Source organism: Protomyctophum parallelum (assembly GCF_964188405.1).
Source record: "Protomyctophum parallelum genome assembly, chromosome: 17".
Taxonomy (NCBI): Eukaryota; Metazoa; Chordata; class Actinopteri; order Myctophiformes; family Myctophidae; genus Protomyctophum; species Protomyctophum parallelum.
In genome coordinates, this window is record NC_139719.1 from 7,150,892 (window position 1) to 7,295,070 (window position 144,179).

A 144,179-nucleotide genomic window follows, 5' to 3' on the forward strand; every position below is an offset into this window, starting at 1 on the left:
TGCTTGGTACTCGGCATCAAAGGTCGAATTGGGTAAGTCCCTATGACAGTGTCATTTCCAGGGAGTGTACTGACCGGGCACCCATTTTGGTGTTGGCATCATGTTATGCTTTAGCTATTGAAAAATAGCAGATCTACAAGCTCATAGTGCGCCACCGAGTGGCGCGCTACGAGCTTGTAGGTCTGCTATTTTTGAAAAATCTAAGAACGACTGACATTTTTTAGAATCTGATCTCAGGTCAGAATGGGTTAATCAGACCAGTGTGTGTCCAGTGGAAACCTCGTATGAATCTGATCTCAGGTCAGAATGGGTTAATGCACATCAAGCCGCGACGGCCACACGCTATACAGAAACAGCTACGTAGCTCCTGACCTATAGACCGATTCCGTACCGGTTTCATGGTCGCAGCCTACGTATTTCCTGTAGGCGGACTCGACGTAGCTGCGGGGGTAAAACCCTCACCAGGCGCATCTCTTCCACTACAGTGAACGGCAGAGTGACTGATGTTAGTTTGCCTCAAACTTTACTCCTTTACCTGCTTTTTTACTAACACTAACATTACAAAGATGCCCAGAACATCGAGATGAACCTGTGTAGTTTATGGCTGCTCCAACAGTAGTGGCAACATAACAAATAAAATAAAACGGAATGTCTAATATCCACCGCGATGGCTGAGACCAGAGCCATTGAGTAATGGTTGAGACAAAGCAGTGAAGAATCCTGCAAGATACATAATTTCAGTCTTACCCAATACCCAATCTTTCTGTTTTATGAACACAAGGCTGCTGTATTTTATACCTCATACTAAGCATTTAAAGTATGAGGTATAAAGTACAGCAGCCTTGTGTTAATAAAACATAAATATTTGGTATTGGGTAAGACTGGCGTTATGTATCTTTCACTGCTTTGTCTCAACCATTACTCAATGGCTCTGGTCTCCGCCATCGCGGTGGATATTAGACATTCCGTTTTTATTTTATTTTTATGTTGCCACTACTGTTGGAGCAGCCATAAACTACAAAGGTTCATCTCGATGTTCTGGGCATCTTTGTAATGTTAGTGTTAGTAAAAAATCAGGTAAAGGAGTAAAGTTTGAGGCAAACTAACATCAGTCACTCTGCCGTTCACTGTAGTGGAAGAGGTGCGCCTGGTGAGGGTTTTGCTCCCGCAGCTATGTCGAGTCCGCCTACAGGAAATACGTAGGCTGCGACCATGAAACCGGTACGGAATCGGTCTATAGGTCACATGGCCATTGAGGAGACAAACACATGAGGACAAACTGACAGAGCTTTGCTCATTTAAAAGCAGACTAGGATTCATTTAATATTAGGATAACAAAGAAAGGTTTAAGAAAATAAGACACTGTATTGATCCAAGCACCGTGTTTACACTAGAGATCTGGTTTAAAATGGTTAAGAAATATAGGTTAGAAGAGGATATAAATATTTTCAAATGGATGGCGTTTGATAGTTCATTTAAACCTGCAGGGCATGATAAGGGATTTAACCCATTCTGACCTGAGATCAGATTCATACCAGGTTTCCGCCGGACACACACTGGTCCTGATGAACCCATTGAGACCTGAGATCAGATTCTAAAAATGTCAGTCGCTCTTCGATTTTTCAAAAATAGCAGACCTACAAGCTCGTATCGCGCCACTCGGTGGCGCGATATGAGCTTGTAGATCTGCTATTTTTAAATAGCTAAAGCATAACATGATGCTGACACCAAAATGGGTGCCCGTTCAGAATGGGTTAAAATATGGAGAGGAATGACAGCCTGGTGTGTTTTGGAGAAAAATGGGGCATTGGAAAGTTTCACAGATCTGAGTGTTAAATACATAACATAAACATGATTTCTTCAGGTATCTTCAACTAAGGGATTATTATACTAAGGAAATCAAAGGGAGGCCCTCCATAGAAGTGAATGGTATTGTCCAAATTATTAAAAATATATACAATATATATATATAGGGGGAAAAGATTCAAATTATATCAGCAATATATACAACTTTGATGAGTGGCAGTCATTCAACGGAATATATTAAAAGGAAATGGGAAGCAGAACTAAACATAGAAATCACAGAAAAAGATTGGATACATATGTGGAAAATGCACCAATCATCTACCAATTCACGGATATGGAGGGAATTCTCTTGGGAAAATCTAAGCAAAAATCAAGAGCAAACTGGATACAATGTTGGAGGGGTTGTGGAGATGTAAATGTGGATCACTCACATGTGCTTTGGAAATGTCCCAAAAATTGAGGATGTTTGGAAAATGATACATACAAAAGATGTTGGGATATGAGGTGCCTATGAAGTGTGAAGTTTTGTATCTAGGAAACTTGATGGGGGGAAAGATACGAGGAGAGGATAGATATCTGGTAAACATTGTATTGGCGGCAGGAAAGAAATCTATAACAAGAAAATGGGGACAGATAGAACCTCCAACACAGGGACAATGGGAGGAGTTGATTCAGGAGATACATCTCATGGAGAAACTGAGACTGCAGGAAGAACAGATGGAGGACAAATGGTCCAAATGGACAGTATTTGGGACGGAACAGATAGAATAAGGGAATGGGATGTAACATGCAAAGTTTTTAAACGCAATGTCAACTTCATTTTAATTTTAATTTAATTATTTCATGTTTGTTTGTACTATATGTGTTTTTCTTCCTTTTGTTATTGTTTATTAAGTGACTTCAAAAGGATCAAAGGCAGGGATTTGACACTGATATTTGAGCCCTAATTGGCACATCTCTGTTGTGTATATTGTGTGCATGATACTGGAATGTGGTCTGTACAGCAAGAGATTATTTTGAGAACATTCTGGTAAACATTACTTTGGGTGTGGCTCTATTAAGGGTATTAAGGTAATGTGCTACCACGCTCTGTGACTGGTTCTATACAATGAACAAGTTGTTTTGGCACACATTGGACATGGCAGTTGCCACCACCTGCCTTTGGTGTTGAGTGACTTGTGAATGTTAACATTAAATCATTTTAAAAAGCCATTAAAGATTCTTACAGGACACCGCAACATCCTAAGTTAATCTACAGTCGTTTTTTTTTTTAAGATTGTACAAATAGAAGAATTCTTTGCACAGTTCAATTAAAACGGCAAAGGATTTTGCAGTGTAAGGGACTGTTGGGAATTCATGCCCCTTCGTTTTATGAGATACACACGTTACACCTGGTTGTACCCAATGCCAAGAGTATCCATTGTACCCATCTGTCAGAGTATTAAGTACAGCTTGGAGTTCAGTCTATGATGTCAGCTTATTCAATTATCTGTTGGCTCTATTTTTGTGTGACACTGATATACGACAAAGTATAAAACAGGGCTTGGATAGTGGATAGATTGAGCCTGCGCTGGCCATGCATAGTGGATGGTGTGAATGTGCTGTGAATGTTGTTTCCTCTGTACAGAGAGGACAGAGCAGTGTGTTATCTCTGCTATAATGGAAACTGTTAGTGAACTATCAGTGAGCTCCACGTGCTTCTCCCTTCACACAACACTATCTGGACTGAAACAGAGACAGAAGACCGAGAGCAGGTCTAATCCCTCTGTGTGTGTGTGTGTGTGTGTGTGTGTGTGTGTGTGTGTGTGTGTGTGCGTGTGTGTGTGTGCGTGCGTGTGCGTGTGTGCGTATTTATGTGTTTATAATATCAAAGTAGCAAAGTGGTTCTTAGCCACATGAAGCCCAGATTATTTTCGCAGATAAGTAAGGGCCACCCTGTGACAAATACACCTGATAATGATTGTGGTTCTAAAAATTCCAAAATTGTAAAAATAGACTATCAACAAGCGACAATAATGAAAGTGAATAACATGTATAATTTCAGTTCAAACAGATTCCCTTAGATGGAACCCGCAAGGCACACGAAAGAGGGGAAGGCCGAAGAACACCTGGCGCAGGGACCTTGAGACTGACATCAAGCAGTGTGGACTGACATGGAAACAGCTGGAAAAGAAGGCCCAGGATAGAGGACTCTGGCGGACTGTAGTCAACGGCCTATGCTCCATGAAAAGGAGCGATAGGCATAAAAGTAAGTAAGCCACACAGTCACACGGATTCGCAAAAAAAGGTCGAGCAGGGAGTAAAAGCTATGAGAATTCAGAGAAAACTATATTTTCATCATGGTGTTCTTAGTGTCTGTCAGCTACTACAAAATTGAGACAATTCCATCCTGACTCATGTTACGATTAATCCTTGGGGGCAAATTCACCTCAAACATGAGTCTTTGAAGCCAAATCCCACACTTCTTGCTGGGTCCATGAATGGAATGTGATAACCTGTAAGAGAAGATGAAAGTATCTTTACAAAGTAGCAGGGCAGAATCGGTGGCAGTTAAACGGAAAATGAGGAGGCCCAATGTACAGAACAATCACTATCTTGAAACACAAGGGGTAAAGATTACAACGCTAATCAGCCATGAGAGAACAAGACAGCAGGGGGCAGCATTGTACTTTTCTTATTAGTAGCATTGTGGGATATCCACCAGCTGGCTTCATGTCATGTGTTTTTCTCGCCCCCCCCTATAGTACCGAAAAAGAAAACTTCTGAGAAATCGGATTACATGTAAAAAAGAAATGGTATTTACCGTATTTCTGATTATCATTGATTCTGATTCTCTGTCCCTCATTATTCCAATTAGTTCAGGACTGTTGATGATTTTCTGGCACATTGTGTTTTCCTTCATAAAACATGAAAACCATATAAAATACATTCATATGTTTTTACTAAAGCTAAATGAACTGCAGACTTCGTTCTAATGTAGGCCTACTAACATTTTTTTTTTTTTTAAATGAAATGAAATTTGCTCATGCTTGGTCTTGCTCAATGAACCATCCTGCATCCTGGTAATATCCAAGAGAAGTGTGTGTGTGTGTGTGTGTGTGTGTGTGTGTGTGTGTGTGTGTGTGTGTGTGTGTGTGTGTGTGTGTGTGTGTGTGTGTATCAATTTCTGTACAATACGTGTACACAAGTATACACATATTTGTTTGAATCTCTGAGCATGCACAACAGCCTGTATACGTGTCTGACTCTGTGTAGTATGGGGTTTCACTTGAACAATGTGAATTGAACAATGTGGACCCTGTTGTAAACAAGTGTAATGCTTAATTGGGTCGTCCACTCACAGTTGACAGTCTTTGTATTGAGTTTGTGCTTAAAATGTACTGTAAATTCTACAAACTGTTAATAAATATTTCAATCAATCAATCAATCAATCAATTCAATCAATCAAAAGTGTGTTCATGTGTTTGCCCCATGTCGTCCACACGCCAGCATCAGGGTTGCCATGCCCGCTTATTATATAAGCAACTTTGGGCTTGTTCTTCTGTAAAGTTACTTTAATATTGGTAGTTGCGGGTTGCATTTTTTGGGGGGCTTGTTTCTAAAGTGTAGTTGCTTATTTGGGCTTGCTTAAGTTGCTAATGTTATCTAAATCAGCAGACCGCCATGTGAAAATATGTCGTGCCAGGGACCCCCGTACCATATTTGTGTTGTTAAAATGTTTTAAAATATCTTCTACATGTCACTTTTTTCAAGATTTCTTTTGAAAATAGCAGATCTACAATAGCAGATCGGCTGATAACCGATAAGCCCATATATATGTGTGACCAGATTTGACTGAGAGCGTGCCATCGTGCAACCTCCAGCTTTTCACCAGAGGAGAAAAACTGAATTTATTTATTCAACTCGCTGTTTTCTGCAAGACATTACTCTATAACTAAGGCATACATTACTCTATAACAGGGGTTTTCAACTGAGTATGAACCAGGGACCACCACCCTGACTGAGAATCAACCTGGGGACCACCACCCTGACTGAAAATCAACCTGGGGACCATTGTTGTGTTGGGAGGGGGGATATGGTCGTGGTGTGGGGGAAAGAAATTAACCTTCCATATTAAACTCATGTTGCTGTTCATTGTAACTTATTCTATGACTCAGTAAGCAGAGACTTGCGATTCATTATGGGCACATTTCCTTATAATGGTGACTCAACCAGGCAATCCCGTACGGTTTCGCTTGAGATTCTAACTCACTTTTCTGTGGAAGTTCTTGACATCCGTCTTCCCAGTAACTGACAACATCGATGCGTCATCATTGTCACCAGATTATTTACTGCATTGTTTCTCAACTTGTGGTCAATACAATAAATTCAAATACGAATCTTCACTTTCCTACATTACTAAATGCATGGTCAGGGACCACATGCAACACCTTCACGGACCACCAGTGGTCCACGGACCACCTGTTGAAAACCCATGCTCTATAAGCCATATCTCCAAAACTGGTGTGTTTTTGTAGAATGGTTGCTTATTTCTCTCCCAAGATCTGGCAACACTGCCCAGCATCCGTCTGTGCATAATGGCTTGCATTGAGCCTAGGGCTCACCAATGCCAACATGTCAAACTGAACTACGTCTGGGCACATCTGATCAATGCAAATGACTGTTCACCCCAAATAAGCCCCTTCATTGTCTGTCCTCATTAGGGCAACACTACAAGTACAAAACAACACGTTTCTTCTCATTGATTCATCATTCAGGGAAGAGAATCTTTTAAAACACACGCAAATGTGCATGTAAACTGATGTTCACACACACCCAGATGCAGACAGACAAGACAGACACACACAAAGTCACAAACACGCAGCCACACATCCTTTGGCTGCTGATATTCACATAAGAGATATGTATTGTTGTATAGCTCACACAAGAAATGAAAAGGAGGACTATGGGTGAGCTGTTATTGGTGGGTAAATAATGTAAATATTGGTTCCAGAGAATGAATGACAGGCGGACCGACGGACAGAGAGAGATCCATTGCGCAGTAGGCCTAGCCTATATCCCTTATAGGTGTGAGAGGTGGTGACTGTGAAACTAAGCCAACTATAAGTGTGGCCCATTTAATGCCTAACTTAATTGATCTTTAAGCTAACAGGTTGCATCAGCTTAACCTACTTAACTTATTCGCTTTCTGTGGGCAGATTTGGAAATCAGACACTGCTTAGTAAGACAAAGTGGCAGTTAGCCGACCCGTGCACTCAGATCCACACACATACATGACAGAAATATAGACAAAGTGACTGGCAGATGTGGACTGGACGCGCGCGCGCGCGCACACGCACGCACACACACACACACACACACACACACACACACACACACACACACACACACACACACACACACACACACACACACACACACACACACACACACACACACACACACACACACACACACACACACACACACACACACACACACACACACACACACACACACACACACACACACACACACACACACACACACACACACACACACACACACACACACACACACACACACACACACACACACACACACACACACACACCATCTGTCATCAGTAAATGAACAGGGAAACGGAGGTCCAGGAAACATCCACTGTCCCATCTCAGGTTCCAAACGATACAAAACTCTGTTGCAGGTGGCCAGCCCTAAGGACAAAGTGTGTGTGTGTGTGTGTGTGTGTGTGTGTGTGTGTGTGTGTGCGCGTGCGTGCGTGTGCGCCGCGCAGTAAAGCAGGTCTACCTGCCTCTGTGCTGTATGTGTCTTGTATTATAAATGTTCTTGTTGGAGTGTAATTCCATGCAAGCATATTTTTACGACAGGCACACGTCTCTCAGTGCCAGTATTGTTTCTGCTATAACAGAAATCGAGCTAGGTTTCCATTCTTCTCCCTCAGTCTGAAGTGGAGACCACCTGTCAATCATGTGACATGGGCAGCAATAGACTATAGTACCGCTGCAGGCAATGTGATCCAACATCTCCTAGCTAGCTTCCCGTCTAATGTACTGTAATAGATGGAAGGGGCATCGTGTGAGTGGGAGAAGAAAGCCCTTAGATTACTCTGAGAGCACTCACAGCAATAACTGACCTGAGAGTGATATCGTGCTGTCTACAAGGAAAACTTTCAAACTACACAACTTAGTGCTGGGCGAAATGGACGAAATCTAACATTACCATATTATTATTTTTTTTACCAAATACCTCGATAATACGGTTGTAACAATAATATCCATGTTCTTTTAAATTTCTCAAAAATAAAGAAAAAAATAGCGAAATTATAACACGTTTGCACTGTTTTTGAGCATAATTGACAAATTGTTTAAGTACAATGCACAATATACATACAGTATAGCACTACTATAAGTCTATAAACCCAATTAAAGTGGTGATAAGTAGTAAGAGAGTTATTAACATTGATGATTTTACAGTGAATGTGAGGACTATAATAGCCTACTGTATAGCCAATAGCCATATTACAGATCAACAAATATGCTTCATGTAGATAATTGATTGATTGGTTTAATTGTACTGCGGTCCATTTTGTGCAGTATCTTGGCGTATCTTGGAGAGGTCAGCCAGATGGTCACAGTCCCTCTATCTTCCTATGGGACCCACACATCTGTGATCCATGTCCATCAACCCCTCTCTCTCTCCTTCTGTCCATCCCTCGCTTCATCGACCAGCTATATGTGTGCCCCATTTTCTGCCCAATGTTAAGTGAGGGGCAAAGGGTGTGATTATGATATACAAATAAATTAGGGGAGGTTTGAGATTAGGTAGGCATCATATCACTGCAATTCTTACATTTTTACACTGGCTCTGTTCGACTCTTCTGATCTTCTGTGCTACATCATGAACCATCCAGACTTCTTGGGTAATCTTGGACAGGTGTGCTTTCTGAACGCCAAAGGAGAAGCAGCAATCAGTTTTTAAGCATCACATTAAAACTGTTAAAACTTCTTTTAAAGCAAAGCTAATAAGATTTATATTTTAATTATATCTTATTTTCCTATTTTCCCATTTCAGAAAGAAATGATGTTCCTTGTACTTTTGTACCTTTTGTATTCCTCTCAGAACATAGGTCATTGATGAATTGTCTCCACCCTCGACCGTCTTGGAGCAATCCTTTCCAGCTGTTTCCATATCAATCCCTTCTGAAATATACAACCGTGAGCCTAAAACAAGATCATATTGGACTTTGAGAAAATACGATGAATTCATAGTGCTCCAATGAGTGGTCAGTGAAGTCAGGAGACCTGGGAAAAGGTGAGGTTTCAGAGATTTTAAAATGCATTTTAAACCCTTTTGGTGTTTTCAGAATTATTTTAAACTTTAGCTATAGGCCTATTGAAAAATAGCAGATCTACAAGCACTGCGTGCCGCACTACGAGCTTGTAGATCTGCTATTTTTGAAAAATCGTGAAAATGTGGCGCACATCTTTGACTATATATTCTTTCAGAGCAAACGTTTTAACTCAAATTTGCTTCTGGGGGGTCCGTCCCTGCATGAACAACATATTTTCAGATGGGGGTCCGCGGCCAAATACAGATAATTCTGGGGGTCCTTGATCCATCCATTCATCCATCTTCAACCGATTATCCGTAGTCTGTCTACGGGGTCTCCTCCCACTGACATAGAAACATAGGTTTTTCAGAAAACTGTCAGGATTCATGGTGCGTTCAGACGGGCAGATGAAACGATGCAAAAATGTGTTGCGAGTTGATTTGGAGCAGCTACATGCATCATTTCGTCTTTGCAACGTCACGTCTCTGGCCTCCATTGACAATGAATGGTAGACTGCATTGTTTCATCATGCCCGTGTGAACACAACATTAGAAGCAATTTTTGTAGAATCGGCCTCAGGTCTAAATGGGTTACATTTGGGAACTAGAAAAAGTGCCCTTCTGGGCACAGGTCTCCACCAGGATTCTTCCTCAGCCTAGTGGGAATATGCGTGCACAGTTTCATCGCAATCGGACGCTGCGTTGAGGAGTTGTGGCAATTTGTACAAAGTGGGCTACTCCTGAAAACTGTAGGAGCCAATCGTGGCCAATCAGGATGGAATATAAGAAATCAAACAAACCTGTCTTGATACATGACTATGGAGATCATGTGTACCGATTTGCGTGAAATTTGGATAAAATCTGAAGGAGTAATAATAGAAAATGTGTTTTACATATGTCGGCCTCCTGGTGGCGCTATAAAGAGCAGATTCCAGACAAAGGTTTTTCCTTGGCCTCTAGGGAGTTGGCATACAAAGTTATCCACAGATCCGTGCAGTTAGAGGTAAAAACACTTTTCGGCCAGTTATAGCGCCACCTTGAGGCTGAGTTGAAATTGTTCATGTGGCATTTCGTCCTCGGCCTAGTGGGAATGTGGGTGCACAATTTCACGGAAATCACGCGATGTGTTCATGATTTGCAGCATTTTGTTTGAAACTGAGCACTCCTGTGAACTTTGGAAGCCAATCTTAACCAATCAGGATGGAGTGTGAGAAATCTGAAAGACCCGTTTCGTTGAATGGCTCTAGAGAGACTGTGTACCAACTTGCGTGATGTTTGGACAAAATCTGTAGGTGTATTGTGCAAAAACTTGTTTTGCACAAAGCGGCCTCCTGGTGGCGCTATAACAGGCCGTTCTGGAAAGTTTGGGTTGATCGTTGGCATCCAGGGAGTGTGTGTGCAAAATTTGGCATCGACCGGGTTAACGGTGGCCGAGATTAGCTGCTCACGGACACACGGACGGACGGACACACACACACACGGACGGACGGAGTGCAAAACATACTCTCCCCCCATGCCTTCGGCCTGGTGGAGACAACAACAGTACACAACATCCTATATAAAAAATGTTTAGGTACATGATACATCCATAATCCAATCCAATACAATCCATACAATCCAATCACAGTATAAGCTACTTTTAAAACAAAAGTCCAGCAGACCTCACTCATCCCCAAGCAGAGACGGATTCAAATTCTGAATGAATTGAAAGAATGGACCCCATATCCGACTTAATATTTCTAGGAAATTGTGGAAAATATGCCCCCACAAAATCGGCAACTACCCACACATACCTGAGGAAAATAGGGACGCAAATAACTGAGACGCAAATAACTGGGCTATAGCCTACCCAAAAAAAATCACCGTCACCTTGTCATATCTTATAGCTTTGGCTGAACTGATGCCGCACTGAGAGAGAGAGAGAGTGAGAGAGAGAGAGAGAGAGAGAGAGAGAGAGAGAGAGAGAGAGAGAGAGAGACAGAGAGACAGAGAGAGAGAGACAGAGAGAGTCATTACATCCAGTCTGTGTACTTCTCCAGCTGTGACCTGTTTGACCTCAGCAAAGAGAATCATCTATAATGGTCTCTGTAGTCTCTCATAGGATTCACCATCTTTTGTATACCTCTGTGTGGAGCAACTCTGTCTCTCCTCCTCTCCTCTCCCACTAAAGCATACAGCATACATACACACTCTCACGCACATGCAGCACACTGCTGCTGGAGACCTCCGACTGTTTCTTAAATGCTTACCGTGATAAACATACACATGCACACACACGCCTTGCTCAGCCCCTCCCAGACCTGAGTGTGTGTGTGTGTGTGTGTGTGTGTGTGTGTGTGTGTGTGTGTGCGTACGTACGTACATATTATGTGTGCTGTGCTACTGTATTTCATTAAATTCCTCCTACCAGCATCATGCCATTACTCTGACACACGCACACACACACACACACACACACACACACACACACACACACACACACACACACACACACACACACACACACACACACACACACACACACACACACACACACACACACACACACACACACACACACACACACACACACACAAAGTTTTCGTTTATACAGTAAAGAAAAGATACCATCCCAAATGTATATCCCCTGGTGTATATGTGTCTAATGCATACAGTATAGTCAGTCTGAATGGGTGTATCTAAACTGATTCATGATTTCTGCCCAATTCTGCCTAAAATGTTAAACATGATGGAGACATAAACAGTGGTGTATAAAGTACCTGAGAGTCATACTTGAGTTAAAGTACAGATGTCTTACTTGAACGATATGTTTTACTCCAGTAAACGTTTAAATCCTAAGAAAGAAAATCACATGGGTGTGTTGAAACTAAAGTATAGCTCACGTTATACAGTATGCACTTTGTGAGGGTATACCTACCCTATAGGGACACGGGGAGAACATGCAAACTCCACACAGAAAGGCCCTTTCGCCAACCCCGTCTCGGGTATATGGGCACTGATGACGCGGAGGAGGAAACACGCCAGCACCCACAGCGTCCCGAGCAGGAATCGAACCCAGGACCTTCTAGCTGTGAGGCACTACCGACAGCACTACCAAATGTGCCACCGTGGCCCCGAACTACTGCTTTAGAAGGCACTTGTACAATCAGCCTCAGGTCTTCATGGGAAGACGGATTTTAAGGACATACCACAGAGAGAGAGAGAGAGAGAGAGAGAGACAGAGAGAGAGAGAGTGAACGCAGGGGTATGGCAGGGATACGGCAGCTGCCATACCTTGGCTCCAGCGGAACAATACAATTTACTTATTTACTTACTTATTAAAATAAATCTGTATGTATAATGAATGTCTCTTTGACTATCTGTGTTGATTATTCTGTTATTAAATTACAGTAAAATAGCTGCAAATGCAAATTTGAACAAAACGATCGTTTTCACAAGGTATTATTATATTGCCCACAACATGCATTTCCCGTATCTCAACATAATATGTTGAGATACGGGAAATGCATGATACGGGAAATTGCGCACCTGCTGCTCGCCCCTGGAATATACCATATTATGGTATATTCCAGGGGCGAGCAGCAGGTGCGCAATTTCAACATTCTGTGAGGCAGAGAGAGTGAGATTGTTTTTACATTGTGCTGCTGTCAGTAGGCTAAAACCTAAAATGAAAACGAAACGACTACTACATCCCTTTCTTGGGAAAAAGAAACTGCTACTGCCCCAGCAGCAGAAGAACACTGTGACAGTGAGTCAGTGACGAGTTTGCCTTGGAAACCCAGACGTTATTATTTATTGACGACTTACAATTTACAATTTACAATTTAGGCATTTAGCAGACGCTCTTAATCCAGAGCGACTTACATTTAGGCAAGAACAAAAGCATGGGAATACATCACATAAAAGCATTTATCATGAAACATGCGTAAGCTAAGAAGGTAACAGTGGAATATCTATATGATGAAACTATACATACACTATACATAATAAACTATACATATTCACTACTATGCTATACATATGTACTATGGCGTGCTATGACTATATACAATACAATTATAGTGCTGTCTACATAACATGCTATAAGTCTGTGTCAAATGCTATCTAAGCCAACAGAAATGCTATCTAAGGGGTTAGGGTAAGTGCTATGGGCCATGATGGAGTCTGAAAAGGTGGGTTTTCAGGCTACGGCGGAAGATTGGGAGTGATGCTGCAGTTCTGACTGCAATGGGAAGTGCATTCCACAGTTTTGGAGCCAGAAGGGAGAAGAGTTTGGGACGTGTGGAGCGTTGTCCCGGCGTTTACCGACTTGGTTTATTGACCCCCCAGATAGCCTCTAGCCCCCAGATAACACCACCACCAGCAGCGTACAGGTAAAAAAAAAGTGCCCTTCTGGGCACAGGTCTCCACCAGGATGAGCAGATGTGAAGAATTCCAGGCAAAGGTTTTTCCTTGGCCTCTAGGGAGTTGGCATACAAAGTTATCCACAGATCCGTGCAGTTAGAGGTGAAAACAGTTTTCGGCCAGTTATAGCGCCACCTTGAGGCTGAGTTGAAATTGTTCATGTGGCATTTCGTCCTCGGCCTAGTGGGAATGTGGGTGCACAATTTCACGGAAATCACGCGATGTGTTCATGATTTGCAGCATTTTGTTTGAAACTGAGCACTCCTGTGAACTTTGGAAGCCAATCTTAACCAATCAGGATGGAGTCTGAGAAATCTGAAAGACTGGTTTCATTGAATGGCTCTAGAGAGACTGTGTACCTATTGGCGTGATGTTTGGACGAAATCTGTAGGTGTACTGTGCAAAAACTTGTTTTGCACCAAGCGGCCTCCTGGTGGCGCTATAACAGGCCGTTCTGGAAAGTTTGGGGCAGAGGTTCATCGTTGGCATCCAGGGAGTGTGTGTGCAAAATTTGGCATCGACCGGGTTAACGGTGGCCGAGATTAGCTGCTCACGGACACACGGACGGACACACGGACGGACGGACACACACACACACGGACGGACGGACGGACGGAGTGCAAAACATACTCTCCCCCCATGCCTTCGGCCTGGTGGAGACAATTATTCAGTTATTTTCTGTTGGGTATAGGAAACTGTTGGTATTGTGTGCTGGCATCCTCAGGGTGTAAAACAAGTTCAGTTCAACACCATGGGAGAGAGGATACCGGTACCTATTCAACCTTTCAACGAACATAAAGTAGACCGCAGACGCAGACTGGCTGATATCAGCCCCACGTACTTGAAGTAAAGGGGCCAGACGGAGCTAAAGGGCGAAGATTTATATTACACACTTAATGTATCTTGGCTGCAGTGGCTGAGACAGTGATGACACTACATTGTAGGCTATTCCGCATGGAGAAGTTGTGGATACTTTTAGAAATCCGACTTTGGTCCTGCAGTTAGGATGTTTTTTGTCTGACACATTGGCAAAACAGAAGCCCCATTTCCCTATAATCTCCCTCAGTCTATATCCAATATAGTGTCTCTAATGATAGAATAATTAAATAAACAAGCTATTGAACAGACCAGCAATGATGCTCATCTGAATCGGAAAGGGGAGCATGTGTCTTGTGTGTCACTCGATTTGTGTGTGTGTGTGTGTGTGTGTGTGTGTGTGTGTGTGTGTGTGTGTGTGAGTGAGAGAGTTACCGTGTGTGCGTGTGTCAGTGTGTGTGTGTGTGTGTGTGTGTGTGTGTGTGTGTGTGTGTGTGTGCGTGTGTGTGTGTGCGTGCGTGTGTGTGCGCGTGTGTGTGTTATTATTAATCACGTTTGTGCGTGTTCTTCATGGGAGTGGGCGTGGAGGAGAGGAACTCGAGCGTTTCCTTAGCCCTGAGAGACGGTGAGAGGCAGCGCGGTGTCATATATGAGACGGGAGTCCAGAGGAGAGCATCAACTCAGAGCTCCGTGCGTCCTTTTTTCGCTCATCTGCGCTCCGAGCAGAGCTGCTGTTGCGCGCACAAGTCAAGTCAGTCAGTAGTCCAAAAATGCGCGAATCTCAGCGAGTCAGCTATCTGTTTTGAGACGATATTATTCTCCGGTGACTCGGAAAACGGACAGAGCTATTTCAATCTCGGAGACACGCAGTTTTTAAAGAAGAGTTTTTAGTTGAAGGCTTTTACTTTGCCGGCGAAAAAGAGGGATACAAATAATGCAGCGATGACAACTGAGTCTATTTGCCCTCGAAATAAATAAGTCCCGCAAATTCTCGTTATTTCGTCGGTTCGTTGACCTCCTGGGAATAATTGGGAGATGCAAAGGAGAAACGGGATGAAGTCCCTTTTCATAACAGTGTTACTTGGAGCGGTGAGTAGGCTATCCTTCCGTGCAATTTTCTAAACACTTGACCTCTTTGAATATTTCTGATAGTTGTTTATGAAACTCGGGACGACCTATAACGATTCCAGAGGTTCCGACTATAGTACTTCCGAGCTACACCTGCGCCTTTGCGCGTTCAGCCAGCCAGAGCGGAGCAATATCCTGACCTGACAAACTGACTGTGATTTTGCGAGAAAGTTTGAGGTGTTCAGTTCCATGGATTGGATTCCTTCGTGAATCGACGTTGGGGTGAAACTTTAAAAGAACCACACGCGCAACGAAAGTAGCCTAGCCTACATAATTATATAATAAGCCAATAAAGCAGAAATTAGTACTGTTGTAAAACAAAATGTTTGACTGAGGAACTGTAACCCCTGCTTGCACTTGTCTTAGCCTACAGCACGGGTTTCATAATGCATATCCTGCCTATATTTCCCTATGCAGCAGACAGAACGTTTCCATAGCTGCATATTGCTCAGTAGTTCCACCCTTCATGTGAACCCACTGACAACGATGAACGGGCAATAACAATGCCACGGTGGCCTACATGCAAGAGGTCAGCCATATAGGCCTTGGTATATATATAGGCTATGATTCTAAGTAATTAAACTAATAGCAAATGACTATACCATCACATTTGGTATACTTGAATGCAAATGTTGTATATCTGATACCCTTTTTATTTCTTATATTTTACCCAAATGTTGCAGGAACGTGCAACATGCTTCACATGCACACACATTCTCATTTCTCACCCAGGTTACGGTTGTGAACGTCCACTCCAACCTCAGTCTGATACTGTTGGCCACTGTGCAAGTGCCTTGCTCAAGAGCACGTAAACAATGGGTTTTGAGGAGGTATAGGGTTGATGCTCATGCACTTTGCCTGGACCCTGCAGGCCACAAGCTTGCTCGTTTAATCTTTAAGCCACCATATTTGCCTCTATGTGCCCTATATGTAATTATATTTTAATTTATTTCACTACAGCCACAGCTGGAGCCAAATGGAGCCTTACATTATGTTGCAGGATCCCAGGGAATCATATATAAATGGTGGTCATAGACCACACAATACACAAATAAGTAAATGCATACACCAATAAATAAATAAAAGGTTTATACTGTACTATACTGTACATCAAGCAATGCATCACACAAGGCATGCATCCGATCTTAGGAGGACATGGGGTCGCACAAGAGAGCACTAGGGCAGCCGAGATTTACTGTAATCATTTATCATTGCAACTTCTCTTCCACAATTCCATGCGGGCTGTATCTGGTCTGTCTTACGTTTGACAGGCTATAGTCTGGGTCTCGGTTTTGGAACAGGCTGCATCACTGATACAGTTATAATGTGACAGCTGCACCCACTGATGGCTATATGCAACCTCTGCTGCCTCAGCACTGAGTACATGCAATATTTATACAGCCTTCTATCTCCTCCATGCACCTCTCACTCGCTCGCACGCACGCACGCACGCACGCACGCACACACACACACACACACACACACACACACACACACACACACCCACGCCTTTCACACCCTCGTTTGGTCTCTTTCTCACTTTCTACAGTATCTCTTCTATCTATGCAAACACCCCCCCTTCTACTTTATAGGGGATGATGAGTCAGCTTTAGGTTGGGATGTCCATTATTCTACTGTCATTGCCACAAGCGTTCCCGCAGCAGTTCAGGAGCCATCCCTGAACAGTAGTCTTTAAATGAAGCCCAGCTTTGGTGGTTTGGCTGCGGCAGTAGAACTGGAATGAAGCCTTAATGGCTTTAACAAGCGCTGACAGCCGAGGTCCAGAGGTTAAGTGCATCTAACTGAAAACTGACTGAGCACTAGTAAGATCATTTGAAACCTCACATCATGTGCCCACATGTAATTCAGAATGGTTTGTGTGTGCGTGTGCGTGTGTGTGTGAGTGCGTGCGTGCGTGCGTGGGGGGGGTGCTCGCACACAGTGTGCTAATGTGGTGTGTTGAGGCATGTGTGGGCTGTTGTGTGGACTGGTTTGTAGATGACATGATAGGCAATTAAGGCAAGATTTATTTGTACTAGTGCATTGCCCGTTCAGGGCATGGCCGCTGTTCGGAATCGGTGGCCCTTCGGGACGGGACGTTTGTGGAGAACTGCTCATCCAATTGACTTAACAGATTCCAGGAATGTATAGATGGTGTAGGAGCCATATGAGGCATGTTGTTATTTTGTGATTTGATGACGTCGCTGCAGGGCTTGGTCAAGGCCAAGGTTGCCGAGGTATTTAACCAGGTCCCTAATCAGGCGCAAGTGTTGCTGATGGGAGAGGCAGACTGTGTTCAGGAGGTCTGGTTGTACGTCGTGACTATTTATTTTGCCTTATTTATTTATGTATGCTAAAGTTTTGGACAATAGCTACAGAGAATAAAGCATTTTTTATTATGTTTGATTTTTATTTGAGCACATGTCTAAACCTTTCCGTCTGTGGGCAACCAGTAGTGTGAAGTATAGGACGTGACACTACAGAACAGATTGATATGCATTTGAAGGTGCTTTACATACAATATTACATTTGAAGCCAAAAACGGCTTTAAAGTCATAAAACCAATATAGTCACCAACATTATCCCCCTCATGATCATCTTGTTCTTCACTTTTGGGCTTCGGCGAGCCGAACTGACGGCACGCAAATATTGTACAAATAATCTTGGCACTCGCATCTAAAAAGACAATTACAAGAATGACAAGTCGAGCCGCAACTTGCGTGTCAAGCATCGTTGTCCCACCACGCTGTGCGTAATTGCTTGAATCCAATTACCTGCCTATTCATCGACATGCACAACAACTTTAACCCATTCTGAACGGGCACCCATTTTGGTGTTGGCATCATGTTATGCTTTAGCTATTGAAAAAATAGCAGATCTACAAGCTCATATCGCGCCACCGAGTGGCGCGATATGAGCTTGTAGGTCTGCTATTTTTGAAAAATCGAAGAGCGACTGACATTTTTAGAATCTGATCTCAGGTCAGAATGGGTTCATCAGACCAGTGTGTGTCCGGCGGAAACCTCGTATGAATCTGATCTTTATTTTTTTTATTTTTTTTATAGATATTTTTTTTGCGGCTTACGCCTTTTATTGATTTTTGAAGGGACAGACAGTAGGCTGACAGGAAACGGGAGAGAGATGGGGGGATGACATGCAGTAAAGGCCGTGTCGGGTCCGGGAGTCGAACCCGCGGCACACTGCGACTGGATTACCAGTCCGGTGCCCAGACCGTTACGCTACGGCCTGGGCCTGAATCTGATCTCAGGTCAGAATGGGTTAATATGGAGGCACCTTGTTTTGGGCTTCTTCAGCCTCCAACACGTCTCAATGCTGCTCCCACACCCCAAGCAAAGGAATCAATAAGCTGCAGACTAGATGCAAACGAAGAAAGTGAACTATGATGCCAACCACCGGTATTGGAGAGTTATTTCAAAAGTATTTTAACTGTGAGAGTTCCAATACAGGTCCACATGGACCTGCAAAGGGTCCATTTGGTTACATTTGTACACTTGTAGAGTTAAATAACCCTTTTACACACTTTTGTACAGCCGGATCCTGAGTTAATGGACTCCTGGGCTTCTGGGCGCGAGACGGCCCCAATGTGAAGTAGCACAGTGAATGAATACAGGAATGACCTGTATATGCTGGCAGCATATCCAGTCATTGGAGTATGTTGTCTGTTTAGTAGGCTACTACTACTTTTCAACCACAACTAATGTGGTTAATGTGGTCTACTGATGTGACATCAGTATAATGGGTTTTGGAACAGACGACATGAGTAAAAAACCACATACAATTACTTATTATTTCATCATGTGGCATGGGAAATGTACTTGTGTCATCAGCATCAATGATTAAAGGGATCTAGGAAAGACATGTTATGACAAACCACAAATAATAAAGACTTCTCCAGCCAAGAAAAATAAAGAATTTAAGTCTCAGGCATACTCCTGTATGTGAGTAGGCCTACTGTAGGCCTACAGTAGGCCGACATGACACATGAAAGTGCTGCCATCAGTATTTTAAAAGTCAGATAAATATTTTTTGCATTACTGTTTGCAGGTTGCTTTGCGCTTGATCAGGGCTCTGACAGAACCAGGGTAAAAAGCGTCGCTGGATCTCAAGCCCAGAGCTTTGAGACACCTCAGGTGCTTGCCTGTCGACACAAAAGCACAAACAGTCTGTTGCTGGGGTGGTGTGTGTCCTTCATAATCATTTTAGCTCTCTTCAAACAGCTGCTGTCATGCAGGAACTGGTGTGCTCCCTGTGCTGCCCCCCACCCCATTTCCCCTCACTGTATATGTATCTTTTCCCTTTTTGCTTCCTATATGATGAATTCCTGTTCTGTTCTTTAGCTACATAGAAGTGTCTATTTGTATGTCTCTAAATGTTTTGATGAATTGAACAATGTGGACCCTGTTGTAAACAAGTGTAATGCTTAATTGGGTCGTCCACTCACAGTTAACAGTCTTTGACTCTTTGTATTGAGTTTGTGCTTAAAATGTACTGTAAACTCTACAAACTGTTAATAAATATTTCAATCAATCAATCAATGAATGTGCCACTTTCCGCAGGGCTGCAGCCTGCAGTCCTGGGAGGAAAAGGCCCCGGTCAGGATGCTCTGGGACGTAGCACAGTATAAGTTATTCAGGACCTTCTCTGAGACTTTGAATTGTCTTGGCTGCCTTTCTTTGCCACAGTCTCTTTCTTTGCGCTTTCCAAGTTAGAACCTCAGAGCAATGTGATGCAAGACTTGTGCGGTCTAGCCAACGCCAACTCGGGACTTCTGAATCGCTGCCCAAGTTCACACTCTCCTATCTAGCATAACGTCAGTGATGTGCCCACACTGAGGTACTTAAAACCCATTCTGAACGGGCACCCATTTTGGTGTCAGCATCATGTCATGCTTTAGCTATTGAAAAATAGCAGATCTACAAGCTCATATCGCGCCACCGAGTGGCGCGATACGAGCTTGTAGGTCTGCTATTTTTGAAAAATCGAAGAACGACTGACATTTTTAGAATCTGATCTCAGGTCAGAATGGGTTAATCAGACCAGTGTGTGTCTGGCGGAAACCTCGTATGAATCTGATCTCAGGTCAGAATGGGTTAAAACGTCTCAGTGCTCACCCTCACCACTGGGTGAGGGGGATGTAGGACTTCTACACAGGACTTCTCCTGTAGGACATCTCCTCAGTTTTTCTGATGTTCAAGAAGAGGTGGTTGTCCTGGCTCCACCTCACTCAGGTAGGCTCTCTTGTCGCTGTTTGAGTCAAGTTGCTTCTGACCACACAGTAGTGGTTTTACATGCAGTACAGCACACAACCCTGTGTGGCTGTGAGGGTTTTACACATGTGAGTGCCCAGTCTGCCCACCCAGACCACCTCAGTCCACTAGTTTGATATCTAGCCTGGTGGGGAGTATGGTGTTAAAGGCAGGACTGAAGACTAAATGACAGGCTAACATAACACCCTTCCCTGTTGTCGAGGTGGGAGAGGGTCAATTTTAAGCTTTTGAGCTTATTCCAGTGTGCAGACCTTATTTTCTTTTCTATCATTTACCTTGGGCCGGCAACTGCCGTTTAGTTAGTGGATGTGTGTGCTCTATTGTATTTTTCTGTTTTTTCTTTAGGTGGGAGAGGGTTCATCTGTTCTGTTGGGATGTAGGCAACCTGCGATGGTGCAAGGTGCTGGGGAGAGAGGAGCAGATATAGGGCCCTGTTTTCGTCAATGCCTTACTAATTATCCCTAAATGTCTTTGCCTTTTTTGTATTTTAAAAACAAATTTGAATAGTTCAAAGAGCCGATCTACACGCTCAATGTGTCGATCGGCTAGTTGAAGAATTTTTAAATGTTTTTCAAAATATAAAAAAATAAGTTTAGGGATAAAAGGGGTATGAAAGGCACTGACGAAAATAGGGCCCATAATCTTTAACTAGCGTCTCAAAGCACTTCATGACCACTGAGGCCAGCACTACAGGGCGGTAGTCCTCCAGGCCAACTGGGGATGCAGTCTTGGGCAGAGATCAATATGGTGGTGAACACTGGCAGCAGGAGATCCGGACTTGCCGGACGATTCCCTGATGCTCACCCCTTTCAACACAACTATTCAAAAACTAAAAGTAATGCATATCACTTTGAGTTGAGGTGCTGGGTTGGAAAGTGACATAAGAAAAATAATAAGCCAACCTGCACACTCATCTGATCCAATGTAATGTATTGACAACATTTCGAGCCAAGGCTATTCATCGGGTCAAACCCGAAGAGCTGTAGATCAGCTATTAAAATCATTTCTGTGAACTCGCTGACGTCATTACCGGTGCTACGTTGGAACAATTCAAGGCACTCAAGGCACCCTGCCGAGAAAGTTCTGCATCCGCGCTCCAATACCCATTACTCACTTGGTAAGGTGTGTCTGCCAGAAAGAGAATGACAAGGAAAATAAACGCTACATATGAAGTGTATCATTGTCTGTTCATAGTCTCTTCATGCTGCAGTATTACCTACTGTACTGGACATTGATCAGCTAAAACAGCCAATGAATGGTATCACAACATATTATGTTAGATATTAGTTACTAGCATGGGGCATACTGATGTGAATAGTAATATTTTTATAACCCATTCTGACCTGAGATCAGATTCATACGAGGTTTCCACTGGACACACACTGGTCTGATTAACCCATTCTGACCTGAGATCAGATTCAAAAAATGTCAGTCGTTCTTCGATTTAAAATAAAATAGCAGACCTACAAGCTCGTAGCGCGCCACTCGGTGGCGCGCTATGAGCTTGTAGATCTGCTATTTTTCAATAGCTAAAGCATAACATGATGCCGACACCACACACACACACACACACACACACACACACACACACACACACACACACACACACCCATGCATACATCCATCCAAACCATGCACAGCACATACATGCACATACACAAAGGCACACGCCAGTTGACAGCTGACTCAGAGTAGCCTGAGGGGAAACTTGCTGTGTTGTGGAAAGCCTCCTGTCAGCTGCATTCCAAACACACCTGAGTCCTGACGATTTATGTCGGACACGCCTCCGTTTCAGAAGCCCCTTTCCCCCCATGGAACTGTGCCAAAGTTAAGATAGTTTATGAACATTTTCTGACACTCTCAGTACTGTTAAACAGCACTTAAAGTATTGAAAAACTGAAAACAAATGGATGGCCAGTTTGGCCACCCATGGGTACCATATTCCAAATATGTTACACTATTTCTACACAAGAATTAACACCAAAATAGGGTCCCCATCAAATGAAATCTAAGCAAATAATTTAAATAAAGGGGTCTGTATCGGGAAAGAACAAACCAAACAAAAAAACATGAAACTATTTTGTGTACAGTACCTGATCTCACTGAGGAATGCACTGACCAACAGAACTCATAAATCGTGGCCTAAAAGGACCACTCTACACGTTTCTGATTCTGAAGTGAACAGAACACTGTTCAGGTTGCCAGTGATGGTTTTAAGGGTTTGCTTAGGAATTTTAACAGTCACATAATGCATATTTAATATCAAAAGACCATGAAAGGACTAGGATGTAGGAGAGTATATCTTTGGTGAGGCATAATGTTAATGTTTGTACAAGGTCTCTGATCACACAAACCTGGTCTAGCTTAGGTACATGCATGTTTACACAATGCCAAGTTGCGAACATACTATACATACCAAAACATTCTCCTGTCAGCTGCTAAGATATACTGTAGTACTCAGTATGTCAACTTTTTTAACACAAGACATAATTACAGTGCTTTGAACAGTGTGCTTGATGTTAGGTGTGAGTGAGTCTGTAGTTGTTTTGCCCTGGGTCTACAGATGGAACTTTGCTAGCTAATATAATCTCTTATCATCGTATTTTAATGCATTTGTGCATGGTCCCTGAATAAATAAACATTACACTATAGGAGAGAAAGGGAACATAATCTTAGTAGAGATTAATTATCAGGGATGTTGTGATATTTCACTATGTAGGAATACTCATCTATTTTCCCCATCGAGGCAATGCACATGACATCATCATACCTAGAGTTACAGTATGTGGTACACCTACTGAGTGGCAAAAAACTACTTTCTGGTCTTGACAGCCCATACATCCAAACAGAAACGTTTGGATGTATGGGCTGATTGTGAAACTCACCAACATTACAGCTGTACAGAAATGTAATTGAATTATCCTCTTTCTATCTGCCCATTTCTTTGTTTAATAAAAATCCAACAACTTTCTATCAAGAAATTCCGTGCAGGTGATTATTCTTCTAAGAGTCAGAGTTTGGAAACGCTCATTTTCAATAACGCAGAATCCTGCTGCCTCCTGCATTTAGAAACAGGTGGTATGCAGGACTGTTGAGTGATTTCCAGCAAGCCGGTGGAAAAGTGATGCATGTGCATATACTCTCTATTGACATATCTCTCTCTGTTGATCGGCAGGTTGGGGCGCTGGCTAATCAGGAGCAATGTGACTCAGGCCAGTACACCACTAATGGGGAATGCTGCCAGCAGTGTGCTCCTGGAGAGGGTGTCATCAAGCCATGCGGAGCCACACAGGCTGTCTGTGCCCCCTGCCTTGATAGTGAGTCTCTCACTCTCACTCTCACACACACACACACACACACACACACACACACACACACACACACACACTTGTACTGTCTGTCTCTGAGAGTATGCATGGTTCATCAGCAGGATCACGTACTGAGCTAGACTCAGTGTACAGCACAAGTACTGGGAACAGTGTTTTTCCGAACTTGGTTCGCAGGAAGATTACAATCTTACGACAAATTGTACGAGTGTGGAGTTACTGGTTTTGTTAGAGTTACAGCCTTGCCAAGTGTCGTCTGCATTATCATTTACAAAGGAATACATGTTCTCAGATTAGCCTACACAATAGAACGTGAACGTAGACTGGGTCAGAGGAAATACAATCTTCTGTAGAAAATGACAGGCACCAAAGCCAAAGAAATAGAATAGTATAGAACAGACACTTCCATTCACAGCATCACTGTGCTTCCATAGCGAAAACAGAAGAGAAGGTAATCAATCCAGGGGCTTCCGTGATGCGTTTGTGTGTTAGCAGTGTGGTAGCTACTAGCCAGGTACCTACCATAGAGTTATATATCTATAGAGAAGACACCCGAGTTCTCCTCCCATCCACTTGCATTAAGTTGCTCAAAAGCGCATGAGGCGGATTCACTCCTCCTTCCTGGTAGGAACAGAGTGCATTCTGGGATTGATTGGTTACAAACACATGAACGCGCTGCCGTTGACTATCATTGTGCCGTTTGTGCGCGTTCACGTATGAAACATTCGTTCACGTGTCATGGCCCCAATCACATGAACGTGCGCAATGATAGTCAACGGAGCAGCGCTGGCTCGAGCTGCACTACCAAATCCGGCCACTATGTCCATTTCGCCTCTGGGTTTCCTCTGGGTGCCTTCTCTAGAAATATATACTCTAAGGTACCTACAGTATGTCTATAGCAAGTTGCAAGTAGTGTGGTTACCTGAACTCACTAGGCCCTGGCCTAGTGATTTGCATACTTTAGGCCTAACTGCGTTCCATAACTAGTGGTCTCCACACAACCCTGTCCATGTAGGGAGAGAGAGGCGTGCTCGGTCTGAAAGACTGTCCGAGGACAGCAATGATAAGAGGATATGAGAATGGGACCAATTCCAAATGTTCGTGCTTAAGAGGCCCTAAAAAGCACAGAGGAAGCGATTTAGTATTAATGGGACATGGCCGTATGGATATGTTACAATGATTAAGATCCTATAAGCAGCGTGGATTTGGGATTTTGATTTCAGAACAGGAAAACACAAGAGTCTGATTTGCCGAGGAGCACTAAAAGCTTTTCGACATCTCCCCGTGGGATGCACATCTCTGGCCAAAGTCGGGAATTTAAGAAAACACACCGCAAAAAAAGTTTGTAACTTTATCTGACTTGCAGCATGTTAGACTTGAAAGGTCATAGGTCACGGCGAGAGAGCTAAGGCCAGGATTGTTTCAGGGTCTGCTCCTACTCTATTCCAAGAGCTGTCTCCTCTGACGGCAATGAATCTCTTGGTTATGCATCATCTACTGTAACCAGTAAGTGCACTGCAAAACCCTGAGGTTCATCGTGTAAAAATTGACCCCAACGAGCCACTCTCAAGAGTTAAATGAAAACTCAGCATTTTACAGCTGGAAGTCTTCCCCGGGTCAGTGCATTCAGTGAAGGATAACAGATGATGATTCCAACTTGGCCGTGAGAATAGCCCAGAAATTGCAGCAACGTGATTTATCTGCCTTTTTATGGGGCCTCTAAAGACTAAAGTATATTCATGTTAGTGTAACCGAATAGTAAGTTATTGAGGTCATGTGTTCCGTTACTATAATAAAAGCAAGGCTAAAAATATCTGATGTTTTACACTTTTAACGTTTTTCCCATGTTCTACATTCAGCAACTCACAACTATTTTCATTGACAGTCTCCTTTGATTCTTGTGTTCTGGTGTAGCATAGAGGCATGGGCTGTTTACATCCGAGTAAATTATTGAGACTTTTCTGCTCTGACATGAACAAACAGCGACTGTGTCATCAAAAGAAAGGAAAAATGTTACGAGAGCAGACCACACAAGTACTGCTGCAGTGACTCATGGAAAAAGGAATGATAGAAAGTTAAGAGCAGAAAGAATGCAATGCAAATCACGTAAACGGTTCATCGGATAATGGCATAAGGCACTGATATTTAAAGCTCACACTAGAGATATCGATCATATCTACAATGCAGAACCGTAGTGCTGAGTTGTACAGAAAGAGTTGTGAGATAATGACACGTTTCCAACTGGAGAACTTTTATTTCAGACTTCATCACGTCACCAAGTGTTTTTTTTTTCTTCTTTTTCTTTCAGTGATTTGTTCCTCCGTCTGCATTGGAGACTTTCCCATTTTGTTATCCATCCATCATGGAGGAAACAGCCCAAAGGGCATATTAACGTGTCTTTTTGTAGACAACAGCACTCCTGTCCTCAACACCTTAGATAAACAGCGTTTCTCTTTTTGGGGCTGCAGATGCATTCGTTAGTCTGTTAGGCCTACCGTTCCTCGATAAGCCCCTCTCTCTTTCATCCCTCCCATCCTCAGCCGCTCCCTACCATTTCATGCGTTTGTGTTATGTTATTTTAGGCACGTTGCCCACGTCTGATAGTATCTCTGCTCTATCTATTGGCCGCCAAAAGTGCTCAAGCATCCATGTATGAGAGAGACAGACTGCGGTTTCCAGAGAACATTCAGGGTTCATTTAATGAGAATAGTTAACAGAGGCCTGGCTGATCTGCTCTGAAAGAAGGCCAATGGAAACACGCAGAGGCGTTCTTTTGCGACGCAAAGAATGGACGGTCATGAAACGGAGCAAATGCAGCTGTGCGGTTGCAGGCCTGTTGCGGTGGAGGAGAGCACATGCATGACAGCAACAAATGGCCCAGTCTCACATGCACACATTTGTCTGACACACATACAGTACAAGTATCTCCGTTATAGCATGCAAACATCATATACATGTAGTAGCAGGTACACTAGCGTTTACACGGTACACTACCAGATAGATATCACACAATAGCCACTCGTGTAGTCCAAATCCCACCCCCTCTCTTTGTCTCCTTCTCACGTGCACGCGCCCACACATGGCGTGCACGCACAACAACACACCTTAGAGCTCTGAGGTTTCCAGAGCAGGCCAAGTCAGGAGGAGGCCTTTTATGGGAGTTTGAAAACAAAGGGAAGGATTGAATGATAGACCGGGGGCTAAAGTACTGTATACAGTATGATGATATGCTGAGCCAGGAGAAGACAGTCTATACAGCCCCCCCCCCCGCCTCCTCTCTAGCCCTCAGCTGCAGGCCAGAGTTATTAATGTATTGACTTGCATTATTGATGCATGGCATTATGATAATGGCTCTGAGAGCACTCGTGGGGAGGAGGTGGGGGGGCTGTGTGTGTGTGTGTGTGTGTGTGTGTGTGTGTGTGTGTGTGTGTGTGTGTGTGTGTGTGGTGGAAGGAGTGGGTTGCAGGAGGAGATAATGGGTGAGGGGTTTAACATTGTAGCACTGGACGCATGTCTAGAAGATATTCCACATCACGCACAACCACACACACACGTGCACCAAAATGCATGTACGGCTGCATGCCCGTGCACCAAGACAAACTAAATTCCACTGTCCTGATTCATTTGAAACGGAGACTTATACACAAGTCTGTCATTATCTATATACCTCAAATGACTCTCTCTCTGCTTCCTCTTTTCAACCCGGTTCCTTTCCATCCATTCCTGTTTCCGTCTCTGTCTCTCTGGTTAATCAGAAGAATTATTGGTTGTGTTTGATGGATAAAAGGCACTGCATGGACACTTGAGAAGTTATTGGACACTGGCTGAGCTCTGCAGCACACGCGTTACACACGCTGTAAACTTTGACAGGTGAATTGATCAAATATGATTCAAACAATTTATAAAAAGAAAGATTGATCTTTTCTTTTCAATCACTTCTGGAGGCAGAACTATTTATATAAAACCTCGTAACAAAAGTGCATGCAATGTGCTTTTTAGTAAAGATTATGTACATACTGTAGTAGTAAAGCTCCGTTTTGCTCCCTTTCTCTCTCCCGCACAGCATGCACGCACGCGCACACGCACGCACGCACACGCACACGCACACGCACACGCACGCACGCACACACACACACACACACACACACACACACACACACACACACACACACACACACACACACACACACACACACACACACACACACACACACACACACACACACACACACACACACACACACACACACACACACAAGCTGCTCTTACAAATGGGTCTGTTGCATAATTTAGTGTTTCCCAGTTCTCTATCCAGCCGAAATACAATTCCATAAAACATGCCATATTGATTCATGGGTCCTCTGCATGTATCCTTCTTAAGGCATCTTCCAGGTATGCAAACCATTTAGAGGAGACCCCAATATGAAACTACTATTATCAGCCTGCTTGTCGGGAACAGTTAGGGATTCAGTGTCTTGCTCAAGTACACTTCAACACAATGCTAGTAGGAGCCAGCTATCGAAGGAGGAACCTTCAGGTTCCCAGTCGGACAAATCACCTCCTGAACCACTGAGCCATTAGGTTCTGTTGTTGTTGTTTTTTTAAATGAAATGCACTCTAATATTGTATATTGTATTGTATATTTGATAATACTTTGGTGAACATACAGATCTTCTACCGATTAATAAAAACAAATTTAGTTCACAGCTTCAAATAATGTTGAGTCTCTTATATAACAAATGCAGGTTTGTGCCTCTTGGTGACATGACACATGGGCTTGGATCTTTGGTTTCTAGTTCCTGCGCACACAATGATTTAACGTTCCTAACATCACAGGAACAATTTACGGCTTGCAGCTCAACTCGAGCACACAGAAGAAAACAGTTTTACGGCTGTAACATTATAGCCCTACAACAAATATATACAGATAATAATGTTTAAAAATAATGTCCCTTCAATAAACCCTGACTTTCATAAGATGGAAGCTGAACAGCAATTATCTTTGCTTCTTTCAGGCGAAACCTTCTCAGAAAACTTCAGCCACATCGAGAGATGCCAGCCCTGCACCCGCTGCATGGGTCTCCTCCGCATGCAGACGCCGTGCACCGACTCCAACGATGCCATCTGCGTGTGCGACTATGGCTATTACCTGAACGAAATCTCAAGCCAGTGCGAGCGATGTACCAAGTGTCCAGAGGGCAAGGGCATGCTCTATGGCTGTGAACACGACCGCGACACAGTGTGCGAGGAGTGCCCCCGGGATACATACTCGGACCAGGAGAGCTCTCAAGAGCCCTGTCTTCCGTGCACTATGTGTGACACTGATGAAGGGGAAGAAGTGCAGATAAATGCCTGCTCCTTGGTCAGTGATACAGTGTGTCAAGGTAAGAGAACCGCAGTGTTGCGCGCCCAAGAGCCTCAGGGGCAGTTAATTTGTTATGGAAGCTTTGATCTCAGACATTGTGATTTACAGTACTGTCAGCAAACCATGGAAAGACGGGCTTACATGGTGATTGTATGTGTATTTACGGTCTTCAAGACAATATAGAGTGGTGTTGCACTTCTCTGTTGTCTTGAAATATCTGAATATTGTCTGAAATATCAACTTACCGTAAATATATATACAATCTCCAGTTAAACCCCCTGTATTTGTTGTTCTTTATGTGATTTTTGCATGTGGTCCTTTTAGAAAGTGGAGTAATATGTCTTATAAGCTCTGGTGAAATTATCACGAGCATACAGTAACTGTAAACTGACTGAATGATGGGGTGGTTTGCCCGAGGCAAGTTGAACTGAAGAGAAACGGTCAGTGTCCAACACTTCTACTGACACCACTGTACGTGCGGTACACTAGCCATTTACAGTATCGACAGTCGGATCATCTCACTTTGACACTATAGACATTGTTGGGCCAGAGACGTGTAAATGCCACTCCGATGCTAATCTCATTGTCTACATGGACTCATCCCTACATAACCCATTCTGACCTGAGATCAGATTCATACGAGTTTTCCACTGGACACACACTGGTTTGATTAACCCATTCTGACCTGAGATCAGATTCTAAAAATGTCAGTCGTTCTTCGATTAAAAAAAAAATAGCAGACCTACAAGCTCGTATCGCGCCACTCGGTGGCGCGATACGAGCTTGTAGATCTGCTATTTTTCAATAGCTAAAGCATAACATGATGCGAACACCAAAATGGGTGCCCGTTCAGAATGGGATAAGTACAAAGACCGCTCTCTGAATGTGTCTCATGGGTTTCGTAGAAGGTCATTTCCGTCAGCCGAGCTCTGAATACTTTTATATCATTTTCTACCCTGCGGGCATCGTCAGTCGTCACACTCACAAAATGTGAATTCCTTATGATCGGCGTCAGCGCTTCATGCCAGTGACCTGATGCCTCGTAGATTAAATCAACGCTTTTGTGAGGTGACCGTGAAAGGGGTCTGTTGAGAAGCTGTGGAGTGGCTCTTTTTGCCGAAGCAGTTTGAAGGATGTCGTTATCACAGTGTGTTGCAGACAGAGGGAGTGTTGGGTTAAAGGAAGTCTTTTGTGCTCGTCCATGATCCCATTTTGTATGTCAAGGTCTTTGGTTTGGCCCATGGGGCTGCTGGGCTATGTGAGGGAACATACTGTATGAGTAAAACAGACAATAACAATAAAGGAGACGTGTCACTGGTGTATGTTTGTCACCAATAGAGGCCTTTGACAGACATAGGATTATTCGTCATGTTTTACCAAATATGTGCAATGATTGTGTAGTATAGAGAGTCAGTCAAGTCAGAACACAATACCTAAAACGACACTGGAGCAATTGAATAACTTAACTATTATATAATATCTACAGGTCTTATTGATATCAAAGAAGGGCTGGCAGTGCTTTGTATCATTTGATAAAGGTTCATGATACTTACTCCAACCTTACACACATGTTGCTCTGGATAAGAGCATCTACTAAAATGCCTAAATTGTAAACTGTTCTGGGCTGAATTAGAAACCCTGACAGTATGCTCCTAATGCTAAAGTACGTTATGAGGTCAGCCCCCTAACTATAGCTAAGCTGAGCCCCCACAACAAAATGCTCGGGGAAGACAAAGGAAGGTTCTCTCAAAGGAGATAAGATCTGCAAAAGAGCCATGAGTCATCCCCTGAAAGTTCAGAATGACCTGCCCACTTCAGGACAATTTTGAATGCAACCAAGCGCCCCCCAGGCATGATGGCTCACAGACCACAGTATTCTGGCCCCGTTGTCATATGTTATTCCACTCTCTAACTCGATCACAAGCTCTTTATATCTAATGTAATCTTTTTGAAAATGCACACGGTCTATCAGTACTTACAAATCTGTGGCATAGCCAGACGTCCACATCCATTAGCGCTATGGAGTGAGCAATGCAGCCCCAGAGGCTAAATGCGGCCAGAACACAGTCAGCAGGGTGGAGAGAGCGAGAGAACCCAGAAACTGAGACGAGTATTGCCTGAATATGGACAAGTTCTAACTCGATTGACTTTCGTTCAACATAATGAGGAGGAAGACTCGAAAGTCTTCTCAACAGTACAGTGCAAATGGGATGTTGACCTCATGGACGTATTTGCCGTTTTGTAGGAGGCGAGGGCTTGTAAACAAACACTGTGCACCAGTTCACCAATTCACAATTAGGATTTTGCCATGTTGAGAAACCCCTTGTGATAACGACCACTTTGCAACCTGCGGTGATGACGTTGGCTCCGGCGATATATCTTCGCTCGAAAATCCAATTTCCTGACGCGCTATACCAGAGGGATTAGCGTTTTGTTATCTGTTATGCGAGAAGAAGAAGAACACACTATGCTCGTCCCCCCCACAGTGCTACTCAAGCGGCCTAATGCAGAACAGACTGTGTGAGGCCGCTATACGTAGACCCTCAGAGCCGACGAGCCGACGTTCTAAAGCCGATGCTTATCTGCAGAATAAGTGCGATATGACTTCCACTCTGCTGCAGTGCAGGGCCGCCGAGCAAGGTCAGAGGCCGGGAGGTTATGAGAAGCTTGTACGACGTGGCGGGGTCTTTGTCAGACGGCAGGTCAACGTGGGATTCCCACGGGGGGACGTGCACATAATAACATGGCATAATCCTCCTAATCCCTTAAGGGGTCAGAACAACACTGGAGCAAGTGACGTTGATTAATAGCAGTGGGTCTTATTAAGCACGGCTCAAAGGAACCTCTACTGTGCCGTTATAAATCAACACAGACACGCTGTTGGTACTGTAGGGGGTGGATATGATTAACCCCCGATCGTCAGCGGAAAGGGCACTGCTACGAAAACAGGGAGGATGGGGGCGTGAAATTGGCGTGTAATATGGCTGATAACAGGATCGGTTGAAATGCGTGTCGTGACCGTTCACACCTGCGGAGCACATGGTGGCACGCGTGTTGTGCTTGTGACGTGCATGTTTAATCCTGTGAAGTACATGGTGAATGTGTGTGACGTTTACTGCTGTACATGCATAGCAGGTGTCTAGCCAATGCAAACACACGCTGACAGGCCTCTCTCATGCGTGGCAAACCTTGAGTGAGCACTGCTGATGTTAGACAAGAGTGCAGCTGACTGTGTGCTTTTATCACTCGGAGCCATTGGCAAAGTGCCTTCAAGGTTAGATGGAAACATACCTTCTCTATACCGTGACCCTGTTCCTTGTCGAGATTGTACCCAGGACAGGGCTACGTGTTCTTGACCCCGACCCCTCCTTGCTGCAAGCTGGGATCTACTAAGAATTCAGGGGCTGCCGCTGCAGGTTGACTTATGCACTTGCGAGTCAACAATCCAAAACACACTCCAAACAGACCAAATGCATTATGCAAGCCCAGGCACACAAGTAAGAGGAAGTACTCAGGCGCACGTGCACGCGCGCGCACACGCACACGCACACACACGGCCAGGGTGCAGGTTAAAGTCACTTTCTGATTGAACATGGCAGAATGGAGGGAACATGGAAGGATGAAGGTCAGGTGGGTGGGGTTCGTGGGTGGATGGAGGCAGGGCAGTTGGGCCAAGTGCATTTGGTTATTGAGCGGGGAGTTGAGGAGGAGGAGGGAGGAAGGGCAGGAGCTGTTTCCTTCCTGTGTTTGGCTGACCTTAACGATTGACAGGCTGCCCTCCAGAAATCAGGAAGCAAGTCTGATCAGCTAACAAGCAACATACACATCACTCAAAGAGAGGGGACTTCAAGCTAGGAGAAAACATAGGTAGAGGGGTGCCTCCGTGCCTGGTGGCTTACTAGTGCACAACCATATGCTCCTCGCAAGCGGACCCATGCAGGTTAGAATCAGACTCCTGTCTTGTCTGGCTTCTCTCTCTCTCTCTCTCTGCCCATGGGTTCCTGTTTCTTTTCACTGACCTATATCTGAAATAAAGTATTAAATATGGCAACAAAAATAAGACTATAAAAATAAGGTAGAACTTTGGAAAGAGGGTTATGGTTAGGGTTGGGTTTAGAGGGAGAGAGGGGGCAGAAGAAAGAGAGGGAATGAGAGGGGAAAGCTTGACAGGTCTGGCGCCAACATGCCAGTACAAAACGCGACAACACTACCACAACATGTGCACAGTCAGAGAGTCCAGAAAAATGCAGGGAGAAATAGTGGGGGAAATGCCATCGACATTCCTGCACTCCCAGCGTCCAAAACACGAGCACATCAACGGCTGTGACGACCCTCTGACCCGAGTGGCACAAACCTATTCTCTGTCTCTGTATATGCACAGTCACTCATTGTATAGCCATAGCCATAGCCCGGTCTGCCCTCTTTGACACCAACCATCTACAGTCTCATATCAGTTCCACTGATTTTTGGGCTCTTATCCCATTCTGACCGGGCGGGCACCCATTTTGGTGTTGGCATCATGTTATGCTTTAGCTATTTAAAAATAGCAGATCTACAAGCTCATATCGCGCCACCGAGTGGCGCGATACGAGCTTGTAGGTCTGCTATTTTTGAAAAATCGAAGAGCGACTGACATTTTTTTTAATCTGATCTCAGGTCAGAATGGGTTCATCAGGACCAGTGTGTGTCCGGCGGAAACCTCGTATGAATCTGATCTCGGGTCAGAATGGGTTATAAGGCCATGGATGACCTCCTCTCTATAACCCCTCGCTCCCCGGTCAACACAATGCCAGGCCTTGTGGTGGCGAAGACAAGTTCTGAAGTCTCTCGCCTCTTCAACCCACGCGCACCCCCCTCCAAACAACCCCCCCCCCCCCCGTTCGCAAACAAGAATCGTCCCCTTATTATGGCAAACGTCCCGATCTCCTGAAGAACTAACCATTCCAGTGGAATTTGCCCTCTTGACATTGCAACGGGAATTTCGAGAGACGGGAGGTGCTCGGGGTGCCAAGGGGTGACCACAACACTTGCTCCAGCGCTCGTGCAGCCCATTCCCTGCCAGGCAGTCACCCCCGGGAAATTGAGAGCCAAAGGTTTTTTGTCCTTGAGGGGGATTAACCCATTCTGACCTGAGATCAGATTCATACGAGGTTTCCACTGGACACACACTGGTCTGATTAAACCCATTCTGACCTGAGATCAGATTTAAAAAAATGTCAGTCGTTCTTCGATTTTTCAAAAATAGCAGACCTACAAGCTCGTATCGCGCCACTCGGTGGCGCGATATGAGCTTGTAGATCTGCTATTTTTCAATAGCTAAAGCATAACATGATGCTGACACCAAAATGGGTGCCCGTTCAGAATAGGTTAATGAGTTGAAGATGTGTTACTCTGAACCCCCCCCCCCCACCCCACCCCCCCATATGACCTCATTGTGGCGCCGTGAGACAGAACGCCAGTATTGTGACGTCTGCACAACTTGGTATCCTGCGCTGTGCTAGAGTACCATCGCTATAAGCGAAGAACTGTTTAGTGAACATTTTACTACAGTCAGTTAATTAACCATTTCAACCGTATAGCGTCTGTATTCCGGGGGCGAACGACCCATTGCAATGTGAGCTTCTAGATCAGCTTATGTTCGACGGAGAGATTTGGTGTAGAGAGGGAAAATGAGTCGCTGACCAAGTATCAATCCCTGGGGGATGTGGATCAACTAATACGGGGTTTAAGTGGTTAACCACCTCATCCACCGCAATCCTTATTTCGGGCATGTCGTTATAGAGTAGTCGCTCACAGTGTTTCGTGATGCGATTTGTTCTTGATCTTCAGAGAAACAGCGGGGAGAAAGATGGAGCATATGTGTGTATGGATGGAGAGCTGTTGCGGCAGCAGAGCACGAGAGAGATGGACAGAGAGAACAGATGCTGAGAGAGAGAGAGCGTGTCCTGGTCGATAAAAGCGATGGAGTTACTTCTCTCCACTCTCGGGTTTCTCTGGGTGACCTCTACGAGTGCCGATCACTTTCTGCCGCAGAGCAGGAACACATGCAGCCCCCACACACAGACACACACACACACACACACACACACACACACAAAACCCAAGCACACACAGACACGCCCACGAAGGAACACACCCATGCAGCTACACAAACGAGTGCATATACGCACATATAGGGGTGTGTTCAGACGCTAGCACGTGTGCAGAAAAATGAGCCAGATCTCGGGCAGAAGGTATGGGGAAAAAAGGGACAGGCTAGTGGAAGAGGGGATAAATGATGAGAAACACGGATGGGATGGGATGGGGGGTGTGAACCAAAAGTCGAACAGTAATAGTGAAGGTCTAAAGGGGATCAAGAAAAACTAAGGTACGGTAACAAGTCAGTGATAACCGTAACCGTAATCATCCTTCCATGCTTCATCTGTATGTGCTCAACCATATAAATCCTCTCTAATGCCTGATAATTCGTCGTACGGTGGTATCCCGCGGGCAAACAGACCAGATCTACAAGCTCACAGCGTGACGCGTCGCCCTCACTGGTGAGGATACTTCACGCTTCCAGGGCAGCTCATGGCCCACCAGGCCCCGGGCAGCGGTTTTGGCAGTGCTCACGCATATAATGGCATGTAATAATAAACGACGAAACGCCTCTCGTGCTGGAAACCCCTCCTTATGGCACACGTGTGAGGCCGTCACCACAGGAGTAACACCTGTTGTCTGGAGTCTGCAAGAGGTTGGAATGCACGATTTGGCTCAGGTGTGGCGTTTGCAAATCTCACATACCCAACCCAACCAAAACACACATGCACGCAGGCGCACATGCACACACGCACACACGCACACACGCACACACACACACACACACACACACACACACACACACACACACACACACACACACACACACACACGCAGTAAATTCATCAGTGTTAATTTAATTTCAGAAAGACTGTTTGGGTCACATACATAGGCCTACATACTTGAATGCATCTAAGTGCACCAGCCATACTACTGCACAAAGACATGATTACGTTAAGCTACTGAGAAGGGACTCAGTTATTACTATAGCAACATTACATTAGTCATTACTTTAAAGCATATTAAGTGTGCCCGGATATTATCCAGTAATACATTAGTCATTAACTGATATAACCAAAAGGACGATTCCAGTAATGTACTGAATAGAATAGAATACTTAAAGGACAACTTTAGTTTTTTTCAACCAAGGTTCATGTTTTAGGTTGTTATTAGAGAAACTAAAAGATGAGCGTTAATCTTTTTTCATTTGCTGCTTTCTTTCGTTTTAGGGATTTTAGCTCTTTTTGACAGGGGGGCGGGGCTAAATATGTATTTTTTAACACAATTTTATGGTGATTTATTTTTTTATGGTTTACTATAGTCCTAATAAACCCCAGGAAATGACATCTGGCCACAGAAGATCACAGGATCTACTGAATGTGAAGGTAGCCTACTGGGGGAAGGCTTATACTGTGTGTATAGGCTCAATATGTCAGTTTAACACATTCAGTAGATCCTGTGATCTTTTGTGGCCAGATGTAATTTCCTGGCGTTTATTAGGACTATAGTAAACCATAAAAAAATAAATCACCATAAAATTGTGTTAAAAAATACATATTTAGCCCCATGCTCGAATGCCCCCGCCCCCCTGTCAAAAACTGCTAAAATCCCTAAAACGAAAGAAAGCAGCAAATGAAAGAAAATTAACACTCACCTTTTAGTTTCTCTAATGACAACCTAAAACATGAACCTTGGTTGAAAAAAACTAAAGTTGTCCTTTAAACAAAACCTACTGGATGGCAAGCGGACAAGAGCTATATTTGAGTCCAAAGCTGTCATTTTGACATGCCTTATATACAGAAAGGATACACTATGTTCTAATGATAATGGTACACTAACTTGCACCGTTTGACATGGGGAACGCTCTTTAGGCAGTGGTTCCCAAACGGCGGGCCGTGAGACATGGCATTTTGTGACAACCTCACGTTATTAAAGCAATAAACAATATATAAAAATGTCAAAAACCGATCAAATAGCAACTCTACAAGCTCCCATGTAGCAACGCAACATGTTGTGAGCTTGTAGATCAGCTCTATTCACTATCTAAAAAATAAATGTGCGAAATCTCTGTGCGTCATAGTTTATGTTATGTATCTCGAGAACCTTTCCGACCGACTTCAAACTTGGCCTGCGTGTCACAGACAACCAGAGTCGATCATTTTCTTAGTGATTATTAACCCAATCTGACCTGAGATCAGATTCATACGAGGTTTCCGCTGGACACACACTGGTCTGATTAACCCATTCTGACCTGAGATCAGATTCTAAAAATGTAAGTCGTTCATCGATTTTTTCAAAAATAGCAGACCTACAAGCTCGTAGCGCGCCACTCGGTGGCGCGCTATGAGCTTGTAGATCTGCTATTTTTCAATAGCTAAAGCATAACATGGTGCTGACACCAAAATGGGTTCCCGTTCAGAATGGGTTAAGCAATTATTCTATCAAATTAGCAATTATCGGTTTATTTTTTATAATCTATTAAATCAATTAGTTGGATTAACTGTTGCACCCTTAATCCAGAGTCTAGAAACCTCAAGCAACCTCCTCTTGGCTCATTGGAAATGAGCTGAGCTCAGCAGTGTCCTAGATTAGAAGGTCACTCCCTCTGAGACCAGCATGGACTGCCAGAGCACTTTGAAACTGCTCTAAATGTTCATCACAGACAGACCTGACAGACCTGACAGACAGACAGGCAGGCAGAGAGATAGACCTACAAAAGGCGGATAGACGTTGATGTGAGATCTGAGACTGAATGGACAAAAAACCCAGAAAAAGCAGAGATACACCAAAAAAAGGTAGTCTTCTGCAAACAAAGGAAGAAGACAATGAAGGACAAATAGTGGAAATGGGAGGGGGTACATTCTCAGAGTTAAATTAACGCCCAGGATTTTACTGTGTAGGAGTGAGAAAATTAGATCGGCAAATGTAAAAAAAAGAAAAAGGAGATGTTATATCCTGATAGAGAATGGGGGGGGGGGTGGGGGGGCTCGCATTTGTGCTGGACAAAGAAGATCTCTGTCACTGAATGGTATCTGGTATCCTTTCTGGTGGGGATGGAGGGATGGAAATAGGGGGTAAAAAGAGACACAGGAGCCAGGATGAGGGAGGGGAGGGGTCTGGTCGGGTGGGTGGGCCGATCGTAACGAGGTTGGTTGGTGGTGGTGGGGGGTTGGATATCATTACATTAGCAGGAGAGAGCAAGCTGCAAATGGGCCCATTTTCTGTCATCCATACACAAACTACGGTTACAGTAAGTCATCAGATCCATCATCCATACAGTAGTTGTGTTCATCTCAGACTCAGATGTCTTAGACGTCATTCATTTAACTATTTTAGTTGGCGGCTAGCAGATAAAAAAAAAAAAAACTACAACAACTGAATAGCATCAAACAATCCAGGTATATTAGTGATGAAGACAATGGAGAAAAGTAAGCACATAAAAGTAAACACACACACACACACACACACACACACACACGTGTGCGTGCATGCGTACAGTACGTACGTGCGTGCTTTGCCAGAGCCAACCATTGTGAATAAGCGTTTTGCTGAATGAGCTGGAAGCACCACTTGACCGCGGCCCATCACAGTTCATTGAACTCAGCAGGGGGGGCAGAACAGACACAGCAGAGCGCACTCACATGGAAATTTGCAGACAAACAGGCAAGGTCGCTCAAAGTGTCAGCTGGGGACACCCTTTCATCCAACAAACAGTTCAAAACAAGTTGTTAAAAAGACATAGAGAGGCTCAAAACATCAATCACTGCTGACTATAGAGGTTTATGTGCAGGCGTGCCTAACTTCACATTCTCAATAAGCTTATAAGTTAACTACAGTGCAACATCTTTCCCCTTCGTGCAAAGGGTAATACAACACCGGCCTCAAGTAGTATGGTTGGTAAAACATCTAGAAAGATCAATGCCTGTGCAGTATATGGATTACAAATGATGTCCACCCAGTATAATAACTTAATAAAGAAAGGGCTGGTAATTGACATGGGCACAGTGAGTCCGTTTTAAAGCACATCTCATCAAAACTCCTTTAGATAAAAGCCCCTGACAACAGCAACTTGTCTAAGCAAGGTCCTGCTATAAATGTTTCACCACACGAGTGAAAAATGGATGCCTCATGCGCAGCAGCTCTCTTGAGGTATTTAGAGCCCTCTGAGCCTAACAGGAAGATTTCCTGTTGATGATGTGAGTAACTGTAAGTAAATGACAGGCAGGGATAGGTTTCCACATCCAAGCCGAACGGGGAACATGTCTGCTTGGCGGTAATGGTTGGGTAGAGTGGGCAAAGAGTGGATGGACAACCGGGCTCTTACCCCTGTTAATGACTCCACAGGGAGTATGGAAAATGACCTGATGTAAGATGGAGTGTGTGTGTGTTTGTGTATGTGTGTGTGTGTATACAGCATACATTATGCAGTGTATAATGTGTGTTTGTGGTTAAGGTGGCCCATGCTCTAGTGGGTTTTGAAAATGGACTCGTTGAGGTACAAGCAGTAGAAGTGTGGGGAAAGACAAGATGGGGGTGGGGTGTCTTATTAGCTGCAGGGTGGTCAGTCGGTCAGGCCTAATGAAATTATGTATGACTCTCATGCCCACCTTTTCTACCCTCGGGGTCCAACCACCGCTTGAGGTCCCAAGATCTCCCCATAGGCAGGGTATCAGAGAATACACAGTATGGTTCTCCATCTGCTACTGAAAGAGGGGCCAAATTGTGGGCGAGGGGGGTAGTAGTGTTTGACTAACAGTTCACCCGCTGGTGAAAGAAGTACATGACATCCTTTCTGCCTTTGCTGAGCTACTTGGGGGATAGCATTTACTGTACAGTACCTCTCTGCTGCTTAATTAAAAAAGAAGACTGTGTTTGTAGTAAAGAGCATCCAGGTACAGACGGGTACAGTGTAAGTGTAGAAAAAGAGCATTAATGGAATAGCTAAATTGTTATTGGTAAAAGTCTCAAAACATTGCTAGTTTAGTGTTTTAGATTCTTCCCACTGATATTCTTCTTCCCACTTCCCACTGATACTGTGCCAGAACAGGTACAGTATTTACCCGTTCTTTCTGGCACAGTATGCTTCAGGTGTTATACTTAGGCAAGCAAGGTTTGTAGTTAAGAGATCTGGGTATCATCAAAGATCGTAAGTGTCCTTTGACAAGACATTAACCCATTCTGAACGGGCACCCATTTTGGTGTCGGCATCATGTTATGCTTTAGCTATTTTTAGCTATTTTCAAAATAGCAGATCTACAAGCTCATATCGCGCCACCGAGTGGCGCGATACGAGCTTGTAGGTCTGCTATTTTTGAAAAAAATCGAAGAACGACTGACATTTTTAGAATCTGATCTCGGGTCAGAATGGGTTCATCAGACCAGTGTGTCCCCGGCGGAAACCTCGTATGAATCTGATCTCAGGTCAGAATGGGTTTAACACAATACCGATATGTTCACTGATACACCTGGATTTGTTGATAAAAACCTCTTCTCCTCCTTCACTCTGTCTCAGGCCTGAACACTCCTCCTGCCCCCACGCCCTCTGGGGAGCCTTGCTTGTCCTGCTATGATGACGACCTTCCGCCAGACGCCCCTCCACCAGATGGCCCCACAGACAGCACTCCCACCACCACCGACGGCGACTCCCCCAAATTGATCTACCAGGGCCTGAATGACAAACTCATCCCCATCTACTGCTCCATTCTCGCGGCTGTGGTAGTTGGCCTGGTGGCCTTCATCATCTTCAAAAGGTGAGGAAGATGATGGATGTAGAGTCTAGAGACTCTAGAAGATGACTAGACTAGAAGATGAGTTATTACCAGATTCAAGGGATGGTTTTTTTTTTTAAAAAGGCTTTAGAAAATGTGTAAATGTAATTGGTTTGGATGCATTAGTTTGTTGTCCTTTAGTTCTGCAGCTGTAATAATTGGGTCTAACTACGTTTTGTTTCTTGAAAATAGGTACAGTGGGTCAAACATGTATGACAGAAAAACGGAATCAACAGTGAGAAACTGGCATGGGATTTTCAAGACATGACAAATTCATATGAGCAAGCAAAGCCAATCTTATTTAGAAATTCAGCCGTTTCATATTGAATGAAATCATCTGTGCTTTTTTCTGAGTGAGAGCACAAGTCTTTCCCTCTGGTCCTGGGGATCGAACTATAGCCTGTATTATCCACTATTGGTGCATCCAGTTCCATGTTCCTTCAAACGTTTTACATGCAGCTTCTACTCAACGTTTTAATATTTAACATCTAACAATGTTGTACTGCTAGACTATACTGTTGGTCCACAAACATACAGGGGCATCAAAACAAACAAACAAACAATATTAAAATGTCACAGCAGTCTTTAAATATTCAGGTTGATGTTGATTGTTCATTGAGCATAACTTGGACACCCATTATTGTATGAGGAGAATAGCAAGAATGCCTGACTTGGCTGTCATTACTCAAAACGAATTTTTTTTGCTTTTATTTACATAGTGTAATAGAGATACAGGATGTTGCAATTGTGTGGTTGTCACACTATCTGGTCACCTACGTACCACGCCCCATGTTTTCTTTTCTATTAATGGTAACATTAGGGAAACATATTCAACAAGAACCTTCATTGATAGTTTGTACTCTTGTCAAAGCCTCCTATGCTCTTTTAAGTACTTTTAAGTTTTGAGACGCTTAAAAGTACTTGAGACATTTGAGACACGTACTTCATAGTACAGAGTATGAATTTGCTTTAGCAGTAAAGTCGTGAATGCAGCACAGTGTTTTTTATAGTATATGACATGGGTTTTCAACAGGTGGTCCACGTGGACCACTGGTGGTCCGTGGAGGTATTGCATGTGGTCCCTGACCATGGATTTAGTGATGTAGGATTTGTTGATTTGTTTTAAATGTTCTTTCCACTAGTTGAGAAACCGTGAACTGAATGACCTGTGATGAGTGTATTCATGTAGTCATTTACTGACAAGTTGGAGTTTCCCCAGAAATTCAACAGAAACAGGGAGTTAGAATCTCAAGAAGGGGGAAGTGCACCGGATTGTCTGGTTGAGTCATTAGGACATTTTACCAGTAGTAGTCAACGGTTGAGAAACAGTGGGATGTATACACATGGGATGCATAGCAAGTGTTAATTTACAAAAGCACTAATCTTAGCCCATATCCCCACCCAACACAATAGTGGTCCCCAGGTTGATTCTAAGTCAGGGTGGTGGTCCCTGGTTCACAATCAGCTGAAAACCCCTGGTATATGACAATGAATAAATACTGCTACTGTTGGATATTTCTGATCTGGTGGAGCAGAATGGAGGCCCACAGCTCAAAACATGTGTGTTTATGCGCTGGAGAAGCTGTGACTGTTTCATTTCAAACAGACACAGACTACCGCTTGTGTCACCAAATAAGACTACAACATTGAACGTTAAACACATGATGTGACCACGTCTAAAAAATATCTGATCTACAAGCTCACAATTCATCGTATCATGATGCGTTGAACTTGATCTTGATCTTCTATTTTCAATGTGTGACACTGTCATACAATGGAGTATTTGTATCGTGAACTCAATCGGAATCAGTCATACTGAATTATGGATTATCTACTGTACATTCTTCACCAATCCAAATAATGTATTTACTAGAAATTCAATCTTTTGTAATAAGATCTGGGAGGTGATAGCTAAATGGTCACAAGTTTATGTCTGAATGCTGATTTGGCTGCTACTCGTTTAGAGTTCAACTTGTTGTTTGCTAGAACATGCTGTGTGTGGCCAACAATCCATCAACCACTGGCATTCAAATTGGCAGATTGACAGGTTGAGTTAGCATGAAGACAGCCGGTGCAGGTGTGGACTATTAAATTGACTGAATATCAAATAGATCAGACACATTTGTTTTCAATGTTTCAGTTGTTTCTACTTCAGCTAGACCATTTTGAGTGCATTATAAATGAGGGAGATTAAAGATACCATCTGTGAGTTGTATATCCATTGTCTCAACAGAGAGAGAAAATAGCAACAATGTCCAATAATTGTCATTATTTATATTTACAATTCTATAACCTTTTTCATGTAGTTCACACTAGTGGCAAACAAAACGACCAAGCCAATGCTGTCCAGACGTATCTCAAGCCTGCACCGCGTACTGTATATGAAAAGGGTTAAGGGTTAAATAGCGAGAGAGAGCGAGTGCATCTTCTGGCACCGGCGGCAGCAGCAGTCCAACACCCTACCCCAGACCCTAACCCTAACCTCACAGGGAAGCCACAGCTTATTTTTAACCGGCAGCGCATGTCAGGAGCCGCGGGCTGTTAACGGCAGTTGCGGTATCGGCTGCCGAACGGACCCCCACTTTCCCTGGCAGGTGCCGCTCCTCCCCCCGGCAGCTGTGTGGCTGTTATCGGCAGCATCTGGACGGGCGGCTGCCGAACGGACCGACACTGCTGCGGTACGGAGCGCCAGTGGAGTGTCATAATCCCCGGCACCGTCTGATCGCCGGTGCTGCAGGAGAGTGCACTCACTCCTTCTGTAAATAGCACTGAGAACTGGTTACAGCAAGAATGTTTTCTTCTTCCTTTTACGGGAACAGAGCAGGAATTGTGGGGAGCGGGGGAAGGGGGGAGTGGAAATTGCGAAACAAAAACATGACGGCTTGATGCTTCACCGCGTCACGTGATCGCTGAAAGAAAGTTGAATCCAGCTCAACTTTTTTGTGTGGCACGTGTCATGGTAGAGACAAGTGTCGGCTGTCAGTTTGTAGCTTCACGTCGCTGGCTTCCGTTGAATTGTAGCCCAGTTGCTTTATCACCGCGAGTGTGATCGCCACGTCTCAAGAATATCTCTCAGAATATATCTCGGTATCAGGATATCGCTTTTCTTTTCTTTTTTGTCCAGATGGAACAGCTGTAAGCAAAACAAACAGGGCGCCAACAACTGTACAGCCAATCAGAACCAGACGCCATCACCTGAGGCCGAGAAGCTGCACAGTGACAGTGGCATATCTGTGGACGGCCAAAGCCTACAGGAGCAACAGGGACAGACCCAGGCACAGACAGGTATAGCACTAGCAGTGTGTCATAATGTCACTGAAGTTATTTCCTCAACGCATAGGAATAAATTGTTTCCATGGGCACTGCATAGTAGACAGCTTACCATTAATTCAACAATTATGACAACTGCATTGCAGGTATTCTATTGTCTTTGCCAAAGCACAAAATAACCACTTTGAATTGCACAGTGGCATAGGGGATAAATTCCCCAAAATTCCACGGTAAAGGTATTATAGTACAGCATGTCATAATAATAATAAGGCTGGCATTTTGGTATAACCTGAGCTCCAGCGCTCCTCTACATTTGATGAATATTGTTTATTTTTTCCTTTTTTGGATACTACATGTACACATTATCAGCACCCTAAGCGGCCCCACCGCGTCAGTTGACAGGAAACTATTTCCCTGCCGGAATGAGGTGTCTTGTCAACACTTTGAATACAACCTATCAAACAGGCAACGGTAACAACTCCTGACAGTGCAACAATGTGTTTGTTGGCTGCATGCACTCGTTTGGAGTCCTGCCCTGTCAAACCAGTTTGTGAGAATTCTGAGGCCTTTAAAGCCTCATGTTATGAGGCTTCCCTGAGACACATGATTCCATAGTTATTGTCTCCACCAGGCCGAAGGCATGGGGGGAGAGTATGTTTTGCACTCCGTGTGTCCGTCCGTGTGTCCGTCCATGAGCAGCTAATCTCCGGCACCGTTAACCCGGTCGATGCCAAATTTTGCACACACACTCCCTGGATGCCAACGATGAACCTCTGCCCCAAAATTTCCAGAACGGCCTGTTATAGCGCCACCAGGAGGCCGCTTTGTGCAAAACAAGTTTTTGCACAGTAAACCTACAGATTTTGTCCAAACATCGCGCAAATTGGTACACAGTCTCTCTAGAGCCATTCAACGAAACGGGTCTTTCAGATTTCTCAGACTCCATCCTGATTGGTTAAGATTGGCTTCCAAAGTTCACAGGAGTGCTCAGTTTCAAACAAAATGCTGCAAATCATGAACACATCGCGTGATTTCCGTGAAATTGTGCACTCACATTCCTAGGCCGAGGAAGAAATGCCACATGAACAATTTCAACTCAGCCTCAAGGTGGCGCTATAACTGGCCGAAAAGTGTTTTTACCTCTAATTTTCATTGTTTTGTTCCACTTTTGCTGTGGCAATGTAAACGTCACACACACACACACACACCCAAACAAACATGTTTAAATTACTCCTAAACATTTTGCCAAACATCACACACTCTCCTATCCTCCTGGTGGAGGACCTGTGCCCAGAAGGGCACTTTTTCTAGTTGCATCCTCCTTTCTAAAGATGTACACTACGTGCACAGGGAATTGGAATGAAAAGGACACAACAACAACAACAGAAGGCATGAGGAGAACTTGTGAAGGCATGAGGAAATATGAGATGCCATGAAGTACTCTTGTCTTCCTCATCATTCTAATTTGAATGTGGTCAGTCAGTGGTGGGTTTGGGCCACACCCAATCCTCGCATTTTCTTTAAATTGTTCATACCGAAGCTTCTCCAACAGAGAAACTGCACTGTTTCAACACAGTATGTTCAAAATGTAAAACAAATTAATACAGTGGGGCCTTCGGCTTGGCCGGGCGCTCAAAACGAACATATTTATTGTTCCGTTTGTGGGTGGGATAACTGATGAGTGCTTATATTCCTGATGGCTGGAGGGGCCTGTTCAGTGGGGATGGCATCCAGGGGGATGGCAGCGGGATACCTCGACTTGACTTACGTTCTCCTCTGTTCAGCAGAGGAGGCATGTGGTCAGCGGTGGTCTACACCAGTGGTTCTCACACTTGTTGTGCCCAAGGCACACGTGACATGCTGTGAGCTGAATACATGTGAAAAGTATATGTTTTGGATAAGTACCGGTAATTGAATAAATAAATAATTAAAATAATTCTATCTTCGAGTTCCGCCTATAATGCCATGCCCACATTCCTGACACTAGGTTAAAAGAGGTTAATAGGCCCAGGCCGTAGCGTAACGGTCTGGGCACCGGACTGGTGATCCAGTCGCGGTGTGCCGCGGGTTCGACTCCCGGACCCGACACGGCCTTTACCGCATGTCATCCCCCCATCTCTCTCCCGTTTCCTGTCAGCCTACTTTCTATCCCTTAAAAAATCAATAAAGGCGTAAGCCGCAAAAAAATATCTTAAAAAAAAAAAAAAAAAAGAGGTTAATAGACGTAATATATATTTGTATTAGGGTGTGGACTGAAGTTTGTCTCTGTATTGGGACATCAAGTGTGCACAAACTGCTGGTATAGTAAATAAAATAAAATATTCATACCTTTTTTTATAGTATGCGTGTGACATCATCGTCATAACCGGAAGTTATGCGGGAATGCCTATTGAGTGGCAAAAAATACTTTCTGGCCTTGACAAGCCCATACATCCAAACAGAAAAGTCCTATTTGATTGCATGAAATTACTTTAATAAACCTTAAATTCACTTTGTCACTCACTTTTCCACTCAATCCGCCATTGGCTTTATGCATGCGCATACCCTCTATTATTTAAATAATGTGTGGTTTATGAACCACTGGTCTGCACCATCCCCATACCATCAGTGAGGCGATTGGCAGTGACCGGGACTCAGGGTCCAAAGTACACATGGAGAACTGGCAGCAAATAAATAAAAGAGAACTGAAAGATTACAGTCGTTTTGTCCCCTTTCATTTCCCTGCAGTGGTGACTGTAGATGAGGAGCCATGCCTCCTCCTTCCCCTCCACACCAGAGAGGCGGTAGAGAAGCTCCTATACAGGGGCTGTGATGGAGACACGCCCGACCACATGGAAGACAGCGACTGGTGCAACCTGGCAGGCCTCCTGGGCTACGAGGACGAGCGGATCGCCGCCTTCCGGCAGGAGGAGCATCCGGTGCGTGCGCTGCTCTCCGACTGGGCGAGCAAGGACTGCGCCAGCATGGACACGCTGTGCACGGCACTGCGCAAGATCAACCGTGATGACATTGCCCAGAGTCTGGTGCTCAGTCCCAGCACAGCAAAGCCCACTGCCACATCTGTGGTGTGATTCGTTGCAAGCGAGTGAGACTTATGTCTAACTTCACTCGCCTCACTGCAGATCATTTTGACAAGTTACTAACTATTCGATGACTAAGCTCTTCCGTCATTTAGTCGTCAGCTACGATAATGACAAACAACATCGTTCCATGTGAACATTAAGCAAGGGATAAAACTAGGGCATGATGTGAGAAATTAGACCAATGCTACGAATTCCCACCTAGTCACACCAGTGCTAAACTGAACTCATTCCCAATGCCTTTACTCCAGGCTTATCATTAGGATGTGATAACAGCCACTGGTTTCCAGTGTAAATTCAAACCATGGCAAAACACAAAGACAAATGTCTCTGTCAACACCAACCAACTGAGAGGTCTGAGATGGTCCTGTAATCATTCCAGTGTGAGCTTGGATGTTCAACTGGGCTTCACACCCAATTTATCATTCTCTGACTTACAAAATACTCCCCCCTGAGGTAACAATGAGCAGTCAAACAAAGAATGATTTGCTCTCTATTAACTGAAACCATTGAACATTGCTCCGTCCTTTTTTTGTTTATAATTTGATCGTGGCTTTTCTTCAGTTCACCATTCTTGCTTCCCCAAAAGACACACGCAAACACGTGCCCATATTTAATTGCATTCATTCTGTGTACATGACCAAAGAGTATACTTCTCAAGACTTCTTAAGTTGTGGCTTGTGTGTGCCTGTACTAACTGTTTACCACTAGAAGACAACTTCTATCACTGTTAACAATTTACACAAGGATGCTTCATTCATTACCAAAATGCTATCCAAGGATCCGGATCTTCATCGTTATTTTTTTTAAATGTTTCTTGAGTTATTTAACTGACACTTCAGTCCGGATTCCAGAGTGACTTAGGATGACGGAACAACAAAGTGTGTTTGTTCAAGAACACATGTTCAAAGTCGATGGACTTATACTGACTGTTGGGATATAAGCCTGTGACCGTCCAGACACACCCCCCCCCCCCACATGCTCTGTTTCGGGTGAATCCCGTTAATCCACAAATCCAGCTATTCAACACTGTTTTAAAACAATTACTGTCACCAATGCCTTTCTTCCCCGACAAGTGCTATATGAACTGCTAACTGGATTTTGCCAACTAGGTGGTCTGTGTGGCAGGTCATTAAGACTAAGGCAACTCGACTCCATTCTATGTGCTCAGGCTTATCTACATAACACAGGAGCCCCTGCACAGGGGCCCTTACTCTGACCCACATAGACAAGGACATGGAATCCAAAACTCACTCGGTAACAACCGCGTATCTGTACATAGACAGACATATATGCACACATGAGTGCACATACACACACACACACACACACACACACACACACACACACACACACACACACACACACACAAAGAGGTATGTAACCATGCATGGATGTACTGTACACAGGCATACACTCGAAATGCATTTTATGAATGCATAAACACGCTCATGCGCATATTAAGACACACAGAACTTCACTCAAGGAAGACAACCATATTAAAGAGTATTCTAACAAGGGACCATAATGCTGTTTAATCATATGCTTAAAAGCCAGTGTAAAGATAACAGGGGGCTTGTTGAAAACATATTATTTGCAAGGCGTGTTCTGGGTGGTGAAGTGCTACCTAAGTAGTCAAGTCAACAATATATTATACAGTAGCTACTGTAACATCTCAAACTCAACCAGTGCTCTAAAAGGTTTTCAAAACACACACACACACAGTAAAAGCATACATGTCATGTATTGTATACTGTGTCATGGATGTGGAACAAAATGCCAGGGTTTGTTTTGTTGTTGTTTTGTTTTATTTGCTTACCGGTAATTTCTCAGGGTATCTTGAGTGGCTCTGTGACTGATTATATGTTGCTTTTATACGTCAAGTCTCTTTATTTTTAGTTGAGGCGTGGACAATCTAGACGTTATGTTTTTTACACGGCAAAAGAAGAGTGCTAATTTATCTCTGAGAGTGTGCACTATACACTTCCACAGTTAAACACTCATAGTTTTTCTGTGCAGTTGTTCAGGTAGACACACTGCCTTATGGAGAGGGCAATTAATCCAGGCAGTGATTTTGCGACTGACAATCCTTCAGACAGATGAATGAGAGAGGGAAGCGGAGCAACGGGTGTCTAGTTTCCACATTGTTCCCAACAATGACCTCTGAATGAAAGGCAAGTCACAAGAGAGGAGTCAAGGGATGTAGGATGTATTCAAACCAAGGGAAAGATGAAAAGAGTGAATTAGAAATTCAAAGTTTTTTTTTGTGTTGTTTTTTTTACGGCTAACTTAAATGTTTAAGTGATACTTCAAACCAGATGGTCGAACAATCTGTATTGTTAAAACCACTTGAGTGTAAGCATGCATTCTCTTATTTATTGCTGGTTGTTACATTGTGTTGTGTTGCACATATTTGCGTTAAAATGCCAATGCATGCTCAATCAACATTGCAACTATTATAACATTATAACTTATGCCATGCCAGGCATCGAGGACCAACCTTTCTTCCCCCTTAGTATGTATTAACAGATGTATATTCCTATTTTCTATTTCTTTCCATGTTGTCTGCTTTCTGTGCAAACATTTGAAGTTAGAAATATTTTATTACATTGAACTAATTTACTGTATGGCACCAAGGCTATATCATTTTATCTGGTAGTCCCGAGTACAATGTGTACTATTAGTCTACTTAGCTTGGGGCAGTAGCATAACAATGAATGAAGGTGTTTGTTTTCAACTCTATCCTTTTAAGTTTTTTTCTTTTCTTCGTTTTTTTCTTTATTTGATTTAATGGTTGTATCATTATAACAATTGTAAATGGTATTATTCGTTTATTTTTTATTTGTTTCTACAGAGCTAGATTGTAGCACTTAAAAGTTTTTTTTAAGTAATGTGTCTATTCTTCATCACAAGTGCCTGGGACTTTTTCAGGCGTTCAATGATGTTTTTATTTTTACTGTGTTCAGTTGCTTTTGTATTATCTGTGAATATTTCTTTTCTTCAGTTTATATTTTTTCGAGCCTTGAATGTGTGTTATACAATTATACCTGTGACTTGGGACTTTACTACAATGTGCAAATGTCCTGGTTTGCGAAAGGTTAGAAGGGTATAAAAAACGGAGGGAAGTTTCATTACTGAGGATGAGCTTGGTGCAATTAAAATAACTCGGCCATTCACCATAGTGTCAAGTGCATCAGCGGCTGTGGGTGATTGAGGTGTGGGAGGAGGCACACATACAGGAAGAGCTGTATTCAAGACTATTCAGAACTGAGAGAGTCCAGTCTTTTAACTGAAAAAAAAAAAAACAGTCAAATAGCCACTCAATAGACTGTATGAAAGCTCCAATTCCCCTTAGTGACTTTGTGTTCGTCAAAACACACATTTAATAACACTGGGGTTTGAGTGTGCTATGCAGCATGTTTGTAACACTAAGACAAGAGACACAAACAAACAAACTAAATGTATTAGCTGCTGGTTTTAATGTACCAACAGTCATATACTGTACATAATATGAATATGTTTATATAAATAGACAGTTAGTACACAGTCTAGATGCTATTTTTATGACGGCAAGGAGCTCAGTCTTCCAAAGTCATTAGTTGGAATTAAGATTCTCAATCGTCTTGAATGCACTGAAATATCTTGCACCAGCAAGATGTCCTGCTGTCACTAATATGGGAGAGAAGGCTCTGGAGCGAGGGCCTTACAAACATGACTCATGAGGCCACTACAAACTGTCCTTGTGTCACAATGTGATATAATCATGACCTATTAACTCAACCACTTGGGAGGACAGAGGGCACGTGACAGCAAGGTCATCAAATCCTATTTCTTTCTATTCTTTTCGACAGCAAAGAGCAGTTTGACTCAACGGATGTGGACTGTTAAGTCATGAGTCGACTGGCCTTAAAACTGATTTGTTGCAAGGAGTTGGGACTAGTTGTATTGGTGCGGTCTGGTCTTTAGGACAGTTTTTTGTTGTTTTACAGAAGAAAAGAAATACAGCAGGTATAGCACTTGAAATTAAGGTCCTATAACAAACATTAATTAACAATTAATAAACAAGATGCCTTGTAATAATTAATTAACTACTCAAGAAAGTTATTAAACCTTAATTAATACTTTAATTCAGTTTACAATAATTCATGTTTGTTAATAGGACGTTAATTTAAATGCTACCAAAAAGTACATCCTCAATTGGTTATCTCCCCGGCAGAAAACTGTGACTGAATATTTTAGTTGTTGTTTTTTCACCCCAGACAGTATTTACTTAGTTTGATAGAAATGAGAAATGATGTTATGTACATTTGTTGACAAGATAACGATGTTCAGTTGATTCAACTGAAGGTGGAGAGTGAAGACATTGCACTTGAAAAAAATCATGTAATCAAATAAGCAGGGGTGGGTTACGGGGGTGCTATGAGGACAGGAGTGATAATGTATGATATAGCCCTGGTAGCTCAAACCGACTGATATGATCCACCAGGACTAACTTGTACAGAACCTGGAAATACTAAATGTTCCTTGTATTTACTAATACATGTATACTGTATTATACTTATTGTGAATTTGCTAAATTCCTACAGCAGATGAGCAGTAAAAACCAGTAAGATAATAAAGGTCTTGAATCCACTTGTTTTCTGTATGGTAATGCACACACAAACAGGCACACATACAGAATTATACTGGTTTGCCTGGTGGCAGTGGTGGCTCAGCCAGTTAACACTTAGCTTGCTAAGGATTCCCTCAGCCATGGAACCTGTGATGCTAATGCTGATAGCATTGGACTACCAACTTTTTCCAAGGCCGACAGCAAATGTTCTCTTATAGCGAGAAGCACACCGCATACCTCAAAAGAAAGCTTAATTTGTCCACTCCAATTTAAAATTGGAGATATTTACCTTCATGTAACACCTGCTTTTGTAGTAACGTGCTCTTTAAAAATTAACACAAAACATATCCTATACAATACTATACACCGAATGAAATCCCTGAATGTCTACTTTTACAAGGAAAAGAGTACACATTGATCCCATCTACCCTTTGTCTGTAATTGGCTTTTGTATGAGCTACAGAATGAGCTTAGGGACTGAGGGAACATGTTGGGGCTACGTTACTACTGTTTTGTTTATTTTTTTATGATGATGATGATGATGATGGATCGGGCAGACACCAGGCGGGCAGATGAAACGATGCAAAGACGCGTTGTCACTTGTCATTATTTATCCATCTATGTACGTGGCTGTCACTGTGTATCGTTCCAACTCGCAGAGGGACGGTACGGTATGTTGCTGTGCCCCTCCAGTAACACAACAGCGCATATTTGCATTGTTCCATCTGACCGTTGAATGTTGATCATCATCATGAAAAAATAACCGTCCATCGTCCCTCGCCGAGTTCGCAGAGGGACGATACAATCCGTGATAGTTTTCTTGTTTGTTCGAGTATGCAGAAGGAAAGGAGACATGAATCTGTCCATGGGAGCCGCCATGTTCCAACAGACTACACACAAGACGCCCTCCCCTCCCCTGAAACAAACAGGAGGGGAGGAGAGGTGGAGACAAGCCGATCGAATGTTATGCAGTGTGATTCTGTTGACTGGAGTTGTATGTACGCTCGCATGGGCGCCGCCATTACGTTTACAGAGACTATTCTACACAATGCGCCCCTCCCGTGCTGTTTTCAGGACGGGAGGGGGAAAGGCATTTGTTTTTGTTTTTTTTATCATGTGACCGGAGTGTTGTGGGATGAATCGGGGCTGCTTGATCTATTGTCCGGGTGTGTAGAAAGACGATTGAAAGTAATCAATAAAAACATGCGCTAAACGGAGATCGGACCGTTGGGATTCGAACCACGTAGAAAACCAGTTCTTGCATTCGGGGTGTTAACACACTGATCATAATAATGACCAGAGCTCCAGTCTAACTCCCATCTCATCTTGCATGTCTTCCCTCTCACTGCTCTGGGTTTCCTTGTCTCTCTACACTTTATCTAAATAAACCTCAAAATGAACCCCCAAGAAAGAAAAAAATATAATATGCTCCTCACACTTACGCATACATGCATGCGCGCGCACACACGCACACACACACACACACACACACACACACACACAGTGTGTAAGACGATGGCTTGGCTTTCAAACAGACATGGATTCTTTTGCATTTCAGCTTCAGGGCAAAGACAGTCTCTGGGCATTTTCTTCTAAAGTTCTTCTGACATGTAACTCGAGCCAAATGAAACAGATTGATGGCTTCAATCTGGGCTTCAAAAGTAAGAGCATACGAGGAAGGGGACAAATTAGGATGGACTAGTTCCTCTGACTGTTCAACAATGACTCCATGAATTATGGAAAAGTGATAATGGCAACACAATGCTATCATAACAGAGACATACGGTCTGTCAAAACAGCCAGTCCTTTGCTGCCGAGTGACATAGCCAGCTAATGACGCGTGAAACACCACATGCTAGCACGTTGGTATAGAAGTTTCACAGTTTCGTGTCACACTACACTTTAGAATGAGATGCAATATTATGGCTGTACACACATTCTGTCATGGTCTATTGTCCCTGGTGTGATGGTGAAAGTTATAGTGGAAGAACTGCAGTAAATTAATAGGGTTGTGTCAGAATGTGTGCGTTTAAGAGAATGTGATACATGGATAGCCGATAGAGATCTAAAAGACTACCAGGACCATGATGTGCTACTCTATAGTATTTACAAGAATGATTGAACCAATGTTGGTTACATGTTTTATTAGTCACAGACTATTTTGCTCACAAATCAATCTTTTCTCCAGGGACTATTTTTGGCATACTTTAAAATGCTGAAATCCATAAGTTCCATAAACCTGGGTCTTCCATGCAGGAGAACAAACTTCTACCACTCTTCCAAGACAAAATAAATACCCCAAATACCCAACACCAGGGTCTACATTTCTTAGTGGCAGAGTAAGGAGACCACTCCCACCACTGTTGATAATGCTAGTTATATTGTTTTTTTTTATTTATTGCAACATTGTTTAGCAACAATAGCATAACTGATTAAAACAAGGGTCCAATAAAGTTCACTGTGTTGGAATACCTATCTCAAGCAAGTGTAAAGCCTCTGCAAGTTGAGTTTCATACTGTACTGATATTAACGGATATGAATCGAAAATCTAATAAGGCTTTTGGAAAATGGTCTCTGCACTAATGTCATGTTATATTATACCGTATAGTGTCAAGGGGCTAAACATGCCAGACTAGTATCCTTTAAAATCAGGGACAGGGTATAAGTCAGAAAAAGGGAAATGAGCCTTTTGGTATTTGTGGTTCTGATGAAAATCTATAGCCACCCTGTCCAAAATTAACCCCACTACAAGGAGGTCAAGCTTTTGGATAAAACCCACACTCTGCCATCACCATGATCCAATGTGGCCAGTAGTCTCATGTCCTTTTTACACATCAAACGTGACGTGGAGCAGCAAAGAGCCTGACCTACGTGCCACACACGCACTCCCAAACCGCCCTACTCTCAGCGTCCCACGCTCAGTAGTGGCAACAGCCAGGCCCCTCAGTTCTTCTGACCCAAGCAACTAGATCAGGTTCTATGTACCCCAGGTTTCAAATGTAAAACACATTCCCCAAGATAACTACTTCTAACCTCCAGTGAGTCGTAAGGGAGGAATGTTTGATGCGTGAAGGGAACCATGCACATGTGAGTGACATGCAGAGGGGAAAGAGGATAGGCCATGGCAGCAGGAGGAGACGGCATTAACTTGTGTGACAATTTCAAAATGTTTGGCATCTAACACAGTTGCTGAAATTGAATTGACGTTTTGGACTTCATTGACACATCGAATCAGATAGTGTAGGTGTGTAGTGTAAATAAGGTTAAATGGGTGATTCATTAACATTATCTGGAGGAACAGCATTTCCAAAGAATACTTTAAAAACAAATCTCGGCTAAATACATTTATATGGGCAGACCAAATTTAAATACAATATTATAAATGTGAAAAATATGTTACAGTTTCATATAAAATGTGTCTAAAAGTCACTGTGCACAGATATGGTGTGGCATCCTGCCATTACATAATTGAAACAGGGGCATAGCTGAGGGATGATCGGATATGTGAATATTGTGATTTGAATGAGGTGGAGGATTGTATTGTCCTTTGTGTCAGAATTAGATCAGAAAAGTGTGTTAATTGAATTTTTTTTTTTATCATAGTTTTGCATTTTCAGAATATCTTTCTAAAGTGTGGGACTTTAGAAAGATATCTGATAGGATTAGAAGGGTAATTTACAATTGATTAACTTTCACTTCATTTTTACTTTTTATATTCTATGTGTAGGATTGTATGAATGTATGTACGGTGTATACTTGGTAACAAGACTACTCGCCCTGTTTCTGTTTTCCTCCCAGAATTCTCCCCAGTGAGGGGTGGGAGAGGCTGGACAGCAGACGGCTGGACTTTGAATTTCTCTAACTATAAACTTTCATGACAGCAGAACAGCCTAAGTACAAATATAATTTATGAAAAGCTACTACAGTGAAGTTGTTGTAGGATATGTGGGGATTATCTGACGAGGTACCATTTGAGGGGGCAAAACCTTACATATACTAAATAATACTAAATTGTTTATAGGTTCAATATAAGTCAAATAATATAGCCTTTCCACAGGAGTATCTTTTTATATTTTTCCAAAAAGAATACAAACAGCCAATAGCATATTACAAGTTATCCCCCTCACTGAGGAAAATTCCGGGAGGAAAAACGGGCAAGCACCGGGGCGAGTAGTCCAGTATTCGTATACTTCATGTTGCATCAGTTGCTGTTTGGGTAATCTCTGAAAATAGATTCTGCTGTTCGCTGTTGGCAGAATCTGTCTACTCTGCACCACTGCCTTCCACATGTAGTGTTGTTGTTAGTAAGAAATAAACACCGAAACACCCAAGAGGAAGTGGACTAAGAAAGGGGAGGAGCCAAACCGAGTTCCTGTTTCTACACAAAAAAGGTGGTGCCCCCAGAGACAAAAACAAATGGGGAAAAATGGGTTCCCAGTTTGCTGGTTGGGTAATATACTGGAATGTTTTGTGTGTTTATTTAACTGATGTATCTGATAATCCCATGAAAATTGAATATTCATTCATTCAACATTACACGAACAGGAAAGGTGCATGTCTATAATGAGAGTGCAAAAAGTGCTGAAAAGATATTCATAACTTTTTGTATACCAGTAGTTGTACTATTGCAATAATAATGGGTGCTTGTCACAAAATCCCAAGTTACACCTGGATTCGTGGACTTACCTCAGACACAAGTGTGCCGCACACCATTTGGCATTTGGTATCCACTGGTCAGTACCGCTGCCAGGCACGCACGCCGAGGGGGGGCAACAAAATGCGCCAAACTGATCCTCATAATAATAATTTTCTTCGATGTGGATCTGCCCAGAGCTGAAGCACTGAAGCAGCCCCTCTTCCCCGCCTGTGAGTTTAAGTGTAATTTACCACCAACATTATGACAAATCAAAGTTATCAAACGGCGAAAGTAGACGATCTGCATTAGGAAACGCGACGCTCTCGTTGGGGGAGAGGGGGAGCAACCAAATGGTCAGAGGTGTCCCTGCCACTGGTTTAGAGATACTTTCTCCGGAATGTGGTATTTTGCAAGTCTCTCAAATGGAACACTGCAACTCAACAGCACCGTGACTGCTCATAGAGTTGTGGGTATAAGTTCCATGGACACTCCCTTGTGCCAGGTTAACCTTCTCCCTCTAATTGCTGTGAAGTGAACAAGTTTATGGCAGGTTACACTCAATTTACACTGTCCTCATCATCGCTGTATGTGGTCTCAGTGTAACATCGCCACCAGTTTATTTACACTGCAAATTATCACTGAGGGAAAAGTGAGAAAGTGGAAACGGGGGATTCCCCCAGGAGTGTCCAGGAATGCGAGGTTAGGGCATGAAAAGACCTTTTTTCACAAGGTCCTGTATGTAAAACAAAACAAGCCAGGTCAGATCCAGAGGTCTGCCTGTGAGGTCCCGGATGAGTTAACACCATGACACCACAACTCCTTCACCTACAAAATCTGATTTCCACAGGTCATCGATTCTGGAAAACATGGCGTCTAAACAGCACATCCTAGAACAGTCAAAACAACCTGCGATGTGATACGATTGGGAGATCTCATAAATGTTCTTCAATTTGTACTTTTATATATTTATCTACCACTGTACGAGAATGAAAAACAATTAGAAAGGGGGCACTCAATGAAGCGCAAATCTCAGGAGGCACACCCCTCCCTTCCTCCCTCCATCATTGTCTCCACCAGGCCGAAGGCATGGGGAGAGAGTATGTTTTGCACTCCGTCCGTCCGTGTCTGTGTGTCCGTCCGTCCGTTTGTGGACAGCTAATCTCCAGCACCATTTGCTTGATGGCAGCCATACTCTGCACACACACTCCCTGAATGCCACAGCTGAACCTCTGCCCCAAGGTTTTCACATTGGCCTCTTATAGCGCCACCAGGAGGCCGCTTTGTGCAAAACAATTGTTTGGACAGTACACCTACAGATTTTGTCCAAACATCACGCAAATTGGTACACAAGTCTCTCTAGAGCCATTCAACGCTTCCAAAGTTCGCAGGAGTGCTCAGTTTCAAACAATTTTCAAACTTTTTTTATTTACATTTCTGATAAAGCGGCAAGATAAACAGTGTATGCTTCGATGATTTCGATTTATGTTAGGATATGTGCGACTGAAAAGACGAAACATGAGTGGGTAGGAGGCTTCACATCCGCTTTATCGCTTGATCATTTTCAGAGTTTCCGTGCTCCAGATGTATGACGGAAGCATTTGAAAATTGTGGGAGGCATTCCGAGGCAAGACCAATAGACACAATCTGTAGTGAGTTCCACTTCCCAGAACATGACATTAATACTGCGGATGAATGACTGTTATAATGCTGAAAAGCTGGCCAAACCATCTTGCTATACATTTTAAAGGCTTCATAAATCCATCATACAATGCGGCTCATAAAAGTTCTTAATGATCCATTTTACAGATCTTATAGGAATACCACAGAGTTCACACTGTGTCTGAAATACTTTGACCCAATCTACTAACTTCCTTGCCTTTCATGCCTCATGGCATACAAGTTAGCACAGAGTTCCCGTAGAGAGATAAGTGTCTACATGGATTGAAAGGTCAAAATGTCCCCAATATTTATGACTGCAGAGAGAACATCTTGTCCAAATTTTGTCTGAAGTGCTTTGAGCCAATCAACTTACACCACTTCCTTGCCTTTCATACCTCATACCATACAAGTTAGCACAGTGTTCCTGTAGAGATAATCGTCTACATGGATTGAAGGGTCAAATGCGCCCCCAATATTTACGACTGTGGAGAGATCGTCTCTCCTGAGGACCTGCTTAGACCATCACCATGATGTATGGTGCTGTGTAGAAAGTCCATACATTACTGCGGATGACACACGTGCACATGCGAATATACCTGCACATGCAGGCACGCACGCACGCACGCACGTGTTCTCTTTGGTCACGGTTTGACTGTAGCAGTAGATCAAACAGCAGCGAGTGCCTTTGAAAGTAACATGATGTTGGGAGGCGGGGCAGTAGGCTACGAGGTGAACGATCTCTCCTCGGGCCAAAGGTCAGTTGCAGATACGGTAAGAGCGTGATGGAGCACAATTCACGTCCTTTTCAAAACAAATGTGGACGTTTTTGTAAACGTTGTAAGGCAGCAAGAGACAGCTCTATCACCGGCTGCATAGTGCTCAGGGCTACGAATTAAGTCAGACACAATTCAACGAGAAGTGCACATCCACCCACGTTCATATACCTACTGTACAATGAGGGTAAACCTAAACTGTATTATTTCCCCCCGAGGGTTGTGATAACCAGTGTGTGCGGAATTAAAAGCAGCTGAAACAGTCGACCACATGTCATCTGAGAAAGCGTTCACTCGTTCATTCAACCGTGTGGGGAAATCATCTCCTCTTCTGCACAGGTTCAGTTACCTTGGGAAATTATAATAAAGTACGTTTTTATGACACTTTTATTTATTGCTCCAGCTTGTACGTGACTTTACTGTAGTAAAGTACTTCACTTTACAATATTGTCTCTATTCACTTTAACCAAGTCATCTACAAACATGGGCTTGTAGATCTGCTATTTTGATAAGTCTAGAAATGTTTTGAAAGGTTTTGACAAATCTTAGAAGATTTTGAAAATAAGTTATGAAAGTTAGATCACATGCCCAGCCTTTATTTTCCCTGGGTGTGGGAGTAACAAAAGGCAGAGAATGTAATGATAAATAATATTTGCGAACCACATTAAACTTGTTCAGACATGTTTTTGTCATCTCAGAAATATATCCAGAATCGAATACATATTGAGTTTTAAAGATCATGCTGTATGTCATACATGTTTTCATTTCTTTGTGCCTTGCAAAGGTGTTTAACATCAGCAATGCCAATATTCTAACTATAAATATATTGTTTTAAAGATTATTCCAACTTAAAGGACCACTTCACCACTTTTCAACCCATCTTCATATAATTGGTCCTCACTAATGTTCATGATAAAATACCAAAATCCTTTTCTACTCGATCTGTCTCATAGGAGGGCTGTGGGCAGAAACCCGTCCACCAGTGACATCATCGTTAGGCAGACTTTTCTTTAAAGTTAAAAAATATATATATATATATATATTTAGATTTGTATTATCATGTGAACGATGGCTTCCATTATCACATTCAGGACTAGAAAGCCTGCAGTTTCTATTAGCTTGGAATCCCCATCGATGATGTCAGTGGTGGACGGGTTTACTGAACTGCCCACAGCCCTCCTATGAGACCCCGACTGAGTAGAAAACCAGTAAGACGCCTGAGGGCGAGAAGCAACCTCGCGTGCACACATCGGCCTGGGTGACAGAAGACTGCTGGGCGAGAGCTGGCGCTTTGGAATGGGGGGTCAGATCAACATATCCGCCTGGGTGACAGTAGACTGCTGGGCGAGTGCTGGTGCTTTGGCATGGGGGTAAGATCTTAATTTTCGGGCCTGTTGAGAACTTTGGGGCAGGCCCGTCTAGAGTTTGAATGGACAGGTATCAGTCAAAAGGGAGACATCAAAGAGAAAGGATGGATGGGGAAGGATCAACATATGGAATGTCAGGTCTGCTCCATATTTGGAGATCTAAGGGTTTGAGGTCAGAGAGTTGCTGGCCAATATTGATGACATCAGGGATCTCCACATATGGGCTTAATATTGATGACATCAGGCATCCCTGATGATGTCACGTGATCTCACGAGGCATGACCATATATAGAGGCGTGGGGTGACTGAGGGACTGACGGGAAATGCACGTTTTCATAGTAAATGTGACCTGCAGTCGCAATCACCGTCTTCTTTTAAGTCACTTCTTATAACAAAATGTTAACGTACTTATACTCATACTTGTCTTTCCACAATCTGGGAAGTGAGAACCCATTGCCTCTGAATCTGTCTTGAGAGTAAGGCTGCACAATATATAGTAATTGTATCGTTATCGAGGTACGAACATGCACATTATTTTTTGAATATCATAATTTTTTGAATATCACGGTAATATCGTATTGATATCGCAATATTTGGCATAAATACAGATATATGAAATTTCGTCCATATCGGGCAGCCCTACTTTTTTTTTTTTTAAGATATTTTTTTTGCGGCTTACGCCTTTTATTGATTTTTTAAGGGACAGATAGTAGGCTGACAGGAAACGGGAGAGAGATGGGGGGATGACATGCGGTAAAGGCCGTGTCGGGTTCGGGAGTCGAACCCGCGGCACACCGCGACTGGATCACCAGTCCGGTGCCCAGACCGTTACGCTACGGCCTGGGCCTCGGGCAGCCCTACTTGAGAGGTTATTAGTCTTTCCATAATTTGAAATTTAGAAATGTTATCGTTTGATTTATTGTTTGATTTCTGTGCCAATCTGCACAAGCAAAAAGTGCCACCACGTGCCAATCTGTCACCATGAGCGACCTCAGCGGAAGGACCACAAGATGTCTACCGAACACTTTTGCTGTGAATGGTGTGGTACGTAGTATTTACAACCAAAGAGACACTGGAGACAAACAAAATGCAGACCTAAAAACTGTTTCAGCTCGGGCTAATATGCCAGCCAGTATGCTGGATAACCTTGGGCAATGACGAACGGGTGATAACCGTCCTATACTGTATATTTTAATTTGAAATCAAAAGCTTAATTGCCATAGATGAGCACTGCTACAAACCTTATGAGATGTTGGAGGTTTACAGAGATTAGTTCATCAGTTTTCTAGGTACAGTAATTAACTGTGTCAAACTGCATCTTTCATGGCAAACTGTTTTCTCGGGTATGCCTAAAGTCGATATCTCAACATAGTTCTGTTGTGTTTACACTTGGCTACTCAGAGGGGACCGGCTAACCCATCGCTTTTACAAGCTGTCCATCCAGAAAAATGAAGTGATGCGGTTTCCCACTCTGTTCTAATATTCTGCTCTTCTTCCCTCTCTCCCATGCACCTGCATTTGTTTGCTGGAGGAGCAAAATGGAGAGGGAGAGGGAGAGAGAGAGAGAGAGAGAGACTCTGCCAGCAATGCACACAATTAAGTGGAGAGTGATGAAATTATATCTGGCCCAGGCAAATGGAGAGATAGAGGGGTGGAGGAGGAGGAGAAGTGGGAAGGAGGGAGAGTCCGTTCTGTTTCCCTGTGGGGCCGAGGGTAATTCTATTAGGCCTCGTAATAGCACAATTTTTCACCTCCCTCCACATCAGTCTATCGTCTCCACCCCTTTATCCATCCCTCACTCCACTATAAAGAGGGTAGAGTATCATCTGATGCCTGCTTCTCTAACTTACTTCCTCTAGAAACCTTCCGCTTGGTTTTTCTCTCCCGTCTCCCTTTACCTCTCTTTAACTGAGACAAATGATGGCCTAAAAACAGAACAGTATCATGAATAGGTTTGGGTTTAAGTGGAACAAGGCTTAACCAATTAAGCCCATTCCTTTGTCAGATGATAAATAGCAAAAATAGCCGGTCTACACGCTCACAAAATTGTGACGCATTGTGAGCTTGTACATCTATTTTTGCATTTATTTATTCACCTATAGTAACATGGCCTCAATTTGGATGCCAGGTTGAAAGTGATTAAAATGTCAGGTCATAAATGTCTATGAAACCAGTAGTGAGCCCACATCTTTTGTTGACTGAAGAGCAATAAAATGTCTGCGGCTGAAAGCAGGTGATTAAAGCTTAATGATGGCGAATGTGCTCTGGAGAGACTGCTTTTATTGCCCACTCATTCCATTTTCAATCAGAACACAGCTTTAATGTTCAGGAGAAGGAAATGGCAGTTCAGAAGATTAACTTTACTTTTAGAAAGTAAAATTAACAACGTGAGGCATTTTGTTGCAGCCAGTTCATGGTGAAGAGGCAATGTTTTTGAGGAAATCCCGTTAAAACATTACAGATTTTATTGCATTCTGTGTCAGGCCCATGCAAGTGCATGTTTCCTGTTTCTATTTGTGTCTATTTCTGCTTGCCAGGTGGTGTGTACAGGGGCTGACTATATGTGATTTAACAGGCAGAACCTGTTAATTGTGCTATAATTCATCAGTGATTGATAACTTTGGGAATGCAAGGCAACTACAGTACTTCCGACCAAATATCCAGCACAGGCCAACATCAATATAATATCAATTTACACATTAGCGTGTTTACATAACATAAAAACTTTTGGCAAGGAAATTGTTACGTGGGAGAACATCTGAGTGTTTATTATAAGAAGTTATATTAGAAACGTCAGCAAGGGTAGAATACTTATTCATGAAATCAGCTCTACTCAACATTCAGCCATGTGGAAATCCTCCCTTCACTTGTTTTGTCAGAGCAAATGAGAGTAACTGAATAAACAGAAAGTTCAAGTTAGAACAGAACTGTGTTTATTTAACTGTGAGTGTAGAAATGGACCGTCCCCCCTCACAATACGATTGTGAAGTGTATACTGTAGTTTCCATTGTACGCTTAGTAAAAACAACTTAAATGTACCATTGAAGCCGGAACTCTACGCTTCACTGACACTGATACGCTAAGGCAAACGTCCTTTACAAAAGCGTTTAACTTCAAATTCTTCTGCTTTGAACATTGTTTAAATTCCAAGCAGTGTAATGTACAGCAACTTGAAAATTACATGAAGTGCAAAATGTAACCCACCATGTTTTGTGGAAGCTAGTAAAACAGAAGGGGGAATACTTAAGAATCCTTTAAATGTCATCGTTACTGAACAACTGCAAAAACAAAATGGATTACAAATTCAAGAATTCTCATCAAAATGCTGAAAGCAAAACACAGAGTGTTCCAAGTTTAAAATCCAAGTTTATGTCCATTTCAACTGCAGTGAAAGAGCCATGAAAACATTTATTGACAAAGAAAACAACATAACTCAGTAGAGTCAAGGCTGGGTAGCCTAGTGTTGCGTATTAATGATCTCCTCAAGACATATATGTCATCTGTGTGATATCTAATATATCTGGACCCTGTTCCTCGGCACAGAGCTGACGGGAAACTGGAGCTCTGTCCCCCTATTCCACCTCAAGAGATCCAATTGGCCTTAGAAATAGCCAAGGACGAGTGCTGATATTCTGTACAGTATCTCATATAATATGGCGGCTTGAATTTCAATCTTAGCCACCCGTCTCTGTGGTGAATGCAGGTACAGAGTGATGGTGGTGATGTGACGCTGATATGGTCGCTAAATAAAGGCGTGATGTAATGTTGCACTGTGGGGTCCGGACAGGACAGAGGAGCGGATTATTGTGCTACGAAAGACAATGGCGCTCTCTAGGATGACAAGAAGCTTTCCCACATCTATCTGGCAGCGTACGGAGAAAGAAACAGCCTGTGGGTTTTCGCATTTCATGTCTTGATGATACCATCATAAGGGAGTCCTGAGTGCCTCTGGAAGAAGATTCAGATGACTAGAGAAAACGTGTCACTTACTGTACCTCCCAAGGGAAGTGCAGATATAGCACATAACTAGTACTGCATGGAAATTTCATATTCTAGTCCACTGTCACACATCTTTCTTCTGTATCTTTTATCTACAGTAATAGTGGAAAGAACTGGTGCCAGAAAATGACCCAAACTGCAGATGAATCGAGCCATTGTTATGGTACGTTATGTTCCACAGATTTGTGATGACAGGCGGCACAATCGGTCAACCTAAGTTGTAGTGAAGTCCTGCGGCGATGTATGTGTTGTGGCTCGTCTGTTTATGATGTTCGACAGGGAGCTTGTCAATCAAGAGTTAGAGGCCTTTTCTAAGTATTTCTCAGAATACTTAAGCCAAGAGGTTGGGCAACCTATAACTACTAAGTTAAGCTGAGGAGCTTGTTAAACACACCTACTCAAATACACATATGCACACAGACACAGCCACACACAAACTCTCACACGCATACCGTGCACATGCCTTTTTCTCTCAATTGGCTAAAGACATAACCGGTTCATCATACATGACTGTGCCGAACAAACATCTTTGTACGCCCCCGTGTATCCCAAGGGATGTTTAAAAGGATTCTCTTTCAATGTAATCAGCTCACCTTGCCCACAGCAATGCCACTCAGCCAGTACCAGAACTTTACATCTTATGGCAGCGAGGCTCATCTCCAGCACCTGTGTAACATGGGCCATCACGTCCCATCTACGTAGAATGTGTCCCTAGAGGAAGAAACTGCAGTCAGACTTGTAGAAATAATACCAGTTTTAACAAAAGGGTTTCAGGTGTGAATAGGGAAGAAAATGCACTCCTATAAAGACATAAACAGCAAGTGTAGTGGAGTTAAACTGTTTAACTCTGCTCTAAACCATGTTGCAAACATGGCAACAGAGCACATTGAAACAAGCATAATATAGTTATGATTTTATTCAGAATAATAAGCAGCGTAGGCAAACATTTTGTAACAATACCAAGTGAAACACCAAGAGACACTTGTTTACCCATGTTTACCCTCAGGGCGTTTGTGCTGATCAGAGCAGGGCATGACCTCCTGGACTAAGCTTAACCAAGAGGGCCATCACGTCTGTCTGGAGCACAAAAAAACACAGATACTTTGGCATTCTTCCTCCCAAACCTATTCTCTTCCTCCCGACACGGAATTCTACAGAGGCAGTGCCGAGTGTCAGGTTGAGCTACAGTATCAGCTCTCACGGATTGGAGTGAGATCAAAGAGGGACAGTGAAAAGAGAGATATCCACACCCCGGACTCCTCGCCGTACAAAGAGGCTAGGAGCGAACCCCACTCCCCTGGGAGTTGTAATGGGAGTGGCCGATTACCCCCATGGACCAGAGCCATATGGGCTGACCCAAGGGAGCTGCTATGGAGTTTAGCATGCAGCCTTGACTGGTGATGAGGCAGTGAAGACGGGAGTGAAAGTGTGGGTGCCAGAGAGAGAAGACGTTTGTGTCTGGGCCTGTGTCAGTGACTGACCCAGAGATAGAGAACATGAGGCCTGTCGCAATAATTACATCATTAATTGTCATAATTGTTTCCATCTTGAAAAATGTTGATACATTAAAACATATATGGACAACTGGACATCCGAAATATTCAACGGCGAGCACTGCACTCCATCGAGTCCTTCTGACTGCGAGTGCCAGGTCAGTCCTAAACAGTATATGCACATGACATATACTGTATGGGCATAGCAAGCAGTCGGATCGGTAGCTCTGGACAACCGAATCTCTGTATGTCTGTCCTTGTCCCTTTTGTTCCCAGATTGATTTGTTCGTGGCTGATGCCTTGACAACACATTGAGTTTAGACAACACACTCCATATTTGGGAACTGCATTGGGAACTTCCTTGGTTATGGCTATTGGCTATAGTCAGAATGACGTCAGAGGTCCCCCACCCCCCCTCCGGCCAGCAGCCCGTAGTTCCATTAGCCAATTTTGAGGGGCTACGTGAGAACAATATGTATGTATCAATAGTTGTATATCTGCAAAGTTGAAAATATCAGTCGGAGTGCCACAGGGCTCCATACTTGGTCCTTTATTATTTTTTATTTATATTAATGATTTAACCATGAACTGCAATAAGTTTCTTCCTATTTTATTTGCAGATGATACTAATCTCATTGCCTCACGCAGGGATTTACACTCTCGTTAAACATGTTAATGATGAATTGTTGGATGTCTTCAAATGGTTTCAATTGAATAAACTTACCCTCAATATAAAAAAATGCAACTTCATGATTTTTTGTAATAATATAAACAAAACATTTCCCAAAGAAAAACCTAGAATTTTAATCAATGGCTCTGAAATTTGCCAGGTTCCCCATACTAAATTCTTGGGTGTCATTATAGACGAACATTTAAATTGGAAACAACATATTGATGCTGTATGTATGAAGTCTATGAAGATGCTTGGTATATTGAGAAAAATCTGCCCTTTTGTTCTTCCTTCATGTAATTTAACACTATTATAGCTTAATTTTCCCTCATATTAATTACTGTAATATTGTCTGGGCTGCTACATATTCAACACATCTCACTAAATTACTGATCATTCAAAAAAGGTTTCTGAGAATTATTTCACTTTCAAATCGGTATGAGCCGTCTGCCCCGCTCTTTATTAAATACTCACTATTACCCATTGACAAAGTAAACGTTTTTCAGACCTGTTTATTTATGTTTAAATTAAAAAAATGCATACAAGACATTCCGTCTTCTTTTCACAATTTCTTCCGTGTTACTTCTGACATTCACTCCTACCCCACAAGGCAAAGAGATCATTTTGAATTACCCTATTGTCGCACGTCCAAACATCAATCTTTCATCAAATTTAGAGGCCCTCATCTATGGAACTCCCTAGATGATTCACTTAAATCCTCATTATCCTTGCCAATATTCAAAAAACATCTAAAGAAATATCTTATTTTTTCCTCTCTGTAGATTACATTTTACTTTGATGCGTTATATTTTCTTTTGTGTGTTTGTTGTTGTATTGTTTATTTCTGTTTTTTGTGCAGTCTGTGTTTTTATTTCTTTACTGCACAGTTGCCCCCCTTTGCCAACTTGTAGATTTATGTACTGTTCTTTATGAACTTTTAATCTTTTAAACCAATGACCTCTTCCTTCAGGAAAGGATTCCATATAAGCCTTCTGGCTTCTTCCCTTCCTTGCATTGTATTTTTGTTTCTTTGATATGTTATTGTCTATTTTTTGTACCACATGCTAAATAAATAAACCTAAACCTCCTAGCTATGTCCAGCTTTGAGAGATTGTAAACACAAACATTGTCCTAACACAAACATTGAATGGCCAGCTTTGAGTGTTTGTGTGAACACACAAACAAGCACAAGCAACGAAGACGAAGTAAAGGACGCAAATTCGAATTGGCCGGAATGAAATGATGGGAGATGTGTCATTGTTTGAGCATCCCATAACGATTGTGCCATGGGGGTTGCCGTTGTATTTGCTGGTAGTGGTAGAGAGATGTCAGACATTACACAGTACTTATGGCACTTCACGGGTGTGAGTTTTAATATAGGATATGTTCCAATTTTCAATGTCAAAACCACAAATAAATCACAATTAATCAACAATCGATCTACAGTTCGTGATCATTCATTATCGTGACAACCCTAGAGATCATATACAAGCATTTGTTTTCATGGCAGTTTGTAGTTTTTGCATGAATGAACTAGGTTTTTGCAGGAAGTATTCATTCATTGCCATCTAAGCTAAATAATATATGCTGTATGACATCTGGTGGACACTCTAATTCACATTGCTTTACACTCAGGAAGCGACTGCATTATGAATGTGCATGTGCTCATTATCAAACTATGTTAGTACTATTCTCCATCAAATGAGCAACATGAGATTGCAGAATCTAAGTAAAACAGATCATTTACAGACAATGATCTGACAATCATTATTGAACATCACTGTACTGTATATAATTTGTGCAACTTCATACCTAAGAGTCTACCTTGCAATTAACGGACACACATTCACCACACCCTTATCTACATCAATCTTTTGTCTGCATCATCAATCTGGTCCTTATTTTGTCTGCATGCTCCTCCTTCCCATCCCCCCGACAAACCGAGAGAATATTGAATTAGAACCGATCTGCTGCACAATTTATCTGAAATCCTCGCTGATCCAGATCTAATTTCAGCCTCTTAGTACCGCAAACAGGAAGAAGGAGCCAGTCGATAAACAGCCCATGGTCACTGGTGGAGGGGGAGTGGGGGAGAGGGGGTATGGAGGTAGAGGGAAGATCAACATGGTCACTCACTGGTGGAGGGGGATACGGAGTATGGAGGTACGAGAGGGGAGATAACATGGTCACTGTTGGAGGGGGTGATGGGTTAGGAGGAATGCGTGCTATGGATCAGAGCTAGGTTAGGAGATACAGGGGACATGAAGGACATCTCTGAGGTGTTCCTCATCCCACTACATGTGTGCAGTGCATCAATCAGCCCATCAAGTACTTACAGTGATAAATTTGAAAGCAGTGTTTAGCCTACAATAAATCTTTTTTATTTGTACTAGATTAGACAAGTAAGACGCGCAAACGCGGGAAGCGAACGCAGCTCGTAAATGGCAATAACAATTAGAATAAATTACATACTTTTTTAAGGTTTTCTTTTTAAACTTCACTTTTGTGTTTTTTTAAGATTTTATTTTTAAGTTAAGTTTTTTGAAGTTTAAGTGTTTTTAAAGTTTTTTTTTAAGTTAAGTTTTTTTGTGTTTTTTTAAGTTTTTAAGATTTTATTTTGAAGTTAAGTTTTTTGAAGTTAAGTGTTTTAAAAGTTTTTTTGAAGTTAAGTTTTTTCATTTTAAGTTAAGTTTTTTTTAAGTTAAGTTGTGTGTGTGTGTGTGTGTGTGTGTGTGTGTGTGTGTGTGTGTGTGTGTGTGTGTGTGTGTGAGTGCGTGCGTGTGTGTGTTTTGTGTGATACAGCTGCGCCCTCTGGTGGCGGGCGGGTGGTGTAACAGCGGGACACACACACAGACATTCAGCCCTTGCTGTCATAGTTAGTGCTCACTGCGTTCGCAATCACTGCGTTCGCAATAATATAACCTAAACCTTCTCAAAGACACATCTATACTATAATAGAGCGAATGTCTGAGTGTGTGAGTGAGTGTGTGTCCGACCGCATTATCTCCTCATTATCTCCTCATTGCCTGCACCAATCGCTCCCACTTTTCACACAGGCATTGACCATATGAATATGGAGGGCGTAACGGAGCCCTTTTTTCGATTTGACACATTAATGATTATTAATTAATTTATTAGTGAATTAAAAAGGCATGCAGTACCCCCCGCAGCCACAGGGCGGCAAAACTCCTCTCCCCAGAAATCACGTGTCACCAGTGAATTGCATTTTGGGACGGTCACTGATTAATACTGGGACACAGTTTTCCGCGTAACTTGAGTTGTTTCGCCTGCTGTCAATTTTGCTCGAGAGTTTTCCGCCTAACTTCAGTTGTTTCGCCCGCTGTCAATTTTGCTCGCAATAGACAGCGGGCGAGCGATCGGGATATTTCCAACCCCCTTACGCATCGACACAATTACTACATACAACAAACAACATGCCACGAAGAACAGCCTCAAGGACCCTAGCGCATTCTTCCACGCACCTATACCCTTTTTCACACCGCCCCCAGCCAACACGGAGGTTGTGTGTGTGTGTGTGTGTGTGTGTGTGTGTGTGTGTGTGTGTGTGTGTGTGTGTGTGCAGACTACTTTCGCTGTGAGCATGTGTGTGTGTGTAAACTACTTAAGCTGTGAGTGCGCACGTTCGTATGTGTGCGCGTGCGTCATCGCGTGGCCGTTTTCACTTTTCAGTTAGCTATAAACACAACACGAGATACAACTGTCTTAATAAGCATAAGCCACACACACACACAGCGTGAAGTGGCTACAGCGCACGCTCTGGTGAAAACAGCTAATCTACAAGCTCACAACATCACAGGTTGCAAAAGCCATGAGTTCTCTCAAGCCAAAGCTCACAATTGAGACCGTTTTGGACGCAAATCCACCTGCAAATTGGATCTGTGCGACTGTCCATATATAGCTGCATGTCAAACTGGGGGTCCTTGATACTTTTCAAATGGGGCTCTGTGGGCTAATAAGTGTAAATGCTGCGGTCCTTGCTCTTGCCATGAAAACGTTTCCCTACCATGCATTTGGAAGAATACTTTAATGTTATACTGCTGTTTTTATTCATAAAAAACCACACACACACACACACACACAAATATATTATACAAGTTGAAATATATCAGAACGGGTAAGGACTAGTATATATAATTTGCATTCTTACATTACAAATACTATTCCCTGAAAATATAACTCTTAAGTTTAACCCAATTATTTCTATATTATTTTTCAAATAATTATTTCTTATCTATCCATGCCTTTTTGTTTAATATTGTATTTGATATAGGCCTACGATACTTCTTCGTACATAAGTTATTGAAAGACAAATAACAAGTTATTGAAAGACACAAGCATGCAGAAGCTATTTGAACTCAAGGCTCACTGTTGACATATACTTACACAAACATTCAAACATGCACATTTTATACCAGTTGGTGTTGGAACTGTGACATTGCACTTCTGATATAAAAAAACATTCCAGACACTATAGGCTAAATAATAGGCTACTTCACAATATCACTTTGAAAACAACTTCAAATTGACGTCTGAACTCTGAATAGACCGCTGGCTCTCACAGCAGCCATTTGACAGGTAAACAGTACACAACAGTAAACACAGCTGAAGGCAATAGCATCAATTGTGGGTGTGTGTTGTGTTTGAAAAAAAAACAAAACAGGAAATGTAATATAGGAAGAAGACCACAGGGCGACATAAAACATAGGCTGTGTATGCAATATTACTAAAGAAAGAATCTAACTATGTTTGAACAACTGATAGGCTATTCCATAACTGTACCTACCTTACCTTATCTGGGCCTCTATCTGGCAACTTGCATTAGCCAGGAAGGTATAGCCAGGTAGGCTAGTGAGCTTTTCTTTACTTTTTGTTATTTTAATTTGTTGTGCCCATACGGTAGACATGCAGTTATACTGTATACTGTATACTGTGCAATAGCGCCACAAACCAACGTCTGAACGAAATGCGCGTTACCTCTAAGGTTCAATCATACACGCCATTCTACCTGCCGGCTGGTGGAAAACAAACATACAGTACATAGCTTGCAGGTCATTGGTTGTCCACTAGAGGACTCCACCCCAGGTTTTTGGTACTGTGGTCAGTGTACGGTGCCATTAATATTAATCAATGTAGCCTAATAGAATACACACCTTTTCAGCTCACGTGTGTGTGTGTGTGTGTGTGTGTGTGTGTGTGTGTGTGTGTGTGTGTGTGTGTGTGTGTGTGTGTGTGTGTGTGTGTGTGTGTGTGTGTGTGTGTGTGTGTGTGTGTGTGTGTGTGTGTGTGTGTGTGTGTGTGTACAGTATTAAAGGACCACCACACCCATTTTATTTACCTTATTAGTCCTTTTAATATATATATTTAATAACACAATAATAATGGCTTCTACTTCAGCATAACTGCCATGAATAGAAAGGCTGTAATTTATATTTGCTGATGATGTTATATGTAGGCAGGTTTCTGACCATAGCCCACCAAAGATACGTAGATGGACATGATGCCATAGGCCTATAGCCTATAGGCTAAAGACCAATTATATTTGAAAATATAAGTGTTTCTTTAACTTTAGAATAGGCCTACAAAGTGTAATAGGCCTATAGCAAAGCTAGACTGTGTTGTATCAAATTATACACTATATCAATTATGATGACAAAATCTCACCTGCTTTTGTTGAATTATAAATTGCACAATATTTGGGTTAAAAACAAAGATTGTTTTGTTAAAGCTCTTTCTAATAGTAAGCATTTATGTTTATTCAGTAACCCAGCTCATAAACCCAAAATTAAATTTTCAGGTGGGTTGTCAATTTCAGGCAATCAGGAAAGAGTATACCGATTTATCAGCTTGAATTCTATAGTGTTCCATGTTTTGTCTGTTCATTTCTTTGTGTCATCACTTCCATGTCATCACATGAAAATGTATTTTCTAAACACTAAAATGTTAGTAGCCTAGTGAGCAAACACTCAATTCAAATTATTCCTATCAGAAAATAGAGCTATTTTTTTTTGTCATCAAAGTTTTTTAATGATTTTCAATAAAGCATACAAAATTCACATGACTTACACAAAAGAAAAAGACAAGAAAAAACAAAACAGGCCCAGGCCGTAGCGTAACGGTCTGGGCACCGGACTGGTGATCCAGTCGCGGTGTGCCGCGGGTTCGACTCCCGGACCCGACACGGCCTTTACCGCATGTCATCCCCCCATCTCTCTCCCGTTTCCTGTCAGCCTACTATCTGTCCCTTAAAAAATCAATAAAAGGCGTAAGCCGCAAAAAAATAATAATAATAATAAAAAAAAAAAAAAAAAAAACACAACTAGCAGTCAAAAAAAAGAAAACCCCTGGACAACACCCCTCCACACTTGTTGACACTCGTGGTTATATCATGTAATGTCAAAATGTTACTACAACAATCCTTTGATATAAATAAAAGTAGTCCCATATGGAACTTCCCTTTGACATTATTCCTCCTGGCAATTGAGTATTCAAAGGATGCAGTTTCAGTCATAAGTTGGGTCCAGTCTGTGATCTCTGGCATAGCAGAGCTCTTCCAGTTTCTCAGTATCAACCTAGCTGCAGTAATAAGGCCTGCAGTCACCAATGCATGTTGTGCCTTGGTGACCCCCTGTGGCAGCACCGTGCCATCTCCCAAGAGACATAACCTTGGGCATTCTGGTAGTATTAGCGGCTAATACTACCGGCTAATAGCCCCATCCAGTCTCCAAGATAAAATAGAGCTATTTAACACCTGTGTGAAATGATGAGCACCATTAACAATTAACCTCATACATCATCTCATTCCGGCCAATCACAATTTGCGTCCTCACTTTTGTCTTCAATGTTTGTGTTTACACAATAATGTTTGTGTTTACACAAACACTCAAAACTGGCCATTCATTGTCAATGTTTTTGTCAATGACATTCAATGTTTGTGTTAGGACAATGTTTGTGTTCACACAAACGCTCAAAGCTGGACATATGAGGGGCTGGCGCCCCTCAAAAAAAGAATACATCAGTTACTGTAACTTTAATAATGCTGATCTAAAGCCAGTAAACTCAAGACATGTACGGACCCAGTAGGTATAGGAATAGGACCAGTGGAAGTGATCATGTGTTGTTAACCAACAGAACCAGATGGCAAGAGGAAGCCCCCTGGTAAAACTCTGATCTAATATTTCAGTGGCCTGATGGAAAAAGCATGGCCACAGACATTATAAATCAAATACCCATCATGTCTAGGAAAGATGGGCTGATAAGCAGCAGCCAGAGTATTGGTTTTACATCTCCTTGAATGGGACATAACATGGTTTTCGGAATTTGAAGCTGCAATTCACAAGATTTATGTCCTACCCAGGATTCGAACCAGCGCTATAGGGTCTCCTGCGCGAGGGCTGACATTTCTATGCTGAGCTAAAACAGAACTCCCACTTGGACAGGGGAGATATTGCACTTTGAGCTTCAGGCAATACCTCTTGTCAACCAGTAGTGTTCCTACTCTCGAGCTAAATTTAGTAGTAGAGCGGGAAGTCCACCTCCAACCACAACAGTTGTTAGATTAGACTAATGTATCAAGTCTGGATTGTAGCTTTAAATTAAGCATATTTTGGCGTATCAGGCTTATGAAATATCAAGTTTGGCCCCATGGGTTTCGGGAACAGGATATGGATATGCTGCATGCCATGCTATATCCATGAAGCACACTGTATGGCACATCTAGTTAACCTAACATAATCCTGATTTTCCACACATGGTTTGTTGCGTCCATTTCATGAGTTCTAGGATGCAGCGCATTGAATGTCCAACCTTCTCAGGAGTATTAAATTCACCAGGGAATACCAATTACTCAAGACAGTAACAATAGATGACTAAGGCCTGATTAAGACACTGTAGGCCTTGTGTAAGAAAACAGGAAAACAATGTGATAGAAAACATAGATATTTAGTTCGCAGCATTTTCTATAAGGAGACAGGAAACGGCCCAGGCGGTGGCGTAACCGTCTGGGCACCCGACTAGTAATCCAGTCGCAGTGTGCCGCGGGTTCGACTCCCGAGCCCGACACGGCCTTTACTGCATGTCTTCCCCCATCTCTCTCCGGTTTCCTGTCAGCCTACTGTCTGTCCCTTCAAAAAAAAAAGAGGAAAAAAAGGCGTAAACCGCAAAAACATATCTAAAAAAAAAAAGAAGGGAGACAGGAAACAGTAAGCATGTTAATCCATGTTGTGTCATCCGCATGACTGGGCATCAATGACCTGCAAACATACTTTTCTAAATTGAGTTTTCTCTCAAAACACAAGATAATTTGAATCTCGGCTCTTCCACAAAGGCATTAGCAGGGCTACATAAGGAATTTGACGTAGGCCTGAAGCTGGTACATTTGTGGAGCATCTGGATTCAAACCTTGAGTTTAATACTGGGCCTGCATGGCCACATTAGCCTCAGACTGACAATTATAATTTATGATTGTTTGTTGTGGCAGGATGTTAGATGTTACAAATGCTTGGATGAACTTTTCTACACTGATTTACCTCTGTAATTAACTATTGTGCGTGAGAGAGAGAACAAACAGACAGACAGACAGACAGACAGACAGACAGACAGACAGACAGACAGACAGACAGACAGACAGACTAGGTCAATACTTCGAGTAAATGATTAACCGGTCCACACAGTAGTGGAACAAATTGTGCCAGACGTGGCAGAGCGTGTCCACCTCATCCTTGTAATACGCAACATCTGTCCCTTGCTCATCCACTAACTATTTGCTGTGTTTAAACACCTCCTGATTGTTTTACCTTTAACCTTAAGCAGAATAAGTGTTTCAACCGGTGACTGTGAATTCGTCAGGGGTCAGCGCAAAAGAGTAGCGATATTAGTACTGTAGGTGACTGATATATTAGTAGGCTGTCTGGACTGGACTGGCCATTGCACAGTTAAATATATGCATGTGACAATGCAATGGATAGTCCTTTCTGTCTGACAAAAAAGATGTTTTGATTTCTATTCAATATTTTCATACGTGATTGGTATAATATTGTCAATATAGGCTGAGTTTAGTAGAAACAGTCTCAAGTTCAAATGTAATTATTTGCAAGTTGCATAGTGATCAGTGTTGACATACACAGAGGGGTAAAGTGGAAAAAAGTGGATGTCAAAGGTCAGATGAGACTATTGCTGACCCCTCCAACACACCACAACAGGGACCCAATGAGGGAATCCAATTTAGCTGGCAAAGCCTTCAACATCTTGTAAAAGTAAACAAGCTGCCACTCTTCTCCCCCCCCCCCCCCCCCCCCACACACACACACACACACATTCTATCCCCCTCTTCACCTTCCTCTTGAGGCTACAAATCAATGACACACCCCTGTCGTGACACAGTGGTGGCTCAGAAAACAACTTGAAGGTGAAATAAAAGGGATCAGTGATTTAAGGGTCTTGACGACACAGTCGGAGAGTGAAAGGTACATTTGGATGAACCTCAGCAGGAAATCCCACCCTGAGGACACATCGGAGGAGTTTTTGAAAAGAAAGCGGGGACATCTGAATGGAGCGTTTTGAAAAACAACCAGCTGTCTCACGCGGTATGACTTGAAGTCGTGAATGGTACTATGTCAGCTTATGGAGCCCATCCAGCATGCTTTAAAATGAGTGGTATTCCTTTGATGGTGTTTATTGAGACAAAGTGACTGACTGAATGAATGGTACAGTACTTCTATGTGAAATACCAAAGACATCCATTGAGGTGCATGGTATGCTCACTTGAACCTGTCAAGGCTTCATGTAGCAAAATCCATGTTAATTATTTCTCAAAGTAAAATCATCACTCCAGGGTTTACTGTAATATGTACGGTACGACTGAAGGGAAGTGACTCTTTGTAGTTGTTGCACATAATAATGTTCATATTTTGTACCAATTTTGACGTATTGTTTGTGTAGTATTTGACACAGATGCTAAGTCCGCACAGTTTTACATAGTTTAGCATGCAGCTTTCTCTCCGAAACCACAGTTTGTTGCCTACAGTATGCAGCTTTAGCACAGGAGATACTGGCATCAGAGAGAATGTCATTAAGTATTTGTGACAGCTGTTTACAAACTAACGGTAAGTAACATTTAGCCACATGTGGATGTCATTATGGTCAAAAGATGTGGGTGGTGTTTGAGGGGACTGTGGGGACAAGATTTGTGTGCCTTCAGGAATAGAAGTGCACTTAGTCAATTGGATTAGAGACAGAATACAAGAGACCGAACGAGGGACAGAGCAGGAAAGAAAGTGAAAGGGATTAAAAGGATGTGTGACTGGGCAGAGTGGAATGAAATGGGTATGTGAGGTTCAGCTGGATATAGACCTATACTGTACAGTGCCTTTGAGTTTTGGAAAGCCTTTTCATCATACATGTACCATGTGGGTGGATTTGCATCATGACCAGTTATAGACATTTTCCATCCTGTACTCGTGTTAAAAGCTGTTTAAAATGTGTAGGCATACAGTACGTGTCTGTCAGACAATCCTGTACCGTAGATACTCTGTTTCCTCTCTGAAACGACAGAAGTGTAGTTTATTTGATTCAACCCTCCCTGTCCCTCATTTATTGAAATGTTGCATGTATTTCTTCAAAAATAATCGTTAAAGAATAAAGATACCTGATATGGATGCCGTCAGTTATTATGGTTTACTTGCCTTCCCTTCTTCTCTATACTTCTCTCCTGTCGTTTTTGTTATTCTCTGTCTGTTCTCTTTGATTTGTACTCACTCATGCCCTTATGAAGGCCAGTCTGTGGCCTCGCTTTCTCTCACACTTGTCACATGTTGACATTGTAAGGCAGGAAAAGCTACATAAGCCACAGGATTAACCATGCTGAACCATACGAAAGCCCAACTTGTCAAACAATCAGAGTTCAGTCCCATACAAGTATTTAGCTATTCAGCTGCCATCACAGACAAATGGAAACCTTGAAGACTATTGTTGACATTTGTTGAAAATAACGGTTTTCTTGGAGGGGGTGACCCCAGTGGCCCCACCTTGTCAGGGTTGAGTATGACAAAATGACCATGTAAATATGGTCAATACTGTGATTGCACATGCACTTACAGGTGGTCTTTACCCTTTATAAGATTGCCTGTTAATTGAATTACGATAATTTGATGTAATGTAAATTAATGTGTCCAAAGGATACAGTGTTGAAAGTATTGGAAACCAATCACTCTTTTGGCACATTTGTAACATACCAATGACAATTGCTGTGCGTGTGATAATCATTGTTATATCCCTGGTCTCACTCTGTACCGTTTCAGGACACATTGGCGGACAGTGATGGATTTCCTCACTAGACAAGAGGACACAGGGGATACCAGCATTGTCTGCCCAAACTCTGGCTCCGACAATGGAGGTTCAAAAGGGAGAGAAACTCAACCTGACACACTGTATCACTGACAGGCTCTTTCATGTCAAGTGAGAGCTTTTGCAAATCAATGGTTATGGTGTTGGTTGTTGTGTGTATGGATGTCCTGTTTGAAATTGTGTGTTATAACTCATTTCCATCTGTTAAGAGGTCAAATTTATTTAGTATATATTGTAACTATCCCAGGAACCGGAGGCAGAGACGTATTTCCAATGATAAAGATCTCTTTATTAATCCAACGATCACTCATGTAACAACAGCATTTGTGCTCATCATAGTTAGTCATGCGCTCTCAACCCAACTACACACACAGAGCCTCCACATAGGACCCCCTTCACTCACTCCCAAGACAGTCCTATTGGCTGCAGCCATAGCTGGCCGCTACAATATAGTGTTCAGAAAAGCTAAGAGTTGAACGCCCTACATATAACATACAGAATAAATCATTAGTATGAGCATATTGAAATGCCCTGAGCATATCATCATGTATGAAGCTGCAGCAATGCTGTCTTCTGTGGTTGATCTTTTGCTGCCCCCTACTGTTGCTTTTCCTTCATAAACAGGTACTCATACTCAGAGACAGAATTAGCAAACATTTGACTTAATCTTAATTTCCATAATCACAATCACCAGCATATACTTACATCTGCACACTTGGCTATTATTGGATATCTACTGAATATATTAAGCGTATATATTGTGTGCGTGACGTGTGTACGTGCGCACGCGCGTGCGTGCGTGCACGTTCCTAAATTCTTAAGCCAGGGCTGCAACAGTCAGTGAAGTGACTACCAGGATCAGCAGGCATGCAAAGTGACTGGAAGTGCCACTTCTTAACACAGACCTCATCGACCGTTCACCTAAAAAAAGAAAAAGTGATTAAATCACTAAGATAAATAATAGAGATGTATGGGATTTATACATAACCGTCATAAAGATAAGATAACTGTACCTCCCATACCTTTCCAGGTTATTGGTCCCAGTCCCAGTGTGACACCTGCAATGTCATAGGACCTGCGTCGTCTATGGTGGTCGCCAGGGTAGCAATGCTGCAGGAAAGTAGCATTCATATTATTAGCCGATCCTCAAAGACACTAAAGATACAAATGTATTATGTATACTATGTGATAAAACTGTCATGGGAACACACACACACACACACACACACACACACACACACACACACACACACAGCAGTGCAGTCCTGCTTGAGACATTTAGCCGAAGCTCAAAGACACTGTAGCATACTAATTTATACTTTTTCGCAAAACTGTGTCATGCACACGCACAGTCGCACACACAAACATGGATACATACAGCAGTGCAGTCCTGCTGGTGTATCAGACACAAGTGGATCTGGCAGTGCAGGTAGATGGTGGAGAAGTTGTTGAAGGTGAACATCTTGAAGGAGAAACGTGCCACGTCGGAGACACCATTCATGTCCAGTTCTACTGTAGTGTCCTGTTCATTAGGACACCTGAACCACAGGGAAATATGTTGCAATTATTACAAAACAATGTAGCAGCTAGATCAAGGAGGGAAATACTAGTGGAGCTGAAACAGAGAAGACAAGTGTTTCAGGATGTTTGTGGGCTACAAATTGCCTTGCGATATCTGTACTATATTAAAAATGTAAATATGTAATTTTTTTAAAACACTCATATAAATAACACTGATTATTTTACTGTGCAGGTGCAAGGGATCAGTTACCATTGTCAATACTCATCACATTAAATCACACAGTAACTCCTATGAAATACATCCTCTGGCGGTTGGTCACGCCCATCAAGAGCCATGTTCTGATTTTCTGTGATTCTCTCCCTTTCTGGATGAAAATCTTACTTGTGGCCCATCCACCTGATATGTGGGCTGAGTGTGTTTTCAGAGGATTTTACTTTAATGATCAATTATTTGATTGTGTTCCGGCTTTAACACGTCAATCAACACATTTATTTATTTTCAATGTTTTAAATGAAAAAAAAAAAAAACATGTTACATGTGTTTCTTTCTCCCGCGGGAGAAATGTTTGGCTTCTGCTCTACAGTATTATGTATCTTGTCATGAGACAACTTGTTAGGATTTGGCACCATAATAAAATTGAATACAAATAATTAGATTGCTTACTCTCTAACAAGGAGATCCCAGCGGACAGGATAATTGGCGTTGTTGACAGGCGTGGCCCAGCAGGAGTCCAGAACAGTGGCGATCTGGTGCCTGTCCACTCCCTCCGATCGCACCTCGATGTACATCCTCTGGTCTATTTCCACTTCCATGTTACCGTCACCGGTGTAGGGGAAATGGTAGCCGGCGTCCAAGAATGGGATCATTCTCATACGATAGTTGCCAATCCCTGATGGAAGTCTCCTGGACACAATGCTACAGAAAAACAAAACAAATAAATTATATATATATAAGGTGATCAAAGTTAGCAGGTAAGAAATATTGAAAACCAAGTAATAATTTGATTCAACACAAAAAAATAAAAATAATAATAATACTAGTAGGTAGTGTAGTGTATTGTATTTTACAATTAATCTCCATTCAAGACACAAAAGATATCCGAAAATGGTCTGGCTCACACCTCAATGAAGCTGAGGCCAACAGTCTGAGATGTTACAACTAGAGCTGGGACTCGATTAAAAAAATTAATCTAATTAATCAGAGGCTTTGCGATTAATTAATCTAGATTAATCGCATTTTAATCGCATATCAATATTCAACCCGAGAACAGCGAGAAACCTTTTTTTTTTTTTAATGATTTTTGGTATCCCAGTGAATCAATGAATAGTGACCACTCATTTTCAACATTTTACTGTCATTAATATACCTGTTGTGGAAATAATAATAAAAGTCACCCCATTCTGTGTTGCCTAGAACTGGAGGTCTGAAAAAGATTTAGTAACAGTAACAAGTACATCTCAGTGACATCACAAAGCTGTACTTACTTCATATTGTTACTGTTTTTTGTCAGACCTCCAGTTCTAGGCAACACAAAATGGGGTGACTTTTTATTATTTCCAGTTTTCAGTACTATAGAAAAGCGCCCAGTGAGAAACATTCCGCGGTGAAAAAAAAGGTGCGATTAATTTATCTGTAGTTAATCGCGATAAATTTTTCTGTAGTTAATTAATCTAAATTAATCGCAATTAGTCCCGGCCCTAGTTACAACGAGTAATTCATGCACCAGAACAGACTTAACTAAAACCACCTTGGCGCCTTCCAATGGAAGGATGCGTATGAAATAAGGGGATTGTGGTGGAATGTGTTTTGGGTAGCCTCGGTATACCCAGGCTTTTATTTCCGTTGGCATTTATTCTGGGTAATGGGATGCAGTGGCTCTCACCTCTCCATGGGGTTAATGCCGATAGCCATGGACAGAGACAGGCTCAGAGGGTACTCTTACCTCTCCATGGGGTTAATGCCGATAGCCATGGACAGAGACAGGCTCAGAGGGTACTCGCAGCTGAAAGGCAGGTGGATGTTCCTCTCGCGGCTTATGATCCTGTCATGGGGGTCCACATCACCCGAGATGACGTTCTTGTACATGAAGTAGGACCCATTGCTCTATCAGGGGAAATGACAAAAGTGTATTAGGGATGCAAATTTATACTTAAACGAAAGGGTCATGTAGCGAAGCATAAAAGTATTCAGCTGGCTGGGTTTTTATTTGTAGGTTGATTGAATGCGTTTAGACGCTGAATAGTGAATACATTTGAATTTCGCAAAAGCCTTGAACTCGAGTAAAAACGAATATACTTTACTATACAGCATCAATCCTACCCTAGACAGGTATCTAGTGTGCTGATAAAAGTACTTTAACTACAATATTCTAGACTTTGGACATTTGTACCGAGAGAACTGTGCCACACTGCTCTGCATTGTTATCGAAGTGGAACACCAGCCTTCCGTTCTGGAGTGTCCCATTGCAGGATGAGTCCTTGAGATGGAGGACCTCAGGATGGAAGCCAGCTTCAAACAGCTGACAGCGAGACAAGGACATGTTGGCTGCACTACTGGCACAGGAGACAAATGAATCTAAGTAGGGGAGAGAGAGATCAGAATATATTTTATAATGTAATACACCAAAAACAACAACAACAACTAGAAATGTGTATATAGTGCAAATCTGTGCCAGAAGGCATATTATGCCCTTAATAATAATAGCGAAAAAGTACAAAGACATGCACATCCAACCCAAACTGGGGCAGATGCCGAGCGGTAGTAGTACTGTATATACACACACAAAAAAGTTGACTGACGTTTCGAGCGCAATGCTCTTCCTCAGACCCAGAGTCTGTGGAAGAGCATTGTGCTCGAAACGTCACGGTCAACTTTTTTGTGCAAATAAAGGCACTTCACTAGCATCGGAGCCCACAGTGTGCGTGTATCTTCATTTCCTTGTCTTAATAATAATAGCAACATTGTGTATGATCTCTACAGCATGTATTGCATGAAAGAAGTGTCGCATATGACTTGTCTTTCATAAACATTCATTGTCTACTTTCCTCTATCCACGCACGCACGCCATACTTGAGTGTTTCAGACTCCTGAACCTCTACACCCCATGTAGATTGTTCCCATGTCACAGGGCCCTGATGGGCTGACTTGGCATGCAGTACAAGCCTACACTATCAGAACAACTGCATTCATGTAATTAACAGACAATCCATACAGCACTGTTAATAGTGCTGTTAACTGTCGAAAGAGGGTTTCATCATAGTTGTTCAGTGTGACCTGTACTTTACCATAGCTCTCGTTGTTGCGGCGATGGTGGTTCTCATCACAGAAGCAGCCGTGGACACCACGCTTCTCCCCACACCACTCATGCTCGACACAGTCCAGCTCCTCACAGGGGTCTGTCTCCGCTGGAGACATGGAGACATAAACAAGACAGCGTAAGAAAGAGTGGGCAATACCTTGGGACAAGGAAAGTTATTTATTTATTATTTTAAACCATTAATCTTTCTTTGTCAAGTAGTGTCTGTCTAGTCTACGTACCACACTGCAAAGCAGAACGCCACTGTGGGATTTCCAGACCCAAGACTGCACAGGTTGTCTCATAGGACGAGACAGCAGAACACAGCATGCCATTGGCCGGCGAGTAGAGGCAGAGGTCATAGACACAGGAAGCGAAGAATGGCTGAGGGTCAGAGTGCAGGTGGCAGGTGCTGAACGGGCCAGTAGCGTTGGTGAGGACGCTACACAGCTGTGAGTACTCCTCTCTGAAGCGACAGTTCTCTACGCCGCCACCGCTACGGTCATCTGTGGCCCCACATCTAAGGATATGAAGCCAAATTTATATTTCACCCTACAGCCGTGTTGCTTGAAATATAGCTACCTCTTCTATAACCATGTGGCTCCATCTGTTCCTCTAAATATATTGTCTATCTATGACATTAACACACAGTCCAGTCCTGTTCTTTCATTTATAAATGCACGTACCTTTCCAATATGCTTACTACACCTTTCAAAGTATATTTTATGACCAACTCGCAAGTTCATGCTTATAATTCTACTAGACAATCCAATAATCTCCATCCTCACTTCAGCCGTACCACGTTCAGCTTCACACGTTTGTCGTGTTTTATGTTTGATTAATAGGTTTAACTTACTACTTGTTTATTATTTTAGGTGAGAACCTTGTATAAACCCTATATGGGATTATTTTCTCATCTCAGCACTTATGTCTTGTGTATTTTAAGAAATTGTTACCTTTTGTACTGTTTTGTACTGTGCAAATAAAAGACCGGAAAATATCAGTCGATAATTGGCTCACCCAGAACGGCTGGTTGGAGACTTCCAGCCATCACCAAAATCGTTGTCATTCTGTGCCACCGTGCCGTCGGGCAAGGCCTTGTCATCTGCAGGGTCACCGTTGAAGTTACCACACATGCCAACAACTCTGTTGCGGTGGTTCTGACCCACTCTGACCAACAGAGTGCTCCGGCCATCAAACTGGACAATCACATGGCGGGTGTTGACCACTACATAAGATCCATCACTTTCCACCTGAGCTAGACTGCCCACAGTGGCAGGGAGAGACACATCACTGTTGTCAACCTGGAACATAAGAGAGAGAAGCACTGATAATGAATATTCAGCTAATTATGCTTATACTGATATGTGTTCACAGATAGATGTAGAAACCGTATTAATGATCTTTGAAGCTACAATACTGTTATTTATTAATTAGTCATTTTAATGAATTCAACGTTGTTTTAACCAATCTGTATGGTAGAGTATGTTAATAAAATAACTAGCAGCTGTGTTGCTGTGTCCCAAGCTCAGTGGCATAATAGTTGCGTTTTCCAATTAATTTACCTTCACTCTCCTGTTGGCTCCAATCCTGACATGGGCTGTCTCTTGTTGATTCGCCAGGTATATGTCCACTGCTGACACAAATGATACACGATTGCTGCCACGGTGATTGTTAGTCGCGACCACTCTGAACCCAGTTTCATTGGCAGGGCTATTCACACTCTCTGTGATGACGTAAGAGCATGTGCCCTGGAAATGAGCCAGTGCACCATCAAAGGTGACATAGTGGGGGTCCCCCCACACAGTGCAGGTGGTCAATGCATCAAAGCAGCCTAGTTGGCCGTTTTCGATCGTGCACTCTTGCGTGGGGGTACAGGATACAGCAGAGCAACGCAGATCATTCGGGGCAAAGCATTCACATCGCTGGGAGCAACCGGGTGTCCAGAAAGTCTCCCCAGCCTGTAACGCATAAGGGAAAGGGAGAAGCACACTGCACTCAGAAATCATGTTGGTGGTTTGTTGTTCTACCCGAGTTTGCTTTACTTCCGTTTCATATTGTCAGTGGTTCTTAAGTTGTTTTTCCACTCTGCACCTGTACTGTAGGCTCAGGCTGTAGTTGTACAGTAGTAGGCCAGTTTATTGAAACTGAATGAGATGAATGCGGAGTGGAGTGAGGAACCCAAGGTAGGGCGAGACTTAGCCCTGGAACATGACTGCCATGATAATTATCATGACAGTCATGCAGTAACTTTGCCCTGTTTTTTGCAGTCGCTGCATTTACAAGATTTCCGTATATATAAACATTCAGATTTCAAATATAAAGTACTCACAAAGTGTCCCACGGGTGTTAGTTAGTAGCAGCGCGAGCGATTAGAATTGCTGCGTCCCGCGTTCTTTAATAAAAAAGCATTTTTGTCCGAGCTCTCCGGCTACTTTTTTCAAACGGGGTTCGTTTGGGAAATCCACAGTTGCACACCGGGAGCCTATTAGTCTGTATTGGCAGGGCGGTCAGCGTACCTATATCGAACACACCGAGTGCCACCCTCCTCCCGACCGATAGGGGCGCGTAGTTGAAAGCCAATGGCAAAATAACACCTCGGATAAAATGCTTTTTATTAAACAACGCGGGATGCAGAAATTCTAATCGCTGGCGCTGCTACTAACTAACACCCGTGGGACACTTTGTGAGTACTTTATATTTGAAATGCGAATGTTGATATATTTTAATTATTTGTAAATGTAGCTTCTGCAAAAACCAGGGTGAAGTTGCGTCATGACTCTCGTATGAATACGAGAGTCATGTTTACAGGGCTAGGCGAGACTCAGGGTGGGGGCGTAGTCTCTGGAGCTGACGGTCATCTTTGCTCTATACTCGGAATGAGCGGCTGGTCGTCTCTGCTCCGTCACTGCCCCCCCCTGGATTCCTAGAGAATCGAGGCGGAAGGAGGAGGTTGGGGTGGAGGAGGATGGCGATTTTGAAGAATAGTGAAAATAGCCGATCTACAAGTGCAGTACTCACAACCCATGTTTGGTCTGTCGTGGAGCAGAACAAACAACTTGGTTGAGAGACCGCAGGTGTATTTATGCTGTGGTGATTGCACCAGGGATTGGCTGGGTGATAATGAAAGGCAGGTGAGTTGATGAGGAGGGAGGAGACAATCTATATTTCAACTTATTTTTCTTGCACAAAATAGAACTGGTGTGTTAAAGTTGGAACATAATATTAATATTATATTTGAGGGATTACAACGTTTCGGTGTATCGGTCACATCTTTGTCAGGTCATGTGACCATATGACCTGACGATCCATCGAAACGTAAATCTTTACTTGTATAAGCCCAAGGAAATCAAAGTGGCCAATATGTGTGGATCATCCTGGTCAAATCCTACTGTTAATATTTTAATCTGAAATTGTATTATTGTTGTTTTTGAGTATACCATGCGGTTAAAATCTTTATGTCATACGGCTCATACCCTACAAAATGCCTCTAGCAGTGAAATCCCTGAGACTACACAGTCGGGGAAGGGTTGGATTTGTTAGTGAAGCTTTTTATTTGTAAGGGACATATAGTACTTCAAAAGGTTATGTGAAAAGAAAATATGAGGAACTGACTGGAAAGCAACTTAATTACCCCAAAGTAGAATCCATCGTACTGGCAGCCACATTGTTCCACAGGGACACACTGGCCTCCACTCCTGAGATAACCCTCATCACAGAAACAGCCTTCGGCACACACTTGCTCGCAGCTAGCATCGATGCTGCTGGCACATGTGTGCCCGCAGTCTGTGCCACAAAGCTCATAATGGCTGTTTGCTGGACAATCAAGCCCTGCAAGGGAGAAAGTAAGGAAGGCTTAGTTTATACAGTAGCGTAGGCACGTTTCATTCTTCCTGTGAAGTAGGCTTGGCTTTTAAAGTACTTCCAGTAACAAAAGCTTGTTTATTGTTCTCTTTGATGGTATCTCAATAAAACTTGTCTGACTACAGTATAAAGTAGTCTTGGCTGATAAAGTACTTCCAGTAAAGGAGGCTTGTTTATTCATCCGTCTGCTGATATCTTAATAAGCCTGGTCTGACTGGACTTGTACTAATATAGTGATATACAGTAGCCTGCCTTCCTAAACAGGCTGGTGAGGAAGGCAGGCTCTGTCGTGGGGACCTCACTGAAGGGGGTGGAGGAGTGCATGGTGCATAAGCTGGATGCCATCATAGAGAATCCCTCCCACCCCCTCCACCTAGATATAGTGGGGTATCTGAGCAAGTGAGGAAATAACAGATTCACTTCCCCAGGTTCCCCAGCTCCTTCATGCCAGTTGCTTTGAGGATTCACAGCGAGACACACAATGGTCGCTATCCAGTTTTCTCCCAGGTCTACCGTTTTGAATTGAACCGATGAATTGAAAATGGTGGGCCTTATTGTAAACAAGTGTAATGCTTTATGGTGTCGTCCACTCACAGTTATTGTATTGAGTTGTACTTGAAATGTACTGTAATTCTGCAAACTGTTAATAAATTAATCAATCAATCTTTCCTACTCTTGACCATCTAAGTAGGCTTGGCTGATACAGTACTTCCAGTATAGAATCGTTGATAAAAACTTTGTTTGACTGGGTGACAAGGGCGGTTAATGTATTCTTCTGTCTGATTGCATAATTCATAATCCTTGTCTGACTGCATTTTCTACTGATACACTGATACTGCATGATACTGATACTGCACCGAGAACAATAGATTTGACCCAGATGTCTTGGATGTCAGAGTATAAAGCTTGTTAACTTACTGCAGTTAATTTATTATTCTGTCTGATGGCATAATTCATAATCCTTGTCTGACTGCATTTTCTACTGATACACTGATACTGCATGTACAGAGCCGAGAACAATAGATTTGACCCAGATGTCTTGGATGCCAGAGTATAAAGCTTGTTAACTTACTGCAGTTAATTTATTATTCTGTCTAATGGCATAATTCATAATCCTTGTCTGACTGCATTTTCTACTGATACACTGATAGGCCTACTGCATGTACAGAGCCGAGAACAATAGATATGAGCAAGTTCAGTCAGGGAACCTCAGTCAGCTCGCCGGCCATTAATTGGGCCGCCGCAGCATCAGGCTCTCATCCACATGATTCACTCAGCCAATCACACGCTCACCCAATCTCTCATACCGGCTACTTTAACAGTTTGACTGTTTTTTACGATTAACCCGCATTTTAATCAACCCCCCTTCACTGCCGAGATTGTTGTATTACCTTTAGAGCACACGCTGAATTATTTGGGCTTTTAATCCGCGAAAATCGAGCGAAAATAGCTCCCCCCGTTTGTTATGAACGATCGAACCACCCGCCATCTTGCTACACCGAGAAGAGGCAGCACAGGACCCGCCTCCATGAGGCGTTGAACCCAATGCGTTTGCATTGGCCTCAATTTCCCAGAAGCCCTAGCAGCTCACAGCATGTGACGATTTCCGGTTCATTGTCAACACGAAATGCACCTCCTCTCTTCCTAAGCGGCGAAAAAGAATTTTCTTTTTTTTGTTTACATTACGGCGGATTAAACACATAAAACAAAAGTCGCGTAAGTCTTTTATGGCAGCGACATTAACCTGGAGTAATCCATTCCCGGCACGGAAACTGTTAACCGAAGGTTTTGCATTCATCCTCCTGCTTGCTTGCTTGCTGCTGCTTTTTTGTATACTGTGCGCTGCTGTATACAAAGTGCTCACCCACCTCCACCCCAGCTACCACCTGTCGTTTTGGATCTACTGTTTAGGTACGGGGGATTCAGACTAGTCCCTATGGTCGGGACTGATGCGCTTGACCTGAGTACCTAAAAAGCAGATCCAATACATCGCCAAACCATAATAAATATATTGCATTGATTATCCTATATTCAATAAATAATAAATATATATATATTACATCCTCCTTGAGTTGTCTGACTGAATTGAGTATAAAGCTTGTTAACTTACCGCAGACAGTGTTCTGCCTCCAAGGGTAGATTCTAACATTGGCAGATTGGCAGGCGCTGACGTAAGTCTGAATAGCTCTGCACAGCACATCTTGGCCTCTGCTCTCCGTGATGCACACATCAAACACACAGTCATTGAAGTAAGGCCTTGGGTCCACCTCCCCATGGCAGAAACTGAGGGGGCCCTCAGAGGCTCGGATCACCTCACATTGGGCCCTAGAGGGCGCCTCGTTGGCACAGCGCGGGCAGGACGCGCCACACCCTTCACTGCAGGTGTCGTTGCTGGGCACCTTCCAGGCATTGCCAAACACAGTGGCAGAAGAGGCCACAAGTCCAGCGGCCGTGAGGAACTCGTCATTCTGGTTCCCGTTGAAGTTCCCACACAGTCCGCATGTTCTGCCACTATTTTTGAAATGAGTGAAAACATTTTTTTTTAAATTATACTTTGTTTTTGTCTTGCAAGTCCAAGGTTATGAGTGACAGCCTGTCATGTCAATGTGTGTAGCAAATAACGCGCGGCACGCCGTCCGTCTGGTTTGGCAGCCTAGGTGCCCATACAGTTGAGCTAACCATCCGGGTTCTCGAGTTACGTGGATTACAGAGACGTACACACAGACATGGTGCATTTATAGATAGATGTTGCTGACGCTTGCAAGATGTGAATACTTTTAGAGATTTGAAATGAATAGTTATTATTTAAAACTAGAGCAAGACATTTAATTAACAGCAAAAATATACATGAAACATACCTATAGTTTGACGGTACAGAGATGGACACCCAAGTTGACCCATCATAGCTGACACTGAGTCCAAAGTCGGTATTGACAAATGTGCGATGTCCACTTAGATAGATAGACACACGACCACCATCCAAGAGAATAGGCAAGTTTCTAGACACGCCATTCACCTTAGAGGAAAGTTGAAATGATAATAATTTGATAAAAGTATATATTTTTTTTTAACCCATTCTGAACGGGCACCCATTTTGGTGTCGGCATCATGTTATGCTTTAGCTATTGAAAAATAGCAGATCTACAAGCTCATATCGCGCCACCGAGTGGCGCGATACGAGCTTGTAGGTCTGCTATTTTTGAAAAAAATCGAAGAACGACTGACATTTTTAGAATCTGATCTCAGGTCAGAATGGGTTCATCAGACCAGTGTGTGTCCGGCGGAAACCTCGTATGAATCTGATCTCAGGTCAGAATGGGTTAAATAACAATGTGCTTGTTTTTCCTAATGAGCTCTGCAATAGTACTAAACATTATACAATGCAACAAGGCAATTACTGGTTCACACATGCATGACTTACCTGCACCTCTCCACGTCTCCCCCTTGACATGTGGACCTGGTAGCCCCACACACTGACAAACACTTCAGCCGTGATAGAAACACTGGATCCTCGCCATGCCTCATTCTTGGCATCTACTTGAAACGGATGCAGACCGGTGACATTGCACACGGTCGCCAGAACATAGCGACAGGTCCCCTGGAAGTCAAATGCATGGCCATCAAAGGTGAGGTAGTGAGGGTCCCCGGAGGCAGAACAGGTGCCATGGGGACTTGGGTGGCAGCCATAGTCACCGTCCGTCACCCGGCAGGATTCCTGCGGAGCACAGGTTCTGGGCGTACAGTGGACCGCGCCAGTGATGCCGTTACAGCTACAGTAGCTCTGACACTCCTCACCAGCCCAGAAGCTCTCACCAGCTTGCCGATAGCGGCCCTCATGCTGGCATCCACAGCCGATGGTTGGCACACACCGGTTGCCACTGAGGAGGAAGCCATCATCACACTGGCACCCTTCCTGGCACACGGTGGCACAGTAAAAGGGGAAGGACAGACTGGGGCAGGAGGAAGGGCAGGAAGTGCCACACAGTTCATAGTGGCTGTTAGATGGACACGTTTGCACTGGAAAAGGAGCAAAGCACAAAGGTCATGAAAATGATCAATATCAAATGAACAATGTAGAGCTCTGAAAGGGCAAGAACAATGTTCTTACCACAGCCTGTGGTGTTCCTCCAGTCCCCTAAGGTGATGCCAGTTTGTTGGCACAGCAGTGCATAATCACGCAGAGCCTCGCACATAGCTACAGTTGGATTCCTTGCCTCCCTCATGTCCTCCACACACTCCTCTACATGGTCGCGTGGGTCCACCCTGGCCTGGCATACGGCGAATGGCCCACTTGTCAATGTCATTACGCCACAGTGTTGATTGGAATTGTAATTTGTTGCGTTGTCCTGATTCCGATTCTGCCCGCCGCTTTCCACACAGTGTGCTGACAGAGAGCCGTCCCGCCAACTGTCACCAAAACTCTGAGAGCTGTTGACCAAAATGCCATTGGGTGTACGGAAGTCATCATGCTGATGACCGTTGTAGTTACCACAGAGTCCACCAAGTGAACCGCTGTAGACACTGGGCGCTGTGACGCGCACCAAGTGAGGCCAGTCTGCTTGTATGACCACATCAAAAGAGGTGTGGATGATGATGCTGTGGACGTTGCTGTGGAAGATGCGGATTCGGTTGGACGCAGTAGTAAATGGAAGTCCAACGACCTGACCATCAACCTAAGCAAAAAAACAACATAAGAGGTTGAGCGTAAGGATTCACTGCAGGGGGAATAAGACATTACTTAATCCAAGGGGGGGAGAAAAGACAGATATTACAAGCCTGTTAATGTAATAATACAAAGCAGAATATGTCATGTTCTGAAATCTAATTTTGCAACTGAAATACTCACATGCACTCTGCTGCTTCCTCCTATGTCAATAGACACCTGGGTCCCCTCCGCCTCAAATTTCAACAAGCGCTCAAAGCCATCTCTGCCTCTGGGGACCTTCTCTGCTGTCACCGAGAAGTGAGGGTGCTGGGACAATCCCATTACCCTGGCGAGGGTCAACCGACAAGCTCCAGGGTACTCATACGTCAGTCCATCAAATGTGCGGTAGGATCTCGGTCCCTTCACCCAGCAAGTTTCATGGCCGTTAGATCTGCACCCCCGTTCGCCGTCCTCCACCCTGCAAGACTCGAGTGGACCACATCCCTGAGAGTGGCAGGTCATGGAGCCATGACTGCAGCGACAGCTCCTCCCGCAGTCATTGTCCAGGATGATAGTTTGTCCCGACCTGTAGTAGCGGTCTTCAAAGGTACAGCCACACTGAGCGAGAGGGACACAGACACCACCGCTGAGGACGTGTTCTGAGTCGCAAATGCAGCTCTCTTGAGAAGGAATGGGGCAATTCTGGGTTGCATTGGGGTTGACACAAGTCGCAGGGCACCCAGTGCCGCGTGGCTCGAAGTGACTGTTGGATGGGCAGGGGATTTCTGGACAAATTAAGACATAAAAATGTATTGACATTGATATCATTGACATTTTTGCCCCAAGGCAAAACATTGCTGTGTGGTTTCGACATGCAGTAAGTAGTTAACACATACCACAGAAGCCGGGTTGCCTCCAGGTGTTCACCTGGATCCCATGCTGTTCACACTGTCTGGCATAAGTACTGAGGCCCTGGCACAGGATAGGCTGGTACCCTCCTCCTACACACAGATCATACACACAACTGTCCACATATGTCTGTGGGGGGATCTGTCGATGACAATTAGCGAGGGGACCGGATGGGTTCTGCAGGATGCCGCAGTGTTCATTGTTGCTATAGAGATTTGTCTGAGCCGAGGTGCAGCCAGCACAGTCCAGGCCTCCGCATCGGGGTCCACAACCAGGATCGTCATCCCCTAACGCCTTCCAGCTATTAGCGAAGACAACATCAGAGCTCACAACCTGGCCTTGACGGGTCCGGAAGTCATCCTGGGCGTGGTTGTTGAAGTTGCCACAGAGGCCACAAGTGGCATTCTGGTAATCGTAGGGCACTTTGATCGTGACATAATGGTAGGCATCATAGGATACCAGCAAGCCAAAATCAGTGCTCACAACCACAGAAAATCCTGACTGGTAGACTTGGACGCTGTTGTTATGGAGGGAGAATGGTGTGGCAACGTAGCTTCCGTTCACCTGCAGATTAATTAGCATAATTGTCAGACAAAATGCATGAATTGATTTTCAACTGAAAATATGTTTTTCAAATGAAAATCAGTTATTTTCTTCAAGCGAGAAAATAATACAATGGAGTACAGTATAAATTAGGCTTAACAAAATGACTAACCTTTGCCTCAGCACGGTGGCCCTTGACAAGCTCAATAACTTCATCATAAACAAACACTTTGACTAGTCGAGTCCATGCCACCCGGGTGCTGCCCCTGTGTTCATTCTTGCCCTCCACACGATAGTAGGGCAGACCTGCACGGCCACACTGCTCAGACAGGACATAAGTGCAGGTGCCCTGGAAGTGAAATACTTGACGATCAAAGGTGTAGTAGTGAGGATCGCCAGTGATGGTACAGGTGCGTCTCTGTACCGTCTGGCAGGAGAACTGGAAATGGTCACGACGGCAGATTTGGGAGAAGGAACAGGGTTGGTTTTGGCACTGCAGGCCCGCTGAGGTACAGGTGCACCTCTGATGGCAAGTGGTGTCACTCCAGAAGGAGTCACCCAACTGGACAGGGGAACCTTGAAAATAAATCAAAAGGACAGGATAAGGTCAATCAGGTTTTATAACATCAAACAACCAACTTGTATTGGGTAGATGGATAGTGTCCAAAGCTATTATTAAATCACTAAAGCAAATTGGAAAAGTGGACTAGTTACATACCCTACATCACATTAACTATAACATTCACAGTATATTACACAATACACATACTACTCATCAGTGTTGGAACCCACTGTGTATGTACAAAACAACTTAGTTACATAAGAACATTTAGGGACGGTGTGTTAATAAAAGCTTCCAGCTGTGTATATTAGCCTATTTCATATCAATATTCATTGATACTGTGTTTTTGGCAGGCAATCAGTTTAAAAAAATGTCGGTTTCCTGTGTCTTCTTGGAAACATTACGTAAGGTTCCTGTTTAATTCCCAGCTCCACCTGGCTTAGTGTTGAAGTATCCTTCAGCATGTCAAGACACTACAGGTTAGTGCCTTGCATGGATGCCTCTGTTGTCAGTGTGTGAATGTATGATGTTTAAATGTGTGAATATAAAGCACATTGTAAAGCCCCCTTAACCATTTACCAACAGAACTGTGCATTCTGTGAATGGCAATCTTACTGCTTTCAGATTTGGGCAGAACGTAGCCTGTGATTGTATTTGTGTTGTCTTACCATTAAACGTACAGCCTCTAGATCCATGGTCAACACGAAAAGCCCAACGACCAGCAACGCCAACATTACTGCCGTTAAGTAAATTTGAGTAGCTGTCAGTGTCATTGTGATAGGATGATCCAGGAATGGTGAAATGGTGTGTGGACTGGATAGTGTCATAGCCAGCCTGGGAATTCACAAATACATTTTAATTGGTTGAAGTTTTGTACAGGTGAATATTATCACTATTGTGCCCACAGATTCTGAACTATGCACTTGTGTGTTGCTGACAGCAGCTGTGAAAGCAGATGAGTAAAATCAAAAAAGAAATTAAAATAAATATTTTCTTTATTGTTCTACCTGTATATTGCGAGAAGTTGAGGCTATAGTTTCATAATTCATCAGTACAAATGAGTACTGATTTCCAGAGATCAACACCGCTTGGAATGTTGTGCGCTGAAAAAAGAAAAAAGAAAAGAAAAAGATAAATACCATTTATCTCATAAATTTGTAATTTGTACTCTACCATTAAATCTGCCCAGATTATGATTATGTGTGTGTGTGTGTGTGTGTGTGTGTGTGTGTGTGTGTGTGTGTGTGTGTGTGTGTGTGTGTGTGTGTGTGTGTGTGTGAAGTGGGCTGTTATAGCGCCACCATGAGGCCGATTTGGAAGATTTGATTTGGGGGTTCTTCCTTGGCCGAGTGTGTGTGCAAAGTTTCAGGGCAATCAGGCTGGCAGTGCTGGCAGTGCTGCAGATTATCTGGTCACAGACACACTTGGATGGACACATGCGGACGGACAGGAGTGAAATTAACATATTCTCCGGCCTTCAGCCATATTGCCTGTTGAAGACAACAACAAAAACAACAATAATAATAAAATACGTACATCTCCTGATCTGGGATAGTATGCCACCTCGTACCATGTTGCAACAAACACCAAACGGGCAGAGATACGCAGGCCTGGGAAGTATTGATTTATATCTTGTGTAGCCTGATTAAGGATACTGCCACTGGTGTATTGGTTATATGTGATTTCCCCATTTGCTCTGTTGTCCAAATCTGTCCAGAATGGAGCAATTAGATCTTTCCCCCCATGCGGGAAACTTCGAGGGCTATACGAACTCCAAGGATTATTAAAGGTAAGGTGTCCATTGTGGTTGACCTAACAAACAAATTAGTGGATAAAACAAACATTACAAACAAATATTTGACAGATCATAGACACATCCTTTTAACCCTCTAACACCCGCATTAATTTCTACTTGCAAAAAATAGATTTCAACCTTACTACTACTTTGTACTACTAGGACTGACACTAAAACATATGTTAAAAAAAAAAAAAAAAAAAAAAGTTTGATGGAAAATTTATAATAATTGAAATATTTTACACTCTCATAAGTTGGACAAAGAAAGAGAAGAGGCCGCACAGATCGTAGTCACGATGCTATAGAAACATTTATTTAACCGGTTTCGGTTTGTATGACACAAAAGGGGTAAAACTACTGATTATAAAGATTGGGACAAAGGTGCACTCATCAGGGAGTGTCCTCAATCTGGCCAACACCCAAAGTGGTGTTTGTTGCCAGCAAATTGGTTGCTGGCAACAATGAAAAATGTCTCCTGAGGTCACTACTGGTGTGCGCTCCTACCTTTTAGTTTGTTCTAACACACTAACTCTAACTCTAACGCACACACTCATAAGTGTGTGCAGTGTTGACTATACTGACGACAATCATTCAAATCACATAATCACTGCATTGAATGGCTTTATTTAATCTTGTACAGTGTATTGTATGTTTTTCCAACCCAATTCTAGTAGGTCGTGTATTTGCTAATCAGCTGTAATAATTTTATACACAAAGAAAACATAATCCCATAGAAAGAATATAACATTGCAAATGTAATATATTGTACGTACGTATATCTGATCATATCTATGTCCAAAGTAGACAAAAGTTTGTTGTAGGGCTATGACAGAAGAGCTCCCATCATCCTGTCGTTGGAGTGTGGTTCCACTTCTATCGTAGAGTGGTACTATAGGTAGCACAAATACAGGTGATATCACAATTAGGCTAACGCAGGCACACAGAGAAGGTCATGATTTGCCTTAAGTGTGTGAAAGTGGTTAATTGGTGTGTAGATTGTACATTACACTTTCCGCTACTGTACATTTATATATATGTAATGATTACCTACACCGTAAAATGATTTTCTGTTTATTTAACTCTGAGTGTATTCCTTTTGTACATGCTCAGTTAAATGAAATTAACATTTTGTACAGTGTACAATATACCACATACCTGTATCATTGTCCATTATCCATAATTATTGTTGATACTTAATTGGATACACCTCAGTATTATGCCCTTTTTACGCATTTTTACACATGATATTTATGCACATATTTATGTCTTAAATACATATTCATACCATATGCTAACCCAGGCCAGTCGAAGTGCTCTATTATCTAGCTATTTTATCGAAAGGCCATGATTATTTTTTAAACATTACTGTTTGATTCCCTTCATGTATATGTCTTAATAAATTATGTTATCCTGTACATACTGTAGTTCTTCTGGTATATAGATTTCAACTTACCAGATACCACCATACCTGCAAAGTAAAGAAATAAATGAATTATTTAAAAGTAAATACACCAATAATCACAGAATTTAGTTATAGTTTACATTTCCAGAACAGTCAATAATGTATACTTACTGGTACTTATTATCCATAAAAGCAACACAGGCAACATGATTGGCAGAATTCCAGCTCATTCACCAGCCTGTTCAGAACATAAGTGGTCAAATTATTTGAATAAATATTTTTGTTAGTATAGATCTAATGGTAACCGGAATGCTCGCCTTAAACCACACACGCCCTAATTATTTTTCCGCCGACCGCAGATTGACTGATCGTGGGGTGGTTCTTGTATTCTTAGCCTGTAGCCTATTTGTGTTACTGAGAATAAGGTTAGAAATAGGGTTAGGTTCTGGTATTAGATGTAATAGTCTACAGTAGGTCAGTCAGGGGTCTTCAATATTTATCTGGTCAAGGACGCTATGTTTAACTTTTGTTTTCTTTTTGAGAAGGCTTCCACATGCCACCTGATCTGAGGCTTTCAAAGCTAGCTCACCATATTTAAGTGATGGATGCAATGTACCAATTTCATCCAATCAGGAGGGAAAACTCATACGGGATGCAGGATTAACAAGTGAAATTGGAAGTGATGACTCAAAGAAATAAATTTGAAACTGATAAATGGGTACCCTCTCCTGATTGGCAGAAATTTGCAGCTCACCTGAAAAGACTGAACAAACACTATAGCAATGATTACAGTTTAACAGATTATCAGTTTAAACAAAACCCTTTTTGTTTTAACTCAAATATATCCCTTACCCTATAGGCCAATCTAAGCTAAAAAAGGGCCTGACTCAAAATAAATTGCAATAGTAATCGTACAAGGTTTTTTATGATCCTTAGGGTCATCCAAATAACATATTAAAAATTGAGAATTATAGAATTTTTGGATCATGGTAAATTCAGGGGTTGAAAGTTGGAGTACCATTAAAAAAGGGGGGGGAATCTTGATGTTTTCATGATTCTGAATCCATTCCTAGAATTGGTTTTGCACAAAGAACACTCCTTGGGCTAAAAACGGCCATAGCCACTTGCCCAAATGTTGGGCACATTTGGGCAAGTCATAAAAAACCTTGAACAACCTTGGACTGACCTACTATACCTTTGTGCCTATGGGTTGCCTCCTGCAGCATTGATGGCTTTCATAGATTGACAGTACAGTAAAGATGAACAAATGTATGTGGCATACTTTGAAGAACAACAATAATAGTAATAATAACAACAACAATAATAATAATAATAATAATAATTACTAACACTTGCTACAAGAACAACAAGAATGCATACATTAATTCATTTTTCTCAGGCTAATAGATAACAGAGCAGTCACCTGTATTGTGTTTGAGTCAGAAGCCTTGGAACCACTGAGCTGAAAGCTCACAGGGCATTTTATAATAGCAGGTGGAATGCTACAGTCCTACAAACATCTTGCTAAACCAGTCAAAAAGAATTCATGTCAGATCCTCATCATGACGGGAACCAAAAGCAAAAGCTCATATTCAATTTCCGTAAAGGCTTGAAAAAGAAATTCTATACTGGTGTGTGGCGTCTCTTGCGTGATATGATGAAGTGGAACGGTGCCAGTAGCCCGTGCACATTATAGGGACAAAGTCGTGTGTGTGTGTGTGTGTGTGTGTGTGTGTGTGTGTGTGTGTGTGTGTGATTCAAATCACATAATCACTGCATTTAATGGCTTTATTTAATCTTGTACAGTGTATTGTATGTTTTTCCAACCCAATTCTAGTAGGTCTTGTATTTGCTAATCAGCTGTAATAATTTTATACACAAAGAAAACATAATCCCATAGAAAGAATATAACATTGCAAATGTAATATATTGTACGTACGTATATCTGATTATATCTATTTCCAAAGTAGACAAAAGTTTGTTGTAGGGCTATGACAGAAGAGCTCCCATCATCCACTCGTTGGAGTGTGGTTCCGTTTCTATCGTAGAGTGGTACTATAGGTAGCACAAATACAGGTGATATCACAATTAGGCTAACGCAGGCACACAGAGAAGGTCATGACATTACACTTGCCCCTACTGTACATTTATATTTATATGTAATGATTACCTACACCGTAAAATTAATTTTTGTTTATTTAACTCTGAGTGTATACAACTTTAACGAAATCTACCCGTAAGGGGTCTATTTGGTTCCTTTTGTACATGCTCAGTTAAATGAAATTAACACGTTGTACAGTGTACAATATACCACATACCTGTATCATTGTCCATTATCCATATTATTGTTGATACTTAATTGGTACACCTCAGTATTATGCCCTTTTTACGCATTTTTACACATGTTATTTATGCACATATTTATATCTGAAATACATATTCATACCATATGCTAACCCAGGCCAGTCGAAGTGCTCTATTATCTAGCTATTTTATCGAAATCGAAACATTACTGTTTGATTTGAGAGAGAGCCCACAGATGTGTGGGCATGGGGAAATCATGGAATGGTTTGAACTAAGAAAATGTAAAAATAAGTCATTTTCCCACATTCCAGTTTTCTGACTTTTTATTTCACAACATATTCCCCAATTTCCACTGAGATTATGGGGTGAATGAATGTGGCCAGACCCATCTTCTCTTTCTGTCATAGTGACATTGTCCTGCATCAGATCATGTCCAAATCAGGTTCTCCAATCTCCAGTAGCCTCTTCAGTTTTTTGAAGATTTTTTGAGTGGTGCCCTTACGGAGCTATGTGTGTGGCTGGCTGGGTCTGAGCACTATGTGTGTGGCTTGCTGGCTGGCTGGGTCTGAGCACTATGTGTGTGGCTTGCTGGCTGGGTCTGAGCATAGATAGATAGATAGATAGATATTATAGCAGTGACTGACTGAGACATCGAGCGTGCGTCCGCAAACTGGTTGTGGCCCCCATCAAGTGACCTTTTGACCAATGCGGCCCTCGCCCCAAGTTGAGTTCGACACCCCTGCCGTAAAGGCTTGAAAAAGAAATTCCAGTTCAAAATATTCAAAATGATCACACTGACTCATAGGGGTCTCTTCATATAATTCCAAATCAAACTGATTGTGTCCATATATACTGTACTGTACATCATACAAATCAGTACACAGTATCTCTATAGTCATGTGATCAAGAAGGATATTACATTTTTTTCATATTCTATCCTGATTCGGCTAAGTTTTGAGTTTTTCCATATACTCATTTCCATCTGTTACCGTAAGTGGTCAACAAATTACTGGGTTACTTATTTTTTACACTATATATAAATAAGAGTTTAATAACTTTACATATTTTATATATATTGATAAACATACAATAAATCCTTTAAAACAAATTATAATCATATTTAAATGCCCATAATTATAGTATGAATATAGTATTAAGGCTTAACCACAATGAGCAACTATGTCTTCTGGTTTTTCTTGTGCTGCCGGCTACGGCTACTGTTGCTTTCCCTTCATAAACAGGTACTCAATCATACTATAACTGCTATAACTTAGATGCGTGCGTGCGTGTGCTTTTCTTAAACCAGTTATTGCAACACTCAATGAAGTGACTACCAGGATCAGCAGATCAGATCACTGAGATCAGAGATGCAAAGTGACTCAATTCCCGTAAAGGCTCACACATATTCTAAACCCAACTTTCCAGTTCAAAATATTCAGAATGAAAAAAACATATGTGAAAATAATGAGAATAGAATGATGCCCCTTCACTGAAAATAAATAGATGAAGTGGTTGAGGTTCAAAATAAATGCAACTAAGTATAATGGTATACAAATGGTAAACAAATATATGCCTACTGGCTTCCAAGTTCCAACGTTTGTGTGTGTTTTGAGTATTTCCATATACTTAGTCATTTCCATCTGTTAAGTGGTCAAAATAATTACTGGGTAAACGATCAACTAACATTTCAGATGCAATTTATTTTTCACTTTTGTCATTCGAAAGAAAAATCAGAAGCTAAGAGTTTAATACCCTACATATTATATTGATAAACAAAGAAAATCCTTAGTAAGACAAATTATAATCATATTAAATGCCCCAAGTATATCATCATCATAGTATGAAGGCTTAACCACAATCAGCAATGATGTCTTCTGTGGTTTTTCTTGTGCTGCCCTACTGTTGCTTTCCCTTCATAAACAGGTACTCAATCATACTGTACTGCTAGCATTTACAATTTAAATTTAACAATTACAGAATTACAGAATTATCACAAGTTTTACTTCATCTTATATCATCCTCACCATCATCATACAATTAAACGTGTGTGTGAGTGAGTGAGTGAGTGAGTGAGTGAGTGAGTGAGTGAGTGAGTGTGTGTGTGTGTGTGTGTGTGTGTGTGTGTGTGTGTGTGTGTGTGTGTGTGTGTGTGTGTGTGTGTGTGTGAATGCGTGTCGTGCATGGTGCGTGCGTGGTGCGTGCCTGCGCTGGTGCACTCTTCTTAAGCCAGGGTTGCAACAGAAGTGATTACCAGGATCAGCAGAGATGCAAAGTGACTGGGAGTGCCACTCCTCACAGACCTCACCAGCCGTTCACCTGGAAAATAAAAATAAAAACAAATACTATTAGCCTAAATCACTAAGATAAATAATAGATATGGGATATAGACACTTACGGTGCTGTACATGGTAGGTTCTGGGGTGAATTTACCTTGAAAAGTAAAACATTTACTCCAACACTGCTGTATACTGTATGTCATATATGAGAACCGTCATGAAGATAAGATAACTGTACCTCCACTCGGCCCGTTCCAGGTTAAAGGTCCCAGTCCCAGTGAGACACCTGCAGTGTCATAGGACATCTCCCTGCGATTTCTTCGGTGGTAGCCAGGGTAGCAATGCTGCAGGAAAGTAACATTCATATTTGAGACATTTAGCCGAAGCTCAAAGACACTGTAGCATACTGCTTTATACTTTTTCGCAAAACTGTGTCATGCACACGCACAGTCGCACACACAAACATGGATACATACAGCAGTGCAGTCCTGCTGGTGTATCAGACACAAGTGGATCTGGCAGTGCAGGTAGATGGAGGAGAAGTTGTTGAAGGTGAACATCCTGAAGGAGAAACGTGCCACGTCGGAGACACCATTCATGTCCAGTTCTACTGTAGTGTCCCGTTCATTAGGACACCTGGACCACAGGGAAGGATGTTGCAATTATTACAAAACAATGTAGCAGCTAGATCAAGGAGTGAAATACTAGTGGAGCTGAAAGAGAGAAGACAAGTGTTTCAGGATGTTTGTTGACTACAAATTGCTGTCTATATTATATTGAAAATGTATATATAATTATTATTTTCAATAATAATGACACTGTGCAGGTGCAAGCGCTCCATTACCAGTGTTAATACTCATCACTTAAATCACACAGTAGCTAAAATGTAACTGAAATTTTGAAATTGCTTACTCTCTAACAAGGAGATCCCAGCGGACAGGATAATTGGCGTTGTTGACAGGCGTGGCCCAGCAGGAGTCCAGAACAGTGGAGATCTGGTGCCTGTCCACTCCCTCCGATCGCACCTTGATGTACATCCTCTGGTCTAATTCCATTGCCATGTTACCGTCACCGGTGTAGGGGAAATGGTAGCCGGAGTCCAAGAATGGGAGCATTCTCATACGATAGCTGCCCATCCCTGAAGGAAGTCTACTGGACACAATGCTACAAAAAAACAAAACTAATACATTATATATAAGGTCATCAAAGTTATAAGGTAAGACATGTTGAAATAACCAAGTAACTAATTTGATACAGCACAACAGTTAAGCCCACAGGGCATTTTATAATAGCAGGTGGAAAGCTACAGTCCTACAAACATCTTGCTAAACCAGTCAAAAAGAATTCATGTCAGATCCTCATCATGACGGAAACCAAAAGCTCATATTTCAATTCCTGTAAAGGCTTGAAAAATAAATTCCAGTTCAAAATATTCAAAATGATCACTCACTGACGTAAACCAAAAGCTCATATTTCAATTCCCGTAAAGGCTTGAAAAATAAATTCCAGTTCAAAATATTCAAAATGATCACTCACTGACTCATAGGGGTCTCTTCATATAATTCCAAATCAAACTGACCGTGCATATATTATACTGTACATCATACAAATCAGTACACAGTATCTCTATAGTCATGTGATCAAGACGGATATTTCCAATTTTTCATATTCTATCCTGATTCGGCTAAGATTGGCTTCCAACGTTTGTGTGTGTTTTGAGTTTTTCCATATACTCATTTCCATCTGTTACCGTGGTGAAGTGGGTCCTGGGTCATAGCCTGGGATGATTGATTGATTTACAATTGTATTAACAGTTTGTAGAACTTGATGCTGACTCAGAGGCTCTCACCTCTCGATGGGGTTAATGCCGACAAGCATAGACAGAGACTGGCTCAGAGGGTACTCGCAGCTGAAAGTCAGGTGAATGTTCTTCTCACGACTGATGAGACTGTCATCCACATCACCCGAGATGACGTTCTTGTACATGAGGTAGGACCCATTGCTCTATCAAAAGGGTCATATGAGGAAGCATAAACTAGCATTAATATTAAAAGTACATGTTTTTATTTTTAGGTTAATTGAATGTGTTCAGATGCTGAATACATTTGAATTCCCTTGAAATTGAGCCAATGTGCCAAGTATAAACAATATACAGTACTTAAGGGTTAAATACATCAGCATTAATCCTATCCTGGTTCCTAACTTCCTGTACAGGTATCTAGTGCGCTGATAAGTGAGTAAGCTTTGACGAGCCAGTACTGTAACTACAATATTCTAGACTTTGGACGTATTTACCGAGAGAACTGTCCCACACTGCTCTGCATTGTTATCGAAGTGGAACAACAGCCTTCCATCCTGGACAGTCCCTTTGCAGGATGAGTCCTTGAGATGGAGGACCTCAGGATGGAAGCCAGCCTCAAACACCTGGCAGCGGGACAAGGACATGTTGGCTGCACTACTGGCACAGGAGACAAATGAATCTATGTACGGGAGAGAGATCAGGCACAGGAGACAAATTAATATACGTACGGGAGAGAGATCAACTATAGAAATGTGTATAGAGTGCAAATCTGTGCGAGAAGGCATATTATGCTCTTAATAATAATAGCAACATTGTATGCAGTGACATCTCTATGTATTGCTATGAAAGTGTGGCATATGATTAACATTCATTGTCTACCTTCCTCAATCTTTCAAAGCACGCACACACACACACACACAATGTGATTACTTTGGTACTTCTTCATGCCAATACGTTTGTAGTTGTACGTTTACTCAAGTAAAGTTTTGAATAAAGGACTCTTCCTGCGTCATCGTTCAAATGCAAGAATCTCCTGTTGGAGATTAATAAGGAATGCAGACCCCATCATGTCATTAATAAAACATCATACTTTAGTGTTTCAGACTCCTGAACCTCTACACCCCATGTAGATTGTTCCCAAGTCACAGGGCCCTGATGGGCTGACTTAGTTGGCATACATGTAAATAACAGACGAGCACTGTTAACCTATCAACACACCTATGAAAGACGTTGTCATCATACATACAGTAGTCGTGTGACCTGTACTGTACCATAGCTCTCGTTGTTGCGGCGATGGTGGTTCTCATCACAGAAGCAGCCGTGGACACCACGCTTCTCCCCACACCACTCATGCTCGACACAGTCCAGCTCCTCACAGGGGTCTGTCTCCGCTGGAGACATGGAGACATAAAATAAACAAAACTTTAATCCCATTATTCTATTTTATTTTATTAAATACAAATAAACACAGACAAACAACAGCTACCAAACACCAGTACGCAACACACACAAATTAAATTAAATGTAAAAAACTAAATACTGTAGAAAATGGGAAAAAGAGGGGAAACCATTCATCTTTCTTTGTGTTATCTTGGCAATTTGTCAAAGCCGTTGTCTGTCTACGTACCACATTGCAAATCAGAACGCCACTGAGGGATTTCCAGCCCAAAGACAGCACAGCTTCTCTCATAGGACGAGATATCAGAACACAGCATGCCATTGGCCGGCGAGTAGAGGCAGAGGTCATAGACACAGGAAGTGAAGAATGGCTGAGGGTCAGAGTGCAGGTGGCAGGTGCTGAACGGGCCAGTAGCGTTGGTGATGATGCTACACAGCTGTGAGTACTCCTCTCTGAGGCGACAGTTCTCTACGCCGCCACCGCTACGGTCATCTGTGGCACCACATCTAAGGATATGGAGAGGCTCAGATTAAGCCTAATTATATTTCACCATGTCGTGTCGCTTGTTTAAAAGTAATGCGATGTGTTGCGTTTTAATTGGAAGATACCGTACACTATTATTTTCTTTCTTGTCAATGTGTTGACAGAAAATGTATAAGAATAGCTACCTAGATTCTACAACCATTTTGCTCCAAAAAACTAAATGTAGTGTAAGTGGTCCAGACGCATGCCACATAATAGGCTTTGGCCTGACAGCGTGTCGCATGTTCGAGTCCAATTCATGACGACCTTTGCTGCATGTCTCTCCCCTTCTCTCTCTCCCTCTTTCCTGCCAGTCTTCACTTGATACTATCAATAAGGGCAGAAAAGCCAAAAACAAATCTAAAAAAACAACAACAAACAAACAAAAAACTATCTATGACATTAACACAGTCCTGTTCATTCATCTAAAATGCACGTAGCCTACCTTTAAGCTTACTACACCTTTCAAACCAACTCGCAAGTTCATACTAGATAATCAAATTGTACATCCTCGCTTCAGCTGTACCACTCAGAGCCAGCTCTATATTCTTTACTCAGTCTGGAATATACCCACATTCAGTAACTTTGAACATACAATAGATTGAGGGACAGCCTTATGAATCAAGCCTCTCCACTTGCTTCTACCATATAATGTACTAAATGTAGCTCTACTTCTGCATACACATACGCAGACACGCGCATTCGGTAGTTGTTGTCGTGTTTTATGTTAGATTAATATGTTAAGTATGTTTAACTTACTACTTTCTTGTTTATTATTTTAGGTGAGAACCGTATATACAGTGTTTATTGTGCGAAAAAAAAGTGGATAAAAAGACCGAAAATATCAGTCAATACATTGACTGATACAATTGGCTCACCCAGAACGGCTAGTGGGAGACTTCCAGCCATCCCCAAAATCATTGTCATTCTGTGCCACAGTGCCGTCGGGCAAGGCCTTGTCATCTGCAGGGTCACCGTTGAAGTTACCACACATGCCAACAACTCTGTTGCGGTGGTTCTGACCCACTATGACCAACAGAGTGCTCCGGCCATCAAACTGGACAATCACATGGCGGGCGTTGACCACTACATAAGATCCATTACTTTCCACCTGAGCTAGACTGCCCACAGTGGCAGGGAGAGACACATCACTGTTGTTAACCTGGAATATAAGAGAGAGAAACATTGATAATGAATATTCAGCTAATAATGCTTATACTGACATAAGCGTTCAGAGACACCCTAGAGCAGGGATAGATGCCCTAATAATGCTCTTTAAATTTGAAGCTACAATACTGTTATTTATGAATTAGTCATCTGAATGAATTAAACATTATTTTAACCAATCTGGTAGAGTATGTTAATATAATAACTAGCAGCTGTGTTGCTGTGTCAAGCTCAGTGGCATAGGGTTACGTTTTCCTCTAACAATTAATTTACCTTCACTCTCCTGTTGGCTCCAATCCTGACATGGGCTGTCTCTTGTTGATTCGACAGATATATGTCCACTGCTGACACAAATGATACATCATTGCTGCCACGGTGATTGTTAGTCGCGACCACTCTGAACCCAGTTTCATTGGCAGGGCTATTCACACTCTCTGTGATGACGTAAGAGCATGTGCCCTGGAAATGAGCCAGTGCACCATCAAAGGTGAGATAGTGGGGGTCCCCCCACACAGTGCAGGTGGTCAATGCGTCAAAGCAGCCTAGTTGGCCGTTTACGATCGTGCACTCTTGCGTGGGGGTACAGGATACAGCAGAGCAACGCAGATCATTCGGGGCAAAGCATTCACATCGCTCGGAGCAACCGGGTGTCCAGAAAGTCTCCCCAGCCTGTAACACATAAGGGAAAGAGAGAAGCACACTGCACTCAGAAATCATGTTACACACTACATGAGTTTGCTTTAGTTCTGTTTCATAATCATTGTTTTCTTGTCAGTGCACGGCTCTTATGTTGCCATCTCATGTTCATGTTTTTCCTCTCTGCACCTGTACTGTAGGCTACAGTACATCCTTTTTCTGCACTAGTTATGTGATCATTATACTATAGACAACCTATAGACAATCTATAATTATTCGTAACATAGACAAGACAACCTATAGACAATCTATATTTCAACGTATTTTTAGTATAAGGACTGGTGGAATAAAATGCTCATATGGGGCAAAATCGGCATATTATTTTAAAGAATATTCCTAAAAAAGGAAATGGAGTTGGGAACTTCTCCTTTGGCCCACCCATTCCTGGGACATGTGAGATGGTGACAAAAAAACAAGAAAAACAAGTCCATTGTGGGGGTATGGGATTTTTCTCTATCACACTATCACTAAACACAGGTGAAATTCACCTGAAAACAGGGATGTGAGCAGGGAAACAAATCTACCTTCTATGATGTCACTGAGCATCATGAAGGTACTGAAAGACCCACCCACCTCAGACATCAGCAGCATTAGATATTTGTCCGGGTGAAAATCACTGTGTTTAGTGTTAAAAATGCAACGTAGGGGTTCAAAGTCTTGCTCAAGGACACTTCGACGCTGACTCTGGGGGAGACCAGGTTTGAACTGGGAACCTTGCGGTTCTTATCGGGTCACTCGATCTACCCCTGAGCCGTTGCTGCCCCATTATCAAAAGGTTATGAAGTGGAGCTTTAAGTGGACATACTAGTGAAAACAACTGACTGACTGGAAAGCTTACCCCAAAGTAGAATCCATCGTACTGGCAGCCACATCGTTCCACAGGGACACACCGACCTCCACTCCTGACATAACCCTCATCACAGAAACAGCCCTCAGAGCACACTTGCTCGCAGCTAGCATCGATGCTGCTGGCACATGTGTGCCCGCAGTCTGTGCCACAAAGCTCATAATGGCTGTTTTCTGGACAATCAGGATAAGGGTAAGGTCAATCAGGTTTTATAACATCAAACAACCAACTTGTATTGGGTAGATAGATAGTGTCCAAAGCTATTATTAAATCACTAAAGCAAATTGGAACAGTGGAATAGTTACATACCCTACATCACATTAACTATAACATTCACAGTATATTACACAATACACATACTAATCATCAGTGTTGGAACCCACTGTGTATGTACAAAACAACTTTTTAGTTACATAAGAACATTTAGGGACGGTGTGTTAATAAAAGCTTCCAGCTGTGTATATTAGCCTATTTCATATCAATATTCATTGATACTGTGTTTTTGGCAGTCAATCAGTTTTAAAAAATGTCGGTTTCGTGTGTCTTCTTGGAAACATTACGTAAGGTTCCTGTTTAATTCCCAGCTCCACCTGGCTTAGTGTTGAAGTATCCTTCAGCATGTCAAGACACTACAGGTTAGTGCCTTGCATGGATGCCTCTGTTGTCAGTGTGTGAATGTATGTTTAAATGTGTGAATATAAAGCACATTGTAAAGCCCCCTTAACCATTTACCAACAGAACTGTGCATTCTGTGAATAACAATCTTACTGCTTTCAGATTTGGGCAGAACGTAGCCTGTGATTGTATTTGTGTTGTCTTACCATTACAGCCTCCAGATCCATGGTCAACACGAAAAGCCCAACGACCAGCGACGCCAACATTACTGCCGTTAAGTAAATTTGAGTAGCTGTCAGGGCCATTGTAATAGGATGATCCAGGAATGGTGAAATGGTGAGTGGAGTTGAACGTGTCATAGCCAGCCTGGGAATTCACATACACATTTTAATTGGTTGAAGTTTTGTACAGGTGAATATTATCACTATTGTGCCCACAGATTCTGAACTATGCACTCATGTGTTGCTGACAGCAGCTGTGAAAGCAGATAAGTAAAAAAAAAAATATTTTCTTTATTGTTCTACCTGTATATTGCGAGAAGTTGAGGCTATAGTTTCATAATTCATCAGTACAAATGAGTACTGATTTCCAGAGATCAACACCGCTTGGAATGTTGTGCGCTGAAAAAAGAAAAGAAAAAGATAAATACCATTTATCTCATATTTTGTTAAGTAAATTTGTAATTTGTCATTAATTTGTACTTTACCATTAAATCTGCCCAGATTATGATTGGTGTGTGGGTGTGTGTGTGTGTGTGTGTGTGTGTGTGTGTGTGTGTGTGTGTGTGTGTGCGTGTGTGCGTGTGTGCGTGCGTGTGTGCGTGCGTGCGTGCGTGTGCGTACAGAAAATGTAAATAATTTATGAGTTAGCCATGGGGCTTCTATGTTGAGTTGTCACGATCCAAGGAATCCAGGGATTCATTTGTGGATTATGACCTCAAGAGTAAAGGCCAAAACGTGAAGTGGGCTGTTATAGCGCCACCATGAGGCCGATTTGGAAGATTTGATTTGGGGGTTCTTCCTTGGCCGAGTGTGTGTGCAAAGTTTCAGGGCAATCAGGCTGGCAGTGCTGCAGATTATCTGGTCACAGACACACTTGGATGGACACATGCGGACGGACAGGAGTGAAATTAACATATTCTCCGGCCTTCAGCCATATTGCCTGTTGGAGACAACAACAACAACAACAATAATAATAAAATACGTACATCTCCTGGTCTGGGATAGTATGCCACCTCGTACCATGTTGCAACAAACACCAAACGGGCAGAGAAACTCAGGCCTGGGAAGTATTGATTTATATCTTGTGTAGCCTGATGAAGGATACAGCCACTGGTGTATTGGTTATATGTGATTTCCCCATTTGCTCTGTTGTCCAAATCTGTCCAGAATGGAGCAATTAGATCTCTCCCCCCATACGGGAAACTTCGAGGGCTATACGAATTCCAAGGATTATTAAAGGTAAGGTGTCCATTGTTGTTGACCTAACAAATGAGTGGATAAAACAAACATTACAAACAAATATTTGACAGGTGGGGCTGAACTATTTTTACTTCAAAGACACATTCTTTTTTAAGTGTGTGCAGTGTACTGACTAGAACTGACAAATCATTCAAATCACATAATCATTTCATTTAATGGCTTTATTATCTCTTTTATATAAAAGAGGAATACATTATAGCCCTACATGTATACATTTTTACAACCCAATTCTAGTAGGTTAGGAAGTTATTTGCTAATCACCTGTAATCATTGAATACACAAATAAAACATAATACTGTCCCATACAAAAAGATAATGCTGCAAATTGCATAAATTATATACATACAAATGCCTGATTGTATCTGCGTCCAAAATAGAAAAAAGGTTGTTGTAGGGCAATGACAGAAGAGCTCCCATCATCCTCTCGAGGAGATGTGGTTCCAATTCTTGGGTACAGTCGAACTAGGCCATGGGTGTACAAAAAGGAGGGTTAGGCTAATTACACAATATTTAAGTTTAGTATACCATAGGTGACTGATTCAAATGAAAGCTGAAAATCATATCAAAATAATGAAATATTGGTTAATTAAATTGAGTGTTTTGAAACTGCAGCTTATAGAACTGAAGTCACGTAATAAAGCAATGATATTGCTTAAGGAAGTGCCTTGCATGGATGCCTCTGTTGTCAGTGTGTGAATGTATGTTTACTTTAAATGTGTGAATATAAAGCACATTGTAAAGCCCCCTTAACCATTTACCAACAGAACTGTGCATTCTGTGAATGGCAAGTATTTGTGTTGTCTTACCATTAATCGTACAGCCTCTAGATCCATGGTCAACACGAAAAGCCCAACGACCAGCGATGCCAACATTACTGCCGTTACGTAAATTTGAGTAGCTGTCAGGGCCATTGTAATAGGATGATCCAGGAATGGTGAAATGGTCTGTGGAGTTGAACGTGTCATAGCCAGCCTGGGAATTCACATACACATTTTAATTGGTTGAAGTTTTGTACAGGTGAATATTATCACTATTGTGCCCACAGATTCTGAACTATGCACTCATGTGTTGCTGAGAAGAAGATAGGTAAAAAAATAAATATTTTCTTTATTGTTCTACCTGTATATTGCGAGAAGTTGAGGCTATAGTTTCATAATTCATCAGTACAAATGAGTACTGATTTCCAGAGATCAACACCGCTTGGAATGTTGTGCGCTGAAAAAAGAAAAGAAAAAGATAAATACCATTTATCTCATATTTTGTTAAGTAAATTTGTAATTTGTGATTCATTTGTACTTTACCATTAAATCTGCCCAGATTATGATTGGTGTGTGTGTGTGTGTGTGTGTGTGTGCGCGCGTGCGTACAGAAAATGTAAATAATTTATGAGTTAGCCATGGGGCTTCTACGTATGTTGAGTTGTCACGATCCAAGGAATCCAGGGATTCATTTGTGGATTATGACCTCAAGAGTAAAGGCCAAAACGTGAAGTGGGCTGTTATAGCGCCACCATGAGGCCGATTTGGAAGATTTGATTTGGGGGTTCTTCCTTGGCCGAGTATGTGTGCAAAGTTTCGGGGCAATCAGGCTGGCAGTGCTGCAGATTATCTGGTCACGGACACACTTGGATGGACACATGTGGACGGACAGGACTCACAGGAGTGAAATTAACATATTATCCGGCCTTCAGCCATATTGCCTGTTGGAGACAACAACAACAAAAACAACAATAATAATAAAATACGTACATCTCCTGATCTGGGATAGTATGCCACCTCGTACCATGTTGCAACAAACACCAAACGGGCAGAGAAACTCAGGCCTGGGAAGTATTGATTTATATCTTGTGTAGCCTGATGAAGGATACAGCCACTGGTGTATTGGTTATATGTGATTTCCCCATTTGCTCTGTTGTCCAAATGTGTCCAGAATGGAGCAATTAGATCTCTCCCCCCATACGGGAAACTTCGAGGGCTATACGAATCGTATAGCCCAAACCAAGGATTATTAAAGGTAAGGTGTCCATTGTTGTTGACCTAACAAATGAGTGGATAAAACAAACATTACAAACAAATATTTGACAGGTGCATGGGGCTGAACTATTTTTACTTCAAAGAGACATTCTTTTTTTTTAAGTGTGTGCAGTGTACTGACTAGAACTGACAAAAATCATTCAAATCACATAATCACTGCATTTAATGGCTTTATTTCCTCTTTTATATAAAAGAGGAATACATTATAACATGTATACATTTTTACAACCCAATTATAGTAGGTTAGGAAGTTATTTGCTAATCACCTGTAATCATTGAATACACAAAAAAAACATAATACTGTCCCATACAAAAAGATAATGCTGCAAATTGCATAAATTATATACATACAAATGCCTCATTGTATCTGCGTCCAAAATAGAAAAAAGGTTGTTGTAGGGCAATGACAGAAGAGCTCCCATCATCCTCTCGCGGAAGTGTGGTTCCAATTCTTGGGTACAGTCGAACTAGGCCATGGGTGTACAAAAAGGAGGGTTAGGCTAATTACACAATATTTAAGTTTAGTATACCATAGGTGACTGATTCAAATGAAAGCTGAAAATCATATCAAAATAATGAAATATTGGTTAATTAAATTGAGTGTTTTGAAACTGCAGCTTATAGAACTGAAGTCTCATAATAAAGCAATGATATTGCTTAAGGAAGCGCCTTGCATGGATGCCTCTGTTGTCAGTGTGTGAATGTATGTTTAAATGTGTGAATATAAAGCACATTGTAAAGCCCCCTTAACCATTTACCAACAGAACTGTGCATTATGTGAATGGCAAGTATTTGTGTTGTCTTACCATTAATCGTACAGCCTCTAGATCCATGGTCAACACGAAAAGCCCAACGACCAGCGATGCCAACATTACTGCCGTTACGTAAATTTGAGTAGCTGTCAGTGCCATTGTAATAGGATGATCCAGGAATGGTGAAATGGTCTGTGGAGTTGAACGTGTCATAGCCAGCCTGGGAATTCACATACACATTTTAATTGGTTGAAGTTTTGTACAGGTGAATATTATCACTATTGTGCCCACAGATTCTGAACTATGCACTCATGTGTTGCTGACAGCAGCTGTGAAAGCAGATAAGTAAAAAAAGAAATATTTTCTTTATTGTTCTACCTGTACATTGCGAGAAGTTGAGGCTATAGTTTCATAATTCATCAGTACAAATGAGTACTGATTTCCAGAGATCAACACCGCTTGGAATGTTAGGCGCTGAAAAAAGAAAAAAGAAAAGAAAAAGATAAATACCATTTATCTCATATTTTGTTAAGTAAATTTGTAATTTGTGATTCATTTGTACTTTACCAGTAAATCTGCCCAGATTATGATTGGTGTGTGTGTGTGTGTGTGTGTGTGTGTGTGTGTGTGTGTGTGTGTGTGTGTGTGTGTGTGTGCGCGTGCATGTGCGTACAGAAAATGTAAATAATCTATGAGTTAGCCATGGGGCTTCTATGTTGAGTTGTCACGATCCAAGGAATCCAGGGATTCATTTGTGGATTATGACCTCAAGAGTAAAGGCCAAAACGTGAAGTGGGCTGTTATAGCGCCACCATGAGGCCGATTTGGAAGATTTGATTTGGGGGTTCTTCCTTGGCCGAGTGTGTGTGCAAAGTTTCAGGGCAATCAGGCTGGCAGTGCTGCAGATTATCTGGTCACGGACACACTTGGATGGACACATGTTGACGGACAGGAGTGAAATTAACATATTATCCGGCCTTCAGCCACATTGCCTGTTGGAGACAACAACAAAAACAACAATAATAATAAAATACGTACATCTCCTGATCTGGGATAGTATGCCACCTCGTACCATGTTGCAACAAACACCAAACGGGCAGAGAAACTCAGGCCTGGGAAGTATTGATTTATATCGTGTGTAGCCTGATGAAGGATACAGCCACTGGTGTATTGGTTATATGTGATTTCCCCATTTTCTCTGTTGTCCAAATCTGTCCAGAATGGAGCAATTAGATCTCTCCCCCCATACGGGAAACTTCGAGGGCTATACGAATTCCAAGGATTATTAAAGGTAAGGTGTCCATTGTTGTTGACCTAACAAATGAGTGGATAAAACAAACATTACAAACAAATATTTGACAGGTGCATGGGGCTGAACTATTTTTACTTCAAAGACACATTTTTTTTATTTTTTATGTGTGTGCAGTGTACTGACTAGAACTGACAAAAATCATTCAAATCACATAATCACTGCATTTAATGGCTTTATTTCCTCTACAACCCAATTATAGTAGGTTAGGAAGTTATTTGCTAATCACCTGTAATCATTGAATACACAAATAAAACATAATACTGTCCCATACAAAAAGATAATGCTGCAAATTGCATAAATTATATACATACAAATGCCTGATTGTATCTGCGTCCAAAATAGAAAAAAGGTTGTTGTAGGGCAATGACAGAAGAGCTCCCATCATCCTCTCGCGGAAGTGTGGTTCCATTTCTTGGGTACAGTCGAACTAGGCCATGGGTGTACAAAAAGGAGGGTTAGGCTAATTACACAATATTTAAGTTTAGTATACCATAGGTGACTGATTCAAATGAAAGCTGAAAATCATATCAAAAGAATGAAATATTGGTTAATTAAATTGAGTGTTTTGAAACTGCAGCTTATAGAACTGAAGTCAAGTAATAAAGCAATGATATTGCTTAAGGAAGCGCCTTGCATGGATGCCTCTGTTGTCAGTGTGTGAATGTATGTTTAAATGTGTGAATATAAAGCACATTGTAAAGCCCCCTTAACCATTTACCAACAGAACTGTGCATTCTGTGAATGGCAAGTATTTGTGTTGTCTTACCATTAATCATACAGCCGCTAGATCCATGGTCAACACGAAAAGCCCAACGACCAGCGATGCCAACATTACTGCCGTTACGTAAATTTGAGTAGCTGTCAGGGCCATTGTAATAGGATGATCCAGGAATGGTGAAATGGTGTGTGGAGTTGAACGTGTCATAGCCAGCCTGGGAATTCACATACACATTTTAATTGGTTGAAGTTTAGTACAAGTGAATATTATCACTATTGTGCCCACAGATTTTGAACTATGCACTCATGTGTTGCTGACAGCAGCTGTGAAAGCAGATAAGTAAAAAATTTAATATTTTCTGTATAGTTCTACCTGTATATTGCGAGAAGTTGAGGCTATAGTTTCATAATTCATCAGTACAAATGAGTACTGATTTCCAGAGATCAACACCGCTTGGAATGTTGTGCGCTGAAAAAAGAAAAGAAAAAGATAAATACCATTTATCTCATATTTTGTTAAGTAAATTTGTCATTCATTTGTACTTTACCATTAAATCTGCCCAGATTATGATTGGTGTGTGTGTGTGTGTGTGTGTGTGTGTGTGTGTGTGTGCATGCGTGCGTGAGTGTGCGATTGTGCGTGTAGAAAATGTAAATAATTTATGAGTTAGCCATGGGGCTTCTATGTTGAGTTGTCACGATCCAAGGAATCCAGGGATTCATTTGTGGATTATGACCTCAAGAGTAAAGGCCAAAACGTGAAGTGGGCTGTTATAGCGCCACCATGAGGCCGATTTGGAAGATTTGATTTGGGGGTTCTTCCTTGGCCGTGTGTGTGTGCAAAGTTTCAGGGCAATCAGGCTGGCAGTGCTGCAGATTATCTGGTCACAGACACACTTGGATGGACACATGTGGACGGACAGGACTCACAGGAGTGAAATTAACATATTATCCGGCCTTCAGCCATATTGCCTGTTGGAGACAACAACAACAAAAACAACAATAATAATAAAATACGTACATCTCCTGATCTGGGATAGTATGCCACCTCGTACCATGTTGCAACAAACACCAAACGGGCAGAGAAACTCAGGCCTGGGAAGTATTGATTTATATCTTGTGTAGCCTGATGAAGGATACAGCCACTGGTGTATTGGTTATATGTGATTTCCCCATTTGCTCTGTTGTCCAAATCTGTCCAGAATGGAGCAATTAGATCTCTCCCCCCATACGGGAAACTTCGAGGGCTATACGAATTCCAAGGATTATTAAAGGTAAGGTGTCCATTGTTGTTGACCTAACACATGAGTGGATAAAACAAACATTACAAACAAATATTTGACAGGTGCATGGGGCTGAACTATTTTTACTTCAAAGACACATTCTTTTTTTTTTAAGTGTGTGCAGTGTACTGACTAGAACTGACAAAAATCATTCAAATCACATAATCACTGCATTTAATGGCTTTATTTCCTCTTTTATATAAAAGAGGAATACATTATAACATGTATACATTTTTACAACCCAATTATAGTAGGTTAGGAAGTTATTTGCTAATCACCTGTAATCATTGAATACACAAATAAAACATAATACTGTCCCATACAAAAAGATAATGCTGCAAATTGCATAAATTATATACATACAAATGTCTGATCGTATCTGCGTCCAAAATAGAAAAAAGGTTGTTGTAGGGCAATGACAGAAGAGCTCCCATCATCCTCTCGAGGAGATGTGGTTCCAATTCTTGGGTACAGTCGATCTAGGCCATGGGTGTACAAAAAGGACGGTTAGGCTAATTACACAATATTTAAGTTTAATATACCATAGGTGACTGATTCAAATGAAAGCAGAAAGTCATAACAAAATAATGAAATATTGGTTAATTAAATTGAGTGTTTTGAAACTGCAGCTTATAGAACTGAAGTCACGTAATAAAGCAATGATATTGCTTAAGGAAGTGCCTTGCATGGATGCCTCTGTTGTCAGTGTGTGAATGTATGTTTAAATGTGTGAATATAAAGCACATTGTAAAGCCCCCTTAACCATTTACCAACAGAACTGTGCATTCTGTGAATGGCAAGTATTTGTGTTGTCTTACCATTAATCATACAGACGCTAGATCCATGGTCAACACGAAAAGCCCAACGACCAGCGATGCCAACATTACTGCCGTTACGTAAATTTGAGTAGCTGTCAGGGCCATTGTAATAGGATGATCCAGGAATGGTGAAATGGTGTGTGGAGTTGAACGTGTCATAGCCAGCCTGGGAATTCACATACACATTTTAATTGGTTGAAGTTTTGTACAGGTGAATATTATCACTATTGTGCCCACAGATTCTGAACTATGCACTCATGTGTTGCTGACAGCAGCTGTGAAAGCAGATAAGTAAAAAAATATATATTTTCTTTATTGTTCTACCTGTACATTGACAGAAGTTGAGGATATAGTTTCATAATTCATCAGTACAAATGAGTACTGATTTCCAGAGATCAACACCGCTTGGAATGTTAGGCGCTGAAAAAAGAAAAAAGAAAAGAAAAAGATTAATACCATTTATCTCATATTTTGTTAAGTAAATTTGTAATTTGTCATTAATTTTTACTTTACCATCAAATCTGCCCAGATTATGATTGGTGTGTGTGTGTGTGTGTGTGTGTGTGTGTGTGTGTGTGTGTGTGTGCGCGTGCGTGCGTGAGCGTGCGATTGTGCGTATAGAAAATGTAAATAATTTATGAGTTAGCCATGGGGCTTCAATGTTGAGTTGTCACGATCCAAGGAATCCAGGGATTCATTTGTGGATTATGACCTCAAGAGTAAAGGCCAAAACGTGAAGTGGGCTCTTATAGCGCCACCATGAGGCCGATTTGGAAGATTTGATTTGGGGGTTCTTCCTTGGCCGTGTGTGTGTGCAAAGTTTCAGGGCAATCAGGCTGGCAGTGCTGCATATTATCTGGTCACAGACACACTTGGATGGACACATGTGGACGGACAGGACTCACAGGAGTGAAATTAACATATTATCCGGCCTTCAGCCATATTGCCTGTTGGAGACAACAACAACAAAAACAACAATAATAATAAAATACGTACATCTCCTGATCTGGGATAGTATGCCACCTCGTACCATGTTGCAACAAACACCAAACGGGCAGAGAAACTCAGGCCTGGGAAGTATTGATTTATATCTTGTGTAGCCTGATGAAGGATACAGCCACTGGTGTATTGGTTATATGTGATTTCCCCATTTGCTCTGTTGTCCAAATCTGTCCAGAATGGAGCAATTAGATCTCTCCCCCCATACGGGAAACTTCGAGGGCTATACGAATTCCAAGGATTATTAAAGGTAAGGTGTCCATTGTTGTTGACCTAACACATGAGTGGAAAAAACAAACATTACAAACAAATATTTGACAGGTGCATGGGGCTGAACTATTTTTACTTCAAAGACACATTATTATTTTTTTAAGTGTGTGCAGTGTACTGACTAGAACTGACAAAAATCATTCAAATCACATAATCACTGCATTTAATGGCTTTATTTCCTCTTTTATATAAAAGAGGAATACATTATAACATGTATACATTTTTACAACCCAATTATAGTAGGTTAGGAAGTTATTTGCTAATCACCTGTAATCATTGAATACACAAATAAAACATAATACTGTCCCATACAAAAAGATAATGCTGCAAATTGCATAAATTATATACATACAAATGTCTGATCGTATCTGCGTCCAAAATAGAAAAAAGGTTGTTGTAGGGCAATGACAGAAGAGCTCCCATCATCCTCTCGAGGAGATGTGGTTCCAATTCTTGGGTACAGTCGATCTAGGCCATGGGTGTACAAAAAGGACGGTTAGGCTAATTACACAATATTTAAGTTTAATATACCATAGGTGACTGATTCAAATGAAAGCAGAAAGTCATAACAAAATAATGAAATATTGGTTAATTAAATTGAGTGTTTTGAAACTGCAGCTTATAGAACTGAAGTCACGTAATAAAGCAATGATATTGCTTAAGGAAGTGCCTTGCATGGATGCCTCTGTTGTCAGTGTGTGAATGTATGTTTAAATGTGTGAATATAAAGCACATTGTAAAGCCCCCTTAACCATTTACCAACAGAACTGTGCATTCTGTGAATGGCAAGTATTTGTGTTGTCTTACCATTAATCATACAGACGCTAGATCCATGGTCAACACGAAAAGCCCAACGACCAGCGATGCCAACATTACTGCCGTTACGTAAATTTGAGTAGCTGTCAGGGCCATTGTAATAGGATGATCCAGGAATGGTGAAATGGTGTGTGGAGTTGAACGTGTCATAGCCAGCCTGGGAATTCACATACACATTTTAATTGGTTGAAGTTTTGTACAGGTGAATATTATCACTATTGTGCCCACAGATTCTGAACTATGCACTCATGTGTTGCTGACAGCAGCTGTGAAAGCAGATAAGTAAAAAAATAAATATTTTCTTTATTGTTCTACCTGTACATTGACAGAAGTTGAGGATATAGTTTCATAATTCATCAGTACAAATGAGTACTGATTTCCAGAGATCAACACCGCTTGGAATGTTAGGCGCTGAAAAAAGAAAAAAGAAAAGAAAAAGATTAATACCATTTATCTCATATTTTGTTAAGTAAATTTGTAATTTGTCATTAATTTTTACTTTACCATCAAATCTGCCCAGATTATGATTGGTGTGTGTGTGTGTGTGTGTGTGTGTGTGTGTGTGTGTGTGTGTGTGCGCGTGCGTGCGTGAGCGTGCGATTGTGCGTATAGAAAATGTAAATAATTTATGAGTTAGCCATGGGGCTTCAATGTTGAGTTGTCACGATCCAAGGAATCCAGGGATTCATTTGTGGATTATGACCTCAAGAGTAAAGGCCAAAACGTGAAGTGGGCTCTTATAGCGCCACCATGAGGCCGATTTGGAAGATTTGATTTGGGGGTTCTTCCTTGGCCGTGTGTGTGTGCAAAGTTTCAGGGCAATCAGGCTGGCAGTGCTGCATATTATCTGGTCACAGACACACTTGGATGGACACATGTGGACGGACAGGACTCACAGGAGTGAAATTAACATATTATCCGGCCTTCAGCCATATTGCCTGTTGGAGACAACAACAACAAAAACAACAATAATAATAAAATACGTACATCTCCTGATCTGGGATAGTATGCCACCTCGTACCATGTTGCAACAAACACCAAACGGGCAGAGAAACTCAGGCCTGGGAAGTATTGATTTATATCTTGTGTAGCCTGATGAAGGATACAGCCACTGGTGTATTGGTTATATGTGATTTCCCCATTTGCTCTGTTGTCCAAATCTGTCCAGAATGGAGCAATTAGATCTCTCCCCCCATACGGGAAACTTCGAGGGCTATACGAATTCCAAGGATTATTAAAGGTAAGGTGTCCATTGTTGTTGACCTAACACATGAGTGGAAAAAACAAACATTACAAACAAATATTTGACAGGTGCATGGGGCTGAACTATTTTTACTTCAAAGACACATTATTATTTTTTTAAGTGTGTGCAGTGTACTGACTAGAACTGACAAAAATCATTCAAATCACATAATCACTGCATTTAATGGCTTTATTTCCTCTTTTATATAAAAGAGGAATACATTATAACATGTATACATTTTTACAACCCAATTATAGTAGGTTAGGAAGTTATTTGCTAATCACCTGTAATCATTGAATACACAAATAAAACATAATACTGTCCCATACAAAAAGATAATGCTGCAAATTGCATAAATTATATACATACAAATGTCTGATCGTATCTGCGTCCAAAATAGAAAAAAGGTTGTTGTAGGGCAATGACAGAAGAGCTCCCATCATCCTCTCGAGGAGATGTGGTTCCAATTCTTGGGTACAGTCGATCTAGGCCATGGGTGTACAAAAAGGACGGTTAGGCTAATTACACAATATTTAAGTTTAATATACCATAGGTGACTGATTCAAATGAAAGCAGAAAGTCATAACAAAATAATGAAATATTGGTTAATTAAATTGAGTGTTTTGAAACTGCAGCTTATAGAACTGAAGTCACGTAATAAAGCAATGATATTGCTTAAGGAAGTGCCTTGCATGGATGCCTCTGTTGTCAGTGTGTGAATGTATGTTTAAATGTGTGAATATAAAGCACATTGTAAAGCCCCCTTAACCATTTACCAACAGAACTGTGCATTCTGTGAATGGCAAGTATTTGTGTTGTCTTACCATTAATCATACAGACGCTAGATCCATGGTCAACACGAAAAGCCCAACGACCAGCGATGCCAACATTACTGCCGTTACGTAAATTTGAGTAGCTGTCAGGGCCATTGTAATAGGATGATCCAGGAATGGTGAAATGGTGTGTGGAGTTGAACGTGTCATAGCCAGCCTGGGAATTCACATACACATTTTAATTGGTTGAAGTTTTGTACAGGTGAATATTATCACTATTGTGCCCACAGATTCTGAACTATGCACTCATGTGTTGCTGACAGCAGCTGTGAAAGCAGATAAGTAAAAAAATAAATATTTTCTTTATTGTTCTACCTGTACATTGACAGAAGTTGAGGATATAGTTTCATAATTCATCAGTACAAATGAGTACTGATTTCCAGAGATCAACACCGCTTGGAATGTTAGGCGCTGAAAAAAGAAAAAAGAAAAGAAAAAGATTAATACCATTTATCTCATATTTTGTTAAGTAAATTTGTAATTTGTCATTAATTTTTACTTTACCATCAAATCTGCCCAGATTATGATTGGTGTGTGTGTGTGTGTGTGTGTGTGTGTGTGTGTGTGTGTGTGTGTGTGTGTGTGTGTGTGTGTGTGTGTGTGTGTGTGTGTGTGTGTGTGCGCGTGCGTGCGTGCGTGAGTGTGCGATTGTGCGTATAGAAAATGTAAATAATTTATGAGTTAGCCATGGGGCTTCAATGTTGAGTTGTCACGATCCAAGGAATCCAGGGATTCATTTGTGGATTATGACCTCAAGAGTAAAGGCCAAAACGTGAAGTGGGCTCTTATAGCGCCACCATGAGGCCGATTTGGAAGATTTGATTTGGGGGTTCTTCCTTGGCCGTGTGTGTGTGCAAAGTTTCAGGGCAATCAGGCTGGCAGTGCTGCAGATTATCTGGTCACAGACACACTTGGATGGACACATGTGGACGGACAGGACTCACAGGAGTGAAATTAACATATTATCCGGCCTTCAGCCATATTGCCTGTTGGAGACAACAACAACAAAAACAACAATAATAATAAAATACGTACATCTCCTGATCTGGGATAGTATGCCACCTCGTACCATGTTGCAACAAACACCAAACGGGCAGAGAAACTCAGGCCTGGGAAGTATTGATTTATATCTTGTGTAGCCTGATGAAGGATACAGCCACTGGTGTATTGGTTATATGTGATTTCCCCATTTGCTCTGTTGTCCAAATCTGTCCAGAATGGAGCAATTAGATCTCTCCCCCCATACGGGAAACTTCGAGGGCTATACGAATTCCAAGGATTATTAAAGGTAAGGTGTCCATTGTTGTTGACCTAACAAATGAGTGGATAAAACAAACATTACAAACAAATATTTGACAGGTGCATGGGGCTGAACTATTTTTTACTTCAAAGACACATTCTTTTTTTTTTAAGTGTGTGCAGTGTACTGACTAGAACTGACAAAAATCATTCAAATCACATAATCACTGCATTTAATGGCTTTATTTCCTCTTTTATATAAAAGAGGAATACATTATAACATGTATACATTTTTACAACCCAATTATAGTAGGTTAGGAAGTTATTTGCTAATCACCTGTAATCATTGAATACACAAATAAAACATAATACTGTCCCATACAAAAAGATAATGCTGCAAATTGCATAAATTATATACATACAAATGTCTGATCGTATCTGCGTCCAAAATAGAAAAAAGGTTGTTGTAGGGCAATGACAGAAGAGCTCCCATCATCCTCTCGAGGAGATGTGGTTCCAATTCTTGGGTACAGTCGATCTAGGCCATGGGTGTACAAAAAGGACGGTTAGGCTAATTACACAATATTTAAGTTTAATATACCATAGGTGACTGATTCAAATGAAAGCAGAAAGTCATAACAAAATAATGAAATATTGGTTAATTAAATTGAGTGTTTTGAAACTGCAGCTTATAGAACTGAAGTCACGTAATAAAGCAATGATATTGCTTAAGGAAGTGCCTTGCATGGATGCCTCTGTTGTCAGTGTGTGAATGTATGTTTAAATGTGTGAATATAAAGCACATTGTAAAGCCCCCTTAACCATTTACCAACAGAACTGTGCATTCTGTGAATGGCAAGTATTTGTGTTGTCTTACCATTAATCATACAGACGCTAGATCCATGGTCAACACGAAAAGCCCAACGACCAGCGATGCCAACATTACTGCCGTTACGTAAATTTGAGTAGCTGTCAGGGCCATTGTAATAGGATGATCCAGGAATGGTGAAATGGTGTGTGGAGTTGAACGTGTCATAGCCAGCCTGGGAATTCACATACACATTTTAATTGGTTGAAGTTTTGTACAGGTGAATATTATCACTATTGTGCCCACAGATTCTGAACTATGCACTCATGTGTTGCTGACAGCAGCTGTGAAAGCAGATAAGTAAAAAAATAAATATTTTCTTTATTGTTCTACCTGTACATTGACAGAAGTTGAGGATATAGTTTCATAATTCATCAGTACAAATGAGTACTGATTTCCAGAGATCAACACCGCTTGGAATGTTAGGCGCTGAAAAAAGAAAAAAGAAAAGAAAAAGATTAATACCATTTATCTCATATTTTGTTAAGTAAATTTGTAATTTGTCATTAATTTTTACTTTACCATCAAATCTGCCCAGATTATGATTGGTGTGTGTGTGTGTGTGTGTGTGTGTGTGTGTGTGTGTGTGTGTGTGTGTGTGTGTGTGTGTGTGTGTGTGTGTGTGTGTGTGTGCGCGTGCGTGCGTGCGTGAGTGTGCGATTGTGCGTATAGAAAATGTAAATAATTTATGAGTTAGCCATGGGGCTTCAATGTTGAGTTGTCACGATCCAAGGAATCCAGGGATTCATTTGTGGATTATGACCTCAAGAGTAAAGGCCAAAACGTGAAGTGGGCTCTTATAGCGCCACCATGAGGCCGATTTGGAAGATTTGATTTGGGGGTTCTTCCTTGGCCGTGTGTGTGTGCAAAGTTTCAGGGCAATCAGGCTGGCAGTGCTGCAGATTATCTGGTCACAGACACACTTGGATGGACACATGTGGACGGACAGGACTCACAGGAGTGAAATTAACATATTATCCGGCCTTCAGCCATATTGCCTGTTGGAGACAACAACAACAAAAACAACAATAATAATAAAATACGTACATCTCCTGATCTGGGATAGTATGCCACCTCGTACCATGTTGCAACAAACACCAAACGGGCAGAGAAACTCAGGCCTGGGAAGTATTGATTTATATCTTGTGTAGCCTGATGAAGGATACAGCCACTGGTGTATTGGTTATATGTGATTTCCCCATTTGCTCTGTTGTCCAAATCTGTCCAGAATGGAGCAATTAGATCTCTCCCCCCATACGGGAAACTTCGAGGGCTATACGAATTCCAAGGATTATTAAAGGTAAGGTGTCCATTGTTGTTGACCTAACAAATGAGTGGATAAAACAAACATTACAAACAAATATTTGACAGGTGCATGGGGCTGAACTATTTTTTACTTCAAAGACACATTCTTTTTTTTTTAAGTGTGTGCAGTGTACTGACTAGAACTGACAAAAATCATTCAAATCACATAATCACTGCATTTAATGGCTTTATTTCCTCTTTTATATAAAAGAGGAATACATTATAACATGTATACATTTTTACAACCCAATTATAGTAGGTTAGGAAGTTATTTGCTAATCACCTGTAATCATTGAATACACAAATAAAACATAATACTGTCCCATACAAAAAGATAATGCTGCAAATTGCATAAATTATATACATACAAATGTCTGATCGTATCTGCGTCCAAAATAGAAAAAAGGTTGTTGTAGGGCAATGACAGAAGAGCTCCCATCATCCTCTCGAGGAGATGTGGTTCCAATTCTTGGGTACAGTCGATCTAGGCCATGGGTGTACAAAAAGGACGGTTAGGCTAATTACACAATATTTAAGTTTAATATACCATAGGTGACTGATTCAAATGAAAGCAGAAAGTCATAACAAAATAATGAAATATTGGTTAATTAAATTGAGTGTTTTGAAACTGCAGCTTATAGAACTGAAGTCACGTAATAAAGCAATGATATTGCTTAAGGAAGTGCCTTGCATGGATGCCTCTGTTGTCAGTGTGTGAATGTATGTTTAAATGTGTGAATATAAAGCACATTGTAAAGCCCCCTTAACCATTTACCAACAGAACTGTGCATTCTGTGAATGGCAAGTATTTGTGTTGTCTTACCATTAATCATACAGACGCTAGATCCATGGTCAACACGAAAAGCCCAACGACCAGCGATGCCAACATTACTGCCGTTACGTAAATTTGAGTAGCTGTCAGGGCCATTGTAATAGGATGATCCAGGAATGGTGAAATGGTGTGTGGAGTTGAACGTGTCATAGCCAGCCTGGGAATTCACATACACATTTTAATTGGTTGAAGTTTTGTACAGGTGAATATTATCACTATTGTGCCCACAGATTCTGAACTATGCACTCATGTGTTGCTGACAGCAGCTGTGAAAGCAGATAAGTAAAAAAATAAATATTTTCTTTATTGTTCTACCTGTACATTGACAGAAGTTGAGGATATAGTTTCATAATTCATCAGTACAAATGAGTACTGATTTCCAGAGATCAACACCGCTTGGAATGTTAGGCGCTGAAAAAAGAAAAAAGAAAAGAAAAAGATTAATACCATTTATCTCATATTTTGTTAAGTAAATTTGTAATTTGTCATTAATTTTTACTTTACCATCAAATCTGCCCAGATTATGATTGGTGTGTGTGTGTGTGTGTGTGTGTGTGTGTGTGTGTGTGTGTGTGTGTGTGTGTGTGTGTGTGTGTGTGTGTGTGTGTGTGTGCGCGTGCGTGCGTGCGTGAGTGTGCGATTGTGCGTATAGAAAATGTAAATAATTTATGAGTTAGCCATGGGGCTTCAATGTTGAGTTGTCACGATCCAAGGAATCCAGGGATTCATTTGTGGATTATGACCTCAAGAGTAAAGGCCAAAACGTGAAGTGGGCTCTTATAGCGCCACCATGAGGCCGATTTGGAAGATTTGATTTGGGGGTTCTTCCTTGGCCGTGTGTGTGTGCAAAGTTTCAGGGCAATCAGGCTGGCAGTGCTGCAGATTATCTGGTCACAGACACACTTGGATGGACACATGTGGACGGACAGGACTCACAGGAGTGAAATTAACATATTATCCGGCCTTCAGCCATATTGCCTGTTGGAGACAACAACAACAAAAACAACAATAATAATAAAATACGTACATCTCCTGATCTGGGATAGTATGCCACCTCGTACCATGTTGCAACAAACACCAAACGGGCAGAGAAACTCAGGCCTGGGAAGTATTGATTTATATCTTGTGTAGCCTGATGAAGGATACAGCCACTGGTGTATTGGTTATATGTGATTTCCCCATTTGCTCTGTTGTCCAAATCTGTCCAGAATGGAGCAATTAGATCTCTCCCCCCATACGGGAAACTTCGAGGGCTATACGAATTCCAAGGATTATTAAAGGTAAGGTGTCCATTGTTGTTGACCTAACAAATGAGTGGATAAAACAAACATTACAAACAAATATTTGACAGGTGCATGGGGCTGAACTATTTTTACTTCAAAGACACATTATTATTTTTTTAAGTGTGTGCAGTGTACTGACTAGAACTGACAAAAATCATTCAAATCACATAATCACTGCATTTAATGGCTTTATTTCCTCTTTTATATAAAAGAGGAATACATTATAACATGTATACATTTTTACAACCCAATTATAGTAGGTTAGGAAGTTATTTGCTAATCACCTGTAATCATTGAATACACAAATAAAACATAATACTGTCCCATACAAAAAGATAATGCTGCAAATTGCATAAATTATATACATACAAATGTCTGATCGTATCTGCGTCCAAAATAGAAAAAAGGTTGTTGTAGGGCAATGACAGAAGAGCTCCCATCATCCTCTCGAGGAGATGTGGTTCCAATTCTTGGGTACAGTCGATCTAGGCCATGGGTGTACAAAAAGGACGGTTAGGCTAATTACTAAGGCTGTCAAAAATAACGCGTTAATGGCATTAATCAATTGCGTTAATTAATTGCGTTAAAATATTTAACGCAATTAATGCATGTTAGTGTTCCCCCTAACATGCGCCCGTGTGCGCGGCTCAGGAACGTCCAGAGCATAACAAATCTGTCACTGTAGCACACAGTCATGATTGAACAACACCAGAGAGATAGCTTGTGTATTGTAGTTTGGTTGCAAAGTGGTTTGATTCTGTAACTCTGTTGCATTACTTTGTCTGCCTAGCAAAGCCCCATTAGGCTACACTGCACACACACACACACACACACACACACACACACTACTATTGTTAGCTATCAGCGCGCTGCAAGAATCACTCTGGTCCGTCGCAACTCGTGTTGTCCTACGCGATTACGTGAATCAGCATGGCTGCGCCTGCAGTAGGCATGGGCGGAGCTTGGGGGGGTTCAGGGGGTGCACTGCACCCCCTGGAAAAAAAAAAAAAATAACTTTAATACCTTCTGGCTTCTGACTGTAGTTTGTAATCATCTCTCTTATCATGATATGATGACTCGCTGTATGGCTGTAGTGCATGTGTGTGAGCTGCTGTACTACCTAAATAACTCATTTTTAGGGGTTAGGGCATTGTAAAAACGCTAAAATAATAAAATAAAGGTTAAAAAAATTGCGCGTGCGCGCGGGTGTCGTTGGCCAAGCAGTCGCACCCCCCAGCGTCAACTTCAAGCTCCGCATATGGCAGTAGGCTATTACCAAAACAAACACATGGTACTTTTGTGTCGCACATGGAAAGCAACTGAAAACGACCATGGATATATTAAAGACAGTTCTCCTGTGCTGCTGTGCACCGCGGAGATAATGCGCAACTCCAAGTACGAACCAAAACACTGACTGAAGCTGATTCACGACTAACTATCTCCAGACTAGTCCTGCAGTCCCGCAATGAAGGAGAGACAATCTCGCCTCTCACTACAGTCCACTACAATGCCATTCTAGCCTTAAAACCTACATTTATATGTTATTCAATAATTACTTTAGCGCAAAATATAGGCTTTTCTAAACCAAGCCCTGTTTCCAAAAATGCTTATGTGCCATTATTGTATTTTGTGAATTTCAATTAACTATAGTCTACAGTTTAACCCATTGCTTCTCAGCTATTTTAATTTCAAGGACCCCCAAATTAAATTGATAGAAAGTAGCCTAGGCCATTTTATTATGATTTTCATCTCTGGACTGGGACTCCAGTCTCCATTCATCCATCCATCCATCTTCAACCGCTTATCCCTAGTCGGGTCGCGGGGGCAACAGCTCCACCAGAGTGTTCCAGACTTCCCTCTCCAGAGCAACATTAGTGACTTCCTCCTGGGGGACCGCAGTCTACATGGCCAAATGCCAGTGTTGATTTAACTCAAAGTGTAGGCTAGGCCTACAAATGCTCACATCACATCATGTCTATACTAAATGCATTAGAAAACAAAAATCATTCAAAAACATGTATATCCGCTTTCTGTCATTTATATTTCCATTTCCACAACAATAAACAGGAAAACATGGCATATTTTGGACATGGTTCGAATGGTGATTAATCATGATTAAATTAATTTTGAAGCTGTGATTAATCTGATTAATTTTTTTAATCATTTGACAGCCCTACTAATTACACAATATTTAAGTTTAATATACCATAGGTGACTGATTCAAATGAAAGCAGAAAGTCATAACAAAATAATGAAATATTGGTTAATTAAATTGAGTGTTTTGAAACTGCAGCTTATAGAACTGAAGTCACGTAATAAAGCAATGATATTGCTTAAGGAAGTGCCTTGCATGCAGGATGCCTCTGTTGTCAGTGTGTGAATGTATGTTTAAATGTGTGAATATAAAGCACATTGTAAAGCCCCCTTAACCATTTACCAACAGAACTGTGCATTCTGTGAATGGCAAGTATTTGTGTTGTCTTACCATTAATCATACAGACGCTAGATCCATGGTCAACACGAAAAGCCCAACGACCAGCGATGCCAACATTACTGCCGTTACGTAAATTTGAGTAGCTGTCAGGGCCATTGTAATAGGATGATCCAGGAATGGTGAAATGGTGTGTGGAGTTGAACGTGTCATAGCCAGCCTGGGAATTCACATACACATTTTAATTGGTTGAAGTTTTGTACAGGTGAATATTATCACTATTGTGCCCACAGATTCTGAACTATGCACTCATGTGTTGCTGACAGCAGCTGTGAAAGCAGATAAGTAAAAAAATAAATATTTTCTTTATTGTTCTACCTGTACATTGACAGAAGTTGAGGATATAGTTTCATAATTCATCAGTACAAATGAGTACTGATTTCCAGAGATCAACACCGCTTGGAATGTTAGGCGCTGAAAAAAGAAAAAAGAAAAGAAAAAGATTAATACCATTTATCTCATATTTTGTTAAGTAAATTTGTAATTTGTCATTAATTTTTACTTTACCATCAAATCTGCCCAGATTATGATTGGTGTGTGTGTGTGTGTGTGTGTGTGTGTGTGTGTGTGTGTGTGTGTGTGTGTGTGTGTGTGTGTGTGTGTGTGTGTGCGCGTGCGTGCGTGCGTGAGTGTGCGATTGTGCGTATAGAAAATGTAAATAATTTATGAGTTAGCCATGGGGCTTCAATGTTGAGTTGTCACAATCCAAGGAATCCAGGGATTCATTTGTGGATTATGACCTCAAGAGTAAAGGCCAAAACGTGAAGTGGGCTCTTATAGCGCCACCATGAGGCCGATTTGGAAGAATTGATTTGGGGGTTCTTCCTTGGCCGTGTGTGTGTGCAAAGTTTCAGGGCAATCAGGCTGGCAGTGCTGCAGATTATCTGGTCACAGACACACTTGGATGGACACATGTGGACGGACAGGACTCACAGGAGTGAAATTAACATATTATCCGGCCTTCAGCCATATTGCCTGTTGGAGACAACAACAACAAAAACAACAATAATAATAAAATACGTACATCTCCTGATCTGGGATAGTATGCCACCTCGTACCATGTTGCAACAAACACCAAACGGGCAGAGAAACTCAGGCCTGGGAAGTATTGATTTATATCTTGTGTAGCCTGATGAAGGATACAGCCACTGGTGTATTGGTTATATGTGATTTCCCCATTTGCTCTGTTGTCCAAATCTGTCCAGAATGGAGCAATTAGATCTCTCCCCCCATACGGGAAACTTCGAGGGCTATACGAATTCCAAGGATTATTAAAGGTAAGGTGTCCATTGTTGTTGACCTAACAAATGAGTGGATAAAACAAACATTACAAACAAATATTTGACAGGTGCATGGGGCTGAACTATTTTTACTTCAAAGACACATTATTATTTTTTTAAGTGTGTGCAGTGTACTGACTAGAACTGACAAAAATCATTCAAATCACATAATCACTGCATTTAATGGCTTTATTTCCTCTTTTATATAAAAGAGGAATACATTATAACATGTATACATTTTTACAACCCAATTATAGTAGGTTAGGAAGTTATTTGCTAATCACCTGTAATCATTGAATACACAAATAAAACATAATACTGTCCCATACAAAAAGATAATGCTGCAAATTGCATAAATTATATACATACAAATGTCTGATCGTATCTGCGTCCAAAATAGAAAAAAGGTTGTTGTAGGGCAATGACAGAAGAGCTCCCATCATCCTCTCGAGGAGATGTGGTTCCAATTCTTGGGTACAGTCGATCTAGGCCATGGGTGTACAAAAAGGACGGTTAGGCTAATTACACAATATTTAAGTTTAATATACCATAGGTGACTGATTCAAATGAAAGCAGAAAGTCATAACAAAATAATGAAATATTGGTTAATTAAATTGAGTGTTTTGAAACTGCAGCTTATAGAACTGAAGTCACGTAATAAAGCAATGATATTGCTTAAGGAAGTGCCTTGCATGGATGCCTCTGTTGTCAGTGTGTGAATGTATGTTTAAATGTGTGAATATAAAGCACATTGTAAAGCCCCCTTAACCATTTACCAACAGAACTGTGCATTCTGTGAATGGCAAGTATTGTGTTGTCTTACCATTAATCATACAGACGCTAGATCCATGGTCAACACGAAAAGCCCAACGACCAGCGATGCCAACATTACTGCCGTTACGTAAATTTGAGTAGCTGTCAGGGCCATTGTAATAGGATGATCCAGGAATGGTGAAATGGTGTGTGGAGTTGAACGTGTCATAGCCAGCCTGGGAATTCACATACACATTTTAATTGTTTGAAGTTTAGTACAAGTGAATATTATCACTATTGTGCCCTCAGATTTTGAACTATGCACTCATGTGTTGCTGACAGCAGCTGTGAAAGCAGATAAGTAAAAAATAATAATATTTTCTTTATTGTTCTACCTGTACATTGACAGAAGTTGAGGCTATAGTTTCATAATTCATCAGTACAAATGAGTACTGATTTCCAGAGATCAACACCGCTTGGAATGTTAGGCGCTGAAAAAAGAAAAAAGAAAAGAAAAAGATTAATACCATTTATCTCATATTTTGTTAAGTAAATTTGTAATTTGTCATTAATTTTTACTTTACCATCAAATCTGCCCAGATTATGATTGGTGTGTGTGTGTGTGTGTGTGTGTGTGTGTGTGTGTGTGTGTGTGTGTGTGTGTGTGCGTGTGTGAGTGTGCGACTGTGCGTACAGAAAATGTAAATAATTTATGAGTTAGCCATGGGGCTTCTATGTTGAGTTGTCACGATCCAAGGAATCCAGGGATTCATTTGTGGATTATGACCTCAAGAGTAAAGGCCAAAACGTGAAGTGGGCTGTTATAGCGCCACCATGAGGCCGATTTGGAAGATTTGATTTGGGGGTTCTTCCTTGGCCGAGTGTGTGTGCAAAGTTTCAGGGCAATCAGGCTGGCAGTGCTGGCAGTGCTGCAGATTATCTGGTCACAGACACACTTGGATGGACACATGCGGACGGACAGGAGTGAAATTAACATATTATCCGGCCTTCAGCCATATTGCCTGTTGGAGACAACAACAAAAACAACAATAATAATAAAATACGTACATCTCCTGATCTGGGATAGTATGCCACCTCGTACCATGTTGCAACAAACACCAAACGGGCAGAGAAACTCAGGCCTGGGAAGTATTGATTTATATCTTGTGTAGCCTGATGAAGGATACAGCCACTGGTGTATTGGTTATATGTGATTTCCCCATTTGCTCTGTTGTCCAAATCTGTCCAGAATGGAGCAATTAGATCTCTCCCCCCATACGGGAAACTTCGAGGGCTATACGAATTCCAAGGATTATTAAAGGTAAGGTGTCCATTGTTGTTGACCTAACAAATGAGTGGATAAAACAAACATTACAAACAAATATTTGACAGGTGCATGGGGCTGAACTATTTTTTACTTCAAAGACACATTCTTTTTTTTTTAAGTGTGTGCAGTGTACTGACTAGAACTGACAAAAATCATTCAAATCACATAATCACTGCATTTAATGGCTTTATTTCCTCTTTTATATAAAAGAGGAATACATTATAACATGTATACATTTTTACAACCCAATTATAGTAGGTTAGGAAGTTATTTGCTAATCACCTGTAATCATTGAATACACAAATAAAACATAATACTGTCCCATACAAAAAGATAATGCTGCAAATTGCATAGATTATATACATACAAATGTCTGATCGTATCTGCGTCCAAAATAGATAAAAGGTTGTTGTAGGGCAATGACAGAAGAGCTCCCATCATCCTCTCGAGGAGATGTGGTTCCAATTCTTGGGTACAGTCGATCTAGGCGATGGGTGTACAAAAAGGACGGTTAGGCTAATTACACAATATTTAAGTTTAATATACCATAGGTGACTGATTCAAATGAAAGCAGAAAGTCATAACAAAATAATGAAATATTGGTTAATTAAATTGAGTGTTTTGAAACTGCAGCTTATAGAACTGAAGTCACGTAATAAAGCAACGATATTGCTTAAGGAAGTGCCTTGCATGGATGCCTCTGTTGTCAGTGTGTGAATGTATGTTTAAATGTGTGAATATAAAGCACATTGTAAAGCCCCCTTAACCATTTACCAACAGAACTGTGCATTCTGTGAATGGCAAGTATTTGTGTTGTCTTACCATTAATCATACAGACGCTAGATCCATGGTCAACACGAAAAGCCCAACGACCAGCGATGCCAACATTACTGCCGTTACGTAAATTTGAGTAGCTGTCAGGGCCATTGTAATAGGATGATCCAGGAATGGTGAAATGGTGTGTGGAGTTGAACGTGTCATAGCCAGCCTGGGAATTCACATACACATTTTAATTGGTTGAAGTTTAGTACAAGTGAATATTATCACTATTGTGCCCTCAGATTTTGAACTATGCACTCATGTGTTGCTGACAGCAGCTGTGAAAGCAGATAAGTAAAAAATAATAATATTTTCTTTATTGTTCTACCTGTACATTGACAGAAGTTGAGGCTATAGTTTCATAATTCATCAGTACAAATGAGTACTGATTTCCAGAGATCAACACCGCTTGGAATGTTAGGCGCTGAAAAAAGAAAAAAGAAAAGAAAAAGATTAATACCATTTATCTCATATTTTGTTAAGTAAATTTGTAATTTGTCATTAATTTTTACTTTACCATCAAATCTGCCCAGATTATGATTGGTGTGTGTGTGTGTGTGTGTGTGTGTGTGTGTGTGTGTGCGTGTGTGAGTGTGCGTACAGAAAATGTAAATAATTTATGAGTTAGCCATGGGGCTTCTATGTTGAGTTGTCACGATCCAAGGAATCCAGGGATTCATTTGTGGATTATGACCTCAAGAGTAAAGGCCAAAACGTGAAGTGGGCTGTTATAGCGCCACCATGAGGCCGATTTGGAAGATTTGATTTGGGGGTTCTTCCTTGGCCGAGTGTGTGTGCAAAGTTTCAGGGCAATCAGGCTGGCAGTGCTGGCAGTGCTGCAGATTATCTGGTCACAGACACACTTGGATGGACACATGCGGACGGACAGGAGTGAAATTAACATATTATCCGGCCTTCAGCCATATTGCCTGTTGGAGACAACAACAACAACAACAATAATAATAAAATACGTACATCTCCTGATCTGGGATAGTATGCCACCTCGTACCATGTTGCAACAAACACCAAACGGGCAGAGAAACTCAGGCCTGGGAAGTATTGATTTATATCTTGTGTAGCCTGATGAAGGATACAGCCACTGGTGTATTGGTTATATGTGATTTCCCCATTTGCTCTGTTGTCCAAATCTGTCCAGAATGGAGCAATTAGATCTCTCCCCCCATACGGGAAACTTCGAGGGCTATACGAATTCCAAGGATTATTAAAGGTAAGGTGTCCATTGTTGTTGACCTAACAAATGAGTGGATAAAACAAACATTACAAACAAATATTTGACAGGTGCATGGGGCTGAACTATTTTTTACTTCAAAGACACATTCTTTTTTTTTTAAGTGTGTGCAGTGTACTGACTAGAACTGACAAATCATTCAAATCACATAATCACTGCATTTAATGGCTTTATTTCCTCTTTTATATAAAAGAGGAATACATTATAACATGTATACATTTTTACAACCCAATTATAGTAGGTTAGGAAGTTATTTGCTAATCACCTGTAATCATTGAATACACAAATAAAACATAATACTGTCCCATACAAAAAGATAATGCTGCAAATTGCATAGATTATATACATACAAATGTCTGATCGTATCTGCGTCCAAAATAGAAAAAAGGTTGTTGTAGGGCAATGACAGAAGAGCTCCCATCATCCTCTCGAGGAGATGTGGTTCCAATTCTTGGGTACAGTCGATCTAGGCCATGGGTGTACAAAAAGGACGGTTAGGCTAATTACACAATATTTAAGTTTAATATACCATAGGTGACTGATTCAAATGAAAGCAGAAAGTCATAACAAAATAATGAAATATTGGTTAATTAAATTGAGTGTTTTGAAACTGCAGCTTATAGAACTGAAGTCACGTAATAAAGCAACGATATTGCTTAAGGAAGTGCCTTGCATGGATGCCTCTGTTGTCAGTGTGTGAATGTATGTTTAAATGTGTGAATATAAAGCACATTGTAAAGCCCCCTTAACCATTTACCAACAGAACTGTGCATTCTGTGAATGGCAAGTATTTGTGTTGTCTTACCATTAATCATACAGACGCTAGATCCATGGTCAACACGAAAAGCCCAACGACCAGCGATGCCAACATTACTGCCGTTACGTAAATTTGAGTAGCTGTCAGGGCCATTGTAATAGGATGATCCAGGAATGGTGAAATGGTGTGTGGAGTTGAACGTGTCATAGCCAGCCTGGGAATTCACATACACATTTTAATTGGTTGAAGTTTAGTACAAGTGAATATTATCACTATTGTGCCCTCAGATTTTGAACTATGCACTCATGTGTTGCTGACAGCAGCTGTGAAAGCAGATAAGTAAAAAAATAAATATTTTCTTTATTGTTCTACCTGTACATTGACAGAAGTTGAGGCTATAGTTTCATAATTCATCAGTACAAATGAGTACTGATTTCCAGAGATCAACACCGCTTGGAATGTTAGGCGCTGAAAAAAGAAAAAAGAAAAAGATTAATACCATTGATCTCATATTTTGTTAAGTAAATTTGTAATTTGTCATTAATTTTTACTTTACCATCAAATCTGCCCAGATTATGATTGGTGTGTGTGTGTGTGTGTGTGTGTGTGTGTGTGTGTGTGTGTGTGTGTGTGTGTGTGTGCGACTGTGCGTACAGAAAATGTAAATAATTTATGAGTTAGCCATGGGGCTTCTATGTTGAGTTGTCACGATCCAAGGAATCCAGGGATTCATTTGTGGATTATGACCTCAAGAGTAAAGGCCAAAACGTGAAGTGGGCTGTTATAGCGCCACCATGAGGCCGATTTGGAAGATTTGATTTGGGGGTTCTTCCTTGGCCGAGTGTGTGTGCAAAGTTTCAGGGCAATCAGGCTGGCAGTGCTGCAGATTATCTGGTCACAGACACACTTGGATGGACACATGCGGACGGACAGGAGTGAAATTAACATATTATCCGGCCTTCAGCCATATTGCCTGTTGGAGACAACAACAACAAAAACAACAATAATAATAAAATACGTACATCTCCTGATCTGGGATAGTATGCCACCTCGTACCATGTTGCAACAAACACCAAACGGGCAGAGAAACTCAGGCCTGGGAAGTATTGATTTATATCTTGTGTAGCCTGATGAAGGATACAGCCACTGGTGTATTGGTTATATGTGATTTCCCCATTTGCTCTGTTGTCCAAATCTGTCCAGAATGGAGCAATTAGATCTCTCCCCCCATACGGGAAACTTCGAGGGCTATACGAATTCCAAGGATTATTAAAGGTAAGGTGTCCATTGTTGTTGACCTAACAAATGAGTGGATAAAACAAACATTACAAACAAATATTTGACAGGTGCATGGGGCTGAACTATTTTTTACTTCAAAGACACATTCTTTTTTTTTTAAGTGTGTGCAGTGTACTGACTAGAACTGACAAAAATCATTCAAATCACATAATCACTGCATTTAATGGCTTTATTTCCTCTTTTATATAAAAGAGGAATACATTATAACATGTATACATTTTTACAACCCAATTATAGTAGGTTAGGAAGTTATTTGCTAATCACCTGTAATCATTGAATACACAAATAAAACATAATACTGTCCCATACAAAAAGATAATGCTGCAAATTGCATAAATTATATACATACAAATGTCTGATCGTATCTGCGTCCAAAATAGAAAAAAGGTTGTTGTAGGGCAATGACAGAAGAGCTCCCATCATCCTCTCGAGGAGATGTGGTTCCAATTCTTGGGTACAGTCGATCTAGGCCATGGGTGTACAAAAAGGACGGTTAGGCTAATTACACAATATTTAAGTTTAATATACCATAGGTGACTGATTCAAATGAAAGCAGAAAGTCATAACAAAATAATGAAATATTGGTTAATTAAATTGAGTGTTTTGAAACTGCAGCTTATAGAACTGAAGTCACGTAATAAAGCAATGATATTGCTTAAGGAAGTGCCTTGCATGGATGCCTCTGTTGTCAGTGTGTGAATGTATGTTTAAATGTGTGAATATAAAGCACATTGTAAAGCCCCCTTAACCATTTACCAACAGAACTGTGCATTCTGTGAATGGCAAGTATTTGTGTTGTCTTACCATTAATCATACAGACGCTAGATCCATGGTCAACACGAAAAGCCCAACGACCAGCGATGCCAACATTACTGCCGTTACGTAAATTTGAGTAGCTGTCAGGGCCATTGTAATAGGATGATCCAGGAATGGTGAAATGGTGTGTGGAGTTGAACGTGTCATAGCCAGCCTGGGAATTCACATACACATTTTAATTGGTTGAAGTTTAGTACAAGTGAATATTATCACTATTGTGCCCTCAGATTTTGAACTATGCACTCATGTGTTGCTGACAGCAGCTGTGAAAGCAGATAAGTAAAAAATAATAATATTTTCTTTATTGTTCTACCTGTACATTGACAGAAGTTGAGGCTATAGTTTCATAATTCATCAGTACAAATGAGTACTGATTTCCAGAGATCAACACCGCTTGGAATGTTAGGCGCTGAAAAAAGAAAAAAGAAAAAGATTAATACCATTTATCTCATATTTTGTTAAGTAAATTTGTAATTTGTCATTAATTTTTACTTTACCATCAAATCTGCCCAGATTATGATTGGTGTGTGTGTGTGTGTGTGTGTGTGTGTGTGTGTGTGTGTGTGTGTGTGTGTGTGTGTGTGTGCGTGTGTGAGTGTGCGACTGTGCGTACAGAAAATGTAAATAATTTATGAGTTAGCCATGGGGCTTCTATGTTGAGTTGTCACGATCCAAGGAATCCAGGGATTCATTTGTGGATTATGACCTCAAGAGTAAAGGCCAAAACGTGAAGTGGGCTGTTATAGCGCCACCATGAGGCCGATTTGGAAGATTTGATTTGGGGGTTCTTCCTTGGCCGAGTGTGTGTGCAAAGTTTCAGGGCAATCAGGCTGGCAGTGCTGCAGATTATCTGGTCACAGACACACTTGGATGGACACATGCGGACGGACAGGAGTGAAATTAACATATTATCCGGCCTTCAGCCATATTGCCTGTTGGAGACAACAACAACAAAAACAACAATAATAATAAAATACGTACATCTCCTGATCTGGGATAGTATGCCACCTCGTACCATGTTGCAACAAACACCAAACGGGCAGAGAAACTCAGGCCTGGGAAGTATTGATTTATATCTTGTGTAGCCTGATGAAGGATACAGCCACTGGTGTATTGGTTATATGTGATTTCCCCATTTGCTCTGTTGTCCAAATCTGTCCAGAATGGAGCAATTAGATCTCTCCCCCCATACGGGAAACTTCGAGGGCTATACGAATTCCAAGGATTATTAAAGGTAAGGTGTCCATTGTTGTTGACCTAACAAATGAGTGGATAAAACAAACATTACAAACAAATATTTGACAGGTGCATGGGGCTGAACTATTTTTTACTTCAAAGACACATTCTTTTTTTTTTAAGTGTGTGCAGTGTACTGACTAGAACTGACAAAAATCATTCAAATCACATAATCACTGCATTTAATGGCTTTATTTCCTCTTTTATATAAAAGAGGAATACATTATAACATGTATACATTTTTACAACCCAATTATAGTAGGTTAGGAAGTTATTTGCTAATCACCTGTAATCATTGAATACACAAATAAAACATAATACTGTCCCATACAAAAAGATAATGCTGCAAATTGCATAAATTATATACATACAAATGTCTGATCGTATCTGCGTCCAAAATAGAAAAAAGGTTGTTGTAGGGCAATGACAGAAGAGCTCCCATCATCCTCTCGAGGAGATGTGGTTCCAATTCTTGGGTACAGTCGATCTAGGCCATGGGTGTACAAAAAGGACGGTTAGGCTAATTACACAATATTTAAGTTTAATATACCATAGGTGACTGATTCAAATGAAAGCAGAAAGTCATAACAAAATAATGAAATATTGGTTAATTAAATTGAGTGTTTTGAAACTGCAGCTTATAGAACTGAAGTCACGTAATAAAGCAATGATATTGCTTAAGGAAGTGCCTTGCATGGATGCCTCTGTTGTCAGTGTGTGAATGTATGTTTAAATGTGTGAATATAAAGCACATTGTAAAGCCCCCTTAACCATTTACCAACAGAACTGTGCATTCTGTGAATGGCAAGTATTTGTGTTGTCTTACCATTAATCATACAGACGCTAGATCCATGGTCAACACGAAAAGCCCAACGACCAGCGATGCCAACATTACTGCCGTTACGTAAATTTGAGTAGCTGTCAGGGCCATTGTAATAGGATGATCCAGGAATGGTGAAATGGTGTGTGGAGTTGAACGTGTCATAGCCAGCCTGGGAATTCACATACACATTTTAATTGGTTGAAGTTTAGTACAAGTGAATATTATCACTATTGTGCCCTCAGATTTTGAACTATGCACTCATGTGTTGCTGACAGCAGCTGTGAAAGCAGATAAGTAAAAAATAATAATATTTTCTTTATTGTTCTACCTGTACATTGACAGAAGTTGAGGCTATAGTTTCATAATTCATCAGTACAAATGAGTACTGATTTCCAGAGATCAACACCGCTTGGAATGTTAGGCGCTGAAAAAAGAAAAAAGAAAAAGATTAATACCATTTATCTCATATTTTGTTAAGTAAATTTGTAATTTGTCATTAATTTTTACTTTACCATCAAATCTGCCCAGATTATGATTGGTGTGTGTGTGTGTGTGTGTGTGTGTGTGTGTGTGTGTGTGTGTGTGTGTGTGTGCGTGTGTGAGTGTGCGACTGTGCGTACAGAAAATGTAAATAATTTATGAGTTAGCCATGGGGCTTCTATGTTGAGTTGTCACGATCCAAGGAATCCAGGGATTCATTTGTGGATTATGACCTCAAGAGTAAAGGCCAAAACGTGAAGTGGGCTGTTATAGCGCCACCATGAGGCCGATTTGGAAGATTTGATTTGGGGGTTCTTCCTTGGCCGAGTGTGTGTGCAAAGTTTCAGGGCAATCAGGCTGGCAGTGCTGCAGATTATCTGGTCACAGACACACTTGGATGGACACATGCGGACGGACAGGAGTGAAATTAACATATTATCCGGCCTTCAGCCATATTGCCTGTTGGAGACAACAACAAAAACAACAATAATAATAAAATACGTACATCTCCTGATCTGGGATAGTATGCCACCTCGTACCATGTTGCAACAAACACCAAACGGGCAGAGAAACTCAGGCCTGGGAAGTATTGATTTATATCTTGTGTAGCCTGATGAAGGATACAGCCACTGGTGTATTGGTTATATGTGATTTCCCCATTTGCTCTGTTGTCCAAATCTGTCCAGAATGGAGCAATTAGATCTCTCCCCCCATACGGGAAACTTCGAGGGCTATACGAATTCCAAGGATTATTAAAGGTAAGGTGTCCATTGTTGTTGACCTAACAAATGAGTGGATAAAACAAACATTACAAACAAATATTTGACAGGTGCATGGGGCTGAACTATTTTTTACTTCAAAGACACATTCTTTTTTTCTTTAAGTGTGTGCAGTGTACTGACTAGAACTGACAAAAATCATTCAAATCACATAATCACTGCATTTAATGGCTTTATTTCCTCTTTTATATAAAAGAGGAATACATTATAACATGTATACATTTTTACAACCCAATTATAGTAGGTTAGGAAGTTATTTGCTAATCACCTGTAATCATTGAATACACAAATAAAACATAATACTGTCCCATACAAAAAGATAATGCTGCAAATTGCATAAATTATATACATACAAATGTCTGATCGTATCTGCGTCCAAAATAGAAAAAAGGTTGTTGTAGGGCAATGACAGAAGAGCTCCCATCATCCTCTCGAGGAGATGTGGTTCCAATTCTTGGGTACAGTCGATCTAGGCCATGGGTGTACAAAAAGGACGGTTAGGCTAATTACACAATATTTAAGTTTAATATACCATAGGTGACTGATTCAAATGAAAGCAGAAAGTCATAACAAAATAATGAAATATTGGTTAATTAAATTGAGTGTTTTGAAACTGCAGCTTATAGAACTGAAGTCACGTAATAAAGCAATGATATTGCTTAAGGAAGTGCCTTGCATGGATGCCTCTGTTGTCAGTGTGTGAATGTATGTTTAAATGTGTGAATATAAAGCACATTGTAAAGCCCCCTTAACCATTTACCAACAGAACTGTGCATTCTGTGAATGGCAAGTATTTGTGTTGTCTTACCATTAATCATACAGACGCTAGATCCATGGTCAACACGAAAAGCCCAACGACCAGCGATGCCAACATTACTGCCGTTACGTAAATTTGAGTAGCTGTCAGGGCCATTGTAATAGGATGATCCAGGAATGGTGAAATGGTGTGTGGAGTTGAACGTGTCATAGCCAGCCTGGGAATTCACATACACATTTTAATTGGTTGAAGTTTAGTACAAGTGAATATTATCACTATTGTGCCCTCAGATTTTGAACTATGCACTCATGTGTTGCTGACAGCAGCTGTGAAAGCAGATAAGTAAAAAATAATAATATTTTCTTTATTGTTCTACCTGTACATTGACAGAAGTTGAGGCTATAGTTTCATAATTCATCAGTACAAATGAGTACTGATTTCCAGAGATCAACACCGCTTGGAATGTTAGGCGCTGAAAAAAGAAAAAAGAAAAAGATTAATACCATTTATCTCATATTTTGTTAAGTAAATTTGTAATTTGTCATTAATTTTTACTTTACCATCAAATCTGCCCAGATTATGATTGGTGTGTGTGTGTGTGTGTGTGTGTGTGTGTGTGTGTGTGTGTGTGTGTGTGTGTGTGTGTGTGTGTGTGTGTGCGTGTGTGAGTGTGCGACTGTGCGTACAGAAAATGTAAATAATTTATGAGTTAGCCATGGGGCTTCTATGTTGAGTTGTCACGATCCAAGGAATCCAGGGATTCATTTGTGGATTATGACCTCAAGAGTAAAGGCCAAAACGTGAAGTGGGCTGTTATAGCGCCACCATGAGGCCGATTTGGAAGATTTGATTTGGGGGTTCTTCCTTGGCCGAGTGTGTGTGCAAAGTTTCAGGGCAATCAGGCTGGCAGTGCTGCAGATTATCTGGTCACAGACACACTTGGATGGACACATGCGGACGGACAGGAGTGAAATTAACATATTATCCGGCCTTCAGCCATATTGCCTGTTGGAGACAACAACAACAAAAACAACAATAATAATAAAATACGTACATCTCCTGATCTGGGATAGTATGCCACCTCGTACCATGTTGCAACAAACACCAAACGGGCAGAGAAACTCAGGCCTGGGAAGTATTGATTTATATCTTGTGTAGCCTGATGAAGGATACAGCCACTGGTGTATTGGTTATATGTGATTTCCCCATTTGCTCTGTTGTCCAAATCTGTCCAGAATGGAGCAATTAGATCTCTCCCCCCATACGGGAAACTTCGAGGGCTATACGAATTCCAAGGATTATTAAAGGTAAGGTGTCCATTGTTGTTGACCTAACAAATGAGTGGATAAAACAAACATTACAAACAAATATTTGACAGGTGCATGGGGCTGAACTATTTTTTACTTCAAAGACACATTCTTTTTTTTTTAAGTGTGTGCAGTGTACTGACTAGAACTGACAAAAATCATTCAAATCACATAATCACTGCATTTAATGGCTTTATTTCCTCTTTTATATAAAAGAGGAATACATTATAACATGTATACATTTTTACAACCCAATTATAGTAGGTTAGGAAGTTATTTGCTAATCACCTGTAATCATTGAATACACAAATAAAACATAATACTGTCCCATACAAAAAGATAATGCTGCAAATTGCATAAATTATATACATACAAATGTCTGATCGTATCTGCGTCCAAAATAGAAAAAAGGTTGTTGTAGGGCAATGACAGAAGAGCTCCCATCATCCTCTCGAGGAGATGTGGTTCCAATTCTTGGGTACAGTCGATCTAGGCCATGGGTGTACAAAAAGGACGGTTAGGCTAATTACACAATATTTAAGTTTAATATACCATAGGTGACTGATTCAAATGAAAGCAGAAAGTCATAACAAAATAATGAAATATTGGTTAATTAAATTGAGTGTTTTGAAACTGCAGCTTATAGAACTGAAGTCACGTAATAAAGCAATGATATTGCTTAAGGAAGTGCCTTGCATGGATGCCTCTGTTGTCAGTGTGTGAATGTATGTTTAAATGTGTGAATATAAAGCACATTGTAAAGCCCCCTTAACCATTTACCAACAGAACTGTGCATTCTGTGAATGGCAAGTATTTGTGTTGTCTTACCATTAATCATACAGACGCTAGATCCATGGTCAACACGAAAAGCCCAACGACCAGCGATGCCAACATTACTGCCGTTACGTAAATTTGAGTAGCTGTCAGGGCCATTGTAATAGGATGATCCAGGAATGGTGAAATGGTGTGTGGAGTTGAACGTGTCATAGCCAGCCTGGGAATTCACATACACATTTTAATTGGTTGAAGTTTAGTACAAGTGAATATTATCACTATTGTGCCCTCAGATTTTGAACTATGCACTCATGTGTTGCTGACAGCAGCTGTGAAAGCAGATAAGTAAAAAATAATAATATTTTCTTTATTGTTCTACCTGTACATTGACAGAAGTTGAGGCTATAGTTTCATAATTCATCAGTACAAATGAGTACTGATTTCCAGAGATCAACACCGCTTGGAATGTTAGGCGCTGAAAAAAGAAAAAAGAAAAAGATTAATACCATTTATCTCATATTTTGTTAAGTAAATTTGTAATTTGTCATTAATTTTTACTTTACCATCAAATCTGCCCAGATTATGATTGGTGTGTGTGTGTGTGTGTGTGTGTGTGTGTGTGTGTGTGTGTGTGTGTGTGTGTGTGTGTGTGTGTGTGTGTGCGTGTGTGAGTGTGCGACTGTGCGTACAGAAAATGTAAATAATTTATGAGTTAGCCATGGGGCTTCTATGTTGAGTTGTCACGATCCAAGG

General features: G+C 41.6%; 2 protein-coding genes across 2 annotated transcripts; one reads left to right on the forward strand and one right to left on the reverse strand.

The window, feature by feature from the left end:
• The first annotated feature begins 15,025 nt into the window (after positions 1-15,025).
• ngfrb (nerve growth factor receptor b) lies at positions 15,026-52,195 on the forward strand. Its single transcript, XM_083787051.1, has 6 exons — positions 15,026-15,447; positions 23,950-24,091; positions 29,116-29,484; positions 41,056-41,293; positions 44,436-44,596; positions 47,309-52,195. Exons 1-6 carry the CDS (start codon positions 15,394-15,396, stop codon positions 47,650-47,652), a joined length of 1,308 nt encoding a protein of 435 aa, XP_083643177.1. The 5' UTR covers positions 15,026-15,393; the 3' UTR covers positions 47,653-52,195.
• Positions 52,196-78,661: 26,466 nt separating this feature from the next.
• LOC310874569 (alpha-tectorin) lies at positions 78,662-112,742 on the reverse strand (the record flags this gene model as incomplete). The annotated part of the gene is made up of 38 exons (XM_083787427.1): positions 78,662-79,152; positions 79,245-79,341; positions 79,610-79,769; positions 80,417-80,668; positions 81,696-81,856; positions 82,143-82,327; positions 83,038-83,157; positions 83,291-83,568; positions 84,069-84,352; positions 84,614-85,009; positions 86,683-86,879; positions 89,023-89,423; positions 89,771-89,928; positions 90,334-90,929; positions 91,021-91,585; positions 91,759-92,342; positions 92,454-93,030; positions 93,182-93,585; positions 94,240-94,405; positions 94,579-94,674; positions 95,108-95,383; positions 96,140-96,255; positions 96,820-96,834; positions 96,940-96,993; positions 98,843-98,861; positions 101,324-101,388; positions 101,587-101,692; positions 101,825-101,984; positions 102,261-102,512; positions 103,198-103,352; positions 103,644-103,828; positions 104,421-104,540; positions 104,777-105,054; positions 105,949-106,232; positions 106,511-106,906; positions 107,772-107,953; positions 110,683-110,848; positions 112,716-112,742. 38 exons carry the CDS (start codon positions 112,740-112,742, stop codon positions 79,049-79,051), a joined length of 8,637 nt encoding a protein of 2,878 aa, XP_083643553.1. The 3' UTR covers positions 78,662-79,048.
• Positions 112,743-144,179: the final 31,437 nt, after the last annotated feature.

What these genes read in the sequence shown, in the direction of transcription:
- ngfrb (XM_083787051.1), top strand. Translation starts at nt 15,394, where the DNA reads ATGCAAAGGAGAAACGGGATGAAGTCCCTTTTCATAACAGTGTTACTT. An exon ending in TAACAGTGTTACTTGGAGCG is followed by an intron (nt 15,448 to 23,949) that starts GTGAGTAGGCTA and finishes GTTGATCGGCAG; the next exon opens with GTTGGGGCGCTGGCTAATCA. An exon ending in CTGTGCCCCCTGCCTTGATA is followed by an intron (nt 24,092 to 29,115) that starts GTGAGTCTCTCA and finishes TGCTTCTTTCAG; the next exon opens with GCGAAACCTTCTCAGAAAAC.